Raw genomic sequence first — 144,179 nt, 5'->3', positions numbered from 1 at the left:
CTCTGGTTCACTACAGACTGAGTTTAGGACATAAACGCAAAATCCACTTGACACTCTATTATAGTCGCTACGGCTCCTGTAATATCCCTTACAGCTGCGGAGGGCAGGGATCCGCATTGCCAGGAACCAGGTTTCCTGGAAGGCAATGCAGATAGCATGTGTAAAGTTTAACAGCTGCCGTAGCTCAGCCAGGCGGTGGAAAAAATCGCCGCAATTCCACTGGAGGATGACATCGTGAGACTGGGAAGGCATGAAACATTCAATGAGGCAGTTCACGCCTCAGAGTCACCTGCTGCCACTGACTTCTTGCCTGAGGAGTCTATATCCATTGTGTCTGAGGGTCTGGCGAGATCTAGGTCCACAGTAGACTCCAAAGTCTCCACCCCACCCTCAGATGCAGAGCTTTTAAGTAGCGGTGGTGGGGGTGCCACCGAAATTTCCTTTGTCTTAGGGGTTTTCTTTTTGGATTTCTCTTGCTGCTCTTTGGGTTTCCCTGGCTGGAAGGCCTTCACTGGCTCAGCCTCCGAGATGGAGGATGAGCGTGAAGCCCTATGACCAGCTGCTTTTGGACTCTTCAGCCATTGGCGGATGTCCCCGATGGTTGAAGGGGGGAGAGGGGGCTTGCTCCCGAAGCAGGTGGTGCAGGAGCAACAGGGAGGGAAAGTCCCCCCACCATCAAGGGAGCAGGTGTAGTCTTCTGGCTCTGAGAGGTGACTTGGGTTGGTGGAGCTGATGGTGCCAGAACTGTTGTAGCGACAGCGTAATATGATGTCATATGCACAGGATGCAGGCGTTCAAATTTTCTCTTAGCCTCAGTGTAGGTCAGTCGGTCCAGGGTCTTGTACTCCATGATTTCCCCTTCTTTCTGGAGAATCGTGCAGTCTGGCGAGCAAGACAAATGGTGCTCTCTGCAGTTGACACAGATGGGAGGTGGGGCACATGCAGTATTGGGATGTGATGGGCATCCGCAATTGGAACATGTGACATTGGAAGTAAAGCAGGAAGACATATAGCCGAACTCCCAGCATTTAAAGCACCACATCGGGGGAGAGTCAAGCGAAACCTCAGTCTGGATGGGCTGATGTGGGTCTGAATCGCTGTCCTCCAGAATGAGAGTCCAGTGTCTGTCAGAGGACTGTGACATATCACTCAGTTGCTGTCAGAAACAGCTACCATCGAAGGATCATACATCAAACTATTTCACGAAACTTCAACTTATGTGAAGCTTTGGCCACAGAGTGTAAACTGACAGTCAGACGGATTACAGCAGTAGATCAGCACTTCGATGAGCTTTGCCAGTATGAAAGGCTGACAGAACCCCTTACTGGAGTTGAAGCAACACACTTTATAATTGACAACATTTATTCAGTTTTCAGGAATGATATATGTTATAGATGCATACCTCTCTTTTCTCATATCTACTGCAAGTGACAAAGCTTTAAAAATGAAGCACTGTCGTCTTTCAGTAACATTTCTCATCTGTAATCAGGACAGTCTGTTAAGTGGTGGTAGGATGTCAAATGAGCTGATCTGGAATAGGAGATGCGCCGCCGGACATTTTAATTTGCACTGTCTATGCTTTTACAAATAAATTCATAAATCTTTGTCAGCATGACCAGGAAGCATTCAGGATTCACACACAACAAATTTTTTTTTTTTTTACATGTGAAATTTCATTATTTTTTCACTTACTATTGGCTGAATTTGTTGCTATAGGAACACTTTTCTTCATAAGTAAGAGATTCTTTGATGAATTTTGAACAGCATGAGAGATTATGAGATTAATATCAAGGAAAGTAAAATGAAGGTAATGGACTGTAGGCTAATTATCAGGTGATGCTGAGGGAACTGGATTAGAAAATGAGTAACTGAAAGTACTTGATGATTTTTGTCATTTGGACAGCAAAATGAATGACTATGCCCAAAGTAAAGAGAATATAAAATACAGGTTGGCAACAAGAAAAGCCTTTCTGAAAATGAGAAATTTCCTAACATTGAATATAAATTTCAATGTTAGGAAGACTTTTTAGAAACTATTTGTCTGGAGAGTAGTTTCGCATGTAAGTGAAACATGGACAATAAGAAGCTCAAACAAATGTGCTGCTTCATAAGAATGTTGAAAATTAAATGGATAGATTGTGTAATTAATGTGTTGTGGTAATGAACTGAAATGGGGAAGAAAGAAGTTTGTGCGACAACTTGATTAGAAGAAGGGATTAGTTGATAGGAGATGTTCTGTGACCTCAAGAAATCATCAGTTTAATACTGAATGGAAGTGTATGTGTGTGTTGAGTGTTGGAGAGGGGGGAGGGGGGGGGGGGGGGGAGGAACAAACTGTAGTGGGAAACCTAAGCATGAATACAGTAAGTAAGTTGAAATGTATATAGATTGCAACAGTTATGTAGAGATGAAAGAGCCTTGCACAGGATGGAGTATCTGGATCAAATCAGTCTTTCAACTGAAGAGCACAGGAATAGCAAAGGTACAGATACTGTTCTAGCTTTTGTAAGTAATAGTCTCTTCCTTGGAGAGGGAGAGAAGCATAGGTTGTGAGGTTAAAAAGGAAGACCCAAAGACAGTTTGAGGATGGGGGCAGACAATGACCAATTTTTTTGGACTAAGACCATCCACAGTTAATGCACAAATGTATCTGGGAATATGATACAATAGTACATAATTCAGTGAAAATAAATGTAGTAAACAAGCGTTTTCTACTGATTTAAAATGTTTGACTTACTTAATAATATGGTTGTGATAAAATGTAACCATAACTGGAGTTAGGCTTCAGAAACATTGGGAATTATCTTCTGTTGCAGTTGTTCAACAATCTCTTCTTCACAATTCACACCCTAAAATTGATCTCCACTGTATTTTCTGTACCAATATTTTTGAATAATGATTATTAATATTTAGTAACAAAACCAAAACGTCAAGAAAGCCTTTTAGTCTCTCTCTCTCTCTCTCTCTCTCTCTCTCTCTGTATTACACACACATAAGTGCACTTGCAACAAAACTCATCTTTTGATGGTATCCAGATCCTTTCTCTGGCATTGCATAGTTTGCAGATGTTCAGCCTCTCTACAATAATGATAGTATTGTGGAGGAATGGCACAAAAGTTAATATAAAGATATCATATTTCAGCAACTTCCTCTGAGAGTGCTTGACAGAGATAGTATTTACAGTCTGTTTCACAGAGATAGTACTTACAGTCCGTGAATATTTACACTGCTATCCCTGTATGCACATCTACCAGCAATAATACCAACAAAGAACTGAAATAATCTCCACGCTACCTGTGAAAGCATAATGAACGAAATATGCCACAAATGAAATGTTCATATGCATTCACTCATTCACACACTGTGTTCCTTAAATGTTTAGGTATGTGGAACGAGTCAACTTACACACAAACTGGCAGCAGCAACCACTGGAAACTGCTTCAGTAAGTATATTAACAGCAAACTATAAATAATGACAAGTGCTAATCTACTCACTCTGATCTTTCTGGGAATTACTTCTAAATGACACACAGTCCAGATTCCACATTGAACTGTAAGTCCATTTTTCCTTTGGATAACTTAACTGGCATAGTTTAGGGACAGACAGATCACCAAAGTGGCGTCTGACTGAATGACTTGCACTGGGTCATGGAGCCCCCCTTAATTACTTTATACGTGTATATGTACAGGGTGGTCAGAAAATGTGTGAAATACTTGTAGGGATGTTACAGGGCAGGTTGTGCTGAGACATAAATGTTAAGAAAGAAATTCGATACGTTGCTCCGTTTCTGAGTTATTTGGCATAGAATTTAGCCAATCGGGGCATTGCGCGCTCACACTCAAGCGGCCTGCTAGGCGCGGTGTTACCCAACGAGTGCTTTGTCTCGTTAGCCGAAACTTGAATTTATGCACGCAACGATCTGATTGGCTAACTTCAATGCTAAATAACTCGGAAACAGTGCAACGTATCAAATTTCTTTCTTAACATTTGTGTCTGAGTACAACCTGCCCTGTAACATCCCTACAAGCATTTCACACATATTCTGACCACCCTGTATATTAGAAGAAATACAGTCCCTATGAAAAAATGCACTCTTCCGCCTCCTCATGTACCACTCAGCAGCTGTTTTTATCTAATATTTCAAGCAAAGCATTAATCTAACTTAATACAAAGCAATACGGCTCTCTGCATACTAGAAAAGGTAAATACCTTGTTTAACTCAAACATTAAAGTTATGCAAAATTTACATCTCTGAGGCTAAATATTCTGATAAATTTTAGGATTAGCCTAGGAGGTATTCCTATACTTTGTTTTTAAAGAATTGCGAATTATCAATTATTGTCTTCTGATAAGTTGTTACACATGTTTGCATCAGAGCAATCACAACTGACTGGATTACATGAACGTTTGTTCCAATACATCCATAGTGTAGAGATCCTCAAGGATATAGAACATATCAGAAATCAGAATATGCAATAATTATTTACAAAAAAGAAACAAATACACTGATGTATCTTCCACTGATCCCAAGTGAAATCATAGTAAATAACTTCTCAAAAAACATGTAAATGTTCAATACACTGAGGTGCATCAGATAATTCTCAGCCTATATGTAGGGGTGCAACAGCAAACAGAAAAATTATTTTACAACACTTATTTAGAATGACTGCATTACTGCAATGAATTTTTACAGAAGTCAGATGGTACTAATTTTTACATTATTTGATGTTATTAGTGACATATAGTCCACACATTAGTTATCAATGGAGTAGGAGTTGGCCAGTATAAACCCTTTATACTCTTCATAATCTGAATTTTATTTGTGCTTAAACTTTTTATGGCTTCTGGCAAGTGACTAACAATGTGTGTTTGTGTACAACAGACATCTTTCTGGAAGAAGACAGGATCTGTATACTCCAAAATAAAATTATTTAGTATTTCATCGCCAATCTAAAACAGTTCCTTCCCACTCATTCATGTGCCATGTTTTGTATTTCCTGTCAAGGTAAACATTCAAGATTGCCCAATTAGTCCAGGAAATTTAACACATTTACTGCAATGACAGCAAAATATTACTGTACTGCTTAACATTATTCATTCTTATGAAAGCCAAATTTATTCAAGTAATATTTACTTGATCAGGATGGCATTTTTCAAAGAAAATATTTTTACACTCTTAAATACTGAATGTTATTTATTACTTTTCACATGGCTTTATAACAAACCTTGCTACTTGACCTGTACCTAACTGAACTTTTCAAACAGTTAATCTAGATTTTTAGATAATTTTTAGAAACAGTGGCATAATTTTTTTAATTGGTAGGGGCTCCCAATTTCTTCCTATATGTTAGAACAGGGTTTGTTGAATACTCTCCCTCCAGAGTTTATAAATCTGCTCTGAACCCTGGACAAGGTGTCAAAGTCTCGATGAAAATTATTTTTCTGCTTACGAGAATTGATTGGGAAACACTGCATCATCCTCCGTATAGCCCGGATCTTTCACCACGTGAATTTTTCTGATTTTTCACCTTAAACTAATTTTTATTTTCAGCAACAAACACCATTAAGAAGTTAGGTGTATTGAGAAGCAGGTCTAAGAACTCAAGATCACTAAAAAGGCTGTTGCAAAATGTACAATTATATACTTCACACAATATTCTTACTGCTTGCTTCTGCTAAACAAGTACTTCATGTACTTCAGGTGCATTGCCTCAAATTATAATTCCGTAAGATAAAAATGAATTAAAAATGTGAAGTTGGTCAACACTATTGTATTTTAAGTCAACACAATGAGAGATGCTTCTAGGGGCATCACACACTGATTAGTTTATCTATCAGGGCAGTCAAATGAAAAGTGAATAGCCACCACAACAGGGCCATGGAATGGTTCCATTCAAAAGTAATTACCACATGCATTGGGAGACAAGATGATCAGTGCCTATTTCGCAGAATGCAGTTGGCCGATAATTGGTACACAACCGCACCCACTTTTGCACTACCTCACTTGACTGAAACTGACATCCAAGTACATCTTTCTTCAGCTCACCAAGATGTGAAAATCACACAGTAGAAGATCTGGGCTGGATGGAGTGCGTTGCAGTGTTACGCGACCAAATTTCTGAAGCATAGCCTTCAACTGATTGTCATCGGTGGGTTAGGTGGTTCCATCCATCCGTCTAATTTCCAAACTGTCATTTTATCGGGCTACCAGTTTCAGCGAGTTACTATACCACCTTCAGGCCCGTTGATCAATGTGTAGCAAGATTCCAGTCTCAGTTCCGGTCAAAACAGGGGCCAGCATTCCAAGACTGATATCTGTAGATACAGATACCAATCTTGGAATGCTAGCCTCTACTTGACCAGAGCTGAGGCTGGAATTTTCCTACATGTCAGTCAGGGGTTTGAAAATGGCATAATAAATTGCTGCAACTGGTGGCCCAATAAAATAACAGTTTGGAAATTAGACAGCTGAAAGGTGTGTGATTTGACATTCTGTACAGAACAGCCAAGTCCCGCAACCATATCTGAAAAGATGGACATACAGAGGCTCACAGCTTTACTTCGAGCTGTACCTCATCCCCTATCATCCTTCACAGAAATCCCCTTTATACCTCATGGGAAGAGATGAGGTACCGGCGAAAGTAAACCCATCAGGGTGAATTGTGATGTGTGCTTGGACATCTGAGTTTGCAGCGCATTTGCCCACAAAAGCCAAAGCTCTCAGTTTCGAGTGCCAGTCTGGTGCACATTTTTAATCTGCCAGGAAGTTTCATTTATAAGTCTGTTTAGACATTGCTTGAGCTGTGTCTACTACAGTTGAGTACATACCTCTGATTTGTGTGCTTGGTTACCAGCACTGTTTTTTGAATTGCCCTTTAAAGTCACTGGAAGATCATTTATGTAGGTTAAGAACAAAAGAGAGGGAGGTGCTGGCCCTTATGGTACCTCACACATTATGTTCTACCTTTCTGATGTTAGTTTCATGCCTATGACAGCAAAGATGTGGTCAGGTCCATTTAAACTGCATTATGTTCCTAGGACAAATGCCATGGCTCTATGTTACTGGAGTGTGGAGAGCTGATGGTACATTTAAAAGGTCATATGTGGTTGGGATCCTGTTCAGTTTAAGCTACCTGATTAACAGAAGAGCTCACATTGCAGTTGCTGCCTTTCCACAAACACTGGAATGATCACAGTATGACTTTTACACACAAGAAAACATTTTCATTTTAAATGTGCTATAATAATTGTCAGACATGCAAATGCATACTTATTTATATGGGAATCAAACTCAATATATGCCATTCATTTCACCCACCTTGTAGCCAAAAATGTTTACTTTGTAATGTGTTACGCGGCAAGGGCCAGTTTAGTCAGTTGATGGTGCGTAAGATATTAACTTTGTCTAGATACTGTGTATCCGTAAGGTATGTCATTCAACTTATGCTTTATCACAAATACTCTAAACTTACGTCATTTGATAAACATCTGTTTCATCGATTCTAATGTCAATTCTTTGTACCACAGATCTGACGATGCTGTTAAGAGCAAAAAGTGTGGTAAGAAGTGTAATAAAAAGAATGTAGTCACTAAGATAAGAGTATATTGTCGAGCCCAACATGGTCACAGACCCGATGAAAGACTTTATGTCCAAAGTAATGAAATATTAAAGTGGGCAATATACACTGGTAAACCAGAACTGTGTGACCACCTCACCTGCTCAACAATGCATCAGTCCACCTTTGGAATGCATCACAGCAGTTATTCTGCATGGCACAGATACAAGTGCTTGGTAGGTTTCCAGACACAAGTGACATCAGATGTCTATGCAGAGGTCACATAATTTCTGCACGTTACAGGCTGTTGATTTGTCATGTCCTGGTGTGTTCCATCACATTCAAATGAAGTGAATTTGGTGGCTAATACATCAACATGAGTTCACTATCATGCTGCTCGAACTACTGTAGCACTGGCCTTGTGACACATTGAATTATCCATCACTGCCAGGGTATGTATCAATTGGGAAAGGATGTAGGTGGGCCGTAATAATACTGAAGTCACAGCTGTTGTGGTGCCTTCAATTACAACCAGAGGTCCAATGGAAGACAACCAGAGGTCCAATGGAGGACCAGGTAAATGTCCTACATACCATATTACCGCTCGCACCGACTAGTGTTCACAGCTCAGTACACATTTCGAGCAGCCGTTCACCTGAATGACAGCCTATCCTGACAGCACCATCGACCTGGCATAATGAGAAATATTTGTCTGAAAAGGTGATGTGCTTCCATCGATCCACATTCCAGTCTTGATGAACCACTGCCCATTGCAATCTTAACTTACAATGTCGTCAGGTCCACACGGGGACACACGAAGGCCATCTGCTGTGGAGCCACAAACTCGACAATGTGTGCTGAGCAGTGTGCTCAGGTACTTGGGTCTACACCAGCACTGTACACTGTTATCAGACTGCAGACCATCACCCATACTGCTCAACAAGATGGGCAAGCCTCTGACATCGCTGTTTTGTGATGTTGCATTCTTGTGATTTCATTGGCCTTCCACCATTTTCCATAGGCACTCACAAGATTAGCGTCTGAACAGCAAACCAGCTGTACAATTTTATTTCAAATGTGCTCATTCCGATGCACTGGGTCATAAGAATGTGCTCTTTGTCAAAGTCACTTATGTCAGTGAAATCCTATAATCACTAGAATGAATCTCCCATTCATTTCTGCTCATCTTACATACACTTTCTCTACATGTCTTGCCCACAATTCCTTCAGATGACGCTATGTCTCTCAATGGCCAATGGTCGTAATGTTTTGGTTCATCGGTTCAGACACTGGACTATGGTCCAGTCAAATTAATGTGACCACTGCCTGTGTTGAACATTGACTTGCAATAACCACTCACAGATGGCAGGTGGCAGCACTAGTAGTGGAGGGTATATAAAGAGTGTCGGGGGATGCAGAAAACAGTGCAGTCATTGTCATATTGTGATGTTTGAGAGGGTACGATCATTGGCATTCTATCCAAGGGTGGAAGCATTTCCAAAATGGCTAAGTTCAAAAATTGTTCACATGCCACCATGGTTACAGCACACTATGCACAGCAAAGTAGCTCTATCCAGAAGTGGTGCTGAGGCAAGCGTGGTGCACCGTGAGCCACAGATGACAGGGGTGAACGACGGCTGCAGAGATGTGTACAGGCAAACAGATATGCAACTTGTAAGGTGCCTCTTACGTGAGGAAGACATTTTTACCAGTTTTAATAAATTATTGTCTCTTATTGATGTATTCACAATAGTTAGGAAGGGCTGTAGTCCGTAGCCGGCCATGAGTCGGAGAGCATTTCCCACGTTGGCTGGCTAGGTGATGAAGCGACCATATGTCGCTCGTAGTGGGGTGGGGCTTGGCGCAACAAGCGTCAGCCTGGGAAATATACATGATGGGAAGTACCGCCATATTGGCCCCAAACTCACCAATTTTGTTTATTTATATTTAATAATTAAAGTCATTTATAACAACATGAATACTAGGAGGAGCCTCTGGATGTTTAAAACTATTTATCATAATTTTGCATCGTTAAAATTTACACCCATTCATTAACAAATTGTTGTGTACATAGTTCCGCGTAGTCAGCGCGTACACAACTTTCCCAATAGAGCGCGCCCCGCTAAGCACAACAGCGCAGGCGCAGCGCTCGGCCATCTCCGCTCTACGAGATGGCGCTGTCTTAGAGACGGACCAAATTCTGCTTCCACAGATCCGCATATTAATATGTAACACAGCCAATGAGATTGCTGCTAACGTAGAACCTTTTCTCCTCGCGGATCACACTTGCATAGTGATACCTGAACGCTCGAGGTATTATAACGAGTGTACAGACCTCAGATTATCAGTCTGCATTAGTCTGCATTTGCCTGTAGTCAAGTTTCTGTCTGCGCCTAATAAGATTACCATATTCCTGTATATAGCCATGAAGAGAAATGAATAGACACTTTGTCAAGTATCAGAGATATGTGAGAATAAGATTAACATACCAAGACCAAAGGAACTTCAGATTATCAATTGTAAATAGCATCCAGAATCAAGTTAAGTAAGGTTTATGATTTTTATTACTTTAATAAATGTGTGCAAAAATTAATCAAGTTCTGTTTAAAGTTGGTCACCATCAATCTGCTACTCTAAGCATGCAAGTGGCATTTCTATCGTCTGACATAACGGCAGAAGATAAGCACGCCACGATAAGACCACGAGACACTTTGCTGACACTCGCCTACTTCGTTAGAGCAACAAGTCAAATAATCTGATGGTGTGTGTACCGAAGCTCTTACAGTACGCACACCACACAAATGCATATCTCAGTAAGTACGAACTTGATCGGAAATCCACGAAACAAAGGCGGCAGTTCATATTAAGAGCTCTTCCTGTCTTGTTCGATGGTAGCCATGCTCTCGGTTACGAGTAGTTTGTGACATGAGTGTTTCATTATTGATCTAATACGAATAATAGTGATATTACAGCATTCTGAATGTTAATTTCGAGTAAATAGATACCCCAAAGTTGACCGACAACAATTTCAGATAATTAGCTTCCACCGATAGAGATATACAATGCGCCAATGAAGAATCTGCATGGGACAACATTTACAAGAGCTGCACTGTGCACAGGTAGGAGGAAATCTGATGATACGACCCACCAATGTGGATCGAGGAAGGTCCGACTTACACTCGCAAATTCCGGGTGGAAATTCTGACCAGTCATACTGTATGTCACATATACCACCCTCTACGGGTTCACGGCTAAGCTGAGTAATAACAGCATCAGTTTAGAAGCATCTTGCAAACTGATGAGCATCTGACCACCCAGATGAACCAAGGGGCTACCAACAATACCTCCTCAATGAGCTTTCAGCGAATGTTGCTGCAACTGGGCCTCCACAGCAGAAATGTGGTTCAGGCATCACGCTGACTGCTGTTCCTTGGTGATGAAGGCTGGAATATGCACACCAGTAACACAACTGAATGTCCGCTGAGTGGCAGACAGTGGCCTTTGCTTTGTTGGGCAGATGGACAAACACTCTGCAACAATCAGTGGGAGGGTCCATGCCAGAGGAGGGAGTGTTATGGCCTGGTGAATGCTTTCGTGGCATTCCCTGGATGACCTCATCATTCTGGAAGGCACAGTCGATCAACACAAGTGTGCGTCGCATGTATCCTTAGAAACCACGTCAACCCATACATGCAGTTTTTTATCCTCGGCACAACTGCATCTTCCAGCAGGGCAATGCAATGTTACACACAGCTTGCAGTGTACCTCCATGGTTCAAAGAACACCATGATAAGTTTACCATACTCCTCCGGCCAACAAACTCCCCAGATGATGATGATGATGATGATGATGATTGGTTTTGGGGCGCTCAACTGCACAGTCATCAGTGCCCAAAAACTCCCCAGTGTTAAATACAATCAAGAATCTGAGATACCACCTTGACAGGGCTGAATCCTCGACTGAGAAACGTAGTGCAGCTGGCCATGGGATTAGAGTCAGCATTTCTCACCATACCTGTCTGTACCTTCCAAAACCTCACTGGCTCTCTTCCTGCACATCTCGCAATGGTCCGCACTGCATAAGGTGGTTATTCAGGCTTTTGACAGGTCACATTAATGTAACAGGACAGTGAGGATACACTGTTCTTTCTATACAGCAACAGTGAAAAACTTACATAGAGTGTTGGACACCTAATCATCCTCAAAATAGTTCCCTTGAGAAACCACACACTTCTCCCAGCTGTGGTTCCATTGTTGGAAGCATGCTGAAAAAGCCTCTTTTGGAATGCAGTTTAGCTTGACTGTTGTTGCGGACATAATGTCCTCTCTTGTTTTCTTTCAATGGCCTTGAGTTTGGGGAACAGCCAGAAGTGTCAGGGGAACATATCAGGAGAGCAAGGAGCCTACTGAAGTACAGGAATTTGGTTCTTTACCAAAAGAGGCTGAATAAAGTGCAAGGAGCATTTGTCTTGATGAAAGTGCCAATTTCCTGTTGACCGCAAGTCCAATCTCTTGCACTGCACGTCTTCATGTAGGCAACAGAGGACATCCCTGCAGTGCTCTTTGGTTATTGTTAGACCCTGTGGTGCGTACTCATGGTGTATCACTTTGTGAGAGTCATAGACTGCAGTCAGCATCACTTTGACATTGCTGCACACTTGGCGGGCCTTCTTTGGTCTCAGTGACAAGGAGTGCCTCCACTGCGACATCTGGGATTTGGTTTCCAGGTTGAATCCATACACCTAGGACTCGTCACTTTGATTATGGTGTTCAGGGTCACTGTTTACGGAGTCCAGCATGTCCTGTGAGACTTCAACACGATGTTGATTTTGCTCTGCTGTCAGCAGCTTTGGCACAAATTTCACTGACTCCCTTCGTGGCCAGACCTTTGGTCACAATGAAACGTGCCAAAAAAGTGCTGATGTTCACCTCTTCCACAATTTCTCTGATAGTCACGCTATGCTCTCACATCACCAAAGTGTTCACTTCGCAAATTGCCTCGTAATTTCAGCATGTTCGTGGCCAACCGGAGAACGGATTGCTCTGCACTGATGTGCGGCTGTCTTTATATCGGTTGTACCACTCCTTAATCTGTGTGATGCCCATAGAATTGTCACTGAAAGATGCCTGTATCTTCCCAGTGGTTTCCACGTGGCTGTCGCCCAGTTTCTGGTAAAATGTGATGCAGTAGCACTGCTCCAATTGTTCTGTTGTTTTCCTCGCAATGACAAACTGACACAAGCACTATTCACTACCTCTCTCAACTGCTGTTTGCCAGCAACTGACTGCAGGAAAAATTCATGCATGCTCACAAGGGTTCAAGATCAGATCATGGAAGTGCACTAGCTTCAAATCTGTCAGGTGTTTGCAAAAACAATACAAAAAAGGAAACAAAAAACGTCAGATAGTTTCATAACAGATGTTGTAGAATACATATTCAGGAAAGGATCCGAGAATCCTAAGTGATGTAGCGCTATAGCAAGTGGAATAAGTTGGAAATTTTAAACATGTTTTCACTAATAAATTAACAGTAAAATTAACCCAAATATGGAAATATATAGATAATTAAGTATTATACACTAGTGTAACACAGTTGTCATATTACTGCAGTCAAGTCTTGCAAAAGTTGAATAATGCACAGTACTCACAGCATGAAGAGATGGTCACCAGTAAGTCCTTCAGACTCCTCTCAAGTAAACTGTACTTTAGTAGAAAGTAAAACATTTACACGGCAAAACAATAATATTAGAAAAAGATAGATTGCTACTCACCAGGAAGATGACTCATCAAGTTGCAGACAGGCATAAGGTAAAAGACTGTTACATATTCAGTTTTCAGCCAAAACTTTGTTTTCTTTTCTGAAGAAGGCTTTCACTGAAATCTACAATGTAACAGTCTTTTCGTTGTGCCTGTCTGCAACTTGATGTATCACCTTTACGTTGAGTAGCAATCTATCTTTTTCCCAATACTGTAGATATTCCAATGTGGAGTTTACATCAAGAAACAGATTTTTGTACACCAAATTCTTTAGCTCGGTTTCCCAACACAGTTGCTGACTCATCACAAATTTTGTAGAAATTACAACATTTTCTGTGGGGTCCTACCCACACGTCTAAAGGATGCTGCCGTCTCGGACAGCTATACAACAATTGAAACAAATCACATTAACAGCTTTTATTTCAATAAAGAAGACTGACAATACTTAACTTTGGATTTACAATGAGTTGTCGCAAGCGATTGGCGACATACAAATGGTCAGTAGCCTTCAATACATACAATGTCCATGTAAGCATTCACACTCACTCATAAGTCACTGCTATCGTTAATATCACTGCTCATCTAGGCCTCTCTGCTAGTGTCCGTCTTCTACTATCCCCGAGGCTGGCAGGAGCAGCGCTTATATTCTCTTCGTATAGAGGCCGCTCCTGTTGTCGTGTGTCCTAGTCAGTGGGCTATTGGCTGATGTCGTCTCACAACCTTCTCTGTTCTTGCATTCTTCATCTTCGTGCCAGCCATTGTTGTTAGGCTGGAATATTTTCCACCTGGAACGTTATTAAGTGTATTTATTCACTGTTGCGATTTCAGCCTATTATTCCAGGCTAAAGTGACATCTACATGTTTTCTTTAATTTATGTGTCTTGTGTCCACGAATCCACAGCATTGCCAGCAGGTTAAGGATGTCTAGGACATAACCTGTTGGTGAGATAGTGGAATTTTTATTTATTTTGCAGAATCCAGGGTTGTGTCCAAGTCCTCCCTGTCAGACTCGGCACTGGTGGCAGTGCTGCAGCTGATGGCGTCTAAGTCACCTCAGTGGAACTGGCTGTTTCGTAGAAGCATGCACACAGCTAGAAGAGCAGATGACAGACAAACGTAGGTCCCTCATTGGAGCTGGTCACCTCCGATGAAAAATGAGAGCTATTTATAACAGACTGGCCTGTGGTCATTATGCTGCTACACTATTATCTTCATCCCAACTCATAACATTTCTGAGATCTGGACACAGGTAAATCGGACTGTCCGAGTTGTAGCTGCTCTGTATTCTTGCTGCTACATGGTTTGGCACCTTGGACTGCCCACCTCAGCTGGTGTGTGGTATCCCTGTAATACTGCAATGTCAGCAGTCAACTGTTGTTGAAATTCTACTAAGCTGTTACAGCTTGACTCACTTCCCTCTGCTTTTATTTTTACAAGTCCGCCTTGATCACAGAGATTTCTTACACTTTATAGTTTTCTTGCACATGCTAGAGGCAACTGTACATGAAGAGAGAGCGGACTGTTTGAAATAAGGCCTAAAAGATATTTTGGTTCTGTAAATTCCAGACATGCACCTGACGGTCAGATAAAAATGTTTTTTGCTCCAGAAAAATTACCTCACAAAAGAATGCCATATCTTAGATGACAGTGAAAGAGAGCATAACAGTTTTTCTCACACATGTGCATAGTTCACTTTATAGATGAGTAACAAATATATGTTTTATATGGCTGTTCCAAGTTAATTTTGAATTGTGATGTAAACAAGTGTGCAATATTATATAACCTAAATATAATGTTTACAGTGTATTCAAAATTAATAGACAATAAATTATCTTTAAATTTAATTTAATAATTTAAGGTAACGTTCATGGTATTTCAGTTTTTTCAGATCGTTCCCAGAATTTATTAATTCATGGACATGAGACATATAAACTGCTGTTTGCATACAACTTTATTGAGTATATGTTTTCTGCTTACAAGGTTAAGCAAGACTAGTGTAAAAACAGAACAGAACAACTCGGTGCAAGAACTCTAGAAAAGAAACAAATGAAAGCACATCATGTGAACAATTTAAATCTTAAGATTCTCAAAATATTCTTATAAAAACAGAATATGCAAAAACAAAGTTGACACGAGACTGTATCCTCTTTCTTCAAGCCTTACCTCCCCATTAACTATTCAATCTACTCACCTAATTTTCAGGACTCCTCTGCAGCACCACATTTCAAAAGTTTCTATTCTCTTCATGTCTGAATGGCTTATCGTCCATATTTCACCTCTGTACAAGACTACACTCCAGATAAATACTTTCAGAAAAGACTTGCTTTCACTTAAATTTATACTTGATGTTAACAAGTTCCTCATTTCTAGAAATACTGTTCTTGCTATTACCTCTCTGCATTTTTTATATGCTCTGCTTCGGGTATCACCTGCTGGTTTGCTGCCCAAATACCCAAGCTCATTGCTTACTTCTGGTGTCTCATTTTCCAATCTAATACGCTCTGCATCACCTGATTTGATTCAAATACATTCCACTACCCTTTGTTTGCTTTTGTTAACGCTGATCATACAGCCTCTTTCCATTCCATTCAACTGCTCTCCTGAGTCTTTTGTTGTCTCTGGCAGAATCACTCCAGCATCGACATGCCTCAAGATTTTAACTTTTTCGTCCTCAACTTCATTTCCTTTCCAAATTCCTCAATGTTTCCTTTTGACGCTTGCTGAATGTACAGACTGAATAACATGGGTGGCAATCTATAACACGGTTTCATCCCCTTCTCAAACACTGCTTTCCTTTCATCGACTCTTACAACTGCCATTTGAGTTCTGTAAAAGATGTAAATAACCTTTTACTTCCTGTATTTTATCTCTGCTGTGTACAAAATGTCAAAGAGTTTTACCCATTCAACATTGTCAAAAATTTATCTAACTCTACAAATACTACAAACATAGGTTTAAATCAAACAATGGAAAATCCAAGATGGAATGTAAGAAACACAGGTATGTTACAAACATAGGTTTGCCTTTCTTCATTTTGTCTGCTAAGATAAGACAGTCAATATTGCCTCATGTGTTCCTACATTTCTCTGGAACCCAAACTGACATTCCCCCCAGTTGGCTTCTACTAGATTTTCCATTCTTCTGCAAATAATTGGCGTCGTCCCACTGCAGACTGTTAATGAAGGTACAAGCATATGGAATAGGTTCCCAGGCGGGCGAGTGACTCAAAGACTTCTTAAGTAACAGCATCCAGTACACTGTCCTCAAAGGTGGGTGTTCATCAGAGCCAAAGGTATTGCCAGGAGTGTCTGAGAAAAGTACAATACACTATGTGATCAAAAGTATCTGGACACCTGACTGAAAATGACACAAGTTCGTAGCGGCCTCCATCGGTAATGCTGGAATTCAGTGTGGTGTTGGCCCACCCTTAGCCTTGATGACAGCTTCCACTCTCGCCGACATATGTACAGTCAGGTGCTGGAAGTTTTCTTGGGGAATGGCAGCCCATTCTTCACGGAGTGCTGCACTGAGGAGAGGTATCAATGTTGGTCAGTGAGGCCTGGCACGAAGTCAGTGTTCCAAAACATCCTAAAGGTGTTTTGTAGGATTCAGGTCAGCATTCTGTGCAGGCCAATTACAGGGATGTTATTGTCGTGTAACCACTTCGCCACAGGCCGTGCATTTTGCACAGGTGCTCGATCGTGTTGAAAGATGCAATTGCCATCCCCGAATTGCTCTTCAACAGTGGGAAGCAAGAAGATGCTTAAAACATCTATGTAGGCATGTGCTGTGATAGTGCCATGGAAAACACCAAGGGTTGCAAGCCCCCTCCATGACCACACCATAACACCATTGCCTCTGAATTTTACTGTTGGCACTACACATGTTGGCAGATGACATTCACCTCGCATTCGCCATACCCACACCCTGACATCAAATTCTACTGTTCAGTCGTCCAATGTTCATGCTCCTTACACCAAGCAAGGCGTCGTTTTGCATTTACCGGTGTGATGTGTGGCTTATGAGCAGTCGCGACCTTGAAATCCAAGTTTTCTCACCTCCCACCTAACTGTGATAGTACTTGCAGTTTGGAATTCCTGTGTGATGGTCTGGATGTATGTCTGCCTATTACACATTACGACCCTCTTCAACTGTTGGCGGTCTCTGTCAGTCAACAGACGAGGTCGGTGTGGTGTCACCGCCAGACACCACACTTGCTAGGTGGTAGCTTTAAATCGGCCGCGGTCCATTAGTACATGTCGGACCCGCGTGTCGCCACTGTCAGTGATCGCAGACCGAGCGCCACCACACGGCAGGTCTCGAGAGACTTACTAGCACTCGCCCCAGTTGTACGGACGACTTGGCTAGCGATGCAACACTGACAAAGTCTCGTTTATTTGCAGAGAAGATAGTTAGAATAGCCTTCAGCTAAGTCAATGGCTACGACCTAGCAAGGCGCCATAGCAATTGATAGTTATCGTATGAAGCATGTCTCATCAAGAACAATGTATACAAATGATGGATTAAAGTTAAGTATTCCAGCAGCTACATACTTTTCTTTATAGCATTCATTACGTATCCTGTTTCAGACCTCATGCCATCCTGCATGAGCTTATAGCGTGCATTTCGGCCTTCTCTAGCAATATAACAGTCGGCTTGTACGTTTTTGTGCTGCACGTGTCCCTTCATGTTTCCACATCACTATCACATCGGAAACAGTGGACGTAGGGATGTTTAGGAGTATGGAAAATCTCGCATACAGACATATGACACAAGTAAAACCAATCACCTGACCACAATGGAAGTCCGTGAGTTCCAAGGACGCCCCACTCTGCTCTCTCAGGATGTCTAATAGCTACTGAGGTCACTGATATGGAGTACCTGACAGTAGGTGGCAGCACAATACACCTAATATGAAAAACATATATTCTTGTGGGTGTCTGGATACTTTTGATCACATAGTGTAGGACCACTGTTATTCCCTGTATACATAAATGATCTGGCAGACAGGGTGTGCAGCAATCTGCAGCTGTTTGCCAACGATGCTGTGGTATATGGGAAGATGTCAAAGTTAAGTGATTGTAGGAGGATACAAGATGATTTCGACAGGATTTCTAGTAGGTGTAATGAATAGCAGCTGGCTCTAAATGTAGAAAAATGTAAGTTAATGTGGATGCGAAGGAAAAGCAAACCCATAATGTTTGGATACAGCATTAGTAGCGTCCTGCTTGGCACAGTCACATTGTTTAAACATCTGTGTGTAGCACTGGAAAGTGATATGAAATGAAATGAGCATGTGAGGACTGTGGTAGAGGAGGTGAATCGCTAATTTCGGTTTATTGGGAGAATTTTGGGAACGTCTGGTTCATCCGTAGGAAATCGCACATAGGATGCTAGTGTGACATATTCCCAAGTACTGCTTAAGTGTATAGGATCTGAAGCAATTCAAAGACAGGCTGTTAGATTTGTTACTGGTAGGTTCGAGCAACATGCAAGTGTTACACGGATGATTCGGGAAATTAAATGGGAATTCCTGGAGGGAAGACAACTTTCTCTATTGAGTAAATTCAGAGAAGTAGCATTTGAAGCTGATTGCAGAATGCTTCTACTGCCACCAACATTTATTTTGCATAAGGGCCACGAAGATAACATATGAGAAATTGGGCCTCATATGGAGCCATACGCACAGTTGTTTTCCCTTGCTCTATTTGTGAATGGACCAGGAAAGAAAGTGACTAGTAGTGCTACAGGGTATCATCCACTGAGCACTCTATGCAGAGTATTTATATAGATGTAGATGTGGATTAAATGGATAGTAGCGTAGCATGTACACTTGTTACCACCTGCCTTCTCTGAAACTGGAATTATTATATTTTTCTTGAAATCTAAAGATATGTCTCCTGTCTCACATATCTTGCACAACAGGTGGAATATTTTTGTCCATGCTGGCTCCCCTGCAGTAGCCCTGAGGGAGTGTTGTCTATTCCAGGGGCCTTGTTTCTACGCAAGTCTTCCAGTGCTCTGTCAAATTCTTCTCACAGTCCTTTACTTCCTAGCCCATGTTCACCTAGTTGTTGTTCTACATGTGTCACATTGTGCTCAAGTTTTGCTTCCCCTGTATGTACCCTCTATATACACCTTCCACTTTTCAGATTTCCCTTCTTCACATTGTACTGATTTGACATCTGAGCTCTCTGTGTTAATTCAGCTACCTCTTTTCTCTTGAAAGATCTCTCTAATTTTGCTATAGGCAGCATCGACTATCCCATAGTCATTAATCTTGCATTTGTCTTCTAGGCATTAATGCTTAGCAATTTGGTGTTTCCCATCCATTTCATTTTTAGACATGTATATTCCCTTTTGTCTGCTACTCTTTTGTATTTTCTCGTTTTATCGATTAACAACATCTCCTGTACTGTTCAAGGAGTTTTACAAGGCCATCTCTTGAGGCTGTGCTGACTTCACTATTTCATCTCCTCTTCTATTGTGTCCCTTTCCCATCTCAGTTAAACAAGGGCCACTACACCCTCTGATACTATCAATAACCTCTGGTTCTTTCAGTTTATTCATGCCCGACCTCCTTAAATTCTTACCTCTTTGCAGTTACTTCAATTTTAATTGGCAATTCATAACCAGTAAATTATGGTCAGAGTGCACATCTACCCCTGGAAATGTCTTATAGTCTAAAATCAGGTTCCAAAATCTCTGTCTTACCATTACATAATCAGACTGAAACCTTCCAGTGTCCCCAAGTCTCTTCCACTTAATACACCCTTCTTTCATTATTCTTAAAACAAGTGTTAGCGATAATTGAATTACACTCTGTGTTAAATTCTACCACACAGCTCCCTATTTCTTTATCCCTCCCAGTCTATTTTCTCCTATTATATTTCCTTCTCTTCCATTTCCTAATATTGAATTCCAGACACCATCACAATTAAATTTTTGTGTCCCCTAAACTATCTTAATAACTTCTTTATCTCATCATACATCCTTTTAATCTCTTCATCATCTGTGAAGCTAGTTGGCACATAAATTGTAATACTCTGGTGTTTGTTGTTTTCATGTTTACCTTGGCTGCAATAATGCATTCCCTAGGCTGTTCATAATAGTTTTCCCACATACCTATTTTCTTACGATTTTGTGTAGATAAACCTGTACCAAACTGACCAGAAGCCCTCTTCTTCCAGCCATCATACTTCACTAACTCGCATTACATCTGACTTTCTTCTTCCAGCCATCATACTTCACTAACTCGCATTACATCTGACTTCAACAACACATTTCTGTTTTTAAATTCTCTAAACTACCTACCTGACTAAGGGATCTATTATCATTCCAAACTCCAACATGTAGGATGCCAGTTTCGTTTTTCCTAATGACAAAATTCTTTTGGGTAGTCCCCAGCCAGTCATCTGACTGGGGGACCGTTTAATCTCCAAAATATTTTACTCGAGAGAATGTCATTGTCATTAAACCATACAATAAAGCTGGGTGTCCACAAGGTGTATAATGATTGTAGTTTACAGTCATTTCCAGCCATTTACAGTACCAACATAGTGAGGTCATGTTGGATAAAGTTACACAGCCAGATCACTCAGTGATCCAGACTTTTACCCCTGCAACTACTTAAAAGGTTGCCGCACCTTTTCGAAAACTGTGGATTGTCTGGTCTCTCATAGATACCCCTCCACTGTGGTTGCACCTACAGTAAGGCTATCTGTACTGTTGAGGCACACAAGTTTCCCCACCTGAACAATATTCGTGGTTCATTGGGGAAAGGGGCAGGAAGGCATCATAATACAATGAAAATAGTTCAAAATATACTTGCACACAGAATACGTAAGTATGTTCCTGTGAGGGTAGTACAGATGGTTGGCTGTGACCTTGCTGAAGATATCGTCCCATCGTTTACCTGAAATGATTTGGGAAAAGCATAAAAAACTTTAATGAGAATTGCCTGACAAAGCAAACTCCAACATCCCAAATGTGAGGACTGTCTTAGCAACTGCAATGCCTTACTGATTGATCCCTCTTGTGTAATAGCTTTTTGATCATCACCACTGGCACCAGAGCTATACTACTATATAAAGACAAGTCATCACCTTAAGTTCTTGATTTACTTTGTAGTTTTACTGCTATTCTAATAACATTTGAATGGACATTGGCTATATATTTTTAATATATATTTGTATTATAAATATTTATTTACTGTATAAGGGGAGCCAAGGGTCTTGTCACAGTAGTAACACCAGTTCTTGTGAGATCAATGGCTCAGCTAATACTTGGTTGGGTGACTGTCCACGTCTGCCGAGCACTGTTCGCAAGCGGCATGCACTTGGCCATCATGAGGCCAATTGAGGAGCTAGTCAGTTGAGAAGTAGTCACTCTGGTGGTAGGAGAATGGTATGCTGATCACATGTCCCTCCGTGTCTTCATCCAGTGATGTCCACCGGCTAAGGACGACATGGCAGTCTGTCGGTATCCTTCGAGGCCTGTTCGGACTGAATTTATATAAGAGGGAAATGTCACCAAAAATCTCAAAATGTTCTTGTTCAATTTACCTCATATTTTAACACCCGATTCAGATACGAGGTGTGTTTTTTAAGTAAGTACTGTTCTGAAATTAAAAAAATACGTGCTAAGATATCTCAATAATTTTATTTTTACATGAAAGCCTGTATCTTAATCTACTTTTCTACATAATTTCCGTCAATATTGAGGCACTTGTCATAACATTGTACCAGTTTTTGAATACCCTTCTCATAGAAGTCTGCCACCTGACTTGTTAACCACTGCAACACCTCCATTTTGACTTCATCATCGTCTTGAAGACGCTGACCGCCCAGGAGTTTCTTCAAGTGCAGGAACAGATGGAAGTCACTGGGAACAAGATCGGGGCTGTACGGAGGATGATCTAGAGTTTCCCATCGAAAAGATGTGATGAGATCTTTGGGCCGATTCGCCACATGCGGACGGGCATTGTCTTGCAGCAAAACGATGCCCTTGCTCAACTTCCATGGACTGTTGCCTTGATTCTAGTGTGACGTAGGCCACCCATGTTTCATCACCCGTAACAATTTGGCTTAATAAATCACCACGGTCATTGTGATACCGCTCAAGGAAAGTCAATGCACTGTCTAAATGTTTGGTTTTGTCCAGATCCAACATTTTCGGTACCCAACGTGCACGCAGTTTTCAGTAATTCAAGTGCTCGGTCACAATCCCATACAAAGCACTACGAGAAACATTAGAAAAGTCATATCGCAAGGAGGAAATCGTAAAGCGTCTGTTTTCTCTCACCTTATTGTCGACTTCCTGCACCAAACTTTCATTAACGACCAAAGGACGCCCACTCCGTTGTTCATCATGCACATTTGTGCGGCCATCTTTAAATGCTCTCACCTACTTTCTTACCATTCCATCACTCATAATGTTTTCTCAGTAAACTGCACAGATCTCACGATGAACATCGATTGCTTTTAGGCCTTTAGCACTAAGAAATCTTATAACAGCCCGTACTTCACAGTCGGCGAGACTCACGATTATTGGAGGCATCTTCAACACTCAGTACACAACGTAAACAAGGAAGAAACAGACTGTAATGGCGTCAGTGCGTAGATTAAGGTACAGGCTTTCATGTGAAAATAAAATTATTGAGATATCTTAGCAAGTCTTTTTCTTTTTAATTTCAAAATGGTACTTACTTAAAAAACACTCCTCATAAATGCTTGGATAGACACAGGTTCAAATGGCTCTGAGAACTACTTAAACCTAACTAACCTAAGGACATCACACAACACCCAGTCGTCACAAGGCAGAGAAAATCCCTGACCCCGCCGGGAATCGAACCCGGGCGTGGGAAGCGAGAACGCTACCGCACGACCACGAGCTGCGGACGATAGACACAGGCTACATATGTTTTAAATATATATATAACATATAAATGTATGTACAATGGATTAATGCAAAACATTGTTTTCTAAAATCTCAAAAAGTTCTCGGCCAACTCACTTCAAATTTTTGCACTATACTCTAATAAACATTCAGACGGACATATGCAATAAAATCTTCTTAAATATTAATGTACAAGTTTTCTGTTACAACTGACTGTGAGAAAGAAAATGCTATGCTGTGATCTGCTGTGAATATGTGTGGTTTTGTTTTCCCTGCTCCTCAGAATCAGTTAACAAAGATAATAAGGCATTTGATCCATTAAAAAAATTCTCTCTCATTACATTTTTTTTTTAATTGCATACACAACACGCTATTCAGTCTTCTTCTTCGCAGTCTGTTTTCACAGAACATGGAAAAGTTGTATTTACAGCTTATGTGCTTGGTACGATTATAATACTACTACAGAATTTGCAACAACAATGAACAACGCTGAAGATCAGAGAGAGAGGAGGAGTAGATAGACAGAGAGAGGGGGAGGATGAGGACATCGACAAAGAGAGCAGGTAGAGGGAGATTAGAATATATACCCAATTCACACATATATTCAGCAATTGCAGAGTATAGGCATAGCCAGGTCTGCCAGTAACTTATAACACAAAACTTAGTTTCCCTTGCTTTCAGCATACTCTACATGCAGTTGCTGGCAACTCCAGGAGCATGAACATGAACAGGTTCAGTTACAGATCTGATAAACACAGATAGACACCGCTTTTTACTGCAGTCATACGAGATGTTGGAAGAAATAATTTCATTGCTTTTTTCCGCTGACTAGTCATTATCAGATTGACTACATGTTGGCCGAGATTTCGGAATATTGTGTGATATGGGATAAAGAGTTGGATCACCTCAAATGGTTTTATTTTAATTACACTTAAAGATCAGTTATATCAAAATAAATACAGATACCTCTAAGATGGTCAGTTCTACAAAACCTTGTTACTAAAGCTCTACCTCAGCACCACATTTGGAGAGAAGACCAAAAGAGGAGTCGCTGCCAAGGGGGAAAAAATATTGTTCGAGATAACAGATACAGAAAGTGATTAAATTTTGTTAAGTTATGTGTGAAGCCAATAGACATTATGATATTTTGACAACTGTTCTGGAAGTCAGTGAAATTGAAGTTATATATGTGAAAAAAGGCAATATCATGATTCGGGAAGCAAACATCAGTCCGTGCCACAGTGATGGGAGACTTCAGCTGTGTGGTGGCAGAAGGAATGGGAAATAACACCATATAACTTGGAGAGGACAAATGAAAGAGGCAGGATGCCCACGAATTTTTGTAGACTTTTAACTGACCTGTTACAGACTTTTGAACTCGGGGAAGAAAGATAACAACATAATTGTACACATGAAAAAGCCCTGCTGACTAGTCGCTATCAGACCGACTACATGTTGGCCGAGATTTTGGAATAGCATGTGATATGTGAACTGTTTTATTCATCTCATAACGTAACAATTTCAGAACATATGTGTGATGTACAAGAGACACATCAAGGTTACAATTTGCTTATTTGAAATTTTGTCACACTTTTTGATACTTTGTGAGGAATTTACTTATTTAAAATTTGTCAAACTTACAATATTTTCATCCACTGTAACTATCATAAATTTTTATTCCATTTTAGGGATCCAGCTCAAAGTTTCACTTTGTCCTTCATGAAATCTTCAACAGAGTAGTAGCATCTTTCAATTAGATACTCATGTACCTTGCTTTTTAAAATATTTATCTTCATATTCATTATGTCCCACTTTTATTGTGTCGTGAATTTTCATGGCTATATACTGAAGAGCCTGAGCACACAGTTTTCAGCAAGGTGAGGTGAGCATAAAGTTTTCTTTATGTCTTGTGTAGTATGAGTGTTCAAAATTATTTTTTTAATAGATCAGCTCTGCTGCATAGGAAGAGAACCACCTCAAAGATGTATAAAGAGGCCACAGTTAATATTTTTAGGTCTTTAGATAATGGTCGACATGATGCCCTCGGCTGCGCAGTGCTCATGTAGTGAATGAATTATTGTTTTTTTTTTTTTTTTTTTTTTTTTTTTGTTTTTTTTTTTTTGCAACTTTAAAATTCATGTAGTGTTTCCTGTGTTTCCCCAAAAAATTATGCCATATCTAATAACAGATTCAAAGTAGTTACAGTATGCTATTTTCCTGATGTCCATATGAGCAGCATACGCTAAAATTTCCATTGCAAATGCAAGGCTGTTTAATTTATTAGCTAGATATTCTATATGAGAATTCCAACTCAAAGTTCTGTCTAAGTTTATTCCCAGGAATCTGACTGAGTCAAATTCTTCGTTTCTGCATTATTGTGAGTTGATTTCTTTAGTTTTTGACTGTTATGTTTTAAAACTCATGTGGGTTTCTGAAATGTTTAGCATTAAGCCATTTAGATTGAACCTTGTTTCCAAGTTACTTAATGTATTCATGACACTCTGTGGTATATTGCCAGAAATTTCAATTTCAATTAGGGCAGAAGTATCATCTGTAAACAAGGTTAAATGAGTATTTATATTGAGATGCCAGTCATTTACATAGAATGGGAATAAAATTGGTCCTAGGATGTGTAAGAAGAGTGTAAGGGGCCCTCCTCATATCAAAAAGAAATCTCCTAATGGCAGAAGTACAAATTTAGCATTTTTAAAAAGTTGAATTTGTAGGCCTTAGCGAATAACAACAAAGAATAAGGTCCCAGGAAATAAGCAATAGGCCTACAAAAGGGATAGGAGAAACCATCTGGGAAAGAATTAAGTCATTCTTGTTGATATGTTAATGATGAGCAGCTCTATCTATTTTATTATCAATAATTGAATCAACAATTATACAAAGACAGGAAGCTGATTTTTATATTGTCAAAATCTGCAATCTTCATTATTAATTATTAGTGCATAAATCTTTATATACATAATTATTTTCAGAAAACATTATGTAAATTACACCTGAAAAATAATTTCAGTTGAGACAGTCATAACAAAATTCATTTGAACCACACCCTCTTCTAGAAGGATCTGGAAGCTATTATGTAATACTTATAGAAATTTCAGGCATCAGACACACCATTATAGTTTCAGTTGTTGTCGGATTGGTCAGTGTGACTATCAGGTTCTTCGTGTTGTATTGAAATATCGCACAATACATTTACTTGAAAAGTAATAATGCAGAAAGTGTCAAGAATTTGTGAATAAATACAAGGACCTATTAATTGGAAAGCATAAACAGGATCAATATCCTACAAAATGAGACAGCCATAGCAACATAAGTAACATTTATCTGGTAATATAATGTTTCTGCCCTTATGAAATAATACAAACATCGACAACACAAGAATGGTCAACTCAATGGACGGTATTTACTTTCTGCACATCTACAAACATTTTGATAGTAAGGGATATGAAACATTATAATGTACAGACAAAGAAATGATTACAATTTCAGAAAAATTCAGTGCTTTATTTGAGAGAAAGAGCTTCACAAATTGAGCAAGTCAAATAACATGTTAGTCCACCTCTGGCTCTTATGCAAGCAGTTATATCATGTGGCTGAGATCCACCTTCACCGCTGCCCAGCAGATCGGCGTGACATTGGTCGCTGTCAACTGGCACAGTATCTGGTCACCACACACAGCCAAAGCTCTTAGGGATATGAGCTTCAAGAAGACCCACTTGGCGACGACAGTGATTTGTGTCCTCTTGGGTATGTCATGGCAGTGAGGCTCCTTGAGATAACAATTGCACTCAGCATAATACTTTGGACTGGCATTAGATAAATTCCTCCACTTTGTGTCTGCACTGCTGCCTGACGCTCCTCAACCAGGCAAAATACCACTTTACTCACTTGTGTTTTTCATAACCTGTGTACGTCCTTGTCTATATAAAATACGTATGTGCCAAATTTTGCCAACAGGCACGTTATATCACCAAAACCCTGAGCTGGTCGGAGGCCCTGCCCACAGTACTCCAAACATTCACAATTGTGCAGACATCCGGTGACCTTTCTGGCTGAGGTAGGGTTTGGCAAGCAGGAACACGAGCATAAAAACTCTTTCCCTATATGGGCAGCCACTGTCTTGCTGAAATGTAAGCTCTGGATGGCTTGCCATGAAGGTCAACAAAATGAGTCTAGAATATCTTCCACATACCGCTGTGTTCTAAGGGTGTTGTCTTCGGCCTGGAATCTCAGTGACAGGAATAGAACTGTCTTTAGTCATGAGTCCCACTTTGAACAGAGCCCCAATGACCACAAACACAAAACTGAAACAATACAAAATGGTAGTCAGACCAGAAGTAACCTATAGAGTAGAAACTCTTGAAGTAACTAGAAAGGAAGAGCTCAAAAAATTAGAAATAAAAACTGAAAGAAAAATCCTAAGAAAAATAATGAAATTCGAAAAGAACCAGTGAATCAGAATACAGATTAACATCTAATACAGATCTATATCTGAAAGTGAAAAATTGACAGATTTAATGAGAAAAAGGATATTAAAATTCTATGCACATGCATGCAAGATGAAACATCACAGAATAACTAAACAAATTTTTGTTTTACCAAACAATTCTAAATCCAAAATTACACAGCTGAGAAAAGTAGGAAGAGAGATCAAAAATACAGGAGTTGACATGGACACAATAAGAAACAGAATGCATTTTAAAGTAGCGCTACAAAAGGCAGGCTTTTAGGACAGGGAAAATATCTAGAAGTGGAAGAAAGTAAGCACAGAAACAGAGAAAGCAACATTCTTGAAGAATGAAACAACATTGGGTCCAAAGGGGACTGCAAATGAAAACAAAAAAGCAGAAACAATGTTGATTTATAGTGCCCTATAAAGGGTTAAGTGAGAAAAAACTCGATTGATGCTATCCTGACAAAACCTCACATATTTGTACAGATTCATATAAATATACTACTCTAATTTTTAGCTTCAAGACATTCTTTAATACTATATTGGGAGGTTTTAATTAAGTGACTTTTTAATTTACTTTTTGTTGTGTACATAGTGCCGTGTAGTCAGCGCGTATACAACTTTCCCACTAGAGCGCGCCCCGCTAAACACAACAGTGCAGGCGCAGTGCTCGTCCGTCTCCGCACTACGAGATGGCGCTGCCATAGAGACGGACCAAATTCTGCTTCCGCTGATCCACGTATTAATATGTAATGCAGCCAATGAGATTGCTGCTAACGTAGAACCTTTTCTCCTCGGGGATCACACTCACGCAGTGATACACGAATGCATGAGGTATTATAACGAGTGTACAGACCTCCGATTTTCAGTCTGTATCAGTCTGCATTAGTCTGTACCAGTCTGTACGAGTTCTACATTTGTCTGTACCAGTCTATGGTCAAGTTTCAGTCTGTGCCTAATAAGATTACCATATACCTGTACATAGCCATGAAGATAAATGTATAGACACTTTTGTCAAGTATCAGAGATATGTGAGAATAAGATTAATGTACCAATACCAAAGGAACTTCAGATTGTCAACTGTAAATAGCATCCAGAACCAAGTTAAGTAATTTTTATGCTTGTTATTATTTTAATAAATGTGTGTGAAAATTAATCAAGTTCTGTTTAAAGTTGGTCACCGTCATTCTGCTACTCTAAGCGTGCAAGTGGCATTTCTATCGTCTGACCTAACGGCAGAAGATAAACATGCCACGATAAGACCACAAGACACATTGCTGACAATCATCTACTTCGTTAGAGCGACAAGTCAAATAATCTGATGGTGTGTGTACCAAAGGTCTTACAGTACGTACACCACACTTTTAAAAATAATACAGGGTGGCAGACATACATACACAAATCAAAATACGTATTGCATCACCTCGGTTCCGCAAGTTCTGGAACCTGTACAAAGAATTGGAATAGAGATGAATCATGTTTTATGCTCCACAGGACAAATGGCTGCTGGCATCTACGGTGTGAAATGTCTGAAAACAGTCTGCACAATTGTAGGAAGGGTCCAGGCCAGAGTAGGGAGTGTTTATGGTCTGGGGAACGTTTTTGTGGCATTCGCTGGGTGATGTCATCATTCTGGATGGCACAACAGATCAACACAAGTATACATCCATCCTTGGGACCATTACTACACCTTTATCCAGTTTGTTTTTCCTTGGCAAGATGGCATCTAATAGCAGGGCAATGCAATGTGTCTCACAGCTCCCAGTTTATTTGCGTGGTTCAAAGAGCACCACGATGTGTTTACCGTACTCTCCTGGTCACCAAACTCTCCAGATTTAAGCCCAAAAGAGAATCCGTGGGACCACCTCGATCGGGCAGTTGATGGCACAGATCCTCAACCGAGAAACCGAGCCCAGCTGTCCACAGCAGTGCAGTCAGTGTGGATCAACATTCCTGTTGGTACTTTCAAGAACCTCACTGACTCTCTTTCTGCACATCTCGCACTGTTCCACACTGTCAAAGGTAGTGAGTCAGGCTTTTGACAGGTGGTTGCATTACTGTGCCTGCACAGTATAGGTATCTGCGACTCAGCATCTCTGTTATATGGGGAGGAGCAACTTTACTTCTTATAATATTGTAGCAAAATTATCTTCTAGTGATTTCTGCAGAAACAAATCAGGGAACTAAAAATATTAACACTATACATATATAAAACAGTTACATACATAAAAATCCATTGCCACGATGCAAGAAGTAAAAATGATCATTATATTCAAGGAAATCTGCTCATTAAATGACAAAGAGCCTGTAAAAGCAGGATGGTTTTACACACATCAAAAAAAGTTTTGCATCACCCCAGTTCCCAGAACTCCTCAAGATACACATTGACTGTGGATATTGTATCACAGACACAGTCCCTTTGACTGTTCAGAGATGTCACTAAACCTGCCCAAAGATGTAAACAACCACGCATGAGCAGTGCCTATTAGACGGAGGGGGTCCAACAGCTGATCAGTTCCAGTCATTCCATCAGGAAGATGGTACACGGCTCATGTTGACTGTAGTTCAACCATGCCTAGACAGTCAATACCGTGGTTCGATCGTGTCTGCATTGTTACTTTGTGCCAGGAAGGCGTCTCAACAAGGGAAGTGTTCAGGTGTCTCGGAGTGAACCAAAGCGATGTCGTTCAGACGTGGAGGAGTTACAGAGAGACAGGAACTGTCGATGACATGCCTCGCTTGGGCCGTCCAAGAGCTAGTACTGCAATGGATGACCACTACCTACAGATTATGGCTCGGAGGAACCCTGACAGCAACGGTACCATATTGAATAATGTTTTTCATGTAGCCACAGGATGTCATTTTACGACTCAAACTGTGCGCAGTAGGCTGCATGATGCGCAACTTCACTCCTGATGTCCATGGCGAGGTCCATCTCTGCAACCACAACACCATGCAGCATGGTACAGATGAGCCCAACAACATGCCAAATGGACCACTCAGGACTGGCATCACGTTCTCTTCACCGATGAGTGTTGCATATGCCTTCAACCTGACAATCGTCGCAGACATGCTTGGAGGCAACCCTGTTGGGCTGAACGCCTTAGACACTCTGTCCAGCGAGTGCAGCAAGGTGGAGATTCCCTGCTTCTTTGGGGTGGCTTTATGTGGGGCCGACATATGCCACTGGTGGTCACAGAAGGCGCCGTAATGGCTGCACATGAATGCCACCCTCCGACCAATAGTGCAACCACATCGGCAGTATACTGGTGAGGCAATCGTCTCCATGGACGACAATTCGTGCCCCCATCGTGCACATTTTGTAAATGACTTCCTTCAGGATAACAACATTGCTCGACTAGAGTGGCCAGTATGTTCTCCAGACATGAACCCTATCAAACATGCCTGGGATGGATTGAAAAGGGCTGTTGATGGACGACGTGACCCACCAAACACTCTGAGGGATCTACACCAAACCGCCATTGAGGAGTGGGTCAGTCTGGACCTACAGTGCCTTGATGAACTTGTGTATAGTATGCTATGATCAATACAGGCATGCTTCAATGGAAGAGGACGTGCTACTGGGTATTAGAGATACCGGTGTGTACAGCAATCTGGACCACCACCTCTGAAGGTCTCACTGTATGGTGATACAACATGAATTGTGTGATTTTCATGAGCCACATCCAATTTCGTTCATTGCCAATGAACAGCAGTCAGCATGGGTACATGAACCAGGCCCCTCTGTGGAGGCCCATATGCAGCATGGTTGATAGAACAGTCATTGAGGAGATACTGTTGATAGCCCATTGGTTCATTTGGGTAGTCAGTTTGTCGCCCTACCCCCCTTAAACCAACTCTGTGACCATAGTGTATGCTTTGTTCTTGCACCTGTAAGCCTTGTGACTGGCCTGTTATTTATCTTTCTGGCTATTTCTGTAAAGCTCAATCTTGCTCATTTCCATCTTTTCTTCCTTTCCATTGTGATCTATTTCTTATTTGGTTTACCACTAACAGTTATGTCTACTTTCCCAGCTGTGTCTGCCCTCTTCTCTATACATATGTCATTCCACTTTTCTGCTTTTATCGAAATTTGTAGCCTCCTCAAACTGTGCAATTTAGATCAATATATTTTAAGTAGAAGGCATTCTTCCCTATGAACTTTCAACTTGATGGGTCAAATGCACAAAACTTAAGTACTGAAAGTCTGCTGTACAATTAAAAACCCTGTTTGCAAGTTTTTGGGCATACACGTAGATCATAAACTTACCTTGAAATGCCGAGTTGATCATGCATGTACTGAAATAACATGTAGTCTTTATGCTCTAATAAGGCTACATAAATTCAGAAGCATTAAAGATGATATGTTTTAGACTTGTGTACCCATTTCTGTCATAAGATTCTGTACTGTGTGGAGGAACATTTCATACATACACTACAGTCACAATTTTTTGATCACTCAAGATAAAAACTACATACTTTATTTCACTGTACAACCACATAATACAAAATAAATATTTTCTCTTGCTATCAGGTACAATACAATTCGGTTTGGATTTCATCCTTTTCAAAGTATCCACCCTTAGCCCTCAGAATAGCTGCACAAGCTCTTAGCATTCTCGAGATTGCAGTCCATCACATGTGTAAGTTACTCTGTAGATCTGCAAGATTAGATGACCTCACTTTTCTGACCTTGTGAAGTTCATCCCTTAAAAATTCAATGGAATTTAAGACAGATGACTGGCTTCGCCAAATCGTGTTCAGCTCTTGTCTACTGACATATCCTATGCACAGTCCAGTGGCATGTTTGGGATCATTGTCCTGCTGAAGAACAAACCCAGATTTAACTTCATTGGTATCCTATGATATCCTTCCTTCTTTAATGTTCCATTAATTCTCACTGTATCACCAGCTTTATCACCTGCGAAACAACCCCACACAATGACCGAACCTCCACCATGCTTCACTGTTGGCATCATACATTGACTCTTCATACATTCTCCTTGAAGTTGACAAACAAACATTCTATGATGGATTCCAAATACTTCAGACTTAGATTTGTCCATGAATAACACTGTGGACAATTGCTACCATTCCAGTTTTTATGTTGTTGTGCCCATTGCAATATTTCCATCTTATTTTGTTTACGTAATAAAGGTTTTTTAGCCACTACACACTCCTTTAAACACTGTCCATGAAGATGGCATTGCACTGTTGAGGCAGAGATTGGAGCTGTTCACTTACTATTTACTTCCGTGTGAATTTCAGGTGCAGTATGACTCCTCCAACGTTTACTCTGTACACGCACACACTGATCTCCCCTGTATGATGTCACTTAGGGTCTTCCAGATCACAAAGCACTTGCATTGGCAACAGTTTGATGAATCACTGCAGCGTATACACCACTGTAGACTCTTGCTATTGTCCTACTAGAGTAGCCTTCCGATACAGAGCTACAATTACACCAAGTTTTCCAATTCCAATCTCCTGTTCCCATACCATTAGGAGGCAGTGTGGTATGAAACTGATCATGTACCAACACTCTGCTAAATGCACACAATCTATTGTAAACTAATGCAAACTGATTGCTACGCAGACAGCTGAAGAAATGGGTCCCATTCAAATGGAACTGTCTTAGGTAAAGGCACGTCCGTGTTGTGGATACTTAACAGCACCCCTGTATGTGAGCAACCAGTCAAATAGAGAGGTGCTTAGTCTTTACATGTTCACACTTGTTTTATTATCAAAATGAGGATTTGATAGGATATTCAAAGTGAAATCCCTGTTTTACCCACAAAACCATAATTGCGATAGGTGATCGAAAACTTTAGACAGGTGTGTGTGAGTGCATGAACAGAGTCTTTGTAACTCAGAAGAAAGCCCTGAGGATGGTGGCTAAAGTCAAAAGAGAACCTCTTGTAAAGATCTGTTTTTCAATTCCAATGTTATGAGTGTATATGGAATGTGTATACTGTTGGGCCAAAACAATGGAACCACTGCCCATCTCGAGACTGAATGCCACTGTTGGCTATGTGGATATGTGATTAAGTAACAACAGTATAGAGGGTAGAACAAAAATGTATGGCCAGATTTCCAGAAAATATTCCTCACACGTAGAGTAAGAAAATACATTATTTGGGCTTGAGACCAGAAACACTTTATTTCCACATTAGAAATCAGTTTCCACAACTTTTTAACACATTTATCATCTACTTTGCAATGAAGCCTCATCTGTGAACAGCACATTTATGCTAAAGTGGCAGGTCACACATTGTCGAACGAACCATTCAAAGAAGTTTACTTTCGAAGAAATTTACTCGCTTAGGACAATCAGCTGTCGATAGTGCCTTCGCATGTTGTACGTGGCACAGACACACCAAATTCTCATGTAGTACTCTCGTGACATGTGGTCAACATTACTTGTCACAGCTAACTGGCTTACGCTGACACTATGGTTATCATCAAGAACATGAAGAAGTTCCTTCTCTGCTTGAGGTGTCCTCATCCTATGCCTTCTCCAGTCGTGAGTAGTAGGCTTAAACATCACGTGTTCTCTAAGATGACTATCAATTGCTTCAGAAGTCCTCCAGTGGGGCACTGTGATTCTGGAAATCTCTCATGATACACACATCGAGTGCAATGGCTATTACTGTCTGATAATTCATACAGAAAATGGAATCTGTCAACTCCGTATCTGAGTACACTTCCATTGCATTGTACTAGAAACCAAGAGTGTGCAGAATACTACACAGCTGATGCTACATGCTCAATGCTAGTAGAACAATAAAATTAGCTGCATGGCAACACAAACAATGAACTGAGTCACATGTCAATATTACCTTTGTTTAACTGAAACAATAAACACTAGCAGTGAACCTAAGAATTACAACTTCTTGTTCATTCTAACCAAATACAACCAAGAAGGTATTCTGAACATTTCACGTAAGAAAACATTTCACACAGTGCTGGCACATTCGGTGTCATTGTGTTTCCCAGGATTAATGTGATTACTTATTTTATTTACTTACTTTACTGGCCACACAAATCACAGTCAGTCCTTGGCCTCATTCAGTCCACCCTTCCACAGCTTCCTGTCAGCTGCAAATTCATCTCCCAAACCTAGAAACTGCATGTCTCCCACGGTATTATCATTCCATTTTGTTCTCGGCCCTCCTAGTGGTCTCCTTCCTTTGACTTCTCTAACCATCACTGTCTTTATTACCATGTTCTCCCTCTCCTCCTCACATATCTGTACCACCTGAGTCTTTCAGTTTTCACACTCGCTACGATGTCAGGTCGTGTGTATAATTGCCTGAGTTTGTGTTTTTCCTTATTGTCCACTGTTCATTTTCTTTCACTAGTCCATAAATTTTCCTTGGTACTATATTTTCAAAAGCAATGAGTTCTTGCCATGTTTTCGTTTTTTCCCCCTAATGTCCATGTCTCACTTGCATTGCACACTATTAGTTTGATGATGGTCTGACATATTCTTATTTTTGCCTGCCTGGATAGTAACTTGAAACTGGTGATGTTATGTATAGCTCCTAGACATCTTCCCCCCGCTTGAATTTTTGTTATGATTTCTCATTCTATAAGGTTTTGTTGGTTCAAAATGTTCAAATGTGTGCGAAGTCTTATGGAACTTAACTGCTAAGGTCATCAGTCCCTAAACTTACACACTACTTAACCTAAATTATCCTAAGGACAAACACACACACCCATGCCTGGGGGAGGACTCGAACCTCCGCCGGAACCAGCCACACAGTCCATGACTGCAGCGCCTTAGACCACTCGGCTATTCCCGCGTGGCTTTTCTTGGTTAACATTGACACCGAGGTACATGAATGTGTCTGTCCTCTGTGTTGTTAGGATCCTGATTGTTAGATGATTTGGTCCTAAATGAGCTCTTCTTCCTGTTACCATGAACTTTGTTTTATTTTCATTTATACTTAGACCTACTTTCTTAGCTTCTCCCATCACTACAGTTCCCATTTTCTCCAGGTCTTCCATGCTCTTTTCTATCACCACTATATCATCTGTGGAAGCCACAACATTTATCTTTTTCCCTATGGTGACTCCTGCATATTCTTGTATTTCTCTCCTCAGGGTGTTGTTGAGTACCAAATTGAACAGGGTTGACGATATATTATCTGAGAACTCCTCCTGTACTTTCACTCTACTCTTTGATTCTCTCACACACATTTTAGTTAGCTTTATCAGCTTGTCTGATATTCCAAACTCTGCGACTGTCTTCCACATCCCCTCTCTCACTAAGCTGTCAGTTGTTTGAGGACCATGATAGTGAAGTCATGTTGATGTCTTGGCTGCCAAATTTTCCTGATCTGAACCTAATGGAACATTTGGGACAGTACTGGGCTCTGCACACACAAACAGCCTGTCCACAACTGACTAGTATTGCTTGAGCTGTGTGTAAATATGTGGTGCCACATACCTCCGGAAATGTACTGAGGTGTTGTTAAATTTGTACCTCAAGAATTGCTGCTGTAGGGTATATTGTGTTTAAAAGGTGGACCGACACACTATTGAAAGTTTTTGCTTATCAGTATATGTTCCAAATGACTCAAACAGTAACAGAGGACAGAAAAATCACTAGTAGAAATACAGAATTTCATGGTTAAAATTATTTAATTTGATAGATAAAGAAATATACTCAGCAAGCAGTGCCAGAACATACACATAAAAGACTGTTGTGATTGGCAACCTTTCGGAGCCAGTGGCTCCTTCTTCAGGCAGATGGGCTGAAGGGGAAGGAAGAAGGGTGAAGGAAAAGAACTGGAGAGATCTAGAAAAAGAGGTAGATTTTTATGTTTGTCCACAAGAGGGGCATATATGATGTATCACGTAATAAGATTGCTGTGCATTAATGTGACAGTATGAGAGAGAGGGAGACAAATATATTCTACATTACTCTGTGGCGTCGTGTACTTAGATAATTATTCTTAGATAGTAAGCTTTTCTTCTTGTTAAGATTTAATTTCATGAGAGAGGGGTCGACGCCATTGCGAGATTTTGAAGGAAATTTGTATATACATCTGTATATATGATACAGAATCGCTAATTCATGTGTGAGAAGAATTTCATTGACACTAAGATCAATAAAACTTCATTCATTTCAAAAAGGTACGTGTTATTTCCACAAACGGCATATACTCAAGTGTCATCTATTAATGAATACCAGCTTGAGAACAATTCTGATGGGAGCGTTCAGTTCTAATTAAATAATTTTATGCTTTCTTCAGAAAATAAGTGGTTTCATGGATCTATTTTTTTTTTTTGCCACCAATGTTTCTAAGTACTGAAAGTAAATCCGATTGGTATGCAACAGAGCACCAACGAATATTTCTCCGCAACTTTGATGAACACTTTTAGCTTCAATACAGCATCTGCAGCAGCTGGAACAGTCACCATAACAACGGAAGCATATAGTGTGAAAGCAGTTTCACCCATCGCCCTGTGTCCCACCAACAGGTGTATGTATTCACTACAACAGAACACACACACAGACAATCACTCATACATATAAAACCACAACACAAGGTGGTGTGGGAAACATCTCAGTATAAAAGGGTCAGTATAGGCAAAATACAAATAACAGTAAGTGAAGATAGCCGAGTGATTTTATACCAGAACTGCAGGTCAGGGGAGATTCACCGTACGGGATGAGCAGGAAAGACCGATTGTTGGGGACTGCATCAGACGAGATTTAAAAACCTCAGAGCTTAAAGGTGGAAGACAGGGTAATATGCAAGACAGAAATTACTACTGAAACATCGTGCACGAGTTAATAAGGGTGAGAAGCTAAGTGCATTGTATGTAACAGGGGTGGGAGGGGGTGGTGAAAAATAGTCGGGAAAGACAATGGAAGATGTAGAAAACTAAAACGGAATGAAACAAAGAGTAGTTACAGGGAAGAAAAGCTGAAACAGAAGAATACCGTAAATTAAGGCCAGGTGGGTGGCGAGAAACAAGAACATGTTGTAGTGTTAATTCCCACCTGTGGAGTTCTGAGAAACTGGTGTCCGGGGGAAGAATCCAGATGGTGCGTGTGGTGAAACAGGCGCCGAGGTCACGAATGTCTTGGTGTAGAGCATGCTCTGCAACTGGATATTGCATGTTGCCAGTATATACCCTCTGCCCACGCCTATTCATCCTACTTGATAATTTGGTGGTAGTCATGCAGATGTAGAAGGCTGAAGAGCATTAACATAATAGTCGGTATATGACATGTGTCATTTCACAGTTGGCTCTTCCTTTGATTGTACATGTTTTGCCAGTTATAGGGCTATTATAGGTGGTGGTGGGAGGGTGCATAGGGCAAGTCATGCAGCGGGGATGGCCACGGGGTAGGAGCCATAGGGAAGAGAGATGGGTACACTGCTATTAATTTGTGTGTGGAAGAATTATATGCAAAATATAATAAGTTAGGGTTGTATGTGTTTTACCACATGTTGGAGGCAAATAATAAATGTACTGAAGTTGCTGACTTTTCCATGGATGAAGATGAATGTGACATTTTCATTCTTCACATTGTTGCAGCAAGGTGGTTTTCAAATGCATCCTAGACACTTCACAGCATAAATTCCATTCAGCTTACAGAGATGCTAGAAGCTAGTACCAGCTTGGGAGCTAGGGAACTTCCCATATTACATGAGATGTGTGTGTATCGAATTTGCGTGTGGAGTTTCAATAAAGCTCAAAATTTTCAGCATTGTCACCAGAACTGATTGTGGTCCTTTGGTTCTGAGTCGCGTGGAAGGACTGAACCAGAGACTTCCAAAGTTCTGTGACAAGCTAGGCTGCAACTTCCTGGACTTGCGCCATAGGGTTGAGAACAGTACCATGTAGATGCTGTATTTCTCGATTTCTGAAAAGCATATCACTCAGTACTGCTTGTTTTATTTTGTTTTAGGATGCAAAAACAGCTAGAGTCATACGCACCCATGTCAGGACTGCAGTACATGAAGGCAAAGAGAGGAGTACAAAACAACTACTCGTTAATCCCAATCGACAGAAAAGAAGACAGCTAAAAAGAGGGACGTGGAGAAAGATCTATAAAATACGCCGTAGAGAAACAGAGCTAATAAACTAAAGATTAAATGTCCATCGCCATATTGCTACGACAGGTAAAAAGTAAAATGCGGTTGACATCCCGCCTGTCATTCACTAAAACGGCTGATAATGCAGACGGCAAACACAAATGAGAATGTATGTGGTTAAAAATTGGCATTCCATCAGGAAATGGTGGACCCTTAAAGGCTGAGAGCAATGAGCACAAAATGGTGGGGGAGCACCACTTAACAAATGGCTATGGCTATAACGACAGTGCCCAATACGCAACCTAGCTAAAATGATCTCCTCATGGCAAGAGGGCCGAGAGGAGGTTGTCCAAGCCACTGGGAGAGGCTTCATAACCCGGAGTTTCTTCCCATGAAGGGAGGACCAGTTGTGATGCCAAAGTGACACCACCTGAAGACAGACAGCAACACAGAGATAAATGGAGGGGGTGGAAGAACTTGCTGGCTGAGGTATCAGGACTGCAGCCTTGGCATCAATGTCAGCAATCTCATTTCCTGTCAGACTGACATGACCAGGAGCCCACATAAATGTCAGTGGCTCCACCAAGAGTGAGCAAATGACAGCTTTCCTGGACCAGTTGCACTAAGGGACGGATGGTGTATGACACACAGAGGCTCTGAAGGGTGCTAAGAGAGTCTGAGCAGATGACACCATTGAAAAGCCTGTGTTACGGATGTATTGTGTGGCCTGATGCAGGGGGACGAGCTCTGCTGTAAATACTGAACAGTGTTCTGGAAGCCAAAACCAAAAAACATTGGTACCAATGACAAGGGCACGCCCGTCACCACGCTCAGTCCGAGAACCATCAGTGTATACAAAGATACTATCACAAAGTTCTGTACAAAGGTCGTGAACCTGAAGGCAATAGAGCAAGGCTGGAGTAGTGTCCTTAGGAAGTGAATGAAGGCCAAGGTGACAACGGGCCGCCGCATGAAGCCGAGGTGGTGAAGGGTTCGTGCCCACCGAGAAAGTGGCGGGTAGCATAAAGTTAAGATGCTGTAGGAAGAGCCAAAAGCGAACTCCAGGAGGTAACAGAGAAAAGGGACGCACTCCATACTGGCAATCAGAGGACTCATCGAAGAAGGAGGCATAGGATTGGTGGCCACGCATGGCAGACAAACGGCAAAGGTGTCTGCTGAGGAGAAAGTCAAGGCAGTAGGACAGCGATAGTTTGGCAGCTTCCGCATTCAGACTCTCAACCGAGCTGGTGTAAAATGCGCCAGTGGCCAAACGGATGCAAAGATGGTGGATAGTACTGGGACGGCCTAAGAGGGACAGACATTCAGATGCGTAAACAAAACACCCATAGTCAAGGGATCAGTACAAATGTAAGAGGGTGGTTCAATCTGCTCCCCAGGAAATACCACTGAGGACAGGTAGGACACTGAGGACCCACATACAGCGGTCTGGCAAGCAAGACACATGGGAGGACCAAGAAAGCTTCCTATCGAGTACGAGCCCCAGGAATTTTGTAGTTACGACAAACGGAAGAGCAACAGGCTCAACTGCACTTCTATAAATTCATATAAACAGTTTTGTCAGTGGAAAAATGAAAGCCACTGTTGTGGCTCCATGAGTAAAGACAATCCAGACGTCGCTGAAGATGCCATCCAATGAGATAACTCCATGGAGAACTGCAATAGATGGCAAAATCACCAATGAAAAGCGAGCAGGATATGCCCGGTGGGAAACAGGCCATTATAGGGTTAATGGCGATAGCAAAGAGAAGACTCAGGACGGAACCCTGAGGTACACCGTTTTCCTGGATAAAGGTGTCCGACTTGGCAGAACTCACACATATCTTGAAAACTCGGTCTGTTAAAAATTCCTGAAGGAAACAGGGCATGCAGCCATGGAAGCCCCACATGTATAGAGCACGGAGGATACCAGTCCTCCAGCAGGTGTCATAGGCTTTCTCCAAATCAAAAAACATGGCTACAATCTGGGATTTCTGCCAAAAACCATTTGTGACACAGGTGGACAGAGTGAAGAGACGGTCAACTGCAGAACAGTGCACTCGAAATCCACACTGTGCAGTGGTTAGTAAATTGCGAGGCTCGATCCACCACACCAGCCAGGCATGAATCATACATTTCACCACCTTGCAAACACAGCTGGTAGCTAGAAGGAAGGTGTTTGTCCTTGCCGGGCTTGGGTATGGGTGTGACAGTGGCTCCATGCCAGCGTCTGGGAAATATGCCCTCTACCCGGATGTGGTTGTATATATGAGGAGAAAGTGCTTGCCTGTAAGAGAAAGGTACTGAAACATCTGAATGTGAACATTGTCTGCCCCTGCGGTGGAGGATTGGGATGAACTGAGAGCATGATCTAGCTCCCTCATAGTAAAGGTGGCATTGTAGCACTCACTATTCTGAGAAGAGAAGGGTATCGCCTGAGCCTCCTCTGCATGTCTCCAAAGGAGGAAAGTGGGGCGATAGAAGGGAAGAGCTCAAAACTTCCACAAAATGTCAGCCCAATGTGTTGGAGAGAGCAACAAGGTACATGATGACATCATCTGCTACTGTCAGCCCAGAAATTGGAGAATGGATCTTGGTCCCAGAGAGCCATTGCAGATTGGCCCACATGACGGAAGAGAGAGTGAACTATTAGAAGAACTAGTAAATGAAATCCACCTAGCTTTTTTGCTGTCCTGAAGAACGTGACAACACTGCACAGGCAAACTATTTATAATGAATGCAGTTTGTCTCATAGGACGACAGTTAAAAATGTGGAGAGCCAAGAGGGCACTTATCAGACAGGTTCTGGGAGAACCCCAAAGGGGATGGAGAGCATTAAAGTCACCAAGCAGCAGAAAGGGGTGAGAGAGTTGCCCAATAAGCTGGAGGAAGTCTGCCCTGGTGACATCGAATGATGGAGGGGAGTAAATGGCACAATAAGGAAAAGGTCAAGTGAGGACGGAAAATGTGGACTGCAACAGCTTGGAGCTGGGCAGTTAGGGAGATGGACTGACTGTGAACACCATCTTGGATGAGCAGTGTGACTCCCCCACGAGATGGAGTGCCGTCCTCTGGGGGAAGGTAAAAGTGGGCCGGGAGGACACAATTTTGTTTCTTGTAGACAGAGTACAAGGGGTGCTGTGATTCTAAGAGCAGCCGTAAGTCCTTTTTGTTGGATCGAAGGCCACGAATGTTACACTGGAGGACAGTCATAACAAGGAAAGGGGAGGAGAGAAAATATGAAGAGGTGTCATCTCCGGGGCTGTCAAGTGCCAGCCTTCGAAGACTCACAGCTACCGGGTGCAGACTGGAGGATCCTTCTTCGTGAGATCTACAGAGGTGTCAGCATTCTCCCTCTGTTGATCTGTCGGCCAGGCGAGGGTATCACATGGCGATACTGTCAAAGAGGATCTCCGAGTCAGTGAAGGTGAAGACCCTTTCCATTTGTTTGACTTCTGGAGCCTTTCCGGTTGGCAAAGGAAGACTCAGATGTTCGTTGACTGGAGGGGTGTAGGGGGTCTTCGCAGCAGTATTCCTTCTGTCCTTTTCGGCCTGCCAGTTGTGTAGCAGGTGACTTCACCCTGTGAGGCAGAAGTTTGGTGGCTCATTGCACAGCTGGAGGAGGAGACGGGGACATTACAATAACTTTGGGTGATGTAGCAAGAACAGTACTGTAGGTGCTAGATGGTAAACGCAGGATTTCCGATTAGCCAACAACTTGCGAGCAACCGGGTACGGCACTTTTTCCTTCAGCCAGATCTCCTGGACAGCCCTCTCATCAAGATACGCGGGACAATCTCAGTAGGAGGCAGCATGGTCACCATTGAAGTTAATAGAGGAGGCAGAGGAAGGTGAACAATTGCCTTTGTGAGAGTACCTACCATAGGCAAGAGGGCAATAGGACTCTCGAGTTTGGTTGCAACAATAACACTGGTAGCAGTGCATTTGGTTCAGAATGTACAGTCATACTGTGATAACTTCAAAGCCTGCTTTGATCTTAGACAGAAGCACCACTCTATCAAAAGTGAGAAAAAGTGTATGTGTGAGCACTAAGGATGCCACTACTTTTTTCATCGCCCGATGGACTGGAATGACATCCTCATCAGAGAGGTATGTTTGGATTTCTGCCTCTGTCAGACCATAGATCAGCCTAGTGTAAATAAAACCACAAAAAGAATTCAGCATTCAATGGGCCTCGACACGAACGTGATAGCCATGGAGGAGCGAAGCTGCAAGCTGTTGTTGTGCTTGAGAATCAGAAGTAGTCTCCAAAAGCAAAATACCATTTTGTAAATGAGAGCAGGTATTCACAGGGCCAGTAACTGCAGCATCACCTTTCTGAATAATAAATGGATTTATTGTAGCGAAGGACTGACCATCTTCAATAAGTGAAACCACAAGGAACCGTGGTATAGCTGCGAGGGTCTTTGAATCATTAGCCTCATTCCGTTTATGTTTGGTAGATGTTGACCGTGAAAAAGACGATTGACCCACTGCGAGAAAATCCCCCATGATTGCCAGCACTCCTTCCAACTGGGAGGCCCCATTCAGAGATGGCTTACCCATCTTAGGTGGTTCTTCACACCTTCCGAACACCTGACAGTGGGTCCGATCGGCAATTTAGGAAGGTAGCAGCTCAGGCAATCATTCCTCCCTGGGCCTGGCCATTAGCAAGGGGGTACGTGTGAACCCTACCTGTCAGACTGGGCTGGGAATTACACATTACCCAGTCACCTGTTACACGTCAGATGAGTAGGCTGGCCTTCAGGAGCACACAGGGAGGTAGAAGAAAAATGAGGAATCTCAAATGCTGAAGTAGAGGAAGGATAGCAGAAGGGCAACGAAAAAAAGAAAAAAGGAACAAAAGACAGTGGAGAGACAGTTCAGGTATTAGTGAATGAATGTGCAGAGCACATTTCCAGCAACATCCCAAACATGTTCCCCAAGGGAGAGGAAAACGAACAGCAAAAGGATAGACATGCAGCACAGAAGGGAAAAGATGCTGGGACCCCATGATACCCAAGCATGAACCTGCCAAAGAGCAGTGAGGCTCCTAGGGTGGGGGACTCAGTACCACATCTACGCTTATTGTCAAAAGTATGACCATATGGGGTATCAAGTGAAATTTGTGAGTGGACTGAGGACCTTTTGGTAGACAGTTTGGAAGGTAGGAGACAAGGTACTGGCAGAAGTAAAGCTGTGAGGACGGGGCGTGAGTCATGCTTGGGTAGCTCAGTTGGTAGAACACTTGCCCGCAAAAGGCGAAGGTCTCGAGTTTGAGCCTGGGCCCAGCACACAGTTTTAATCTGCCAGGAAGTTTCAGGATGCAGCATGTTATCTTGGATGGAGAGTCATAGTCAGATGTAGAAATAACTTCGGGAGTGCTCCAGGGAAGTGTGTTGGGACCATTGCTGTTCATGTTGTATATTAATGACCTTGCAAACAATATAAATAGTAAAATCAGGCGTTTTTCAGATGATGCAGTTATTTATAATGAAATACTGTCTCGAAAGACGCTGCATAAATATTCAGTCTGATCTTGATAAGATTTCAAAGTGGTGCAGAGATTGGCAACTTGCTTTAAATCTTCAGAAATGCAAAATTTTGTGCTTCACAAAATGAAAAAAACATAGTATCCTATGACTATAATATCAATGAGTCACTGTTGCAATCGGCCAACTCATACAAATACCTGCGTGTAACACTTTGTAGGGATATGATATGGAATCATCACATAGGCTCAGTTGTGGGTAAAGCAGATGGTAGACTTTGGTTTATTGGTAGAATACTGGGTAAGTGCAATAAATCTACAAAGGAGATTGCTTACAAATCATTCGTGCGACTCTTTGTAGAATATTGTTCAAGTGTGTGGGACACACACCAGAAAGGACTAACAGGGGATATTGAACGTATACAGACAAGGGCAGCACAAATGGTCACAGGTTTGTTAAATCTGTGGGAGAGCTTCACAGAGATACTGAAGGAACTGAAATCTGTTGAAGACAGATGTAAACCATCCCCAGAAAGTCTATTAACACAGTTTCAAGAACTGGCTTTAAATGATTAGTCTAGGAATATACTACAACCCCCTACATATCGATCACACTGGGATTGTGAGGGTAAGATTAGAATAATTACTGTACGCACAGATCCATTCAATCAATCATTCTTTCTGCACTCCATATGTGAATGGAACAGGAAGAAATCCTAATAACTGGTACGTATTCTCTGCCAGCACGATGGTTTGCAGAGTATAGATACAGATGTAGACATTCAGACAATAGTTATGTAAAACATATAACATCCCCCCCCCTCTTCCCCCCCCCCTCTCTCTCTCTGTCACACACACACACACACACACACACACACACACACACACACACACACACACACACACATTCACACTAAAAAGAAAGACATGATCATTTTTAAAGTACTTTTTCATGTCAGCTTTGTCGTGCAACTGGTATTATATGAATTTTATAATTCAATCGACTTGAATGTGTCTGTCACAAAATTCTTGTAGAAAAACTACATTGCTACACATAAGATGGAAAGATGAAGACATTATAAAATCATTTGTTGAAAACAGACACCAATGTGAAGACATAAAATATAAATTTGGAAATACTGAAAAAGAAGTCTACTCTGATTTTCTGGAGGCTAGTTATAGAATATCTCAGTGGTTCAGTACTGGGATCTCTGGGCTGAATCTTTTATATGATGTATTTCAACAAAGTTACAAGACTGACAGCATTGTGTTTGACTCAGCAGTGCCGATGACATCACACTTGAGTGGAGGCAGGTAAACTTATGATACACCATCATTGCGCAGTGGACCACACTAGTGTCACTCAGATAATGAGTGACACGAATTTCGAGCAACAGAATATGTGATCAGATTTTGCGTCAGTGTTGAACACAGTGCAATGGAACCGTTTGCAAAACTTTAGCAGTGTTTTGTCAAGGTTCCAGAAAGAAGACAGCCAATTGAAGACAACCTTACAGTGGAAGGCCATCAGTTTCAATAACTGATGAAAGTGTTGACAGAATCTGGGATTTTTTGTGTGCAGATCATTGGCTGATAGTCAGAATGACTGGTGCAGAGTTGAATTTGACTCACACCATTGTTAGTCAGTGACGAAACATAAAAAACAATTAGGTGTTGCATCACGATGATCCGTCTTCAACACAGCAATTTCAGTAAACCATTTTTTGACCAGTACGAATATTCCTGTGGCTCATCAGCCACCTTACTTGCCCAGCTTGAGTCCTTGAGAATTTTCTCTATTTCCAAGATTGAAAAGATACCTCAAGCAACATGACTTTGGGGCCCTGGGTGACATTCAAATGAGTGTAACAGATCAGCTGAAGGCTATTCCAGCAGCCAAGTTACAGAACAGTTACGAGGAGTGGAAGAACTGTCTCCAGTGGTGTGCAGCTTCCCAGGGTAATTACTTTGTGAAGGTTCAGTTGTAAATCTACTGGAATGAAACAGGTGAAAAATAAAAACACTTTCATTATTATATTTACACACCTTGTATAAACGACTTGCTCACTGCAGTATACAAGAAAGTGATCATGTATGCTGACGACCCAGTTTTATTACAGTAGGACATTGCAATACAGTAAAGGACCTGCCAATGAGAGCTGCGCAAATGGCAGAAAAATATTTAATGGAAAATGACCTAGTGTTCAACATGAAGTAAACATGCACAAAATTTCAAATACATTGGTGAAGCTGACATAAATGAAATGGACGGTAATAGCTTTCTGGAAATAGAAGTGGGCAAATTTCAGACATGGAAAAACCACACTGACAAACAAAGTACAAATGGGTCATTGGAAGTATCCGATTCCAGTTGTCTGCTTTGACTTGTGACGTAATGGCATTGTGGTGTGTGACATAAGTATGGTGCGGTGTTTTTGAGTTGAGTTTGTGTTTGCACATGCTGTGTTGTTGTATTTGATGGTACCGTCTGGTGGGATGTTGACGTGTTGAGTTTAACGTGTCGTACTGGGTTCATCTGATTCTTGGTGATCACCGAGGTAACGTGAGTTTATTTGAGACAGGGTAGTCAATGCTGTAATGTGGATTTTGAGACATTTGCTTTGTTTTCAGGAAGTTGTTATGTTTTTTCCCCTTTTGTTTATGTGTGTCTCATTTTTGTTAGGTGTCATTAGTTTTAGTTTTATTCTATAGTAATTCTGATGTTTTGCCTGTTTTATATTTATGATATTCTAGTTGTGTTTTAATTGATCTAGAGAATATGGGGCTTATTGGTTTTGGTTTCACTGGTGTTTTGTGAGTTATGTGGCTGTATGAAGTTTGTGGTTTTTCTTATTTGAGGTTTGCCACTAGGTATGGAAAGCTGTGTTTCAGCCACATATCTCAAGGGGAATGTCTGCTTCTGCTTTTCGGAATTGCAAATGTTGGTTTTTTTGGTATCGGGGGCTTGATTTGAGCTATGTAGGTCAACTGAAGGATTGAAGCGTATGATTCTTGTTGGTTTTCTTCTATTTTTATTTACTTACTTTTTTATGGTACATTTTGTTGTATTGTTATACATTTAGCTTGTACCGCACTAAACTCCTATTTCCCGCAGTTGTCCAGTTAGTTTCATTTTATTGTTAGAGCCAGATTCTTGTGTTGTTTTTATTTTTGTTAGCATTTATTGGCATGTGTATGCAGTGACGATATCCCTGCCATTTTGTATATGCTGGAAGTTGGCGTTTCTCCCATACTAATGATGTCATGGGTCACAGCAGACGAGTGGAATCAGACACTTCCGTAATGCCATAAAAACCATACAGAGTAGATTCTAAGTTGCAGACAGGTATAATGAAAAGGCTTCTACACATTTAAGCTTTCAGTCAAAAGGCCTTTGTCCAAAATAGAAAAAAAAAAAACAGACATACAGGCAAACACAATACGCTCACATATGGCCACTGCCTTTGGCTGCTGTTGCCAAACCATACACAGCAATTGCAAGGTGAAAGCTTAAATGTATAGGAGTCTTCATTGTGCCTGTCTGTGACTCAGTGCCTCCTTTGTATGGTAAGCAGCAATCTGTATTTTCATAATATTGCTGTTATTCCATCCTGGACTTTCCATTGCTTGGAAACTAACTTTTGTAAGTCTAAATATATTCTTAATGAATAAAATGTCACAAACCTTACTAAAATTGGACTACAGACTTATCTTCTCACACATATTGTTCTATATATCAATGCGGGGAGGAGCATCAGATGTACATATTAACAGAATTTTAAAACTTCCAAAGAAAAACATCTGATGCAAAAAAACTAACACCACAAAAATAAATTTAAAGACTTTAAAATATTAACCGTATCTAGTTTGTACACATGAGAGACAGTTCTCCTTTTTATGATAAATTGTACAGCAACACTGCGACCAATTCTACAATATTATCTAAGTGTATGGACCTCATACCAAACAGGACTTATAGGGGATGTTGAACATATACAGTGAAGAGCAGCACAATTGACCACAAGTTTGTTTTTGACCATGGGAGAGTGTCACAAATATAATGAAGAAACTGAACTGGCACAGTCTTGAAGATAGATGTAAACTATCCCAAGAATGCCTACTTACAAAGTTTGAAGAACTAGGTTTAATGATGACTGTAGGAATATACTACAACCCTCTACTTAGCACTCACAAATCAATCATGAGGGCAAGATTAGATTAATTATAGCACACAGAGATAGATTTGGTACCCCTTGCCATGAACTTTAGCAGTTTGCAGAATATAAATTTAGATGTAAATTGAGATTTTCAAGACTACAATACAAGAACTACAAATAATTAACATATTTGCAGCAAAACTCTTACAATGACAGAGGAAGCATATTTCTTATCAGACTGCCACTTAGTGTGAAGAAACCAAGTATATTCAAAGGTAAATTGAATGAACATCTCATCTCTGGATGTTAGTATAAAGTAAAGCAATTCTTACAGGCAAATTCATGAAACAATGGTAAATTTAAAATTGTAAACAATGTTAAACACAACTTCCTGAGGAGGCAAGAAAGTAAGACCAAGTGCAGTGCTGAGGATACAGAAAAAGTAATATACACTGTGATTCTGCTGCTGTGTATTACATCAAATGTGAGTAAAATAGTGTTTTTTTTTTTGTTTTTTTTTACAGAGTACTTCTTACTATTTTTCTGTTGTGGGCTATAAGTTGTCTACTGTCCTTAGCTCTGGAACACAGCATGTTACTGGTGCTGGCTTTTAGAGCCTATCATTTGTTTCCTCTTTTTTGAAACTTGCAACATGCCATGTCTAATTTATTATAAAATATGATCTGTGGCCAAAATAAATTAAACCAAGTTCATTGCTTATTACGAGATTAACCCTCAAGTTTTCACTTTCAAAATGATTTAGTGCTTTCCTTACAAACTTTTTAACTTCATTATTTGTATGTTTTGCTCGTCAAACAGCAGTGTATCATCTACATTCAAGTTGATCAGTGGTTTGTTATCTTGAGTACTTAGAATGTCACTTCAATTTGAGTAACTGTACTTCCAGTAGCGATTCTCAGCACTGTTTATCAGGTACATATCCTCGTTTCAGTTCTGTATGGCGATGGTACGTGTTCACAGACCCCAACTCTGTCTCAGCTCCACCCCCAGTCACCCCTCTCATACACGGTAATTTGCAATTCACCAGAGTTTACGAGCCAGAAATGCCAAGGATTTTAACAATTATAATAAATTAAATTCAATGTTTTAAATAATCACAATAATCGGTTTACATCAATGGTTCATGCAGTGCATCTCTTCTCCTCTCTCCTTGGATCCGCGCCCGTGGTTTAAGGGAAAAACATGAGTGGTCATAACCAAATTACTTCGTAGTGACGTAAAACATAAAAAGTGATACGCTTCTCCTAAGCTCTGATACAACACTCGTACCTATAAGGCCAGGCCATTCAAAAGTTTGCATAGATGAGGGTTGTTATAAATCCAAGTAATGCCTATTTCTTTCGATTTTCCCCTTAAATTTATACACCTGACATCAAATCGTACGGAGTGTTGTATAATCGAGACTTGTATCGTGGACGTAAGTACTTTCACTTTACTGTACGTATAAATACTACGACTTTTTGCACAATGACATAAGTCACCAACGAAATAAATCCATATCCATAGTTGGGCGAGAAGATAATTTCTTTGTATCTTCAAGACTATTGTCATATCTTCGGAATACGACGAGAGATTAGCTGTTTACAGATGGGCAATATCTATTCTTCCTGTCGGTACATGGTCTCACAGACATCAACATATGCTTTCTATTTGTATTCACCGCGTACTTTGACATCTGATCTTTTGTTGCTGAAGCAATTCGCGAGGCAAGAGAGGATAAAAAAGAATACAAAAAAAATGCGCCAATTACTTCGAAAAATGCAGGATAATTTACTTGACATACGTTGCATTAAAAAGACTATATTCTACATTGCTTATTATTCTGTTACTAACTGCTTCTTTCTGTCCAATGTTAGCAGCTAATAATAGTAAGCGATCAATATTTTGTTTACCACTGGCTTGTTGGCACCATATTGGCTGCACTTGTGGTCGAGGAAGCGGTGGACTGAAAGCGCGGGAATAGCGTAGTAAGTTTCTGTTTCGATGTTCGTCACTAACCAAATACTAACACGCTAATTTTGGCTAGTTTAAGCATGGTGTAACTAAATATTAGGAAGTACTCTTAGCTTATATGAAGACAGAATGGAAGCATTCACGAAAATAGAGAAAATCGGGGAAGGTACATACGGAGTTGTATACAAAGCTAAGAATCAACATACCGGAGAACTTGTAGCATTGAAGAAAATTCGTTTGGAAACGTAAGTGTAAATACTTAATTCAGATTCGGCATTTATTTGGCAATCTCTATGCTAGTGTTGTTTATTTTATTAATACTTTTTACCGTAGTTTTAATAATTTCGCAGCCCATGAACGATCGAAGAGTTGCAGGTGTAAAATAGGGATTATCAAAATTAATTTCATAGATATATCTGTCTGTGATAGCCTGTTTCTGATGCCAAGTTCTTGTTTTGTGTGAAAATGTTTCTTGTGGACCCTGTTAAGAGTTAGGTAATAGAGATGTTCTACTCTGTGTGATAGCGGTTTGATTATGATCAAACAGTGTAGTTCATTCCGTTGTTACGTATTTTCGGCAGAGTAAAGCATACACATTATGAGATTTTGCATAATGTTTATATTCCAATTTATTGTAACTTGGCCGACATGATGAATGCTGCTTCAGGCGTAGTTAAGTTGGCAACGTCGCATTGTTTCCTGGCATAAAGCTGGGTAAGCGCGTCTGTTGGATGTGCATGTAAACAGAATCGGTATTTTAATTGAAAATTCTGATGGTAAACAACGATTCCTAGTTCACTTTTTGATGTGACTGCTGCTGATACATGCTGTTACCAAAGAAGAAAAACTTCGTTGCTTGTGTTGTGTTACATGGTAAATATGACACAATGAAACTGAAATGCAACATGGCTAGCGATTGCTGTTCCGTTGCATTGAACTGAATTGGAAATTCTTTTCATTGAAGTAAGTGTAGTATATTACGTTCATATTTTTCAGATATATTCATGCAACTGTAAATTTTATGACTCTTGGGCGAAAGTGAAGTGGGAATTACATTTCAGCTAGATGATGAACCATCGTTTAATGAATTAATTATGTATGCCACATTTCGTTTTTCGTCACATGTTTGAATGTTATGCCTGTGTTAACCAATTCAGAAAATTTTATGAACTGCTATGCTGACTTAATGTGAGCGATTGTGAATTGTACTGGATTTTCCCCCCTTTGTATTCTAATGATGATGAAAATGCTAATAACAGTGAATCACCGCATTGAATTCTTTTCTTCTGTTTGGTTCTGTGTTTAAGTATTTGTATACCCTTATTCAGTTTTGCAATTTTCTTGAGTTTACTTTTATTTTTGCTTTATTTTCAAAACCATTTACAGTGTAACTTTAAATTGTTTTACCCGACCTTTCTGAAATTGCAAGTCATTGTACCTTCTGTTTCCAGTATTTAATCAGCGACATTGTTTTCTTATGACTTACTGGACACTGTCTTGGAATCTGAATGCACAAGTGTGACAGGACTGAACTCAGTCATCCATCCAAACTGGGATTTCCTGCACCCACATGTGCCTTTGACAATCTCCAGAATTTGATAAGTGAGAATGTTTCCTGTTTAATTATTTTTTGACTCTACAGATGATTCATATGTTCCTCTCTACAAAAGTTTATTGTTTCTGGACTCAGAAAAAGTGAAACATCAACAACAGAAGAGTTTAGTTTGCATTTGTCTTTGTTTTATCAGTGCACATTGCAGCTGTGATTATAATAAATCTACTGAACTATAGCAGTGAGATTTGTGGGAAGCAGGTAAAAAGAGTATTAACATTGTCATTTAAAGGTCTGTCCATATAAAAAATTATTCTTTGCATCTGATAAAAGTTGATTTTTTTCAAATTTTCAAGTCATGGAATGTGTTGAACAATGGCTGTTTTAATACATACAGATGTTGACGCATTTGCCATATTTTCTTTCACACATCCTACACATTATGTTGTAACAGTGGATGGGGTATGAACTTTGGAAGTAAGAATACATGAAAAACTTTAAGATTTGTGTCAAGAAAGCAAGTTAAATCTTCTGTATTTGTTACATCTATGTGACCGCACATGACCAATAGTATGTAGGCTTGTATACAGTTATCACAATGTTATTTTCACAGAGAATAGAAGGCTTGGTGTGGGTGAATCATAAGTAAAACATCCACTTTATTTGGTACCAATATACACTGCTGTTTTGTGCAATATTTTGGTTTAATAAATTTGAAAACTTGTTTCGTGGTCACATACCTAGTGTCAGATGCTATGAATCTCTGCGTAGTTAAGAAATAGCGGGTATTCAGGCTCAGTTTAATGTGTAAATGACTCTCTTTAAATTTCTGTCTCTGAGGATGCTCACTGATTTGAACATTAGGCCCCACTGAATCCTTATTTTAGAGGAGTGTTCAAATCCCTACCCAGCAGTGTAAATTAGTCCCCCCCCCCAAAGGTTCTCTTAAGCTACATCTACATCATTTGAGGCAAATACTAGACTGACTCCTTAAATGAATGAATGGCCAATTTTTCCCCATCTATGCTGTGGTTTTCTCTCTGCAGTGTAATTTGTCTATCTGCCAGATTAAACTTGAACTTACTTCTCCTCTTTGGATAAAATGTAGCGTCTTGTAAGTGAAGAGCGTAGGTGGTAGCTATACATAAAATGTAATCAGTCCTTGATAGTTACTAGTGTAATTGTCAGAACAGTACATTAGAAGTTGTAAAACATCAGCCAGATCTATGTTCCAGGTATGGATCATTTCATGTGACAGAATGAAACATTTACATAACACCTTAACATGTTTCCTTCCAAAATCCATTTTCTTTTAGAACAGGGGCCCTCTTAAGAGCATAATTTTTGTCACACAACATGCCACATACAGTCATTAATGAATAGAATACTGGTCTTTCTCAAGTTCCTCGGTGTTTTTTACCGTAGTTTCTTGCTTCTAATTCCTGGAACTAGGTCCATATTTTATAGTTAGTTCGATCTATGTCTTATTTCATAAGCATATTTGCTTTTTCAACACCCAAATTAATTATACAGTGTTTAACAACTGATGTGAAATATGTATGATAGTTTTTTTAAGAGCTAAATTGGTTATTTTATTTAGAACTCTCATTGCATGAACTTAACTGTTGAATCACTTCACTAAGCTTAGCCAGTCCTGGAAAGGTTTTGTTGGGTCAGTGGAAGGGTCCAACTCACCTGTGTGCTTTGGCCCATGGCATAACTGTGTTGTGTTTCATGACGTCATTTAGGTGCGGTGTGTTAGAAAGGGATTGTGTTTGCAAAAGGCGTGTTTGGAGTAAGCAGTGGTGCACTACTGAGTGTGGTTATTGTTTCTAAACTGTTTGTGAGTGATGTTAGTGTGTTATTGACCTTAGTGCTGCTTGTTACTCGATGTTGTGTGGGTGGCATTATGGAAGTGTTCAGTTCAACCCACCTGATTTGACCCATGACATCTTAAATATGGTGAAAACGCCAACTTCTGATTGATACAAAATGGCAGTGATGATATTAGTACATTCACACGCCAATAAACATGAGCAAAAATGAAAATGATACAAGAATGTCTCACTCCAAAAATTAAGTTAAACTAATGAGACAACTGGGGTTTAGGTTGGGGACAGGTAAAATATATAACATTGTAAAACATCCCTCCACCCAAAAACAATTAATATCGCCAAAAAATTCAAATTACAGCTACAGCCACAAAACTAACATGAATTGTACATTTCCCTTGACCTATATAGCTCAACTGCAGCTGTTTATTTTTGCCATGTTTAAGATGTCATGGGTCATATCAGATGGGTTGAATCAGACACCTCCATAAACAATAAGTACAATTTCCAAAAGTGAACCAAAACTACAAGAAGTCAGAAATCCATAGATCCTCATATTCACAACCAATTAAAACACGACCAACATACCATAAATATACGACAGGCAAACATCACCGTTGCTATAGAATAAAATGAAAAGAAAAATTACGTACCAATATATGCCTCTTGCAGTATCGCCTAGTTTGGCCGCCACATGCTCTCACTCTCTCTCTCTCTCTCTCTCTCTCTCTCTCTCTCTCTCTCTCTCTCTCTCTACACACACACACACACACACACACACACACACACACTTACCTACCTAGCTTTTGGTTATGTATATGTAACACAAAAATTCTAAGGCCACTTTTCCGCCAGCAAAACTCGAGCTCCTCTTAACATATTAGTACAAGCTCCAGTGTCAATCTTTAAACTCTGTGCTATGGTTAACTAGTAAATGATTACCACTCATCCCCAAACCCCTATAAGACGAAAATGCATCAGACATTACAGACATTACCCTCCTCAATATATTCCTTATTCAGCTCCACTAGTTCCCTCTATGAACCTGCTGAAACCATGAAAACTTGATCAGCATACCCACCCCCTGAAATAATAGCCCCCACACCCACATACCAACCCAAGAATGGTCCCTCCCTCTTACCAGACTATGATTCGTTGCTCGTAGACACGCAGTAGCGTTCTCGCTTCCTAAGCATAGGGTCCCGGGTTCGGTTCCCAGCGGGTTCAGGGATTTTCACCTGCCCCGAGATGACTGGGTGGTGTTCTGTCGTCACCGTCGTCATTCTTCCCCATTACAGTTGGAGGAAAGCAACAGCAAACCACCTCATTAGGACCTTGCCTAGTGCAGCAGTGCCGGTCTCCTGCATCGTTCCCTTATGTTCTTTCAAGCAACATGGGACTTCATTTCCATTTTCCATACAAAACACTTCTCTCTCTCACACCAGCTTCATGCAGACAATAACTTAGAAGACTAATAACAAAAATAATACATGAGCAAGACAATCTCTCTTGTGGCAGACCTAGATTTCTTGAACCATGTATCGAGAGCCAGATATTGTCACTCGGACAACACCACATATGCTTATCCCTGATCTGAGCCGCCACAACACACACAACCTCACATTGTTCCCACAAATGTTAGCAATAAGACCGAACACCTGCAGAAACTGTATGACGAACATTATCTCATCACCTATCACTTCACTGTCATATCCATGCCTAACAAAAGAGCAGGAAAAATTTAGATTTCGTTCCACACAACAAACGCCAAACTAATCAGGCCTAACAAAACGCCAAACACATAAACAAAATAAATCCTTAATAACTCGGTGAAAACACTTCCACAGCCCGTGTTACCATACCAACTACCCAGTCTCTAAACCACATTAGCACAATGACAACAAAAACTCAAGTGAACCAAATTTAATACCACACATTAAACTCTGCACATCAACATCCTCCACCAGAGGGCGCCATCAGATACAATTACACAACATCTACAAACCCAATCAGTGGAGTTCGTTAGTCATTGGTTGGTTGATGCTGTGGATGACAATATGGCATAAGTAGTTAAAGTTCTTCAGTTTAAAGTTCTTCAGTTATATGGCTGCTTGGCAGAATGTGTTGAAGTTTCACATTGAGCTAAGTCTCTGCTTCTCAAACCAGGCATGCATGTATGCAGTAATGTTTTCAGTGATGGTTTTTTTGGTTTGGGGGCGGGGATGGCCAGTGGGAGTTGCCTAGTATCGTTGTTTTCCTATGAGCAATATAGGTAAAATGAAATACTCAATTCCAGAGTTTTGGTGTTTTTTTTATTTGGTTTATTCTCGAGCATTTCATGTTTGTTATTTTTCAGTATTGTTTGTTTTTAGAATGGTAACATTCTTACTATGTATTTACCTTGTTTATGTCAAAGACCATCTACTTTCCATCCCATTAGTTTCATTATATTACTGAAGTGAAAATATTTTGCATGATTTAATATCTTTGTTCATTGGTGTGTTTGGTGACTTAATGATTTCCGTATTGTATACAGTGCAAATAGGGTTGTACAGCGTCTTGATGATGTCACAGGTCAAAGCTGACAGACAGAATCGGGCTTTTCAGTATTGCTGTTTTGTTTATAGAAACTCCAAGAAATTTAAGTCTGCGGTGGTCACTTCTTTGCCCATGTGTTATGTTCTCTGGCATTTATTGGTTCTGAAGTGTGCAATTTGTGTTTTGGAAGGTTCAGTTTCATAGCGTTATTATTTATCTAAGTTTAAAGTGCTTGAAGAGGGTCATTTTATTTTTTTAATTCTATTCTGTGCTAGTTCTGTATTGTTTTTACATCGAACTATTGCTGCTGAATCGTCTACAAACAATTTTTGTGGGGTTATCTCACATGGCTATTTTTATATAACGTAAGTGTAGTGTCTGGTCTAGTATGGACCCCTGGCATACTCATTTCTGTATTTCCTTTCGTCTTGAATAGTCACTCTCCACTTTTTGTTGTATAACTATCTTTGTTTTCTATTTTTGAGACAGGATGGAAATCAACTTAAAAATTTTCCATGGGAACTGTAAACAGCGATTTTGTGAGCAGCAGTTCATGGTGTCTCTTGTCAAATACTTAAGTAAAATCCTAAAAGAAACTGGATGCACACTGCTTGTTATTGTGGAGTTTGCTTAATTTAGTGATTCGTTTGTTTATAGTGTACACGGTCCTTTGCCCTTGCCTAAATCCTTATTTGGTTATTCAGAAAAACTTTGTTTTTTATGTTTTCTAATTGATTATGTACTTTTCCCTTGCATACATCAGAAAAAAAATTGATAGCATTGGTGCTTGGGGGGGGGGGGGATTTTCTATCTCAGTTTTGTGAGACTTTCATCCCAGCAAACAGAGCTACGATCTTTGAAGGATTTTGCAATGTTAGCCACTTGAAAGCAGGATGCATGAGTAAACTGAAGTTAATGCAGATATGTATTTAATTTTATTGGGATTTATGTGAGGAGGAGAGAAGTTACAAAGTAAAACTGCTGAAATCTTTACAAATTGGTCTGCATTTCATAACTGCTTCCCTCTCAATCTCTGTTTTGGGGTTAAAATGAGTAGGTTCTTCAGCACCTACTTCAGTATTGACAATCTGTCTTACAGCTTTTGATTAGTTTAAGGCATTAAGATGCATTCACTGTATGCCATTTTAATGAATGTGAAATATTGCTTTGTATGTGTTTACAAACAAGACAAACTCTGCATAATGTTGTTTTTTGCTTCCATGTGGAGTTTCCTCTTTTTAATGCTAAAGATCTTGATGCCTTGAGTTATCCATGAGTATATTTTACCATGTGTCACATACTGTTATGAAATTGAAACATCCATTTTAAATACTCATGAATTGTGATACAAAAGCATTGTAGTTAGGCCCTGCTGAACAATAGGTGCTAAATGACAGGAAATTTTAATTCCTTTTTGAGACAAATACATTCACGTTTTGATGACTTAAGTTCCTGACCCATTTTAACGGTATGGATATTATCTGAATTTGGCACTGAGAGAAAAGTGCTGGATGCTCAGCTCCAAAATGAATGTTTTTGCAGCATCATAACTGATACTGCTTACAATGTCATCTACACTTGTTGCAGTGGATTCTGTTACTCTGGTGTATTCACTGAAATTTGGTATTAGGTCTCTTGTAGATAGCAAGCCATTTAGGGAAATGGCAAATCTAAGTTGAAGTAAGTGCAAATAATATTTCTACACAACTATTCTGCTCACAACCTACTGGCAAAGTTTCTAATTTGTCTAGTAATGCACATTTGACAGTAGTTAGAGATGTGATGTACCCATAATAATTAATTTGCCATATTCCAACATTTCTATACAGCGGCCTTCAAATAATACTTTGTCACTGTAGAAATTAGAAATTTGTCTAGCTTCAGGGGTTAGTGATTGCTCGACTAGAATGCATGATCCCGTAATGAAATTTTCTCTGTAAAAACTCATTAGTAAACTGTAGCCTGTAAGTGAATTTACGAAGTTGACATTGACACTTATGCCAGTGTTTATTTAAGCATAGAACTTACATGATTTTTGTTCTCTAAAAGTACTTCCAGTTCGTATAACTTGTTCAAAATTACTGCTGGTTGGCTGCCTATGTTTAAGTGCAATATGCTGCTATATTTATGAATTAAATATGGCACAGAATGATTAAATTTGTTCTTTTCTGGTACTTGCATGGGTCTGAATTTCTACATTGTATTCCGTGTTATTTTGTTACTTTTGGACAAAATTTTTTGAGAGTTGATTTACTTTATTAGTTTCCTTGTAGAGGGATGCCCAGCACAGTAATAGATTCATTTGTGCATTCACTAACGAGAGAGATCTCTAGATCCCTGCCTATGGCGGTAGCTATCACCCTTTTGCCACATTTGTTGAGACAGCATTCCATGTCGCATGAAAAAGTTTTTTTCATAATAGCTAATGTGTAACATAATTTGCAAATTTTACACAGAGGCTTTTCACCTTGTTGTTAGTTAGTCTAATTCCTTTGCCTACACACGACCAGTTTGTAGGTAATATCTTAAGATGCAAAGTTGCTGGAATTACATTATTGAAATGCAGGAAACGCAGTGTTGAACAATTTTGTAATAAAGGCATGGGTTTCATTTCTGTAGACATCCTCTTATGAGAAGAATAGTCATTTCAGATAGAGTAGTATTAAATACCGATCATCAGCTTTGACCAGTGGCATAGGAAATATGCAGCAAATTTCAGAAACAACATGGTGGTGATAATGTGATATTGGCATGTACCCCCCCCCCCCCCCCCCCCTCCCCGAACCCATAACCCCAAACTGCCTAATCTGCAGAACAATCTACCACCACAACCAGGTAGTGGTTTCATAATATTAAAATTGCTTCATCAAATGATAGAATGGGACTTGGAAACTGTCCATACATAACATGGGTAAAAATATAAGTGTTTCATTTTAAAGAAGTTACACCTGGAATATTATTGATGTGCAAGCCAAGGGATGTAAATCTTTGTCAGTGGTCGGTATCAGGCATATGAAGAACACCTGACCTTAATACCCATGCATTATCATCGGCTTTAAATTTAAATTTGTTGGATTAGCTGAAGCATTGGATACCACTTGCTGAGTCGCAGCCTCGTCTGTCTACCTAATTTATACAGTGGACTGCATCACCACATCTAAGATTTTGTATTGGCATTTGTTGGCTTCACTACCTCACAACAATCAGGCAGTTCTTTCAAACATAACCTCAAACTCTTGCTATGCCGCACATGTCCGTCATAGAACCTTTATTTCAAAAACTAACGTAGGCTTAAAACAAATAGCCACTTTTATGCGTATAATCAGTTTTATGCTCTTCCTGTTTGTGCACATCAGATAACATGTGCCACCTAGTCTCTACTTTACGGAATGGAGATGACACTCAGTATCTGTAACTTCAGTTGACCCAGTTGTCTGCGTTGTTCTCAAAAACTTACCATAGGAACTTTTAATTAAAATCTTATTTGTCTGTTGATTTAAATAACTGTGTTCTCAGGAATCGTGGATGGAACTTTCCATGTGTGAAATATTGTATAGAAGATAGAGCTTCCACACAGGATGCAGTGAGTGTCAGGCACTACTTATATATTATGGATAGCTACAACAAATGAAGACTTACACTGTACAACTTGATCCTTAGGACAGGATGTCACAATAGTTACCTCTCTCTCTCTCTCTCTCTCTCTCTCTCTCTCTCTCTCTCTCTCTTTCTCTTTCTCGCTCGCTCTCTCTCGTGTGCAACCTCATAGAAGGACACTGCCTTTGTAACCTAACATTTTCCACCCAATTTGCTTGAGTTCACCAACAGCTCTATCAACACTCTTTCCCATGAATTTACTATTATGATGTTATAGGCTAATATTATATAAAGTGGTCTCACTTTAGGTTGGAATATCAATAGTATAAGGAAAAGGATAGATTGGTAATCATTGTAAAGATGACACATTTGAGTTGCAGACAGGCATAACAAAAAGTGTGTTACACACTTAGGTTTTGGCCAAAGTTTTCTTCAGAAAAGGAAACACACACACAGAAAGAAGGAGAGAGTGAGAGATATCACACAATCAAGCACACCTCACACAGTCACGACCGCCTTCTCCTGCTGTTCAAGCTGCTGGAGAAAGTGGTCATGTGTTTGTGAGGTGTGCTTGCTTGTGTTGATATTATCACTTGGTTCCTGTAGCGTATTTTCCACACAACAAAATCACATTCATACCAGTTAGTTGAGTAGGGGCGCTGATCTTGGTGTTGGGTGTCCTGAATGTACTGTCACTACCACCACTGCTGCTGCCAACCACATCATTCTCTTTCCGGATCGAAGAAATATTGATAAAGTATGTAACCTAATAAATATCAGACATTAGGTAAGATATAAAACAAATAACTTCCTCTCATTTATGAAAATTTTTCAAGTTTATTAAAATAGCAACTTGGAAGTTCATTAAAATTCAGCAAAAATAAACCTTTTTCAGATTGTCTTCGAACTTGGGCTTTAAGCTGTGACAGAACGTGACAATGACTTTAAAAAAATTGAAGGCTAAAGTTTTAAGTTGCAGGGTATTTGCATATTGCATAATTTTCCCTTATATTTCCTACTCATAAAATGTACTTTCATTGAGAATATTATTAACTTTTGTAATTATACAAACTTATTTATTTTATTGTGTTTGTGGGGGACAGTAAAACATACATTTTTTATTTTCATTAAAAAGTGTGTTTGCACTACAGCAAAACATTTAAGTTTTACATGTTATTAATAGAAGCATGAAAGAATTTAAAAGTTCAGTCACAGACAATTAATAGCAACTGTCTTTGAAAACTTATATTATGAAACAATTGTTTAAGAGCTTGCTTTCCTATTAGCAGATACCTAGATTTGCATCCAGAATTGTAATAAAATTCCAGTGTTTCATGTGTATTTTATACAGTGTAGGCAACTCTGTGGCAACAATTTTGTTTACAAAATCAAGAATTAAGGGGGGAAAACTTGGTGTCGTTTCACTTTTGGTGGAATGGTCCATATAAGTTGCGCATCTGAGACATATGGACAATTTCTACAATTTCAGGTTTAGACCGTATTTGTAAGACCATTCATTTGTGGAAGGAAGGTACCAGTCATGCTGTAGAACACAGCTAATGTAGACAGTATTAGACTGGTGCGTGCCCATCTAAGACTGCCTAAATCAGCCATGTGTTAGAACATACTAGCCTTTCATCTGCAAATGAAACAGTTTATGGGTCTTAGAAATAAGGACTAAAATTGAAATTACAGGAATTGAACTTACTCCCCTTTTACACCTCGGGTAGTGAATTTGTGACAGTTTTGTATTAGATGAACTTTGATGGATATCTTTGATCGCTTAGAAACCATTTTAGAGGTACATGGTTGAAGGATACAAAATTATTGCGTATTTGTTCCATTTAGAAAAACTTCATGTGTGTTTGTAGTGTCTTGTGAATTCCAGATGTGCATGGTGTCAAGTTTTGCAATTACAGTATTGAATACCATATGCTTATGCTGGGTCACAACACATAGCACTCTTTTTATTCGTCTCACCCTACCCCCTCCAGATAACTGAAATTCCATGTCTGTCTCTGGCCACAAGCAAGAAATTTCATTCTAGTGTCACTTACAGGTAAAAGTATAGTTATTAGTACCCAGTGTGCCTCATTGCTCATTTATCGAATATCGACATTTTTAACCCTGGTTGTGGTATTTATTTCCTTTTAGGTTTTAAGGAGAGTAGCTGAACAACATTTATACAGTATTTATAAGCTCATAAATACCTTAACATGGTGTTGATCTTTTCTGCTTTATTGATATTATTTACTTGAACCTAAAAATATTTATTCTTATCGGGACAACACAATGATTGACAAATTTGAAAATGTTGAGTGAATATGTGTCAATATAATTCTTGCTTTTCAGTTAACTTTCTGTATTCCTCAGTCGCGCTAGGCGTATAAGTTTGTACTTTCGTGTATACTGTTTTGTTGAGTTTATTTAGTTTTTGACAGTATAATATAATTGGATAGATAAAAAATCTACTCACAAAGAGGCAGCAAGTTTTATACGTGCAAGCTTTTGTAGCCACTGGCTCTCTGTGTGTGTTCTCCTGTGGCCTCTTTGAGAGAAGATTTTTTTTCTATACAATTACATTATGTTCTATTGAGTTTTTACTAATTCCGTTTTCCTGGCTGCCACGGCACATCTTTACTTTCACCTCCCAATGTTTGACATTCCACATAACCACAGCTGTTAAGCAGTAGCTGTTGCTGAGCGTTGCAGGTCGACAGCAGGAGGCCACTTAACTAAAACTGGACGGACCTTTCCCTTCGGACTAACCGCATGACCGCTGCTTTGTGAGCAGAGGCGATTACTAACTGCCATGTGGACAGGGGTCCCTAGCACAAGTTGAATTCTGTGGTGTCTGTGCTGCAACGTATACGAGTCGTAGCACCACATGATTCAGCTTAGCTCGGGACCGCACAGTCGACAAGGTGCGCCTCTGACACGGCGAGCTGCAGAACTTCGTGGGACGCATCTGGCTAACGGCACGTGGCTGTTGTAACTAGGAATGGTTATGACAAATGCTAATAATGGTGTGTGGCTGCTATAATAGAAAAGAATGCTGAAACTGTTTAAACGATTGATTAATTAACATTCTACTGGATATTTTAGTTGTTTTATCAATTTGACTTACTCTGCACTTTTGTTTCTTAATTCTCGTCTCTACCTGTTACTGCTACCTGCTTTTTGTAGTGCTTATGTCTTTTGCCATATTAACCTCTTCATCCGAGATCCGCCGTAAGTTGTAACTCGATTTCACTACGCTACAGAGCCTTCAGATTTGCTATAAGTGTAGCTCCTGTAGAGGTGCTAACACCATAGAAAAAGAAACTAATACTGGGAGAGAGTGCAAGTTTGTGATAAGCAGCTGTACCATGACCTGACATGTTACCTGCTTGTGCATTTCACTTGACAGTTCTGAAGTATTTTATCCTACGTTGGAAGGAAAATAGTTGATGCAGCGAACTACTACAGAAATTTTGAAATATTGTTAGGCAACCGAGTTGATGGTGTCTTCCGTGTTCTGTGAGATTTTGGTTGTACTGTTCTCCCGTCTTCAGCAGCATGTTAAACGAAAGCTTTTGTTTGTGTTCAGAGACCCCCGACAGCCAGGTTGGGCTTGGAGTGGGAGTTGATGGAAAAGTTTCGCCAGAAATTAACCCTGTGACTGGTTTCTGAATAAAGTTAATTGCTTCCAGTTACATAAAGATTAGAACCTAGCTTTGCATTTACAAGGAGGCCTTACATAGGGTTTTCTCCGGACCCACCACCCCCGCCTCCCACAGGATTTGAAGTTGAGTTTCTGGACATCAGTTCCTAAAGTAGTGTGATATAAGTTTTGTAAAATGTGTGACCATGAAGTTGTAGGACTGATTTTCAAATTGTTGTGGGAGGTAGGGGGAGACTGGCTTGGCCTGGTTAGGGGTGGGGGCGTCATTTGTGAACAGAATGCGACCCTTTGCAGTCGTGTGCGGGTCTGTGGAGGGTGAGCACGCTCTTTCTATTTAACCTCTGTGAAGCAGTGTAGTCACGTGCAGAGTAGAACGGAATCTCGAGCAGTGCTGCGCCATACAGTTTTACTTCAGACTTAAAAAACCGCCACGAAAACTTTGTGTGCTCAAGCAGGCCTGTGGGGATGCTGCCCTGAACTGCTCAGTTGTTTTTGAGTTGCACAAGTTGTTCTGGGAGGGAAGAGAGCTTGTCACACATAACCAACGCACTGGTCGCCTGTCAACATTAAGGGTCAACAAAAATGTGACAAAAGTTCAACAACTTGTGGACTCAGGTCATTGGTTATCAATCAGCCTGATCAGTGAGCAGTTAAGCCTTTCTTACAGAACCACTCAAACCGTCAATACTGATGTTTTGGTGGTGGGGAAAATTTGCGTAGTTCGTGTCCAGATCCTTGACTGATGAACAGAAAACAAATTGTGTGCAGTTTCAACGAAAATCCTGAGATGTGATCAAGAAAACCCACATTTTTGCAATAAAATGGTTACTGGAGACAAAACCTGACACTTCCAGAGTGGCCTCACCAAATTTCAAATGGCACATAAAAACTTCTCCTCTCCCAAAGAAGGCTCAGATGAGGGAGTCCCAGGTAAAAACTGTGCTTCTGGTTTTTTTATCACCATGGCAACATCCACAAGGAGTTTGTACCCCCAGGGAAAACCTCAAATGCACAGTGTTACGCGGAAGTGCTAGAGAGGTGAAAGTGAGTCAACCGCATACAACCGCAAAAAAGTCATTGTTCATGACTGAGAAAAATTATATACATCAGTAATATTGTTGAATCTGTATTAATATAACAAAATTTTTGAAAAAATGACTGGCACTAATTAAATATTTGAAATGGTGACTTTACGATTACAAGAATTCTACAGCACACACTTGGCAACTGATGATGTTCACTAATTAGAAAAGTTTTGTGCTCCTTCTCCCCAAGGCGCAAGCTAATTTATTTACATTAAAAAAATGTTGTCATATTGCTTTAGTAAATTGATGTCTGAATAGTGAGTTTCAAATCCTCTTTTAAGGACAAAGAAAATCGAAGAGGTCCACCCTGTGATGTCCTCTCTGTTAGAGCACATCATCATCATCCAACAGGACCATCTTTGTGCTGTCTTGGACTAATAGCAACATGTCCCTTTAACAGAGGGAAAACTGGAGAGGAGTCTCTGTAGATAACATTAAATGTGGTTGTTTGCATTACCTTCGAGTTGTTTGCTATTAGAGGTAGATATGCTGCAAATTTATACTTCAATACTTTGTTACTGCCTACCTTTGAAGTGAGCCCCCATTTGAATCCACCCACATGTGAATTTATTCTCTCCGTTTCTCAATACATTCCTGCATGCTACCTTCCATAAGGCTACTCGGGAGCTCCACCATGTGTCCTCAGATGGAACTCAAAAGTATGTTCACAGTAAACAGATTTCCACTTTCACCAAGTTCATTGACTGTTTGTCACAGCATTAGGACATGGTTTAAAAAAGCACTGACTAATATACTAAAATAATTAGTTCCTTACTAATGCCAACAGATTTTGTTTAGGCTGTCTATAAGTAGGGTAGTGTCAATATGCATGAATATCATAACTTTTACATTACTGAAACCATTTAGAATGTGGATGAAGCAATGTGACTGATTCTCGAAAATGGTTTGCGACATAAAGCACACAGGTGCTCTTAATAACTAATTGCACATCATTAAGCCACAAGTCAAAGCTGATGTTCAGTATTGGTAGATTCAACATACCCTTCTCGCTGCTGTATCATGGTTTGATTAATTTACTTGATGAAACATCAACATTTTTACCATTTTTGTAGTTAATTTCATTTCATTTGTGGTTTTTGGGATGCACTTACACGTTCCGAGATTACCTCTTCGTGAATCATTTACATTCGTACTTTTTTACTAGTCTTTGTTTTTATTTGACTTAAAACCTTGTATTTGCTTTATGCTGTAATTGTTGCAACCTATAGTGATCCATTGAGCCGTGCCACCTCACAAAGGTTTGCAGGGTATAGATGTAGATGCAGACCCATTTAGCAATAATTTGAACCACCCTTAACAAAAACTGTAACTGTTTAATCATATTTCTGCAATACAGTGCCCATATATTTGTTATACAGGTTGTGAGCAGAAGTAGTTATTTTGTAATGATTATACTTAGCTATATCTTTTATGATGTGTAGAAATCTAAAATACTGTGGGCTGACTTTTCCGTAATTACTAGTTACAATTGACCACACATTGGAAGGTGGGGAATTAATTGAGCTGGGTGGCTTAAAAACATTTAAATAAATTTGCTTAAATTACTGAAGATGTGTAATTGATTTCAAGTATTTTTCATTTATGTTTGCATTTATCTTAAGATTTTGTATCTTTTGAAATGTGGTACTATTCTGAACCTATTGTACTACATTATGATGTAGTGACATTTATCCTTGAATATATATTTTTTGTTTAGCTTTTGTGAATATGCAACTGTAACAGTTTGCATTAAGCATGGAATGAGGGTCAAAGGTTTATTGTTTAAAATTTTAAAAATATTGATGCACGCAAGAGCCCTGATGTATTGTCTAACTATAAACTACTGCATCTAAAAACACAGATGATGTGACTTACCGAACGAAAGTTCTGGCAGGTCGATAGACACACAAACATACACATGAAATTCAAGCTTTCGCAACAAACTGTTGCCTCATCAGGAAAGAGGGAAGGAGAGGGAAAGACGAAAGGATGTGGGTTTTAAGGGAGAGGGCAAGGAGTCACTCCAATCCCGGGAGCGGAAAGACCCACCTTAGGGGGAAAGAAGGGGTATACACTCGCGCGCGCACACAAACACACACACATCCATGGGTGGATGAAGGACTGTGAAGAGGTTGCCAATAATAATAAAATCATTCTTTCAAAGCCTCTTTGACACGATTGACTGCCTTGTCTCGATCAACTGCTTGTGGCAGGTGAGTCCTCTGCAAAGCTGTTGTTTTGTTCCTGTACTGACTCAGCTCTCGTGTTTTCATTTGCATATCCATGCCAAAATTGCATGTGTTGTGAGAATTGTCCCCTGTGCACTGTAGTACCTGAATGGTGAAAACTTGGTTATGAGGAACCCTCCTTTTTACAAAATATACTAGTAACAAAACATAGGCAGTTGCAAAATTCATAATGACTAAGGTTGTGTGGAACTGAGGGAAGGGGGGAAAATATTGTCCAAACATTTCAAAATGGATACATTTATCTGCTCCAGAAAATACCAGTAAATAACACCTTTTTCTTCATCCTTTGTATTTTGTTTTCTTTGTGAGTGTTGAGTAATTATTATAACTTCAAGTTGAACAAATATATTTCAAGGAAGACGCAATATGTGAAAGTCACAGATCAAGTAAACAGAGTAAGATGTGTGTACACTTTAACAGTCAAATATAACTGAGTCCAAGTCTAGCGCCCATTGGCTGGCTGGCCGCTTACGTGGCGCTGCTGCTGCATGGCCGGCAGACAGCGCCGCATGTAGAGGACGCACGTAACTGCGCGGCGGCACTTTGAAAGATTGGCGAGTCACAACAGTAATGTCATGGTTTTTTTATTGTTAGATATATCCTTTTCACAGTTTAACCAATTTTCACTAAAACATTTATCTATGTTCTTATTTACACTTTGTCCAGGCTTCTTCTTTTCCTTGTTTTGTAAAACCTAAGGGGTGCCTCTGTGCTTTCAGATATTTCATTACTCTTGTTGATCACTGTTAGGAAAAATCCTGAAAATCCTGGGCCCTTGTGCCACCTGTGCTCTGTGTCATAGGAAACAGGAAATGACAAAGAATATGAACACGCGAAAGCGCAAAATCCATTACTATGACAGGAGTGAGCCAGGCCAGTAGAGGTTAATCTGCGATTTTAGCGGATGGCACCACCACCCCCTGTTCCTGCAACTGCAGCGTCTGCTCCGTACTCGAGATACGGAACTCCACACTTGGCACAGTCAATTGATTATTGACATGACTGTCCCACTTGAAACATGGTTGGCAGCTGATTTACATGTAAGCACATTACGCTCACCCATGAGTAGTCAATTTATCAGAAAGTCCCTTGTGTAAAGTGAGTTTGAAATACAGCTTGATGGCAAAATATTATTTTATATCCCAACCTGCTGCACTGTTATTAACTTCAGATTTTGAGATACTGGCAGTCTTCAAGAAATTATTCATTCTCTTTACTGCCAGCAACCAAACATTCCACCTGTTTACACCACAGAATAGTTTTGTACAATCGATTGGAAGTATTAGGTTTCCTTGAATGGTTTAAGATATATTTACCCTTTTTCATTGCTATAACTGTGCAAATTCTGCTACACTAAAAATATAGGAGATTTTGAATTGCTCAAAATGCCCACATTATGAAATATCGAGGGTGAATTCTGAGGAAATGTATAACGCAGACTGAGGACAAATAAGTGGTCTGGAGAACAGAGTTCCAGGGTTCAAACAAACACAGTAGAGGAAGGAAATAAAGTATTAAATTGACTATAGCAAATGTTGAAAGTGACCACCATCCTTCTCTTGGCATTTTTGGGCCCTGGTCAGCAAGTTGCTGAAGGCGGGCTGAAGCTTGACTGCTGGAATTGTTGCAGTCCCATCTGAAATGTTCTTTTGGCACTTCTTGAAGACTAGGTGGTTTGTTGCAATATACCTGACACCTGAGGGCTCCCCAACGAAAGTAATCACTCACTGATACATCATGTGACCTGGGTGGCAAGCTAGAGCCACAACCAGGCTGACCTCTGCTGACAACTCCGGTAGGCTGAAGGTTGTGTAAATGTGCTCCGAGGTTCGTGTTAATGCTGCAACAAGCGGTTTCAAAATGTTGGCACCAAAGTCAGTGTCTGACAAAAGATGGAACCAGTAATGCGACATGCAGACACTGCACAGCAAACCCCAAACACGGTCATCCATGCGAGCCAACCGCAGGGACTCAGTGGTCCTTTGTCGGCTCCGCATTGGCCACTCCCGGCTAATACACAGTTATTTACTGCGCCGGGAGGACCCTCCTGTATGTCGCTGCGGGGCGGCTTTGACAGTGGCCCACATTCTGTTGGCCTGCCCCCTTTTAGCTGTGGTCAGGCAGACATTTGCGCTGCCTGATACGCTCCCTGCCCTTTTAACAGACGACTCCACTATGGCTGCCTTAGTTTTATGTTTTATTCGGGCAGGGGGATTTTATCATTTAATCTGAGTGTTTCTGTTTTATTTAATTGTTTTGTGTTGATTCTGGCCTTTGGCCTATGATTTTAAACCTTTTTTTTATGTGTTTCTAAGTGGTTGGCTTTTCCTTTTTTATTTCTATGGTCGGCCAACCACCGTCACACTCTGTGTGGTTTTAGTTCGTTTTGTCTTGTCTTTGTCTCAGTTTCTCTTGTTCTGTATCGTCTGTGATCTCTTCTGTTCCTCGTTTTTATTCTCTGTGGGTGTTCTTTGTCTTTGGAAAAAGGGACCGATGACCATAGCAGTCTGGTCCCTTTAATCCCTCAACCAACCAACCAACCAAACCCCAAACATGTGATCTTGCAGTGGTTAGTTATGCAGATTCTCTGCTGCCCAGAACCTGTGATTCTGAGGGTTGACATAACCACTCAGGTGAGATCATGCTACATCAGACATAAAGAACAGATCTGTGTCCAAGCCATTCATTGTTATCTCAGTGAACAGCCATTCACAAAAGTGGAGATGCTGAGGAGAATCTGGTTTTAGTGCATGAACAACAGACACGGTAGGGATGCATGTGCTGGCCCAGCAGATTATTTGTCCACCTGATCGAAGTGATATGCTGGTATCTTGCAACAGGTATCTGATTGATTTGGTAGGACTCTGAAGCATTTTCTGGCGAACTGCAGCCACATTTTGCTGTGTGCAGGCAATTTTTTGGATGTTTCTTGACTTGTTCAGAACATATCTTGCCTGATGCCATTTTTGGACTAAGTGTTGCGCCGCACTATTTGCTGACACTTTGCCGACATTAAACTTTTTAGCAAACCACTGACCGCACCATTTCCACAACGAACACCACCTTGCTCCACTGTGAGTACCATTGTCCCTTTTGCACTGCTCCACTCACACTGACATAGCCTGCACTACGCTCCCAACTGGCATGGATCACGCGGCAGGCGTACATGTGGTGTGCGCATCATGGAGTGCGGTTATATCCATACGTTCACACCCCTTTGTATCGACGGGTCTGGGCCCTTTTATTTGCCGCACCATGTATATTACTGGACATTTGCTTCTTTTTGCTTATTCATTAAAAATTGTAACATGTTATTTGTTTTTTGATTGGGATTGATTAGTAAAAAGAACTGAGAGGCTCAGATTTAAAATTAATAAGACAAGAGGTTAAATTTGCTTATCCACCGTGTGTAAGTAAGCAACAACGAGTAGTGTGTTTTTGTAGTACATAACAGGTTTCTTCTACACAGAGAAACTGAAGGAGTTCCATCGACAGCATTACGTGAGATTTCACTCTTGAAAGGACTCAAGCACCAGAATGTCGTTTCTCTTTTGGATGTGGTGGTTTCGGAAGCGAAACTTTACCTCGTGTTCGAGTTCCTACAGCAGGATCTCAAGAAATTTCTTGACAACATCACTGACCCACTTCCATTGGATCTTGTTAAGGTACGTGTAAAGAAAATTGTAATTTAGACGAGAGATGATTCTTACTTGTAATTGATTTCTTTGTAAAACAAATTGTTAGTGCGGTCTGCAGTTTAAAGATGTCTTTTATACAGCCCTCCATGCTTAGCTACACTGTCAAGCCTCTCATCGCTGTATAACTAGTGCAATATCCATCCATTTGAGTCTTCTTATTGTAGTTGAGCTTTGTTCTCCCGTTACAATTGTACCCTCAACACTGCCTTCCATCTCTAATTTAACTAATCTGTGATTCCCGAGGATGTTTCGTATCAACAGATCCCATTATCGGTTACTAAACCAATCTTCGGCATTCTTGTGCAGAACTGTATTTCTTTTTTTCACCCATGTTCCACTTTCATGTATTCCTACTTTCCCCCCAAATACTTTTAGAAAAGATGCTCTTGTGTTTGCTAGTCTGTATTTTATATCTTCCTTCATTCTGCCACTGCAAGTTATTTTTCTGCACACAACTACTTTCTGCATATGGTTTTTCACTCTCATTCCCTCAGCATCACCTGACTTTAATTTTAGCACCATTCATTACCCCATATAAAACTACAATAAATGTTTAAAAGTAGCAGTAAGTTAATTTTCTTATACTGGAAATGTTTCAAGCCACACCTAAATGCAAGTAATGTAATTTTGCATAATAGAAGTGTACCAAAACATTTCACAATGAAATCTGCAATGTTAATGTACTATGAGAAATATGTGTTCAAATCAAAACATAATCAAAGTTAAATTCATGCTTAAAACAAGTAATTACAAATAGAAAATTAACAGACAATTTAGAACAACTAATGCCAGTTGTCAAAAAAGCTGAAATTGTACCCCCATTTAAACCCATGTTAAAGATATGGCCAGTAGGCCTTGCTGGCAAAAAGTATATTTTGTGACAGTCTTTTTGTTGTGCCTATCTGTGACTCGGCATCTCTACTATATGATGAGTAAGAACTATCCTATGCAGAATATTGTTACATTCCACCACCACATGCTCCAGTCTGGTCACAAACATCACCCATCCCATCAAAAGCAGGGCTATTTGTGAAACCAGGCATGTGATCTACAAGCTAAGCTGCAACCACTGTGCTGCATTCTATGTGGGCACGACAACCAACAAACTGTCTTGTCTACATGAATGGCCTCCGACAAACTGTGGCCAAGAAACAACTGGACCGTGCTGTTGTTGTTGCTGTATTTTTGTAGTTGTCTTCCAAAGATTTGGTAAATAATCTTTGGAACTGGTATTGTGATGGCTTTCTTTGGAGTTGATTGTATCTTGCTGATAATTCTCTGTTGATTTGCCTGATAATTTAGATTAACATTCTAGTATTTTTTGAGGTTGGTGGCACTTTCTTCTGCTTTTTGTTGCAATTTTGCCCATGCATTAAGTCTTGCATTGATCTCAACAGCTGTAAGTCTACTGGGCATACAACAATATTATGAAAAGGAGGTGCTGAGTCGCAGATAGGCACAACAAAAAGACTGTCACAAAATAAGCTTTAGCCAACAAGGCCTTTGTCAAAAGTAGACCCACCTCCCCCCCCCCCCACACACACACACACACACACACACACACACCCACACACACACACACACACTAAAGCTCGTGCGACCACTGTCTCTGGCAGCTGAAGCCAGACTACCAGCAGCAGCAGCAGTGCCTGCTGGAAGAGGCAATTGAGTGGGAGTAAGGAGGAGGCTGGGTTGGGGACCAGTGAAGTACTGCAGGTGAGCGTGCAGGGATGAGGTGGCTCAAACACAACGTTCTTAATTTCAGTGACTGCTCCACAGCCTATGCTATGTGGATGCTTCCCACCACCAGCTTTGCTGAATTGTGCAGGTGGGAACTCTCCCTGTAATATATCCTACGTTCTCGTAACCCTCCTGGCCTCGGCCTTAGTTAGTCGTCGTTCTAGCCTGTCTAGCCCCTTCCCTGTTCCCATCCAACACTACACGGCCCTCTATTCCACCAATGCACCCAGTCTTTTTACTTCTCTCCTTTTCCACTACCCTCTCTGCCCCACCCTCCGTCTAACCTCCCGACTGTACCTAGCTACACTACCCTCTCTCCACCTTATCCCCGCACGCTCCCCAGCAGCACTTCACTGTTCCCCACCCCACCCCTATACTGTTCCCCCAGCTGCCTTGTTACCCCCACCCAGTTGCCTCTCCCATCGTGCTCTGCTGCTGCTGCTCAGTCTGGTTTCAGCTGCCAGAGACAGTGGTCACCCGCACTTTTGTTTGTTTGTGTGTGTGTGTGTGTGTGTGTGTGTGTGTGTGTGTGTGTGTGTGTGTGTGTGTGAGAGAGAGAGAGAGGGGGGGGGGGCCTCTATTTTTGACAAAGGCCTTGTTGACCGAAAACTTATTTTGTGACAGTCTTTTTGTTGTGTCTATCTGTGACTCAGCATCTCGTTTTCATAATATTGTTGTATGCCCAGTAGACTTACAGGTGTTATGAGATTGATGCAGCAAGACTGTATGCATGGGTAAAATTGCAACAAAAAGCAGAAGAAAGTGCCGCCAACCTCAAAATATAAGAGAAAGTTAATCCAAATTATCAGGCAAATCAATAGAGAATTATCAGCAAGAAAGCCGTCACAATACCAGTTCCAAAGGCTACTTACCAAATCTTTGGAAGACTACAAAAATGCAGTGCCCTATGTTAATACTGAAAGATAAGCAGGAATAATGGCTCAAGTAATGACAGAAATGCTGAGATCTTGTCACAAGCAATGAGTAAGCTGTTGAGCCGTGAAGAATCCCAGAAACTTAAAAAAAAAAAATCAATATAAATGCCCTAATGAAGACCAAACTTGAATTCTCCCCCCCAACCCACCCGACCCCCTGCATGCCCCTCTTCCCCAACACCCCAAGAGGTGAGAGGCGCACTGAAGTTTTTTGTAGTTGGTAGAGCAGGAAATAACCTGCCTTAAAGCACTAGCATTGTAATCAATCCAAGCATACATACAACAACAGTAGAAACGGTAAACAATTTGTAAAAAATATCGTGTACTGGTTTTCTGCAGATGGTCTCACTTACCATTTTTAAGGTACACGACATATACACTTTTTGCACATCTGGGGGTACTACAGCCAACGATAAGTGAAACACATGGTGAGAAAATAAGGTGGAATTTAAACTGGGAAAAGTACATTTTGGAACTATTAACACAACTTAGTTCAGCTTCATTTGCACTTGCGAGTATCAATGCAAAACTTGGGTATAAGCAAATCAGTTGACATATTTTGCATATTTTCATTCAATAATGTCATGTGGGACAATGTTCTGAGGTAACTCATCTTTGACTCTGCATTGGTGAGAAACATGTTGTAAGAATAATATGTGGTGCTGATCCACGGTAATCTTGTAGACGTCTGCAATCCAGAAATTTATATTGGTATGTGACCCCTAGACGGCACATGCCGGATTTTCTGCAGATTGTGTATGGTATTGTGTAACGCCAACCAGAGTTATAGTTGGGTTCAGTTCGGGACTTCAGGCAGACTAGTCTATTTCAGTAACTTCCTTACTTGGCGCATTACATAATTCTGCAAAAAGTGTCAGTATCATTGTGCACTCAGAAATTTCTAATGTACGATAAGGTGACTATATCCTAACCGCAAAAAAACACCGCCATGCCATAACGCCAGCACTACCTCTGTATTTCACAGTTGGCACTACACATGTTGGCACGTAACATTCTCCGACCATTTGTGAAACGCAAGCCTAAATCCTTCCATCAAGTTACCACAGGGCATAAAGTGAATCATCACTCCAAATCACTCATTTCCAGTTCTCTGCTAACCAGTGGTGTTACTCTTTGTCACTTAAAGTGTCATTTAGCATTGGCCCAGAAATGTATGACTTAGAAGAACTGTGTATCCATTGTACCGCATTCTGTGCAAAGTCATTGTGCCAGCTGGAATGCTCGTAACAGTTCGGAACTCATGAGTGGTTCCTTTTGCCGATTTTGTGCTTTTTTTCTCCCCCCCTCCTCCGCCGGCCATCCTGAACAATACTCGATGGCCTCTGACAGTACGTAAGATCTGCCAGGTCTCGGTTTTGCTGTGATTGTTCCTTCAAGTTTCCATTTCACATTTGGAAAGCTTCAGAAGGATTGAAATGTCCCCGATGGATTAGTTACTCAGGTGACATCCAGTCACTATACTCAGTTCATCATAAGAATAAATCTGATGTAAACATTACACCATGTAGTCTTCTGCATTTGCTTGAATCTCGTTGGGTTTCGTTTCACGTGGAGCAGAAGCCAAGTTGTGACCAGTACAGTCAAGTACGATCATTAGGATACAATTTATGCTGTGTTACACGCACATAGACAAAGCGAGAATGTGTGGGACAAGAGTTTTACCGGCGCATTAGTCTTGCACTGCACTGGCCAACCAGTGGTCCAAATAACCTTCAATGATGTGAGCAGTTGCAGTTCAGACGTAAAAAGAGATGGGCAAAAAACAATATGGCTTCGTATGTCATTTAATTTTTAAAGAGAGTGAAATAATATTCGGCAAAAATCAAACACTGCTGTGCACTTAGGTGACCGGATGGAAAGCATAAAATTCTCTCGTTAAGTCACTTAAGATATTAGTTAAGTCAGTCATCTGGTAATCTCTTACCTCTTTCCTTATCTGAATCCGAGAAATACGTTTCAGTTCGCGAACTGCTATCTGCTATGTTGATAATGAGTGGATCAACAACAGAATCCATGAAGCCACCCAGGCACTGCATTTTCTCCTCTTCTTTTATGACTTGCCATTCTGTAGCCCACCAGCATTCGGCGGTGATATGAAAAAGCTGTGTGCGTTAATTCCGGTATGTCTGACAGGTTAACGGTCTTGTTCTTTCTCAGGCCAAATTCCGCAACTTGCCTCTGGATCAGTTCCGTTAGGTTTGTATTGTAATGGTAGTGTGGCAAATGTAAAAGTGCAGCATTTGTATGATGTGCTTGATACTGTGATTTTAAACAACCTTTATTAACAATATTTCATAAAATATAGATAATTGAGAATTTATATTTGAAATGAAAACAGGAATTTCACATGCAGTATGTAATTAAAAACAAGATATGCATTATTCATAAAAAATGATGATTAATTTTACAATTACGAGATGTAGGTAGAAAGTTTGGAAGGTAGGAGACGAGATACTGGCAGAAGTAAAGCTGTGAGTACCGGGCGTGAGTCATGCTTCGGTAGCTCAGATGGTAGAGCACTTGCCCGCGAAAGGCAAAGGTCCCGAGTTCGAGTCTCGGTCGGGCACACAGTTTTAATCTGCCAGGAAGTTTCACGAGATGTAGGTGTTTCAAATTGAAAAAAAATTGACACATTGAGGCTTCAACCAGTGAACCTTAAAATGCCACAAGCTACTATGCTACCACTTCCACTGTATCTCGAATGTGCAGTTGTGAACAACTGTATCTAACACAATCCATAGAAAAACTTCAAAGCCGATTATCTGTATATTTATGACATACCTTAAGATCAACCTATTTCTCTGCACCTTTTAACTGTGTTCCATACGCATTTCATTACGGAACAGTAAGCAGCCTCTGACATTTTCATATTGCCGTATTAACAGCGCGACAAGCAGTGCAGATGCTGTGACTGTGCACGATTTTTGAAATAAAAATGCATAGCTAAAGCACTATTAAGAAAAATGTTGATGGCTCGTAATACCCCTCCCCCCAACCTCCGATCACTTAGTATAGAACCTACACAAGCGGCAGAAAGTGGACATGTGCTGTAGGCTGCTGTGCAACACTCTCACTACACACTCTGTCATTGCTAACCTCAGGACGTCACTCTGCATTGCACTGCAGCCACGTTTACGTGGCTGCCATCATCGTTGCTCCTGCCAAGTGTGAATTTCAAAGTGTAATTCGGTTTCTGCAAGCAGAAGGGAATAGTGCAGCAGAAATTCATCGGTGAATGAGCTGAGTGCACGGTGATATCTTCATGACTGACAGTGAGTTGTGCTGAAAGTTTAAAGATGGCCGAAATGACATGCTTGATGAAGGGGCCAAGGACGCAAGTCTATCGTTACAGCTGACCTTGTTGAAAGAGTTGACAGAACGGTTAAAGAAAATCGTATGTTCACCATAACTGCTTTATCTATGGAAATTCTGAAAGTTTTAGGCTCTATCGCACACTATATCATTACTGAACATCTAGGCTACCAAAAGCTTTGTGCTCGTTGGGTTCCAAAAATATTGATATACGACCACAAACGTCACCGAATGGTGTCAGCTTTGAATTTCCTTGGCTGTTATTACAATGAAGGAGAGAACTTTCTGAAATCAGTTGTTACTGGAGACGAAACTTGGATCCAGTACAATCCACCGGAAACAAAACGACAACCACAACAATGGATGCATCCAAATTCACCAAACAAACCTAAACAATCAAACATTCAACAACAGAAGGGTTATGGCTACCATGCTTATTGTGAAACTGTACGTTTGCGGAGAGCTATTCAAAACAACAAAAGAGGAATGCTGACTTCAGAAATCATGGTGCTCCATGACCACGCTCGTCCACACACTGCTGGCACAACCCAACAGCTCCTTGACAAATTCAATGGGACATTTTCGATCATCCGCTGTACACTCCTGACCTGGCACCCAGTGACTTTCACCTTTCCCCTGAACTGAAGACATGGCTAGGAGGGTGGCACTTTCAAACCATTGAAGATTTTCAAAACAACATCAATGCTCATTTGCCATAATTGGCGGCAACATTTTTTGAAGAGCTTATCCACAGGTACGATAAATGTCTCAATCTTTTTGGTGATTATGTTGAAAAGTAACCATAAGTGTACAAAACATTTGGTAATAAAATAATTGTTTTCTATGAACTTGTCTTTTATTAGTAGCCTATCGGAGGTTGGTTTGTTTTTTGTTAAGGCAGCCCTCATACATTTGAAAGTCTTAAAGTTTCATTTAACTTAGTAATAATATATCTAATACACAAGTACAGGGTGTATACAACCCGGGAGATCTGGGACATACCCGGGAATTTTTTCATCCGGGAGAAAACTGGGAAAAAACCAGGAATTATTTAGAATTCCAGGAATTTTTCATTGTTTTAGTTTTCAGTTTTAACAAAGGATGTTACTGTATCCCGCTACTGCAGAATAACACTGCAGCAACAAAATATGAACGAGAGTATAAAACTTAAATTGCAAAGGAAATGCGCTATATTAAAAAAACACAGTGCTCATACAAGCGTTGCCAACAGCAAAATGTATCAGAGGGTTTAGGAAGACTATGCAATGCTCCGTGACAACAAATTACCTCCTATGAGCATGACATCACAACTATTTACATTAGATTCAGGCAAGCAGTTACGAATGCGCAGTTGAGTCGCGTATGAGTAGTACCTCCTCCCGCTTCTGGCTGCAGAAATGTCGCTGTTGGTTGTGTAGCAAACCGGGTGGCAATTTCGGTGGTGAGGGAGGCAAATTCGTATTCTTGAGGGGGGGAAAATCTTGTTTCACAAAGCATCTAGCGCACGTCAGTCTATCAATTATTCAAATGATTTTCAAATGCATCCCTGTTGCTTTTTGAGCACATTCTAAGTTGATTTCTGAATGAATCATAAGTTGATTTTTGAATGCGTGCGTAGTGTACTTGATGTCCATGCCAGAGGAATCCTCGCCGCATCTAGAAATAAACTTTTCTGCAGACAATAGGGGATGCGGCTACACGAGCTGAGCGGAATAAAGCCAAACGGGATGAATGCCATTTGTTTATGTGATTGATTGGGTATGCGAATGATTAGCGTTGTTATAATAAGAAGTCCATAGTTTCAGACTACCAGAGTTGAAATAAAAGGCTAACAAGAATAACAGGTAAGAAAGATTACGTATTATCTTCTCGGTGTATCCAAGAAAATGAAATTTGACAGAACATTTTTGGCCAGATCGCTACAGTAGAAGTTGTACATTTCCAGGCTAGCAGCCGCTTAAGTTCTATTCTGGGAGTAGGGCGGAAAATGCGTTGTACGAACACGAAATAAGGCCTAAGGGGAGAATAATCGCTGGATAACTAAACCGGTGATTCTGGCAGGGTTAGTAGAGTTAACCAGGGAATGAGTTTTGATAATTATAGGAAAGTTACAGAATTAGTGATGAGAAGATTGTTTGTTAGAACGAGGAAGGAGAAGAAATGGGGAACATCACACAAATTATGGAATAATATGACAATTCCAAATTATACAAAAATTTCGTACCACTACTTTCCGATCTCGTGCTTCAGAAACTGAAGCGTTTGAATGAAATGTGAAACTATTTCCTAACATAAAGTTTTTTTGCTTTTAGTAGGCCAAATAGGCATTTCATATTGGTACTTCGCGATTTATATTCTGTCGTGTTATAAAAATGACCATTGTTACCAAAACAGTCTCACTTATTTGGTGTGTGTTACAGTGGCTGCAATATTAGAAAGGCCTGTTTCCTTTTGTCTAGCAAACAACAACAAAATAGACGTAATCAGATCGAGAAACCAAACCAGTCTTGGGTACTATTTGTATTAACAGCTTTTTCAGTATCGGACAACAACATTTAGATTTTTCATGGAGCAAAACGTTTGACGAATTTTAATGAGGTAACAGATTCTTTCGCAGAAAGGAAACCTCACCATGTAAAGCTGTAGCTAGATTGGGGGGGGGACACTAGGACTTAAGGATTGAAGAAATGTGTACTGTCTTGCTTGTCTCTTGTCTTGCCTGGTTTTATGTATCCTGTATTTCATTTTATGTCACACAGAACAGCAAGTTATTAGCTAATAGGCAATAAAGAGTCAATTTTTTTTTTTTTTATTTATTTATTTTTTTTTTTTTTATTTGGGGGGGGGGGGGGGCATGATGACAAACTGGCCGACCGGGAGCAGGAGAGGTACCACAGGACATTTTAATTTATGCTATCCTGAATATAATTTGATGGCATCCATTACAAAATATACACATTTGAGTTCCACAGTGCGAAGTACAATGATGTTCGGTAAAAGAATGCTGTGTGAAGAGGCATGGTACTCCACTTTTGCACACTTGAGACCAAATAACATGTCTTACATTTCCTCGAAGTTATATGTTTTATGCATCAGACTCTTCAGAAACGTGCGCTACAAAATGAACATATTTTTGAAAAGTTTTTAAATTTTTTACGCCTTATCTCAAATGTTCGGGGGGGGGGGGGGGGGGGGGGGGGAAGGCGCCACCACCATCTAGTATTGCCCCAGTTTGAAATGTCGTATATCCGGCGCTGAAGCGGATTCACGCAATTATGGAAGACTACAATATGTTGTTAGTTCCTGATTCTATTTTATTTCCACCTTTCTGACAGTCAAGCATTAATCGTCTTGTAGAACAAAGAAGTTATTTTTGTCGCTTTGCTGAAGAAATTTGCCTTTTATTTATCTTTTCCACTGAGGCAGCCAGCTTGTTCCAAACGAAGTGTTTAATTCCCCACTATTGGCTAGTTTCAACTGTTCACTGCATTTAAAGCGCATGTTTTCATCTTCTAGCACGTATGGCTTTATGCCATAATAAAGAACCAAACATGAGATGTTACAGAAAATGTACATCTCGAAAACCACACTGAAAAGCTTAATATTAGATCGAAGCCTACTTCGTTGGGAATCTGGACATATGAATGTGCACTTTAACACGAATTATTCATTTCAGTATGGTTCAAGAAATTCCGACACTCTTGGAGTATCGTCTGATGTGTTGTTGCTTTTATGACATAGTGTAAGATCTTTTAATGTATTACACATACAAACATACGGGCTTCCTACGTCATCACAGCTGCACAAGCGCGGGGGCATCTCTTATGTGGCACTGTCTTGCAACTGCTGGAACAAATCTATTGCTAACAGATCTCGGGGAAAGTATTACAAATAGTGGTTTGAACATTGTTATTTTCAAAATAAATTTCCTTTTGCGCACGATGAACTATGTGCGAGAATGTACGATGAATTTCTTAAATCGCAGAGCGTTTGACTCTCATTTAAAAATCAACTCTTTGATGACAAGCCATTTAGAAGAATTTCGAGCCCAGAAGATCAGAGGTTTATGTTGGTATTAAACATTTTACTGGCACATTTGTGTGATGTGTCTTAAAGTGTAAAACACGCAAAAGAAGTCGACGTTATATGTGAAAGCTTAGTTTCTCTTGTAGCGTATTAATCTTCGCGACAAATATTATCTATGAAATGTTTGCTTTTCCTGTAGCAACACTATGTATTTTAATTTAAACCATTAACTTTTCCTGTTTGTGTGTTTTTGCTACTTAACAGTGATGTTGCTATTGGCTGACTACATCACTTGTCTTATGCTATGAATATCCGCTGTCATCAGCTGGCGAGATCACGTGACATGAGCTGTGACTGGCTTACAAAAGTGCATCGCAATCTCGATTTCAATGCTACGGAAAGTAACATGCAGTTTTTTGTGCAATTCGAATTTATACTTTCGTAATACAAAAATATCCAACGTATTTGTTGCTGCGCATCAAAGAACTTTCCAAAACGTGGTTTTTCCCCCTGAGTTTCGTATTCTACTGTGCCGCTGTATAAAACCATAACCATTTAAATGATTGATAAATTTTACAGTTCCGAGAGAACGTATACTGTCACTTAACACAGAAAAAGTGTGTTTTCGCCCGGGAGAAAGTGTATTTTTAACCGGGAGATCCGGGAAAAATCTGGGGAATTTTTTTTCCTTGTCCACGTATACACCCTGAAGTAGGACCTACTTCCAAGAGCGTAACACCTCCAGTGTAGGTTTGCTACGGCGTCTGACCAATCATCAAGAGTGTGCCTCAGGTTTATTCTTATGATGAACGGAGTATAATTTACATTCAGAGTTACTGAGCTCTCCTCTGCTGTTACTGCTTGTTCACTGAAAATGTAGTACTGCCCACTGGTGGGTTTCTGCCTCGTGACATGCAGCAGTCAGTCCTGCATTACCTAGAGGTTCCCAGATGCTTTCGATGAGAGAGTTTGGTGTCAGTACAGCTATGGAAAATTTGCTTACGCTATAAGTGGTGCGAAATGTTTTACAGAGTAAAAAATTGTTACTCCAATGTGTCGTGCTTTAAGTAGATTTTAAAGTGTGATGAAATGCAAAATCTCTGTATTTTAGCAAAATTTATTAAAATTAGTATATTTTGGCAAAATTTATTACTTTTAAGAGCTAAAACACCTTAATGTATGGGCACTGGACTCTTATTGTCTCTAATATATATGCAAAAACAAAGACGAGGTGACTTACCGAACGAAAGCGCTGGCAGGTCGATAGACACACAAACATACACACAAAATTCAAGCTTTCGCAACAAACTGTTGCCTCATCAGGAAAGAGGGAAGGAGAGGGGAAGACGAAAGGAAGTGGGTTTTAAGGGAGAGGGTAAGGAGTCATTCCAATCCCGGGAATGGAAAGACTTACCTTAGGGGGAAAAAAAGGACAGGTATACACTCGCACACACGCACATATCCATCCACACATACAGACACAAGCAGACATATTTAAAGACAAAGAGTTTGGGCAGAGATGTCAGTCGAGGCAGAAGTGTAGAGGCAAAGAAGTTGTTGAAAGACAGGTGAGGTATGAGTGGCGGCAACTTGAAATTAGCGGAGATTGAGGCCTGGCGGATGACGAGAAGAGAGGATATACTGAAGGGCAAGTTCCCATCTCCGGAGTTCGGATAGGTTGGTGTTAGTGGGAAGTATCCAGATAACCCGGACGGTGTAACACTGTGCCAAGATGTGCTGGCTGTGCACCAAGGCATGTTTAGCCACAGGGTGATCCTCATTACCAACAAACACTGTCTGCCTGTGTCCATTCATGCGAATGGACAGTTTGTTGCTGGTCATTCCCACATAGGATGCATCACAGTGTAGGCAGGTCAGTTGGTAAATCACGTGGGTGCTTTCACACGTGGCTCTGCCTTTGATCGTGTACACCTTCCGGGTTACAGGACTGGAGTAGGTGGTGGTGGGAGGGTGCATGGGACAGGTTTTGCATCGGGGGCGGTTACAAGGATAGGAGCCAGAGGGTAGGGAAGGTGGTTTGGGGATTTCATAGGGATGAACTAACAGGTTACAAAGGTTAGGTGGACGGCGGAAAGACACTCTTGGCAGAGTGGGGGGGATTTCATGAAGGATGGATCTCATTTCAGGGCAGGATTTGAGGAAGTCATATCCCTGCTGGAGAGCCACATTCAGAGTCTGGTCCAGTCCCGGAAAGTATCCTGTCACAAGTGGAGCACTTTTGTGGTTCTTCTGTGGGGGATTCTGGGTTTGAGGGGACGAGGAAGTGGCTCTGGTTATTTGCTTCTCTACCAGGTCGGGAGGGTAGTTGCGGGATGCGAAAGCTGTTTTCAGGTTGTTGGTGTAATGATTCAGGGATTCCGGACTGGAGCAGATTCGTTTGCCACGAAGACCTAGGCTGTAGGGAAGGGACCGTTTGATGTGGAATGGGTGGCAGCTGTCATAATGGAGGTACTGTTGCTTGTTGGTGGGTTTGATGTGGACGGACGTGTGAAGTTGGCCATTGGACAGGTGGAGGTCAACGTCAAGGAAAGTGGCATGGAATTTGGAGTAGGACCAGGTGAATCTGATGGAACCAAAGGAGTTGAGGTTGGAGAGGAAATTCTGGAGTTGTTCTTCACTGTGAGTCCAGATCATGAAGATGTCGTCAATAAATCTGTACCAAACTTTGGGTTGGCAGACTTGGGTAACCAAGAAGGCTTCCTCTAAGCGACCCATGAATAGGTTGGCGTACGAGGGGGCCATCCTGGTACCCATGGCTGTTCCCTTTAATTGTTGGTATGTCTGGCCTTCAAAAGTGAAGAAGTTGTGGGTCAGGATGAAGCTGGCTAAGGTAATGAGGAAAGAGGTTTTAGGTAGGGTGGCAGGTGATCGGCGTGAAAGGAAATGCTCCATCGCAGCGAGGCCCTGGACGTGCGGAATATTTGTGTATAAGGACGTGGCATCAATGGTTACAAGGATGGTTTCTGGGGGTAACAGATTGGGTAAGGATTCCAGGCGTTCGAGGAAGTGGTTGGTGTCTTTGATGAAGGATGGGAGACTGCATGTAATGGGTTGAAGGTGTTGATCTATGTAGGCAGAGATACGTTCTGTGGGGGCTTGGTAACCAGCTACAATGGGGCGGCCGGGATGATTGGGTTTGTGGATTTTAGGAAGAAGGTAGAAGGTAGGGGTGCGGGGTGTCGGTGGGGTCAGGAGGTTGATGGAGTCAGGTGAAAGGTTTTGCAGGGGGCCTAAGGTTCTGAGGATTCCTTGAAGCTCCGCCTGGACATCGGGAATGGTTCCTGATGAGGCAACAGTTTGTTGCGAAAGCTTGAATTTTGTGTGTATGTTTGTGTTTGTTTGTGTGTCTATCGACCTGCCAGTGCTTTCGTTCGGTAAGTCACCTCATCTTTGTTTTTATATATAATTTTTCCCATGTGGAATGTTTCCTTCTATTATACTAATATATATGCAGTTATATGTGAAATCACCACATACAGATGACACAAGTGAAAATTTAAGAGTGTAAACAAATACTTAAAAAACTACATGTATGCTAGACAACACACATTTTTGCACTCCCAAATTATCAGTGAGTAGATAAAATGAGATTCGTCTCTGCTGTATTATACATAATTGAAAAGTGAATACTAAACAAAGTATGAGGTATTTATACCCATCAAATATGAGATACATTAGTAGATCACCGTCTGCAGTTTACAGAATTTTACTAGATAATTTTGAACAGTGTATTTTATACCTTTTTTGCAAGTGAAATTGTAGTAGTGTAGAATTTCTGAATTTGAGACTTATTAATTCTTTTGCTTCTCCTTTATTCACTTCGTTCCTTGTCAGTATATAAATACAGCATTCTTGTGTTAAGGACAGAAAATTTTGTTAGGAAAGTAGCTAACACAAGTTGGTCGCTTGAATTTGGGAAAGCCTAATTTTGTCTGCTGTATTCTTTACTGCAACACACACCCCCTGTAATTATTGAAGGAGATTTTCTGAAATAGGAGTAATGCTACAAGTTTTTTATTTATTTTTATGCCAGGTGTGGCATCACTGGAATTGCATACTCTTAATTAAACCTTTACGGTGTAATGTTTAGTTAATTTGTAAAAGTGTGAATAATGAAAAGAAGAGAAAAAACTTTAAGGTAAAAATTTTGTATGCATATGTTGTTTAGAACATGTATATACATATCTAGGTCATTTAAATGCAGACACAAGTTGAAAATTATAAATGCTAAGTTAGAATTTCAACTCCTCTTGGACAGTAGAAGCAATAGTTAAAACAACGAAGTCATGATCTATTCTCTCTCTCTCTGTGTGTGTGTGTGTGTGTGTGTGTGTGTGTGTGTGTGTGTGTGCACCATGCACCAATTTTGGTTTATACTCACCATTCTTAACTGTCTTTAAAAGTTTCACAGTATGTGGCTATTTACACTACCACGTTGTCTGAAGTGAATTTCCATTGATGTGTTTATTGTGATATGATGAAGTTGTGAAAAAAAGTAATGTTTTATTACATGAGTAGCACCTCTTTTTGCAGAGCTATGCCCACCAGCTGCTCAGTGGCCTGGCCTACTGCCACGGCTGCTGTGTTCTTCACAGGGACCTGAAGCCTCAGAACCTGCTGATAGACCAGCATGGCTACATCAAGCTGGCGGACTTTGGACTGGCGCGGGCGTTCGGCATACCCGTGCACACGTACACCCACGAGGTGGTCACCCTGTGGTACCGCGCACCAGAAATTCTGCTGGGCAGCAAGCTCTACACGACAGCTGTCGATGTTTGGAGTCTGGGTTGCATCTTTGCCGAGATGGTGAGATATATCTTTTTTTTTGGCAGTTCTAATGAGATGTTTTAGAGAATAATATTAAGTCTATTGCTTTTCTGTGGGCATTGGTGTGGATTTTTAGTAGACATCAGCATTATTTTGAAATTCGTACACACAGGGCGTATACGCCTGGAAAATCTGGGAAAAAGTAGGGAATTTTTTCATCCAGGAAAATCCTGAGAATGTTTTGGAAGTCTGGGAATTTTTCATTGTCTTAGTTTCCAGTTAAAATGTTGTGCTTTTGACTGGTAAGAACTGATACTCTAACAAAGAATTTTACTTTAGCCCACTACTACATCATTAAAGCATAAACAAAAGAATAACACCAAAATTAAACTTTAATTATAAAGAAAATTTGTCATTTACAATAAAAGAACATGATCTACACACAAGTGTCTGTTGATAGCAAAATATGTCAAAAACTATGCTGTAGTTGTTACACTATTTAAATGGTTGTCTCAAAGTTCAGTACCATTTTACCCAAATTATAATCTTCATACATTTGCTATCAGTGGCATCAGTAGGCGATTGCTGCATATCTACATTGCGAGCAGCAAACCATTCACTCGGTTACCATCACTTGCATGTTGAGATTGATCATGCAGAATAAATTTTTGAAGTACAAAATTTGGTTGGAACAATGTGATACTGAAACTTTTCCAAAGAAAGTATTGAAAAAAAAGAGTATGTTCTGTTTTTATCAAAACCTTGAAACGACATTTCTCTTAAGTGAGTGTGACACCAACAATGACTACCACAATTCTCTTATCCTGAGCTGTGCGCATGCTGTAACAACAGGCAGCAATATCCAAGGCTATTCACCTCTCTCCAAGCCAGGAAACAAATTTCTCTCCTCTGGCTCTTCCAGAGTGTATTGGTATCTGACATATGGCTTGTACACTGTGTGATCGGAGGTATTCAGACATCTTCATGTAATTCTCGTTTAAAAAAACCTTACCAACAGCTGTATATTTTTGGTTATTTATACAGCTTTTGGTAAAGTTTTTTTAATCGAGAAATATGTACAAGCCAATGTCACCTGGCCATAGTGGACCGATAGAGACCTTTATGTAATGTGAAATTGAACAAAATATGTTGAGAAGCAGGTGTGCCAGTATAAAACGAGGCAGGAAAGTATCACTTGGTTAGTAGAGAAAATTAGTACCATCAGAATGGGCCAATCAGGTGAGTTCAGTGACTTTGGATGTGGACTTTGATGTCATGTGAGTAACAAAACTGTCATGGATATTTCAACAGGAGTCAGCTGTTTGGACAGTGATTCTAAAGTGACGAAGTCCAGATATCACAAGGACTCTGCACAGGGACTTAAAAAGAATGAGATATAACAGTCAGGGAGCTCCTCTTAAGCCACATGCTTCTGAACGCATACTCCACTCCATTTTGGCCTGATGCAGCAACAGTGGTTCAGTGTTCCAAAAATAGAGAACAGTTTCTGCTGCAGGTGTTTTATTAATAATGATGTGTTTCTCACGATTAGTGCATGTTTAAATTATCTGTAATTAGTAATAACAATCTTGTTACATAATTTTATTCGTGAACCTATGTAGCACTGATCAGTGAGATAGCTAAGCTAAAGATGAGAAGTAAAGTGATACATTTGCCCTAATCAGCGGAAACTGCATAGTCATATTTAAAAGCCATTGATATGATGGTGTTAAAGTGAAAGCCGTAGTCGTCAAATATAAACATAGGAAAGCCTGAAATGGCACATGAAAATCTTTAAGTTAAAAGTGTGAAAATAAAACATTAATGTAAGAACAAATATGTGTGGGTGCCGGATTAGGAACCAAAAAGGAACTCGCTAAACCATGGCAATATGCAGGGTGAAAAATGGTTAGTTGCCCACAGCCACGAATCACAGTCGTAGGCAAGCAACCCCAAAATCCCCAGACGCATGCTCATTTGGTCGAGGAACCTCGAAAGGGATATGTCAATATGCAGCCCTTCTCAGTCCCCCTCACAATCCCCGCAACATGAAGACCAGAGCTACAATTTCCCACAGAGAGGCCATTTGGCTACCATCATGCACCCAACTTCGGAAGGATGCTAAGGGATGGATTCAGAAGGTCAATATATTATGCATCTTGCGGGCTTTGGGCTTGCTTCACCATATACATTGTCTAGAGCAGTAGTTGTTTACCATGTGGTTCAGAGCTATGATTGCTATCCTACCTTCGCACCACATATTGCCATGGTTTGATGAGCTCCTTTTTGGTTCGTAATCCTGTGCTCGTACAGATTTAATTTATTAATGTTGTAATTTTACACTTTTAAATAGAGGTTTTCACTTGCCAAATCAGGCTTTCCTCCATTTATATTTGACAATCACAGCTGTCACTTTAATGCCACCATATCGGTGACTTTTAGTTTAGACTGTTGTGGTCTCTGCTGCTTGAGACAAGTGAATCACTGTATTTCTCACCATTAGTTTAGTTATCTCATTAATTGGTGCTACATAGGCTCGTGAGTACACTGTTATGTAACAAGATTCTAGTTACAGATAACCTAGAGATACTACACGAAACACATAATTAATAACGAAACACTTTCAGCAGAGAATTTTCTAGTTTTGGAACCACACATTTCTATAGTCAATGCTAAGCGGCACTTGAGATGGTGAAGAGAGCCACTGGACAGTAGAGGACTTGTGATGAATCATACTATACCCTGTGGCGATACTACAGCAGTGTTTAGGTATGCTAATTACCTGAAGAATGTTACCTGTCCTCACGTATATTGTCATTAGTGAAATACGGACGAGATGGTTTTATGGTATGGGAGTGTAACACGTAAGAAAACACTAAATGCGGAAGGATATGAACATATTTTATGGCATTGTGTAGTGTGTAGAGTAAAGGACTTTTCGGAGACTGATTCCTTTGATCAGCAAGAAATTACTTGAAGCAGCATATGTGAAGGGGTGGTTTGTGGTCAAGAACATTACTTAAATAGACTGGCCTCTCCAGTGTCATGACCTGACCCTTTAGAATGAATTATGACGAAAACATCCCTTAGACTTCAGTAGTATTAGCAGTACCTCTACTGGTTTTGGCTCTTGAGAAAGAATGGGCTGTCATTCCTCCACAGACATAAAACGCATTATTGAAAGTGTTCCCAGCAGAGTTCGAGCCGTTTTACAGGCAAAGGGTGGACACACTCCACATTAATGTCCACTAGTTGGTGTCCAGATACAGGTGGTTTATATTTAATGTAGTGTTAACTGTGAATACCAAAAATTATGGCAGATTTCGACATGTTAAGTTTGACCACTCCCTTGAAAGCCCAATAAAGTTATCAACAAAGTGCAGTGTTTTGAGAAGTTACTCACAGATAAAACCTGAAGCTGAAATACGTAATTTTAAAGACAAAAATGAAAATTTTCAGTTTAATTGCTTGGTAATGCAGGAGATTGTCTGAATTTTTTAGTCACTCTGAATAATGTCTCGTATCCAACACACCCAGAAACTTTTAAATTTAAATGGGTTGGTGTTCGACATTTTTCGTACAAAATTTGCAGTAAACTTAGTTTTTATATTTTCTCCTGTAGTTGTGCAAATATCTCTGTTACTGAAGTACCAGCCATTTCAGTTCTTGACGTAATATTAATTACTGTTAAACATTGATGTTTCTTTCAGACGACAAGGCGAGCAATGTTTCCTGGGGATTCAGAGATTGATCAGCTTTTCAGGATATTTCGCACTTTGGGTACACCGACGGAGGAGGGTTGGCCAGGTGTATCACAGTTGCCCGATTACAAACCTTTGTTTCCACGGTGGGAACCACAAGATCTGCAGGACATCTTACCTAGAATGCCTAATGATGGACTAGAGCTTTTCCTAGTAAGTGCTTTCACTTAATAATTAATGATGTGTAAGCGTTCTATATTAATTTTTCCCTATCTATAAACACACTGTAAAGTCACGCACGGTATCTCACACTTACACTGCATATTTTTGTGATACACAAATGTAAATTTAAGAACCACCAACTAAAACATGTCAGCTTCGCAAACACTTAAATCAATATGATGGCTGCTCAGTTTGCTTGTGTTGTCCAGTCACAGCACAAACCCATGATGTTGTGGAAACATCACTGTATTGTTGCACAAACACACAAACGCCTAAGATTGGACGGACGGACACACACACACACACACACACACACACACACACACACACACACACACACACACACAAATTGATGACATCTTCACCATGTGGAGTCATGGTGAGACTGACCAGGTAAAATTCCTGAAATCTCTAAATACCTTCTCCCTATTAAATTACACATGGTCCTATTCCGAATCCCATGGCACTTTCCTTAATGTTGACCTCGTCCTCACCGAAGGACAGCTACACCACTCCATCCACATTAAACCTATCGACAAACAACAGTACTTACATTTTGACAATTGCTATCCTTTCCATGTCAAACATTCTCTCCCATATAGCAAACATAATTGTTCCACTGCAGACTGTTTCAGCAATACACCACCATTCTCACCTCAGCATTCGCTGCACTTAATTACCCCACCAGCCATGCCCTGAAATGAGATTCATTCTATTTGAAATTCCGCCGATCGCACCTAGAATAGCTTTTCGTCACCCTCCCAATCTCCACAATATTTTTGTCAGACCCTGTGCTCCTTCTGCACCCATCTCCCTACCCTCTGGTTCCTACCCCTGTGACTGTCCCTGCTGCAAGATTTGCCCTTCCACCACCTATAGCAGCCCTGTAACTGGCAAAACATTTACTATCAAAGGGAGAGCCACCTGTGAAACGACACGTCGTATACCAACTGTTACGTAAACTCTTCGGCCTTTTACATCTGCGTGACTTACACCAAATTAGCAATTAGGATGAATGGGCATAGGCAGAGGGTGTTTACTGACAACACGCAATATCCAGTTCCAGAGCGTGCTCTACAACACGACAATCAAGACCTCCGTGCTTGTTTCACCACACGCCCCATCTGGATTCTTCTCCCAGGCATTGGTTTCTTTGAACTCCGCAGGTGGGAACTAGTGCTACAACATGTCCTTGGTTCTCACAACCTACCTGTCCTTAATTTACATTAATTTCTTCTGTCTCAGCATTTCCAGACAGTTACTAGTCTTCCTGCCGTTTTCGTTTTCTGCAACTTTCACTGTTTTACCTGTCTTGTTTTTCATTGCCCCCCTCCGCCTCTGTTATGTACAGCGTGCTTAGCTTGTCACTCTTATTAACTTATGCATGATGTTTAAGCAGTAATCTCTGTCTTGCATATTACCCTGTCTTCCACCTTAAAGCTTGTGTGTTTTGAAATCTCGTCAGGTGCAGTCCCCAGCAATCAGTCTTTCTTCTCATCCTGTGCGGTAAGTCTCCCCTGACTTGTGGTTGTTTGTGTCTATCCCTTTTCCTAGACCTTTCCAGTCCTTTTCCTTCCCTCTTCTTCTTTCCCCTTCAACCCTTCTGCCTGGAGGAGGAGCCACATACTCCATAAGCTTGCCTAATTACAACCTTTTACGAGTGTTTTCTGCTGCCACTTGGTGAGTAGATTTTTTATCAATCCTGTTGTTTATATAAAAAAAGTTTTGAGTGCAGCAACCCTGTGATACCACGTTTCGTGTTTCTGTTCATTAACTAATAGACCTCCCATTATCAATAGGAAACAGATTGTCTCCTGCAGGTAAATACCATTCTCATTCAACATTATTCCTTATTGTGTTGGCTATGAAAGGAGTTATGGCCATGCTAGTACTTAGTGATACGCTCTTAACATCCCACATTTACTTACAGTATGTGGCTGCTGAGCCAAACAGTTCTTTTCAGACTCATGTGGTGAGCAAGAAATGCTGTGAATGGAAATGAAAAATATGTCAGTTTGAGTAGCAGTGTGATGATGTAGGCCTTGATTTAAACAAAGATTCATATGGAATATTAGACATTTATTATATATAAAAACATACATATGAAATAATTCTCCAGTAATTGATAAACTAAACCTAAGCTACATTTTGTTTCAGATCAAAAATACATTAACTTATTCCACAAGATCCCTATTGTCAGGTAATATTATTATCTAGCTCACCAGACACGATATTCTTTGTACATTGATGAAAGTTCGTAGTCTTTTGACCTAAAATACACTTTTTGTTGTCCATTACAACAGTAATTCTTTCAGAGTGTCTTCCTGTAGCATTTATCTGAATCCATAGCTGCAATCTGTTGACAAATATTATGGCTGTTTCCTGGAATCTGTTTAGTTTCAGCTGTCACAGGGCCCACTTTTTGCATCTGCTAGAAATTCTCACAACCCAAACTTGTGCCATTACATATTAAAAACATAAAAAACTCTAGTATCTCTCTTTCTTTACAGACATTCTTACTTGTTCACCTTTCTTCACTAATGATACAGTTAAGAATAAATGAAAGGGAATTGGCAGGGGGGGGGGGGGGGGGGGGAGAGATACGTAACTATCGCGTACATCAGGTCAAAGTATTAAACAGTGAAAAATCCAGGGTGGAATGTAACAAAATAATGAAAAGGATAATTGCTACTCGCCAAATAGTGGAGATGCTGAATCACAGAAAGGCACAACAAAAAGACTATTGGAAATTGGAAAGTTAGCTTTCGGTCAAGAAGGCCTTTGTCAAAAATAGACAACATACTCACGGAAACACCACTCACACACACAACCACAGTTTCTGGCAGTTGTTTCACTCAATAGTAGTAGTAATTGCTCAAAATACTCAACTGGAAAGTGAATGAAAAATAAAGAAATCCAAGACAGGAAAGAAAGAAAATGTGCAGTGAGAAGATGAAAGTAGCTTGGCACCTGAGAAAATATCACCTCAACTAGATGTTTCACATGATTTTCTAGGGGAAAATGTGTTTATGATGGAGGATGGTGGTGGTTGAGCCTATGAATTGATATACACAACCTAAAACTTTTTCCGGCTTCTTCAATGAGGACTTGTAATGCATAAAACTGAACATTACCCATCAAAAGCATTTACTGCTCATAAACCGAAGCTGTATGTAAAAAAGATGCCTTGATCCTCATCAGGCAATCCAAAATATAAAGTAGAGGGAATTAACATCAGAATGAAAAGCATATCACCAACATAATTCACTTAAAGCCTAGGGCGACAGTATGCCATAATGAGACTTCCTTCCATGCAGCATTGTACGTATTATCCTTTCCTTGTTGTAAGATATGACAAATTCAAAATTTATGGGAATTGCAGCTTAATAACAGATGAAAGAATTGAATGCAGTTGACCGGATGCAGTAGTGATCAGTAAAGTTTAGCAAGTCACCTTCCTCATAGACACCACTTAGCTCAATGCACACTATTTGCAAACCTATCACAAAAGGGAAAGAGCCAGTTTCAGTGATTTGGCAGAGGAAGTAAAAACCATGAAGAAACAAATTTGGCCACTTCTTATAGGGATTAATATCAGGCACAGTTGTGATTCGAAAAGAAAAGGCTACAGGACTTAAGAATGCATTGTTCACTCTATTAGCAACAGTGAAAGGCAGATGTGCTGAATGTCTCTAGAATAGTTTGAAGGGCTAGTTGAGAACATAATAAACATACTGATAACATGTTAAATCATTGTTAACTTGTTGACTGCTGTGGGTGAGTTGACTCAGCACACTCCACCACTCACTAGGTGAGAAGAACTTGTTTCAATTCGGCTCCTGGGTATTCTTCGAATGCTATTGACGTCTTTTTATGTCCTGTTTGTGCTGATCCCTCACTAAGGCAGGCAAGTTATTTCCACATCACAGTTAACAAAACAAAGTTCAGAGTGTTTATCATACAACACACCTGCCTCTTTGCGTGCTATCATTTGCAGAAAAACTCGGTTCGATGTGTTGAACTGTTTATGAAATGTGACGATTGTTATGACCACATCTCACATGCCCGTCCACTGGGTATAAAAATTGGTATCTCGAGAACAAAATGAGATATTCTTATGATCTCAATTTTGAATAAAATTTTGGTACCTGATGTATATTTCATACACATCAATGTTTGTGCTAAAATTAACCATAGGCATAGTTTATACAATGCTTTTTTTACCTCTGCAAAATCTTTAAAATTTTGCTGTGCATTATTTACTTTGATGCCGAACAGTGACTATGACAGATAAGGAAAGAAATTTTCCTTCATCAAGCAAAGCTACCAGACCATACAGTGTGCAAAAACAAATTTTTTTCACCGAAAAGTTTTCTTGAAATCAGATAAGTATTTCTATAGCCGGAACACCATCTCTCAGCATGGATAGCACTATTTGGTGAGCAATACAGCAAAGACAAAGCTTCACTCAGCATGGAACGCAGGGAGCGCATGTGTAGCAGCAAAAGGTTAATATTGTGTAAAGATGTGATTCTGAGGTGTGTGTGGTGTGAGAAGTGCACTGTCTGTGAGCCTGGCCAGGGGCGTGGGTGTAGTTGTGTGACAGCAGAGGCACCAAAGTGGTGAGTGAGTGTCTGGGCCTCTCAGCAGAGCAGTCATGCAACTACAGATGTGCCTTTGGGTCGAAACAGGGAGACTCCGTTGGTTGCTCAGTCGTTTTCCCTGGTCATGTCCTCGAGGACTTTACTGTCTTTGACATGGAATTATGTGCAATCTTGGGTGCACTGTAGCAGATGAGATCTGCTTCGAGGGCTAAATTCCTTGTCTGTTCAGATTTTATGAGTAACCTTCATTCTCTACAACACTTGTACTAAGCGGATAAAGTAGTCCAGAATATCAAGGATGCTCACCCCCAAGTACAGGCGTTGTGAAAGGAGATGTGTTTCTGCTGGGTACCAGCTGGGTATTGGAGAGACTGAAGGGGCAGATGTAGTAGCTAAGGAGGTGTGTTCTGATACTCAGTTATTTCAGGTGCCATCTCCCTGTGTGCTATCAACTCGCTATCGAAGTATAGTGTTAGCGTCAATAGTGATACAATCCACTGGAAGTGACATACAATAAGCTGCATGTAGTAAAGCCCACTACCCAGTCATGGCATATCTCCTTTCAGCCACCTGGCTTCTCGCTCCAGTGAGAGGCCCCTGCAATGTGTGGCGATTGTTGCATACAAATCACTGTGCGCCACATTTTACTAGACTTTGTTTTATTTTCGGACCAGAGGGCAGTGGCAGATTTGCCAGCAGATCTGCCCTCAGTGACACTGAAACACATGTGACTAAGAGTTTTTTAATGTTTTGTGATCTGTCTGATTTGTTCCAAAAATTTTAGGGAGACGTTATTGTTAATGTTAGCAGGTTTACTGGCTCACCCATGGTCAGCCAGATACATATCCCTGTGCCATGGTTTTAACCCCTCTGTTGTATTATTTCTGTTTTCATCCCATGTTTAGTACCTTTCACTGTATCTCCGGTGTTTTATGGCTTGTGATATTGAGTGATTGTGTGGGTCAATACAAATGAGGTAGGAGTGAGTGAGTGTGCCAATGTTTTTTAGCACTTTTCACCATATTCATTTCTTTTAACATTTCTAAGGTTGCTGATAATCTCCTCACCTACACCCCAACAACAACAACAACAACAGTAACAATTTTCTGTTTCCCCAACATGTTTGCCAAATAATACTGTAACTCATTAGTATTCAGACAGTCACAGATTGTAATTGTTAACACATTTTTTGTTCACAGAAACTGGTGACTTACGATCCTCGGAAGAGGATATCTGCTCGACAGGCTCTGCAGCACCCTTATTTCAGAGGAGTGCATCTCGTTATTCCACCAGAAGTCAAGGTGAAGAGTAAAGGCTGATGTGTGAAACACAGTGTCAGTGCAAACATGTGAAGTCTGAGGAGTCAGTATTTTTTGCCTCTGTGATTGTTGTGCAGTGGAACACTTGTGGCACTTAAATTTCTTTTGGAGTGATCTGTTGTGTGCAAGGACATACGTGAATCAAGATTTTTTGTTTATATTTTGAAATGTTTGAGATATTAATATATTATGTAATTTTAAATAAATGTTTATTAACTACTCATTTCATTAAGCTTTCACTTATTCCCAAAGAATGAGTTTTCAGTAATTGTGGAATTGGTTTGTCACATTTAAACGATTTTTGAACGTTCTATTTAGTACTGCATGCACACAACTATTCATAAAATTCTTTCTTAATGTCCTTCAACATTATACAATTTGTTCAATTTTTGTTAAAGAATTTCAAATGCTACACTGTTTAAAAAATGAACTCTACAGTTTACTTTGGCTATCTTTGGTAGCTGTTATTGAAATTGACTGCTGTATTAAAAAGTCACGAAGTTTTGATAATGTTAATTTCAAAGTTAACAACAATGCAAGCTTTGCATTGTTCAATTTCAGAATTAGGTATTTCCCTCTATCTCTGTCAATTATCAAGTTTGCAAAGTTAGACTGAATGGTTCAATTTAGAAGAGAGAGACGAGTTGTGTACTAGTGCATATGTAGGTAGTATTACTCCTCAGGAAAATAAAACCTCTTTAGTTTCATATGAGGTTTAGGATTACAAAAATAGAAATTTAGAAGGGAAAAAGTGAACAAAATAATTTCAGTGACTTGTCTTAATAAGCACAACAGAAGAGATCAATTAACTATTTCATTCACATTTTGGCCACATGCAGGATGAATCAGAAATGTGGTCAGGATTAAAACTACAGATAATGCAACACATTCTGGAACTTAGTAGTGTGATTGCAAAACAGAAATTAGGAAGAAAGATTTGTTACCCTTTGTCCTCACAACAGGTGAGGCCCTCTTACTCCCACAGCTTTGGGTGACCTGCCTCTGCCTTTCCTTTCTAACCTTCACCGATTCCTCTCTTTCCCAACAAGAAAGGAAGTAAGAGTACCAGAAGCAAGGATTAGTGTTTTTGCTTTAACCCTCCAGCCACAGATCTGGTTTCGGCTCTTCTCTGACAATTTACTGTAGTTATCATATCACGTAATTTCTGCTATGTCTACACAAATGATGTCAAGATTTTCCCCACCAAATGTTTTTCTGTTGCTCTTTAACACAGTAAGCTGCTGTTTTCCTGTTAAATCATTTTCTGTTGTTCTGCAACATCAGAGTCGTGTTTTTCGCATTCTGCAGTCCCACTCACGTGCTTACGCGTGTAGCGTCTTGGGGCAAAATTTTGTACCCATATTCGCAAGTTTGAATATAGAAAGAAAAGACGAAGAAAATCACTTCAGTGACTTGTCTTAATAAGCATTATTATTTAATATCAGAGGTGTGATCAAAAAGTGAAGGAAATTTTTAATTTTGTGCACTTTATACGTCCAACTTACAATTTTTTTATTTATTTATTTATTTATTTATTTTTTAATCTTGTTGGTACGCATGTTACTGATTGTGTTTTCAGCTGTTTTGAGTATTTAATTGTTGACAGTCGAAAAGGTTAAACGTGTTTTCGAGAGCTTGCTGAATTTTTACTTTTGAAGAAGATGAATCAAAAAACAATTGCCATATGTATGAAATATACTCACTTGAGAATGCCTTGACAGATTTGGCTGATATTGAATGTTAGTATTTTGTGAAAAAGAGTACAATTGAAAGCGATATTTCAGTGTGTTATCAATGGTGATCATATGTTTGGTGTGTTGGAAAGATTGAATTGTCAGTTCGTGGTAATTTGGTGTGATGGAAACATTAAATTTAATTCAGGTTGTGGTTTACGTTTTGGAAAAATTTCCACCAATGAGGCATTGTAATATTGGTCAGCGTATGCAAAACGCAGGCCAACTACACTATTGTTGAGTCAATGAGACTGACAAAGAGCATGGACAGCATTTGGAGACAAATTGAATAATAAAGCCTCGAGCGTGATCCATTATGATGGATGCAATCCCTTATAACTCTGGAATAACAGGTATTAGATTTCGAGTAGCTCTGTTAAAGCTTATGCACAAAATAATTTGGAATGTCAGTAAACCATATGGCCAAACATGACAATTCAAACTGAATGTTTGGCGTTCAGATACGATCCAACAACCGTGGATGTATTGACAGACTTCAGGACAATGAATAATGTGGGTCAGCAATGCAATGCTTTGAATTTTCAATACGAACCACCAGGATTATGTTGTGCAAGCAGTAACATTAAACTACTACAACTGGCACTGCCATCAGAGCCACTGGCATCATTGCTTTCCGGCCAAGAACCTTGATCGAAGCATTTCTTGCAGGGCATACAAAAGTTCCTTCCAATTGACATCATTTGGAGAGAGTATTATTGAAGAACGAGGTTTTAACCGATCTCTTTTTTGACTGCGCCACACGCCCCACAGTCGCAGGTTCGAATCCTGCCTTGGGCATGGATGTGTGTGATGTCCTTATGATAGTTAGGTTTAAGTAGTTCTAAGTCTAGGGGACTGATGACCTCAGATGTTAAGTCCTATAGTGCTCAGAGCCATTTGAACCACACATCCCATACACAAATACATCACACAGAGAAACATCAACAATTCACAAAGTTTCACCACGGGGGAGGAGGAGACGAGAGGGATAGAGGAGAGGGGGAAGAAGGATATCGTGACATTTATCCAACTTCGATATGTAATTAGTATTGCCAGGTTCGCTGGTTTGAATTAAATTTTATTTGAAAGATGAAAAACAGTGCAGTACAACATTTGAAGTGTTGACTGTGGCTTTTGGCGAATCTGCTGTGAGCAAGACAAAAGTTAACATGATGTAAAAACATTTCAAAGAGGGATGAGATGAGAATGACGACCACCCTGGATGCCCTAGTACATTAATTACTGAAGACAATGTGGAAGAAGTAAATAAATCTGGTTCTGGAAAACCACCAGATCATCATCGGAGAGGTTGTTGATGATGCGAGCATACCCATTGGCTCATGCCAAGCAATTTTTTTAGGCATGAAACATCTAACAACAAATTTTGTTCCGAAAATGTTGAATTTCGGCCAATAATAATTCTACATCGATACTCTGCAAATCGCACTTAAGTGCTTGGCACATTCACGATAATTTTCTATTATTTCCATCTCAAACAGCACTCTGAATAAACAAACACCTATATCTTTCTGTGCAAACTCTGGTTTCCCTTATTTTATGATACAGATAGTTCTCCCTGTCTAGGTCAGTGTCAACAAAATAATATCGCATTCAGAGCAGAAAGTTGGTGATTGAAATTTCATGAGAAGATAGATTCCATTGCAACGAAAAACATCTTTCTTTAAAATATAATACAAAATGTGCTGCAGAAGTACCTGGCAGAGGACAGACAAGTGTAGTGTAGGCAGTCTTTTTAGTAGATCTGTTACATTTTCTAAGTGTCCCGCCAATAAAACGCAGTCTGTGGTTTGCCATGTGTTCTTTCCAATTAAATTGTCCATAATTGTAATTCGTAAGTATTTGGTTGAATTTTATGGCCTTTAGATTTGATTGATCTCTAGTGTAACTGAAGTTTAACATATTTCTTTTAGCACTCATATGGATGACACACTTTTCGTTATTTAGGATCAACTGTCGAATTTTGCACCATACAGATATCTTGTCCAAATCTTTCTGCAATTTGTTTTGTTCATCTGATGACTGTACTAGACAATAAAATGACAGCTTCATCTGCAAACAGCCTAAGATGGCTGCCCAGATTGTCTTGTAAATCATTTATACAGATAAGGAACAGCAAAGGGCCTACAACATTACCTTGGGGAACGCCAGAGATGACTTCTGTTTCACTTGATGAACTGTGACCTCTCTGACAGGAAATCACGAATCCAGTCACATAACCGAGACAATATTCCATAAGCACATAATTTCACTGCAAGCATATGGTGTTGTACAGAAATTTAGAAATACAGAATCAATTTGAAATCCCTTGTCAATAGCACTCAAGACTTCATGTGTGTAAAGAGCTAGTTGTGTTTCACCAGGACGATGTTTTCTAAATCTTTGTGTCAATAGACCTTTCTTTGTGTCCGAACACAATATATGTTCCAAAATCCTACTGCATATCGATGTTAATGATATGGGCCTGTAATTTAGTGGATTACTGATACTACCTTTCTTGAATATTGGTGTGACCTGTGCAACTTTCCAGTCTTAGGATACAGATCTTTCGTCAAGCGAATGGTTGTACATGATTGCTGTTACATCAGCATACCCTGAAAGGAACCTAAATGATATTCAGTCTCGACCGGAAGATTTGCTTTTATTAAGTGATTTATGTTTCTTCACTACTCTGAAGATATCTACTTCTAAGTTATTCATGTTAGCAGATGTTCTTGATTCAAATTCTGGAATATTTACTTTGTCTTCTTTGGCGAAGGAATTTTGGAACACGGTGTTCAGTAACTCTGCTTTGGCAGCACTGTTGTTGATATCGCACAGAAAAGGTATTGATTGTGTCTTGTCGCTAGCGTACTTTACTTATGACCAGAATCTCTTTGGATTTTCTGCCATGTTTCAAGACAAAGTTTCACTGTGGAAACTATTATAAGCATGTTGCTTTAATGTCCACACTAAATTTCAGTCTTCTGTAAAAGATCACCGATCTTGGAAATTTTGTGTTTGTTTAAATTTGGCGTGCTTGCTTCGTTGTTTCTGGAACAGTGTTCTGACCCATTTTATGTACCAAAGAGGATTAGCTCCAGCGTTTAATTTATTTGATATAAATCAATTGCAGTTGATCCTATTTCTCTGAATTCGAGCCACAACTGGTTCCCACATTTACATTGTTAATTTTGAGGTAGCGGAGATTGTCTCTCAGGAAGGTGTCAAGTGAATTTTTATCTGCTTTTTTGAATAGGTAATTTTTCGTTTATTGGAAGAGTATTTGTGAGTTACAATATTCAGTCTCACTAAGACAACCCTGTGTTCACTAATCCCTGTTTCCATTTGGATGCTTGTTATGTGCTCAAGATTATTTGTTGCTAAGAGGTTAAGTGTTTTCACAATTGTATAATCAGAGTTGGGAGGTTGGTAAAAGGACCCCATTATTACTTTATTCTCATTGCCGAGAATGACCTCTGCCCATACTAGCTCACAGGAACTATCTACATCAATTTTGCAACAAGATAAACTACTTCTAATAGCAACAAAAACACGCCACTGCCAACTGGGTTTAGCCTAACCTTATGGAACACTGTTAGTGTCACATAGACGTCACTGAGGAATCGCTGAATGAACTCAACAATGATCCAGAAGGATATGACGTGGGTACGATGTGGAAATCAAGGCCCAATTGTGCCAATGGAAACTGCCTGAAGACCCAAGACTGAAAAAAAAATTCAACAAGTTCAATCTCATGTGTACGTTCCTTGCACTGGTTTTTTTCCGATTATAATGGGATAGTGAATCATGAGTTCCTGCCTTCTGGTCGTATGGTCAATAAGGAATACTACCTGGAAGTTAAGTGCTGTTTGCTTCAAGGTGTCTAAAGAAAAGACCAGAATTGTGGCAAAACCACTCGTGGAGATTGCATCACGATAATGCTCCTGCTCATGCCTCGTGAGTTCATGATTTTTTGGGAAAAAAAAAACAAAATCGTTGCCTCAGCCACTGTATTTCCACACATGGCCCTTGTGACTCCTTTCTATTCCAGAGGCTAAAGAGACTCGTGAAAGGATGTCGTTTTGCCACCATTGATGATATAAAAACAGAATCTTTAGAAGCTGAACACCATGATGAAAAGTGAGTTCCAGAAGTGCTTCCGAAATTGCAAAAAGCGCTGGCACAAGTATATTCTATCTGAAGAGAACTACATTGAAAGGTATAAAGTTGATATTGATGAATAAAAAAATTTTCTTTAAGAAAAACAAAAATTATTCTTACGTTTTGATCACACCTTGTATTTAACACTCAGAAAATTTATCAGTTCCTTTATTCTGCTTTTATACCGCTGAATGCAATTTTTGCATTTCCTACATTATTCACGTTAAATGTCAATTAAAAATCAACTTCAAAGTAAGTTTATGGTTTTATTGTCACATTCCTATAATTTTAGCATGACAACTATATTAATTATCGAATAAAAATGCACCATGATTTTGTACAGAAAATTGCCCGTGGTTAGAGGGTTGAAACATCTTTCTCAGCTAAAATATTTTTCTCATTAGTATTGGAATTGTGCATCGTGAAGGTAGCCGTTACTCAGCTAGTCTCTGTCTTTGTAATTTCATGTGGTTTTCTGAAGTAAACTTTCCTTGTAACACACAAAGAAAAGAATTTGAGTGGTTCATATTCATTAGTGCAGTACTTGCATAGCTTAGTTCCGAGCCAATTTTTCCACAGCTTTATTTATGCAGAGATGTTTTCCAAGCTTTTCACCCATCTTTGGTTGGGTGTCAGATTAATTGAAGGTGGGTGTCTGGCTTTGGCAGCCGACAGTCATCGTGTGTGTGTGAGTTGTGTTTATGTGACTGTGTATGCGTATGTTTTCCTAATTCAGAAGAAGGCCTTAGGGCTGAAATCTTCCTTGTTTAGCAGCCAATTAATGATTACTAGGAGTAGGGGTTAATGCCAAAAAAGTGCCTGCTAGTGCTAATACTAATGTCTCGTCTTTTTCTCAGAGTTCAAAATCTCATCTGGTTCATGTTCGTTGACATTTTGTGATCTGGACCAAGGGTGCAGACACCCTATCCACGTTCCTCCAAAACCTCAACACCTTCTATCCCACTCACTTCACCCGGTTCTCCTCAGCACAAAAAGCTATCTTCCTCCACCTCAGTGATGGCTGCATCAGTACCTCCGTCCACACCGAACTCACCGATCACTAACAACAGCTGCCACCTATTCGATACTCCACTTATTCCATGCTGAGAAGTCCCTTCCATACAGTCTAGCCAACTATGGTCATTGCATCTATAGTGATAAACAGTCCCTCTCCAAATATGCTACCGAGCGAGGTGGCGCAGTGGTTAGCACACTGGACTCGCATTCGGGAGGACGACGGTTCAATCCCGTCTCCGGCCATCCTGATTTAGGTTTTCCGTGATTTCCCTAAATCACTTCAGGCAAATGCCGGGATGGTTCCTTTGAAAGGGCACGGCCGATTTCCTTCCCCATCCTTCCCTTACACGAGCTTGCGCTCCGTCTCTAATGACCTCGTTGTCGACGGGACGTTAAACACTAATCTCCTCCTCCTCCAAATATGCTGCGGATCTCACTGAGGCCTTAACAAGCCAAAATTACCCTCACAACCTTCTTCAGAAACATATCTTCTGTGCCTTGTCTCTCCAGTCACCAGCCATCTCTCACTTTCCACAGTCCAGCCACAAAGGACACTCATCTAAAGACTCAGTACCACCCAGGACTGCAGCAACAGAGTCACATTCTTCATAAGGGTTTTGACAACCTCTCGTCGTCCCCTTAAACGAGGAATATTCTATCCCCCCAATGTGGTATCCTGCTGCCTACTCGATACCGTCGCCCGTCCCTACTCCACTCATGCTCCCAACAGCTTGCCTCATGGCTCATACCCTTGCAACAGACCTAGATGCAAGACGGTGTCCCATACATCGTTCCACCACCACCTACTCGAGACCAGTCACAAGCATCACGTATCCCATCAAAGACGAAGCTACCTGTTAAAGCAGCCACGTGATCTAGAAACTGTTGCAACGACTGTGCCTCTTTTTACATGGGCATGACAAGTAACAAGCCGTCGTGTGCATGAATCCCCGCTGACAATCTGTGGCCAAGAAAATGCTGGACCTCCCATTTCTCCACATGCCTTCCAACACTGTTTGTATCACTTTTATGACTGTTTCACAGTCTGTGCCAGCTGTGTTCTTCCTACTAACACCAGCTTTTCTGAAGTACACAGGTGGGGACACTCCTTACAAGGTATCCTTCGCTCCTCTAAGCCCCCTGATCTTGACCTTGGCTAGTCCCTGTCTTCCATCTACATATACCCTTCTCTGCTTCCGCTCCAGCACTACACATGCATTCTCTCCCACTTACACTCTTACTAGTCTTTTTCACTTCTCTCATCCTCCCCACCCCTAGCGCAGCCTTTGAACTCTGCGTCTACCAGCCCTACCCTGTCCCCACCGTGCTTCCACAGGCAGCACAGCATCTCCCCCTACCCCTGTCCTGCTATCCATTTCCTCCCCTGGCCTCTTTGCCCCCACTGCTCACCCCAGCAGATGGCTGCTCACATCAGATGCAGTTACAGTCAGTCTCCAGTGCCCAGACAGCGGCCGTGTGTGTGTGTTCTATTTCAGAAGGATGATTTTGTCCGAAAGCTTAATATTTTAGCAGTCAAATTGTGCCTCTACTTGCATCCCATTGTACCAATTATTACGGTTTCTTCGATTTCTTACCATCCCATTCACCTATGGAGATGGGACCTGGATAAACTGACTAAACCAGAGGTTGTACAGAGTTTCAGGGAGAGTATAAGGAACAATTGACAGGAATGGGGAAAGAAGTACAGTAGAAGAAGAATGGGTAGCTCTGAGGGTAGTAGTGAAGGCAGCAGAGGATCAAGTAGGTAAAAAGATGAGGGCTAGTAGAAATATTTGGGTAACAGAATAAATATTGAATTTAATTGATGAAAGAAGAAAATATAAAAATGCAGTAAATGAAGCAGGCAGAAAGGAATTCAAACATCTCAAAAATGAGATCGACAGGAAGTGCAAAATGGCTAAGAGGACAAATGTAAGGATGTAGAGGCTTATCTCACTAGGGGTAAGATGGATACTGCCTACAGGAAAATTAAAGAGACCTTTGGAGAAAAGAGAGCCACTTATATGAATATCAAGAGCTCAGATGGAAACCCAGTTCTAAGCAAAGAAGGGAAAGCAGAAAGGTGGAAGGAGTATATAGAGAGGGTCTATACAAGGGTGATGTACTTGAGGACAATATTATGGAAATGGAAGAGGATGTAGATGAAGATGAAATGGGAGATACGATACTGCGTGAAGAGTTTGACAGAGCACTGAAAGACCTGAGTCGAAACAAGGCCCCGGGAATAGACAACATTTCATTAGAACTACTGACGGCCTTAAGAGAGCCAGTCCTGACAAAACTCTACCATCTGGTGAGCAAGATGTATGAGACAGACGAAGTACCCTCAGACTTCAAAAAGAATGTAATAATTCCAATCCCAAACAAAGCAGGTGTTGACAGATGTGAAAATTACCAAACTATCAGTTTAATAAGTCACAGCTGCAAAATACTAACGCGAATTCTTTACAGACGAATGGAAAAACTGGTAGAAGCCGACCTTGGAGAAGATCAGTTTGGATTCTGTAGAAATATTGGAACACATGAGGCAATACTGACCTTATGACTTATCTTAGAAGAAAGATTATGGAAAGGCAAACCTAAGTTTCTAGCATTTGTAAACTTAGAGAAAGCTTTTGAAAATGTTGACTGGAATAAAATTCTGAAGGTGGCAGGGGTAAAATACCAGGAGCGAAAGGCTATTTACAATCTGTACAGGAACGAGATGGCAGTTAACAAGAGTCGAGGAGCACGAAAGGGAAGCAGTGGTTGGGAAGGGAGTGAAACAGGGTTGTAGCCTCTCCCCGATGTTATTCAATCTGTATATTGAGCAAGCAGTAAAGGAAACAAAAGGAAAATTCGGAGTAGGTATTAAAATCCATGGAGAAGAAATAAAAACTTTGAAGTTCACCGGGAACATCAACAAAAGCAACATGAGGGTAATGCAATGTAGTCGAATTAAGTCAGGTGATGCTGAGGGAATTAGATTAGGAAATGAGACACTTAAAGTAGTAAAGGAGTTTTGCTATTTGGGGAGCAAAATAACTGATGTTGGTCGAAGTAGAGAAGATATAAAATGTATACTGGCAATGGCAAGGAAAACGTTTCTGAAGAAGAGAAATTTGTTAACATCAAGTATAGATTTAAGTGTCAGGAAGTCATTTCTGAAAGTATTTGTATGGAGTGTAGCCATGTATGGAAGTGAAACGTTGACGATAAATAGTTTGAACAAGAAGAGAATAGAAGCTCTTGAAATGTGGTGCTATAGAAGAATGCTGAAGATTAGATGGATAGATCACATAACTAATGAGGAGATATTGAATAGGATTGGGGAGAAGAGAAGTTTGTGACTCAACTTGACTAGAAGAAGGGATCGGTTGATAGGACATGTTCTGAGGCATCAAGGGATCACAAATTTAGCATTGGAGGACAGCGTGGAGGGTAAAAATCGTAGAGGGAGACCAAGAGATGAATACACTAAGCAGATTCAGAAGCATGTAGGTTGCAGTAAGTACTGGGAGATGAAGAAGCTTGCACAGGATAGGGTAGCATGGAGAGTTGCATCAAACCAGTCTCAGGACTGAAGACCACAACAACATGGAGCGTGAGAAGATTGATTGCTGGAATGCCTCTGTGCATGCTGTAATTACACTCATGTTCAGAAAAACAGAACACTTTGAACGAGTAGAGACAGGACATTCATATTCACAGGACATGCAGATTACTATGTTCTGCAAAAATATTAGTATTTGAACCATATTGACCCGTGGGTTCAAAGTAAACATCGCTATCACAGTGAAATACCACCTACTGTTAAAATGTGCCTGTGACTCTCGTTGCTATAAACCAAAGGTAATGGATCAGTGTGACTTGAGCAGATGTGTAGGATACCTTGCAGATGTATGCACGAACCTTAGCATAAAATCCATGCATTTAAAAGAGTGCACAATTCTGGCATGAGAGAATGGGATGCATCCATCAGGGAAATTGCTACTGTTTTCCATCTCGTATCCTGACAACATGAGCTCCAACCATTACCAACACACCAAGATTAAACTACTGAAGACAATAGAGCATATGAAATTTAATAAGAAATGTAAAGCAAACAATGTAACTCCTAATTATATCAATGTCAAAATTAAGACGACATCTACAGCAGCAAAGCGAGCTAAAAGGGTAACGTTTGCAGTGTTACTTGAAAATGGTACTAAGGCCAAAATTGCAATCGTAATAATAAATATTTATATAGTCAACGGCGACTATTAAGTCTTTTAAGAAACATTACCATTTTCTTTGCCAAATGTTAACTTCTGGTTTTTTCTGTTAAGAAAGGAAATAGTTTTCCTATACGAGTCCGCAATCATTGTGAATATTTTGTGAGTGAAACAACCTGGACCGCTAAATAAGTTCATTATTCGTTATACTATTTCGTCTCCTGCCATCATGAGATACCTGCAGTTAAGATTAAAGGAACATAAATAGTGGCAGGCATTTGTTATGCAACATCAAGCTACAAAAAATTAGCAAGTTAATAAATATATTTAGGAAATTCATTCACCAAAAAAATTTAAACTTGCAATATTAAAACCTATCCCTAACTGCAATGTCAACTGACAACAGGTTCAAAATGTACACAAAGATGTAAGTTCTAGCTGACTGGTGGTGGTGGTGTTTGGGGCATTGCCTTCAAATTTTATTTTCCACTTATAAAAAGAAAAACATTCTTTAAATTACAAACATACAAAGTCAAAATATAAAACAGTTTAAATGAGAATAGTTGCTTACTCATAATATTCATTTTTCGGATGGAAGCAAATAGTCCATGTGAAGTTCAGTTGAATCTGTCAATAATATCTGTCCAACAGCCACATTAACTTCAGTATAAAGGATATTTTTAAAGTAGTACTTGCTGTCATAATTCTGCATGTCCAATAAACAAAAGAAAAAAAAATGTGGCCTATGAACTATGGACATGATACTCATTTACATCTATACCTACATGATCACTATGCTGTTCACTCGTTCCACTCTCAAACGGCGCACGGGAAAAACAAGCACTTAAATTTTTCTGTGCAAACTCTGATTTCTCTTATTTTATAGTGATGATCATTTCTCCCTATGTAGTTGGGTGCTAACAGAATGTTTTCGCAATCGGAGGAGAAAACTGGTGATTGAAATTTCATGAGAAGATACCATTGCAACAAAAAACACCTTTGTTTTAATGATTGCCAATCCAGTTCATGTATCATATCTGTGCCACTATCTCCCCAATTTCACAATAATACAAAACGAGCTGCCCTTCTTTGTACTTTTCCGATGTCATCAATCAGTCCCACCTGATGCGGATCACACACCGCACAGCAGTACTCCAGAATAGGGTGAACAAGTGTAGTGTAAGCAGTCTCTTTAGTAGACCTGTTGCACCTTTGAATCAGTCTTTGGTTTGCTCTATCCACAACATTTTCTATGTGATCATTCCAATTGAAGTTATTTGTAATTGTAATCCCTAAGTATTTATTTGAATTTACAGCCTTCAGATTTGTGCAACTTATCGTGTAATCGAAATTTAGAAGATTTCCCAATGGGTCTCCAGGTCACAGAGTTTACCGCAAACCCACCCATACAGATCGGTATCTGCACGACACCAGCTTCCATCACCCAGCACAGAAAGAGTCAGTTCTGAGGACCTTCGTACATCGAGCTGAAACTGTCTCGCATTCGGGAGGGCGACGGTTCAATCCCGCGTCCGGCCATCCCGATTTAGGTTTTCTGTGATTTCCCTAAATCGCACCAGGCAAATGCTGGGATGGTTCCTTTCAAAGGGCACGGCCGACTTCCTTCCCCGTCCTTCCCTAATCCAATGAGACCGATGACCTCGCTGTTTGGTCTCTTCCCCCCAAACAACCCAACCCACGAATTGAGCCACTTACGCAAAGTTTTTAAGGAAAACAGTTACAACAACAAACAGATCTCACAAGCAGTGTCATCCAAGCCTCGAAGGAAGACGACCTCTGAAGAAGACACCAAGCAGGTTGCATTCTTACTGTTTTGTGGTTCAACAACAGAGAAGATTAGTCGGCTCCTGAAGAGACGTGAAATAGACACAATCTTCAGGCCTCCGGCAACTAATAAATCTATGAAAGATGATGTAGGCCTCAGAATGCCAGGAATTTACAAGATACTGTGTGAGTGTGGGCAGTTCTATGTCGGCCAGACTGTTCGCACTATTGAACAGCGCCACATAGAACATGAAAGGTGCTACCGTCTGTGCAATCCTGAAAAGTCAGCTGTAGCAGAACATGTGCTGGAAAATGGACACCGAATTGAATTCGATGAGACATCTCTTACTAAACGGACTAATGGCTTCTGGGATAGCATGATAAATGAAGCTATAGAGATTAGAATTTCTGACAACAGCTTCAATAGAGACGGTGGATTGCAGCTGGGTACAGTGTGGAATCCAGTGTTGAGGGAGTTGAAGCGGGGGTCCGTTGGTCGCACCATATATGGTGCGGGACTGAGCACCAGTGACGTCACGAGCGACGGCGGCTATAAAAGCACGGCAATGACAACCACAGGACAGTCGTCCATTTGATAATGGCAGAGGAGATCTCTGCCGAAACTTCTTGGGCAGTAAACCACTTGATGCAGCTTGAAACCGGAGAATGTTTTATTAATGGATATTGCCATGAAAGCATGCGTTCATACATCTCTGGGTCTTCTCTTCATCGAAAGCTCACTTCCCAGCACCGCTAAGATTATCTCCACTGACACGGTTGAAATTCTTGCATTTTTTTATTTCTACAGCCTCATTAATTACAGAATCCCAGTATGCAGGAGCCTGGGACAAAACTTCTATTTCATCAAACAATGTTTTGTGTTTCTTTGTGGGGCTGTACTCAGCAACTGCATATTTCTCCAGTTCTCAGTTTTTAAAACGCCATTGATGTTCTGCACAGTGGTCGGAAACAGTACAGATGGACTGACTGATGTAATTGCGTCCACACTCACGAGGGATGTTATAAATTCCAGAGATTCTGAGGCCAAGACGTCCTAAACGAGGTGTAGCATGTCATTTATCTTCTTAGGGGGTTGGAAACTAGATCGTATACCTCGTCTTCCCAGGACTGCCTGTTTTGCTGGACATAGTGCTGCAGAAAGAAAGGTATGCTGTCTGTGGTTCACCACGCGAATGTTTCTTGGAGAACACTTGACTTCATCCATAGCCTTTCTTTTGGAATACATACTTCAGGTGATTAATTTTGGAATCCAAGTGGTCCTCGTCAATTTTTTTTCTCTGTTTATATCTTTAAAACTGCTCTCTTCTGAACTGGATATGAAAGCTCTAGGCACTAAGGTATAAATTGGTGTGTGTTGGCTTGCAGTACACTGATTGGCTGAGACGTCCATCCAACTTCTGTTGTACTGAAACATCTAAAAATGACAGCCTTTCTTCTCTCTCTGTCCCTAGGGTGTACAGGATGTTTGGGTGTATACTGCTCATATGTTCAAGAAGGGCTCAAGACCTTCTACACTGTGTGGCCAGGATGATACACATGTCATCAATGTCATGATAAAATGTAGGTGGATGAAGGGGAGCCAAATTTAATGCACATTCCTCAAAATGTTCCTTAAAAATTTGGCCACTGCTGGCAACAACGGAGAACCCATAGCCATTCTCTCTGTTATTTCATAATATTTTCTCCCATACATGGAGTAGGTGGTCATAACATGCAAGAACAACTTTACTGTTTCAGGTGGAAAATGCTCTCCCAACAGTTTCAATGTGTCCTTCACAGTAACTTTTGTAAATGTTGAGACCACATCCAGACAGACTAAAATATTTTTTTGGGACAACTTTAACTTGTTTCATTTTCTCATCGAACATCTGAGAGTTTTTGATGTGATGTTCACAGCAGCCAGCTATCGGAATCGTCAACTTAGTTTAATATTTGGCCGGCCTATAGGAAGGAGAACCAAAAGGGCAAACAATTGGCCTCAATAGAATTCCTTCACGGGGTCTTTGGGTAGTCTGTACTGCCTAGGCACTCTAGAAGCTCATGCTCTAAGGATTTTTATGACATCCTACAATGCACAGAGCCCCTCTGTCTCTGCTCTGCTGACATTAGGTTTGGGCGGCTTGGCGGAGGCTTAAATGCTATTGGCAGTAAGTTGTACCTTATCGGTGTCATCTTGTGAGAGATGCTGCTCTGCCTGTTCCACTTCACTAATGAACTCCAAGATATGTGCAGTGCATGGTGTAGGAGCAAAATTCAGTCCTTTCTGTCTTAATGCCCAGAGTTTTTACCATTGAGTTCAGAGGAGATCAGCTTGAAAGACACTAATACACAGAGCAAAAACTGTTTCTGATGAGGATTCCAAAATTAATCACCTGAAGAACATGGTCTGAAAGAACGGCTACAGGTAACATTATATGAAGTCAGTGTTCTCCAAGGAAAGGAAATGTGAAAATGAATATACATGTGATGGCCACTGACAGCATTCCTTCCTTTCAGCAAAACAGGCAGAGTCCTGGGAAGACGAGCTATATGACCTATTTTCCAACCTCCTAAGAAGATAAATGACATGATACAACCCATTAAGGACAGACTCAGCTCAGTGTCCCTGGGGTTTGCAACATTCTGTGCGAGTGTGGAAGCAATTGCACAGTCAATCCAATTGTCCCGTTCCTGACCACTGTGCAGAGCATCAAAAGCATATTAAAAATTGAGAAATGTACGGTTGCTGAGTACAGCCTCACAAACAAACACAAAATATTGTTTGATGAAATAAAAGTTTTGTCTCAGGCTCCTACACGCTGGGATTCTGTAATTAAGAGGCTGTAGACAAGAACTTCAACTGTGACAGCAGATGTAAACTTAGCAGTGCACAAAAGCGAGCTTTCGATGCAGAGAAGACCCAGAGATGTTCGTCGCAATGTTTATGCTACAGCAGGAGCAGTGGCGCCACCAGTATAGACGTTGTCATCGTCTGCAACAGCGCTGTGTAATTGCTGATGGATCAGAAGCTGTCTATGGGCTATAGAAGGCCTTCACAGCTGCAGGTTTGACAGTCAGTTGCTCCTGATGACGATGATGGAGGTAATCGTTGAAAACTCGAGGTTTTACTCTGAACTGACACTGCAAGAAGCCTGAGAATGTTTTGTACAACAGTGCTGTGGCAAAAGACTTCGTTCTCAAGCAGTAGTGACCTTTAGCACTGGAAACACACTTTACTGGTCATACACTGAACTTCTTGGGGTCCAGCTTAATAAGAAGTTAAAATGGAATCAGCACATGGATAAACTAACCTAGAAGCTCAGCTCTGTGTGTTATGCCCTTAGTTACATCTCTCATTGTGTTGACCTAATAATTGCTGATAATAAAAATCAGTTTTAACTGAAATGTGATGTACACAGTCACAATACAGGACACAAAAATAACTTTCATGTAGACTTGGCCTTCCTTTCCAGGGCTCAGAATGCTGTTATGTACTCTGGTGGTAAGTTATTCAAGAAGCCCCCATTTAAAATAAAGCAAGTGATTGGGAATCCCTTCCAATTCAAAAGAAAATTAAAAACATAATCATTAGCCACTTTTTCTACAAATGATCTTAATTTCTAGTTTCAAGGACTGTGAAGGTTCTGTTAGCCCACATGGCATGTAGCAATGCTTTTTACACAGTAGTATGACAAGTAACAATGAACTATACATGTAAAAAGTATTTTATTCACAAAATTACTATTGTAATCAATCAAATATTAAGTGACTAATAGCCAATAAATAGCACCTGTATAATACGAGGGTGGTTTGAAAAGTTATTAGACTGGAATAAAAGGAAAGTAGTTACATCCCTAAAGCTTTTTTTATTTTTCAATGCACTTTCATTGTAGATTAATGCACTTGCTCCAATGATGTTCCAGTGCCTCGATCCCATCTCGAAAATGAGTGTCCTCCAGGCCTTCAAAATAGTTGTCAACTCCAACTATCAATTCTTCATTTGAAGTGAATTTTTGTCTACCAAGAAAAATTTTCAGTTTTGGGAAGAGATGGAAGTCTGGCAGGGCCATATCAGGTGAATAAGGCAGTTGTGGCAACAATTCATACCTTACTTCGTGTAATTTTGCCATGGTGACAGCACACATGTGCGGGTGCACATCAAGAGTCGCAGCACATTCCTTGCAGATAATTTCCTCATTTAGTTAAAATGTGATATGCCCTTTCAGATGACATCTGGGAAGCACGAGCAATTTCACACACTATCAATCGGCGATCCTCCATGACCGTTTTGTGCACTTTTGCAATGATTTCTGGAGTAGTGATGCATCTTAGCCCCCCACTGCACGGGTCATCATCTAAGCTCTTCCAACGAAATTTAAATTCATTTGGCCACTAGGTAACAGTTGAATATGGAGGAGTAGTGTATTCTGGGCATGAATGCCCTTTGCTTTCATACCTTCCTTGATGAAGTACTTAATCACAGCTCGAAACTCTATTTTTTTCATCTTCGCAAATCACTACGCGGGAACATTAACAGAGTCACATCACCACCACAGCTCTCTTCCAATAGCAATGACGTGGCATGTGTTTACAAGAAACAGTCCGATGAATATCACATAAACAACTCGTTGCGTTAGCACTGACCTCTCATGGTGAATTCAAGAACTTTTCAAACCACCCTCGTACAACTAAGGATGCACTGGCTTTTTTTTTCCTTCCCCCTTCAAAGCAGCAGCTTCCTGTCAACTGAAATTAGCTTTAATCAGAATGAGCAACATTAAGCAGTTCAGAGTATACTGCCCAACAACAAAAGTGGAGCTCCCAGAATGGGCGGATGAAATGAAATGAAACTTCTGTCTGATGTTATTTCAGTGATTACAAAATTGAGTAAAATTCACAAAGAACTGAGCAGTACAAACCCACTTATCAAGTGTGACACAGCACACCCATCTGGGCTGCACACTGATTTGTTCAGGAAGGGTGTTGTCGAGCCACCGTAGCCTCTCCTGACGCGAGCTGGTCCACAACTGGTGTAACTGGCCCTCAATACTGGCACTGAAAAGGGAGTCGATATCTAAACTCGTCCCTTATGTGTCCTGTGAGGAGCAATGTGAGGTCTCTCAATGACTACAACAATAACTTAACGTCACACACATAGTTCAAAGAGACACGTGCCGTGTATGGATGAGCGCTGTGCTGTTGAAAAATGGCATGACGATACTGTCACTCGGGTAGTAATAGACGAAGATGCGGGATGTCTGTGACGTACTGTTGTGCCGTTCCCTGAGTCACTGCCAGCTGTGACTCAAAGTCGTACTCCATGATTCCCCACACGGTGACTCTAGCAGCTGCTGCGTCTTTCCAAAACATCGGAAGAAAGCAACCTCTCCCCAGGTCCCCACCATAACCACCAACGACGATTCTCGCGTCCAGTACAGGACCACAGTTCATCACTGAACACAGTGCGACACCATTCATCAGCAGTCCATGCTCCCTAGTCACGGTACAATGCCAAATACAGCCATTTCTGGTGTCACAAAGCAGCCTATGCCTGGGACAGTAAATCGTCCGGATGCTACTAGTCCATGAGCAGTGGTGCAGGATGGCCCAGAATGTTGCAGGGAGTCCCTTACTTATTCTATGAGAGCAGGCGCAGATATTAAAGTATATGATATGCCCGATGCACAATACTGTAATCCTCTCTCATGACGGACAGACGTGGGACCTCGACGAGGAGTTTGCTCGCCTTTACATTCCCGTGCAGTCTGACATACGGCCACTGTCACATGCGAATACTCCATAAATCCGGATACTCCACGATTCAACCAGAGGGTCGAATGGAGACCGACAATGAAACTCCTTTCAAACTCAACTCAATGAGGTGATGATAACGCTATGGCAAACAAGCACCTGGCATCCCCGTGCACTTCACAGGGATCACTCGACACCTGATGCTGTTCACACCCCATGTATATCCTACTACATCTGATAACACTAAACACAAATAACACTAATACACTCTGACTGCCATTCTACCTGTCACAGGGTCTTACACCCTAAGACAAAAAGAAAAAACAACACACCACGAAGGAACTATCCAAGTGGGATGGAAATTGGTACATGGGATGTACATGTGCAGACAAACAAACACTTATAATTTCAGGAAGATTGGATGATTTATTGAAGAGAAAGAGCTTCACAAGTTGAGCAAATCAATAACACGTTGGTCCACCTCTGGCCCATATGCAACTAGTTATTCAGCTTCGTGTGGTTGTTGGATGCCCTCCTGAGAGATGTCATGCCAAATTCTGTCCAATTGGCATGCTACATCATTAAAATCCTGAAGCGGTTGGAGGCCCCTGCCCACAGTGCTCCAAACGTTCTCAGTTGGGGAGGGATCCAGTGACCTTGCTGGCCGAAGCAGGTTTTTGGTAAGCACAAAGACAAGTAGTAGAAATTCTTGCCATGTGTGGGCAGGCATTATCTAATTGGTAGAACACTTAGCAGGTGCAACAGGTCTACTAAACAGACTACTTACACTGCGCTTGTCCGCTCTATTCTGGAGTATTGCTGTTCGGTGTGGGATCCACATCAGGTGGGACTGACAGATGACATCAAAAAAGTACAAAGAAGGACAGCCCGTTCTGTATTATCGCGAAATAGGGGAGATAGTGCCACAGACAGAATTGGAGTGGCAATTTTTAAAACAAAGGTGTTTTTCCTTGCAACGGGATATTCTCATGAAATTTCAGTCACCAGTTTTCTCCTCATATTGCAAAAACATTCTGTTGGCACCCACCTACATACGGAGAAATCAGGGCTTGCACAGAAAAATTTAAGTGCTCGTTTTACCCACGCACCGTTCTAGAGTGGAACGGTAGAGAGACAACTTGAAGATGGTTCATTGAACCCTCTGCCTGGCATTTTATTGTGAATTGCAGAGTAATCACATAGATGTAGATGTTAGATGTAAGAGCTCAGAATGGCTTGCCATGAAGGGCAACAAAATGGGGCATAGAGTATCATTGACATACCACTGTGGTGTAAGGGTTCCACAGCTGACAACTGAGGGGGTCCTGCTACGGAAAGAAATGTCACTGCAAACCATCACTCTTGATTGTCGAGCCATGTGGCGGGTGAAAGTCAGGTTGGTATACCACCACTTACGGGGCATGTCTGTACACTCTTCGCTGATTGTTGGAGCTAAGTTTGAAGCATGACTCACATACGAGGATAATTCTACTTCAGTCAATGAGATTCAGGCAGAAGATGTATCGGGACATGCCCCAAACAGTGGTGGCACACCAAGGCGACTGCCGCCCACTATACGGCTTGACACTCAGGAGGGACAGTCTGGGATCCCTTTGGTTGTCATCCGCAGCACTCTTTACAACTCAGTGCTACATCAAAAACTTACTACACCGTACTTCTTGCCCTTCATGGGAAGCTATACTGGGTGTACATATCAGCAATATAATGCCTGCCCACACAAGTCTAGAGTTTCTACTGTTTGTCTTCATGATTGCCAAATTGTGCCTTGGCCAGGAAGGTGACTGGATCTCTCCCCAGTTAAGAACGTTTGGAGCATTAAGGGCCTTGCCCTCCAGGGATTTGACAATTTTATGTGCCAGGTGGACAGAATTCAGGACGATATCCACTCAGCCAATCAATCAGTCAATGCGAAACTGAATAACTGCTTGCATAAGGGTCAGAGGTGGAACCATACGTTATTGACTTGCTTAATTTGTGAGCTATTTCTCTTGAATAAATGATCGAATTTCTCTGAAATTATAATAATTTGCTTGCCTGTGCATGTACATCACATAACCAATTCCACCCCATTTGGCTACTTCCTTTGTGATGTGTCTTCTTTTTGTCTTGGCATATATTTACATATCTACTGATGGTGTGTATGTGTACGAAGTTACATTAACGTCCAACTATGTCTTCCAGTTGATTTACTTTTCTTGTCAGATGGTGTAGTTTGCTGTCAATACACTATACAGTTTATTTTCTATAATTGTATTTTGGTAAGGCATCTCATCTCCCTTTCACCTCTCTCTCTCTCTCTCTCTCTCTCTCTCTCTCTCTCTCTCTCTCTCTCTCCTCCCCCCCCCCCCTCTCTCTCTCCCTGTCCCTCATTCTCTCTCTCTCATTCCTCCCAATCGGGCACCTGTGCAACTTGTTCCTCCTTTCCAGCCTTCCCCAACCTTTCCCTATTTCCTCCCAGACAAAGGAATTAACAGCTCTGAAAGCTAGGTTGATAGTTTTCTACTACTTTTATAATGTGTCTACCTACAGACCTTAGAATTTCCTCTGCTGAAGTACCATAAGTACTGGTCAGGCATTCTGTCTCCTTGTAATATTACAGTAATTTTTTCTCAAGCAAATTTTCTGTGGATAGCAACACAAATGTCAACCACTTATGAGAAATTAAGTTCTCAAGGGAGAATTCATTCATTCACACACTGTGTTTTGTAAATCTCATCATTTGTTCAGTGCTTATGCTATTATCTGACTGCTGGCCCTATTTTGTTTTGTTGTAGTTTCTAAGTGATGATCCAGTATAGCAATGTGGTCTTGTGTAGAAAGTAAACTCTTAATAACACAGGTATCTGAATTAATGTTCAGCTCACAAATGATCTTGATTATTGAAACACTATTCATTTGCATTTTGTTTAAAAATCAACAACTCATTCCCATTTGTATTTTGTATACCTTGAGGAATTGCTGATACCTTGTGGAATTACTGCTGTACCTGAAATAAAAAAATAAAAATAAAAAAAAAAATAAACCAATGGGCTTCCTTGGCACTTCTAAAGAGTTCCTACCAATTATTGTATTAAAATATGTAAAGGTACAAATAAGAATGAAAAACTCTAATTTATAGCAATGGCTTAAATCCTACTTAGCAAATAAAAGCAAAGAGTTAGTATCTCTTTAAATGGGGCAAATTATTACTGTAACCAAAAAAAAATATGTCAGAGTGTTCCACGAGATTCCATACTAGGCCCAGTCCTATTCCTCTTCTATGTCAATGACCTGCCATTAAATATCAGTTCCCCGTCAGTTCTGTTCACAAATGAACTAATGTCTTAGTTGAAAATCAGGATTCGGAAAAAATTCCCAAATCTGTCATCAGTACCTTAGAAACTTGGTTTCAGCTAGATGGGTTGAATCTAAACATAACTAACACACATAATGATGCAGTTCAAAACCAAACAATAGAAATGTGAGCAAATTAAGACTGTTCACAACAATCAAGATTGTAGAATAAGCTGACTCAGTCAGTTTCTTAGGTTTAAATCTGGATAAAAATTTGAGCTGCCAGGCACGTGTTGAGCATCTAGCAAATAAACTGGGAAGCTTTGCATTTGCAATACAAATATTATCAACTGCAACTGACATGAACACATGAAAAGTAGTATATACAAGCTACTTTGAATTCATTATATAAATAAATTACAATAAATTAAAAGCACACAGGCTAATGCAGATGAACTCAAGTCCACATAAAAGAAAGCTATGTGACGTACTGCCACTAAAATTTTATTACTTGGTAGATGAACTCGTGCTGGTCAAACCGAAAATTTGAGCTGGATACAATGTGTTACATATCCCAAGAAATATCATTATAGTGTTATATTATTTATTTTAATACTATTATTTATTAGTGTAAAAATCATAGAAACAGTATTATAAATTTTTGATGTACCTCCTATATGCAAACCAAATGGATTGCAAATGTACATCATTAGATGAATAAATCACAATTTACGAATCTGTTGTACTGCACGCCACACCTAATATAAGGGCTGATCATCTAGCTGCTGAACCATGAAGCATTGAAGCAGTTACTAAAAATATATGTCAGCCATTAGCTACATGGAGAAATAAGTAAGTTAATATTTAATGAAAATGGACAAAGCAAATGTTTCAGTTATGGTAAGTATGCCAGTAGAAGAGTGGTACTTTTTTTTTATTTGCCCTTCAGAATGGTGCTATAGAAGGTGTTTCATATTCTATGAAACTGCATGCATCATGCCTTTGCCTGTAATACACAATCGAAACATGAAACAGTGAACACTTTTAAGGATACAATGTAAAAGTGACGTGATTGAGAAGAGAAGTAAAGATGATGAGTGAAACTGCACAGCTGTGCATGTGGAAAGACCTTGTGCTGAAAGCAGAAATGCAGAACCCATGGCTATGGTTTTTGCCTTGCTGGAAGAGTGGTCTGTTGTTTCAAGTAACTTACCAAATTTCAGTGAAGTCAACTGGTGCGGGAGACTGAATTGTTCTGGTGGAGAATTCTGAAACATGTGGATGGAGCATAACATATACAGTTACATAAAACCATTTTAAGATGAACATAAGGCTGGATTTATTCAGTACAGTGAACTACAATACAGAATAAGAAGCACAGAAAGGGAAACACATTTGGAAAGAAATTAGAACTTTACTTAGTCTCAGTCTTTGGTTTAAAACAATACTTAGAAATTAATTATTAAAATTGGGCCACTTCCCAACAAGAGCATCGTTACTATATAAATTGCATTTGCAGACAAAATATCTGCAGTGTAAATACAAGGGCATGCTGAAAAGTAATGCCACTGATTTTTCTAAATTCTTGTCTCACTGTTGGTTACATGTCATGCATGTTATTGGGTGACTTTCCCACTTCACGTATGGAAGTTGCAACCTTCTGCTGCTAGAAGTCTGTATATTTTACCGTGTAGCATAGCAATGTGTGACAAATAATGTGCTGTAATAGACTTTCTAACTGCAGAAAACGATCCTCCAATTGAAATCCATAGAAAAATGAAAGCGGTTAGAATGATCATTATATCGACATCAGTTATGAGCGACATTGCTCATAATAAAGGAAATGGTGGTGCGAACCTCAACATGTATGACAGAGCTGAGAGGGAATGACTGCATACTGTAACTGACAAGACTCATCAAAATCGGATTGATGAACTCATCAAAGTAAATTATGGACACAGCTCTCAGGTAAGTGTGCCATACCACAAGAATCTGTACAGGCCATCATTGCAGAACTGCCATACAGGAAAACTGTGTGTACTGGAGGTGCCTCAAAAGCTCACTCCTGATACGAAACACAGAATATTGGACATCTCTCAGTAATGTGTTTTGCATTTGAGTACAAGTGTGATACGTTCCTTACAAGGGAACCTCCCCATCGCACCCCCCCTCAGATTAAGTTATAAGCTGGCACAGTGGATAGACCTTGAAAAACTGAACACAGATCAATCGAGAAAACAGGAAGAAGTTGTGTGGAACTACGAAAAAAATAAGCAAATTTACAAACTGAGTAATCCATGCCCAAGACAGGTAACATCAAGGAGAGTGAGAGCTCAGGAGTGCTGTGGTCCTGTGGTTAGCGTGTGCAGCTGCGGAACGAGAGGTCCTCTCACTTTACACGATAGAATCCCTTATCCCAGTCTAGCTGCAGAACTGCAGTTGCAGCACAGCGAATTCAGCCAGTACAGTGTGGCCATTGTGAGTGTGGGCGCATATGTCTTTGCACTCTAGCTCAAAAAAGATTTGTCCGAAAGCTAGCAAAGTTCTGTCTTATCCGCATACCTTTTGATGATTACTATTTTGCAATTTATGTGGTGTCTGTTCTTTCGGACATGTCTGAAAGAACAGACACCATTTTGATCTTGCATTCACTATAAATTGAGGCACAAAGGAATTAAACACATTAGCTGTCAGTGAGCACTGATTTATATCGATGGGGAAAGTCGAAAATTTTTGCCGGACTGGGATTTCAACCCAGGTCTCCTGCTTATAAGGCAGATGTGCTGACCACTGTGCCATCCTGACACAGTGATCACCACAACCACACAGAGTACGCTAGCCACATATATAATTAATGTGATCCCTTCAGTAGTGAATAGTATAAGTTGAGGATTTGGATCTGACAGGAGGTGTGCCAGGGTAATCTGTGTGGTTGTGATTATCACTGTGTCTGGATGGCACAGTGGTCAGTGCGTCTGCCTGCTATAGCAGGAGGTCCAGGTTCGAATCCTAGTCTGGCACAAATTTTCAGCTTGCTCCATTAATATGAATCAATGCCCACTGGGAGCTAATACCTTTAATTCCTTTGTGTCTATTATTCAGTCAGTTAATACCTTCACACGCAAATTATTTACATTCTGCCAGGACTTTTCAGTACTGTATTTATATGAAGAGACTTTGAAACGTAATTTACCCATTATTATGGCAGGTCAAGTAATTTTTATTGAACACTGGAACTGCACTTCAAAGTGACACAGGTGCATGACACTATTTCCAACATAGTCACCAATTATCTGTAAACAACGCTCAGGAAATTCTACCAGTCGTTCAATTCCTCGATGATAGAAATCTGCTCCACAGTCACAGAGCCTTCGAGAACTGCCATGCGAATTTCCTCATCATTGTAAAATCTTTTTCTCCTTTATGTTCTTTCAGCTTGCCAAAAAAGATTGCCCAAACATTGTCATCTATGGTCAATGTCAGTAGCCTTCCTTCCTGGTTGCAATCACCCACATCTGTGCAAACTCGGTGAAACTGTTGATCACATTTCACTACAGCTCGATGCAACATTGCATGTGGTCCACCTGCCACCAGAATTTCATGGTGTTTTGTCCACAAGAATCATACTGTCCCACATACTTCAGCTTTGGTGTGTGCTTCCATTTGCTGTGGCAGTTCACTTCCAGACTTTGATGCACTTCTTATCTGTGACAGAGCAGAACTGTGTCTGCAGGAAATCCTGAATGATGTTAGTGTGGGACGATATGTATGACTTCTGAAGGCACTACACAACCATACTACAGGTACATTATAGTGTTACTCTATTTTACTGTCAAAACAGACACAGATATATCTTTACACAACTTCACCCACACTCTATTTACTCCACGTCTTCCTCCACATATCTTGCTTCGACAGTATACTGATTTCTTTAAGCCAACTGAAACACAGGAAAACTAGCAGTGGAAACTCAGGCTTGGGGAGTGGTTTGTTTGGATCTGATTCTCAGAGCTTGCTGACGAAGTGCCCAGAGACAATGGTCATGTGTGCATGAGTTGTGTCTGAGTGATTGTGTGAACGTGTATGTTCTCTTGTTTTCTGACAAAGGCTATGGCCAAAAATTTAGTTGTGAAAGTGTGATTGTCTTTTCTATGTGCCTGTGTGTGGCTCAGCGATCATCTTTATGTTGAGTTACTACCTATCCTCATTGATTCTCAGAGTATTTGCGCAAAGTGTCTGTTATGTGGGTGATCACTGCAGTCTAATTTCATCAACGGGCCAAGGTTGCAGACCATTTCTGTGGGTGCTGATCTGAAACCCATAGTTTCCCACTAATGTGCAGGCTGGGTCTGTCTGTGTGGGGCGTAATTTGGTGGATTTTCTCGGTTTATCCATGGACCCAGGAGGCCCATGGGCGATGGATTACAGGAATTGCAACTGTCTCACTGCAAGTACATTGTACAGTGTAGCATTTTATAGACTTTTATGTATTCTAGGAAAGATTAAGGAAAGGCAAACCTATGTTTCTAGCATTTGTAGACTTAGAGAAAGCTTTTGACAATGTTGACTGGAATACTCTCTTCCAAATTCTAAAGGTGGCAAGCGTAAAATACAGGGAGCGAAAGGCTATTTACAATTTGTACAGAAACCAGATGGCAGTTATAAGAGTCGAGGGGCATGAAAGCAAAGCAGTGGTTGGAAAGGGAGTGAGACAGGGTTGTAGCCTCTCCCCAATGTTATTTAATCTGTATATTGAGCAAGCAGTGAAGGAAACAAAAGAAAAATTCGGAGTAGGTATTAAAATCCATGGAGAAGAAATAAAAACTTTGAGGTTCGCCAATGACATTGTAATTCTGTCAGGGACAGCAAAGGACTTGGAGGAGCAGTAGAACGGAATGGACAGTGTCTTGAAACGAGGATATAAGATGAACATCAACAAAAGCAAACAAGGGTAATGGAATGTAGTCAAATTAAGTCGGGCGATGCTGAGGGAATTAGATTAGGAAATGAGACACTTAAAGTAGTAAAGGAGTTTTGCTATTTGGGGAGCAAAATAACTGATGATGGTTGGAGTAGAGAGGATATAAAATGTAGACTGGCAATGGGAAGGAAAGCATTTCTGAAGAAGAGAAATTTGTTAACATCGAGTATAGATTTAAGTGTCAGGAAGTCGTTTCTGAAAGTATTTGTATGGGGAGTAGCCATGTATGGAAGTGAAACATGGATGATAAATAGTTTGGACAGGAAGAGAATAGAAGCTTTCGAAATGTGGTGCTACAGAAGAATGCTGAAGATTAGATGAGTAGATCACATAACTAATGAGGAGGTATTGAATAGAATTGGGGAGAAGTGGAGTTCGTGGCACAACTTGACGAGAAGAAGGAACCAGTTGGTAGGACATGTTCTGAGGCATCAAGGGATCACAAATTTAGCATTGGAGGGCAGCGCGGAGGGTAAAAATCGTAGAGGGAGACCAAGAGATGAATACACTAAGCAGATTCAGAAAGATGGAGGTTGCAGTAGGTACTGGGAGATGAAGAAGCTTGCACAGGATAGAGTAGCATGGAGAGCTGCATCAAACCAGTCTCAGGACTGAAGACCACAACAACAGTGAGAACCATTCAGCTCCACAAATTAGGCATAGGTATAGATTTAGGGATCTCTGACCACTCTGCATTATTCTTTGAACTACCAAAAATTAACAACAAAATTTCAAGTAAAAAAAAAAAAAAAAGCCATATGAAAAGGAAATTTGATAAAAAAAATTCAGTTACATTTAGAAATAAGTTAAGAGATACTGAATGGCCTTACAACAGCTGTATTTTGCCAAATAGTAACTTTAAGAATTTTTTAAGTAGCTTTCCTGAAAGATTTAATAAACTTTTCCACTTAGAACCATGAGTAACAAAACAACTAATAAACTTAAATGGATAACTCAGGGTATAAAAATTTATAGTGCCAGTAAGAGGAAACTCCACAATGAACATAAATACAATAAAAAGAGACATTTTACTGAGTATGTTCATCATTATAAAACTATATTTAAAAAAGTTATGAAAGTAGTCAGAAAAATGGCAGACAATAAGTTCACTGTACAACATAAAAATCCCAGCTCAAATATCAGAGTGTTTAAATGATTGATTCATAAATGTTGCAAAGTCATATGTTGATGTAGCAGAGTATCAGAGTAAAGTAAATCCTTTAGCACTCCACCAAGAAGCTGAGTATCTTACAGATTTTAAAAAAGTCACAATAAAGGATGTGGAAAATGTTACATTGTCCTTAAAAAATAAACACTCTGCTAAGCGGGATTGGATACCCACTAAAGTGACTGAAACAATGTGTGACATAATAGCACCTCCCCTAACTAAAATATTCCACCAATCTTTTAAACAGAGATGCTTTCCTGATGTTTTGAAGCATGCAGAAGTCAGACTTCTGTTCAAGGATAGGTGAAGGAAAGACATGGAAAACTATCACACTATTTTTATTCTTCCAGGCCTGCCAAAAGTTCTAGAGAAAGTAGCTGCAAACCAGATCAAAAATTTTATTGTAAAAAATGATAATATTATAAGTAACCAATCTGGATCTCAAACAAGAAAAAATACTCTGGATTCAGTGAATAACTTTATTGCAAGACATACAGATCATTGGATCAGCAGAGCAAAGTTGCAGATGATACCTCTATTTTAATTGAAGATGACGATGCTGAAAAAATTCAGAGATATATCATAAGCAGACTGGATACCTTAGAAAACTGGTTTCAGTTAAATGGGCTGAAACTGAACATTGTAAAAGCCCATACAGCATATTTCAAAACCAAACATTCGAAATGTGTGGAACTTAAAATACAACATAACAGTCAACTTATGTAAGACGCTGACATGGTCAAACTCCTAGGACTAAATGTGGACAAGAACTTAAGCTTGAACATACATATTGACTTCCTATCACAAAAACTATGCAGTTTTGCATTTGCAATGCAAATAAAATACTAGCCAATTCCATTGACTTGAGCACGTGAAAAATTGTTATCATAGTTATTTTGAATCTATTATTAGATGTATAATTTTCTTGGGCAGTTCAAGCAGTGTATATTGAATACTGAAACTGTGAAAGAAAATTGTCAGATACATGTGTACTGCACAACAGAGTGTTGGCACCCATTATTTCAGAAACTACAAATCTAAACTGTTCACTCAATGTACATTTATGAAATTATAATCTTCCTTCACAGCAGACAAAAATTATTTTAACCACACATATAACAAGAGAAATAAAAATTATTTTATGTTACCCACACACCAGTTGAAATAATGTTCACAGACTCCACTGTGTATGGGGATGACAATGTATAACAGGTTAATGGGCAAAACATTTTAATATGCAGCCAGATTTTATTGTGTGTATATATAACAAAATTCTATTATTATTATTATTATGCTTTCTGTTAACATCAGCTGTTCTATGTTTATGGTGAAATTTTACCACAATTTTGACATGTCTCCTGTTCCTGAATCAAATGATTTTGTAGTAACTTCAAGTTGAACAAATATATTTCAAGGAAGATGCAATACATGTAAGTTACAGATCAAGTAAACAGAGTAAGACGTGTGTACACTTTAACAGCCAAATTATAACTGAATCCAAGTCTAGCAGCCGATGGCTGGCTAGCCGCTTAGGTGGCGCTGCTGCTGCTGCTGCATGGCTGGCAGACAGCGCCGCATGTAGAGGACGTGTGTAACTGCGCAGCGGCACTTTGAAAGATCGGCGAGTCACAACAGTTTTCCCCCCTTTGAATTTTTTGCACAGGACTTTATGGAGGTGGCCTGTAGATTGCTAACGTCCATAGGTGTCATTTGACTGGCCATAAAGTCTCGAGGAAGAGGCTTCCCGTACGGACGGAAGTGTCCCCAATAATAATGGGTCGAGATGACAGGAGACATGGGGGTCGAATCTGCTGGGGTCCCGTGCACCAATCTGCCCGCTGCGGCAAGTCCAGTTGTTATAACAGGAGACATGGGCAACGTGTCCGTGTCCGTAGGAGGAGGAGGCGAGTAGAGTTGCTCCGACAGATGATGGTCATCTGGTTCCTGCATGGGCACGTCTCCTGGTGGTGTCAGTTCTTGTGCTGGCATTGATATGATGGTGAGAGGACTACATTGTGAGTAATGAGAGATTCCAGTATCCCGAGCATCAGGTAGAGCCGAAGGCGGTGTAGTGGCATCCGGAACAGGCGTTGCCGGCACACTAGGCTGAAGCTGGTCCAAATGATGCACTGCAACACCCGTGTCCATCTGGATTTCATACAGGCGTCAGCCACGGTGTCATAAGATGCAGCCAGGACTCCATTTTGGCCGCCTGCCGTATCCCCGTACCCAGACGAGGTCGTCGTCGGTGAACCGGCCAAGCGAAGGCACCCAGGGCCGTGAGGTGGAAGACCGCAGAAGACGAAGTAGCGTGCTGGGCTGTCGGCCATGTAAGAGCTCAGCCGGGCTCTGGTCGCCCATGAGGGTGAAACGATAAGAAGCCAGAAATTGGAGAAGCGCATCATCAGCAGCAGAAGAAGAAGTCAGGAGTTTCCTCATCTAAGCCTTAAAATGTGCGGACCAGTCGTTCAACCTCACCGTTTGACTGTGGATGGAACGGAGGGGCCGTGACATGCATGACGCCATGGCGGGCACAAAAATCCGCAAAATCGGAAGAGGCAATTTGCAGACCATTATCAGTAACAAGAGTAGAGGGAAGGCCTTCCAAAGCTAGAGCATTGGTGGTTGCCGCGGTGGTAGGCGACATGCAGCGGACAATGAAAGGAAAGTTAGAGTAGGCGTCAATAACAAGAAGCCAATAAGTACCTAAAAAAGGTCCGTGAAGTCAGCATGAATATGCTCCCAGGGCTTCTCAGGCGAAGGCCACGGAGACAAAGATGACTTCCGGGCGGCGGCCTGTGACGCACAAGGGCCGCAGGCAGCGACCATGTGTGCGATTTGAGAGTCGATGCCGGGCCAGTACACATGACGGCGCACCAGAGATTTTGTGAGAGAGATACCCCAGTGCCCTTGGTAAAGGAGGCGCAAGACCGAAGCACGCAAAGACGCAGGTACCACAACACACGGCGAAGCATTGTCGGTGGAAAGGACAATAACACCATCATTAGCCGTGAGGCGGTAACGCAAAGTGTAGTAGTTCTGCAATGGATCAGAAGTCTTAGCGGACGGCCGATCTGGCCAACCCTTCTGAATATAGCGTAAAACCCGGGAGAGGGTAGGGTCAGAACCCGTAGCAGCCACCAACCGGTCCCCGGTGATGGGGAACCAGTCCACAACCAGCTGCTCGGCAACATCCAGGTGGAAACACAAAAGTTCGTCCCTATTGAATGCCAGATCAGGATCCATGGGAAGGCGAGACGGTGCATCAGCATTCGCATGTTGGGCCGTCAGCCGGAAATGAATCTCATAATTGAAATGAGACAAGTAAAGAGCCCAACGCTGGAGGCGGTGTGCAGCCTTGTCGGGAAGTGATGTTGATGGATGAAACAAGGAAACATGTGGTTTTTGATCCATAACAAGATGAAATTTGGATCCATAGAGAAAAACACCAAACTTATGAAGAGCATAAATAATGGCCAAAGCTTCTTTTTCAATTTGAGAATACTTTTGTTGGGCATCCGTGAGCGTTTTGGAGGCATAAGCAATGGGTTGTTCAGAACCGTCAGAAAAACGGTGCGCAAGGACTGCACCGCCCCCGTATTGAGAGGCGTCCATGGCAAGAACAAGATGTTGGCCAGGTCGATAAGTAGCTAGGCATGGGGCCTGTTTCAGCATAGTCTTCAATTTATGGAAAGCCGCATCACATGACACGGACCAGTGAAAAGGCACATTTTTATGCAACAGGCAATGCAACGGCTGAGTCACTGAAGCAGCAGACGGTAAAAACTTGTGACAGTATGCTATTTTCCCTGAGAAGGCCTGCAGTTCCTTAACAGATGTAGGGCACAGAAAGGCATCAATCACAGCAACAGTTTGCTGAAGCAGACGAATACCATCCAGAGAGAGATGAAACCCCAAGCACGTGATAGATGCCTGAAAAAATTTGATTTCTGAAGATTACATTTAAGACCAGCAGTCTGTAAGACAAGAAAAAGTGTGTGGAGATTTTGAAGATGTTCGTCAGTGGTGGAGCCAGTGACAACAATGTCATCCTGGTAATTTATACACCCAGGGACAGTGAGCAATAATTGTTCCAAGAATCGCTGAAAGAGAGCAGGGGCGCTTGCAACCCCGAATAGCAATCGTTGGTATTGATAGAGGCCTAAAAGCGTGTTAAGGACCAGGAACTGCCAGGAAGCAATGTTGAGAGGAAGTTGATGATAAGCTTCTGACAGGTCAAGTTTAGAAAAATACTGGCCTCCAGTAAGTTTAGTGAACAATTCTTCAGGTCGAGGCATAGGGTAAGTGTCAATAAGGCATTTAGCATTTGCAGTGGGTTTGAAATCGCCAAATATCACCATTTGCCTTAGCAACAACAATGACAGGAGAGGACCAGTCACTGAAAGTGAGAGGAAGCAAGACCACTGAAGCAGTGAGACAATCCAGCTCCCGTTTGACCTGATCACGAAGGGCCACAGGAATGGGCCGAGACTGAAAAAACTTAGGCCGAGCAGTGGGTTTGAGCGTGATATGAGCTTCAAAGTCGTTTGCACGGCCTAACCCAGGAGAAAAAAGGGACAAAAATGTCGTCGACATGGAATCCAATTGAGCATAAGGAATAGCATCAGAGACGAGATTGACAGAGTCATCTGTGGAGAACCCAAAAATGCGAAAGGCATCGAAACCAAAAAGATGCTCTGCGTTACTATGGTCGACCACAAATATGGGAACAGTGCGAACGACAGATTTGTAAGATACCTCAGCATCAAATTGTCCCAAGAGAGAAATCTTCTGTTTATTGTAAGTCTGTAATTGCCTAGTGACAGGTGACAGGATTGGAGAACCCAACTGAAAGTACGTCTGAGAATCGATGATAGTGGCAGCAGAACCAGTATCCACCTGCATGCGAACATCTCGACCAGGTATTTGGACAGTGAGGAATAACTTCCCTGAAAGGGAAGAAGGACAATTGACAGACAACACAGAATCAGAATCAGCGTCATGTTCATGAACAGCATGTATGCGGTCGGATTTACAAACGGATGACACATGACCCTTTTTTTTGCATTTGTGACACACGGCCCAACGTTGTGGACAATCTTCTCGTGAATGTTTTGTAAAACACTGTGGACATGAAGGAAGTTGCTGTGGGTTTTGCTGCAGTTTCTTAGAGGTTCGTTTACGGTTATGCTGAGGCTGCGCTTGGGAGCGTACTGTGGCCACGTCGGCTGGTGGGGACACGCCACATGCTTCGTCAACATCGCACAGAGGTCGTATTTCCCTGACGTTGCCCCATGCCTCTATTTGCGCTCCAGCAGTGCAAGAAATTTCAAAAGACTGAGCGATGGATAGGACTTCGTCTAGAGTCGGATTTGCCAACTGAAGGGCATGTTGCCGAACTTCTTTGTCGGGCGCCGATCGGATAATAGGATCCTGTACCATGGAATCGGCGTAGGATTCTTTGTGAACTTCAGTAACAAATTGACACTTTCTACTGAGGTCGTGAAGTTCAGCAGCCCAAGTGTGATAGGATTGATTCGGTTGTTTTTGACAACGATAAAAGGCAACACGAGAGGGTACCACATGCGTTTGCTTTTGAAAATAGACGGACAGAAGTGAGCACATTTCAGCAAAGGACAAAGACGCAGGATCTTTCAAAGGAGCCAATTGCAACAACAACCGATACATTTGAGGTGAAATCCATGAAAGGAATAGAGACTTACAGTTTGTTCGTCCGCGACATGAGATACCAAGAAGTGCTGACGAAGACATTTTTCGTAATCAGACCAGTCTTCTGCCGTCTCGTCGTAAGGAAGGGAAACTGGGTAGAGACAACAACGAGAGACGCCCCGCATTTGACGCCACGACGAAATTACGAATCGCATTTGTGAGAAGTGTTTGCTGTCCTATGAGACCTTGTAATAGTTGCTCTAAAGTAGCCATGGAAACATGTGTGTCAACGATGGAAAAGAAAAATCACTATCTCATCACCATTGCAACGGGATATTCTCATGAAATTTCAGTCACCAGTTTTCTCCTCATATTGCAAAAACATTCTGTTGGCACCCACCTACATACGGAGAAATCAGGGCTTGCACAGAAAAATTTAAGTGCTCGTTTTACCCACGCACCGTTCTAGAGTGGAACGGTAGAGAGACAACTTGAAGATGGTTCATTGAACCCTCTGCCTGGCATTTTATTGTGAATTGCAGAGTAATCACATAGATGTAGATGTTAGATGTAAGAGCTCAGAATGGCTTTCCATGAAGGGCAACAAAACGGGGCATAGAGTATCATTGACATACCACTGTGGTGTAAGGGTTCCACAGCTGACAACTGAGGGGGTCCTGCTACGGAAAGAAATGTCACTGCAAACCATCACTCTTGATTGTCGAGCCATGTGGCGGGTGAAAGTCAGGTTGGTATACCACCACTTACGGGGCATGTCTGTACACTCTTCGCTGATTGTTGGAGCTAAGTTTGAAGCATGACTCACATACGAGGATAATTCTACTTCAGTCAATGAGATTCAGGCAGAAGATGTATCGGGACATGCCCCAAACAGTGGTGGCACACCAAGGCGACTGCCGCCCACTATACGGCTTGACACTCAGGAGGGACAGTCTGGGATCCCTTTGGTTGTCATCCGCAGCACTCTTTACAACTCAGTGCTACATCAAAAACTTACTACACCGTACTTCTTGCCCTTCATGGGAAGCTATACTGGGTGTACATATCAGCAATATAATGCCTGCCCACACAAGTCTAGAGTTTCTACTGTTTGTCTTCATGATTGCCAAATTGTGCCTTGGCCAGGAAGGTGACTGGATCTCTCCCCAGTTAAGAACGTTTGGAGCATTAAGGGCCTTGCCCTCCAGGGATTTGACAATTTTATGTGCCAGGTGGACAGAATTCAGGACGATATCCACTCAGCCAATCAATCAGTCAATGCGAAACTGAATAACTGCTTGCATAAGGGTCAGAGGTGGAACCATACGTTATTGACTTGCTTAATTTGTGAGCTATTTCTCTTGAATAAATGATCGAATTTCTCTGAAATTATAATAATTTGCTTGCCTGTGCATGTACATCACATAACCAATTCCACCCCATTTGGCTACTTCCTTTGTGATGTGTCTTCTTTTTGTCTTGGCATATATTTACATATCTACTGATGGTGTGTATGTGTACGAAGTTACATTAACGTCCAACTATGTCTTCCAGTTGATTTACTTTTCTTGTCAGATGGTGTAGTTTGCTGTCAATACACTATACAGTTTATTTTCTATAATTGTATTTTGGTAAGGCATATCTTAACTTATTGCACATCCTCTAAAATCCTTTATCTGGATGGACTCTAAGGAACATGATGAATGAATGAAACAGGACTCATCGGTCTTTGAGCCTAGATAATCAGATGATATAAAGAGGTACAAAGAGGAAAGGACTGTTAATAAATGTCTGTATTTTGTTTCAAATTTATTGCACCAGAATGCAGAATTCCACTCTGAATTCTCAATCAGAAACTCCTTCTCCCTTAGGCATCTCATCTCCCTTTCACCTCTCTCTCTCTCTCTCTCTCTCTCTCTCTCTCTCTCTCTCTCTCTCCTCCCCCCCCCCCCTCTCTCTCTCCCTGTCCCTCATTCTCTCTCTCTCATTCCTCCCAATCGGGCACCTGTGCAACTTGTTCCTCCTTTCCAGCCTTCCCCAACCTTTCCCTATTTCCTCCCAGACAAAGGAATTAACAGCTCTGAAAGCTAGGTTGATAGTTTTCTACTACTTTTATAATGTGTCTACCTACAGACCTTAGAATTTCCTCTGCTGAAGTACCATAAGTACTGGTCAGGCATTCTGTCTCCTTGTAATATTACAGTAATTTTTTCTCAAGCAAATTTTCTGTGGATAGCAACACAAATGTCAACCACTTATGAGAAATTAAGTTCTCAAGGGAGAATTCATTCATTCACACACTGTGTTTTGTAAATCTCATCATTTGTTCAGTGCTTATGCTATTATCTGACTGCTGGCCCTATTTTGTTTTGTTGTAGTTTCTAAGTGATGATCCAGTATAGCAATGTGGTCTTGTGTAGAAAGTAAACTCTTAATAACACAGGTATCTGAATTAATGTTCAGCTCACAAATGATCTTGATTATTGAAACACTATTCATTTGCATTTTGTTTAAAAATCAACAACTCATTCCCATTTGTATTTTGTATACCTTGAGGAATTGCTGATACCTTGTGGAATTACTGCTGTACCTGAAATAAAAAAATAAAAATAAAAAAAAAAAATAAACCAATGGGCTTCCTTGGCACTTCTAAAGAGTTCCTACCAATTATTGTATTAAAATATGTAAAGGTACAAATAAGAATGAAAAACTCTAATTTATAGCAATGGCTTAAATCCTACTTAGCAAATAAAAGCAAAGAGTTAGTATCTCTTTAAATGGGGCAAATTATTACTGTAACCAAAAAAAAATATGTCAGAGTGTTCCAAGAGATTCCATACTAGGCCCAGTCCTATTCCTCTTCTATGTCAATGACCTGCCATTAAATATCAGTTCCCCGTCAGTTCTGTTCACAAATGAACTAATGTCTTAGTTGAAAATCAGGATTCGGAAAAAATTCCCAAATCTGTCATCAGTACCTTAGAAACTTGGTTTCAGCTAGATGGGTTGAATCTAAACATAACTAACACACATAATGATGCAGTTCAAAACCAAACAATAGAAATGTGAGCAAATTAAGACTGTTCACAACAATCAAGATTGTAGAATAAGCTGACTCAGTCAGTTTCTTAGGTTTAAATCTGGATAAAAATTTGAGCTGCCAGGCACGTGTTGAGCATCTAGCAAATAAACTGGGAAGCTTTGCATTTGCAATACAAATATTATCAACTGCAACTGACATGAACACATGAAAAGTAGTATATACAAGCTACTTTGAATTCATTATATAAATAAATTACAATAAATTAAAAGCACACAGGCTAATGCAGATGAACTCAAGTCCACATAAAAGAAAGCTATGTGACGTACTGCCACTAAAATTTTATTACTTGGTAGATGAACTCGTGCTGGTCAAACCGAAAATTTGAGCTGGATACAATGTGTTACATATCCCAAGAAATATCATTATAGTGTTATATTATTTATTTTAATACTATTATTTATTAGTGTAAAAATCATAGAAACAGTATTATAAATTTTTGATGTACCTCCTATATGCAAACCAAATGGATTGCAAATGTACATCATTAGATGAATAAATCACAATTTACGAATCTGTTGTACTGCACGCCACACCTAATATAAGGGCTGATCATCTAGCTGCTGAACCATGAAGCATTGAAGCAGTTACTAAAAATATATGTCAGCCATTAGCTACATGGAGAAATAAGTAAGTTAATATTTAATGAAAATGGACAAAGCAAATGTTTCAGTTATGGTAAGTATGCCAGTAGAAGAGTGGTACTTTTTTTTTATTTGCCCTTCAGAATGGTGCTATAGAAGGTGTTTCATATTCTATGAAACTGCATGCATCATGCCTTTGCCTGTAATACACAATCGAAACATGAAACAGTGAACACTTTTAAGGATACAATGTAAAAGTGACGTGATTGAGAAGAGAAGTAAAGATGATGAGTGAAACTGCACAGCTGTGCATGTGGAAAGACCTTGTGCTGAAAGCAGAAATGCAGAACCCATGGCTATGGTTTTTGCCTTGCTGGAAGAGTGGTCTGTTGTTTCAAGTAACTTACCAAATTTCAGTGAAGTCAACTGGTGCGGGAGACTGAATTGTTCTGGTGGAGAATTCTGAAACATGTGGATGGAGCATAACATATACAGTTACATAAAACCATTTTAAGATGAACATAAGGCTGGATTTATTCAGTACAGTGAACTACAATACAGAATAAGAAGCACAGAAAGGGAAACACATTTGGAAAGAAATTAGAACTTTACTTAGTCTCAGTCTTTGGTTTAAAACAATACTTAGAAATTAATTATTAAAATTGGGCCACTTCCCAACAAGAGCATCGTTACTATATAAATTGCATTTGCAGACAAAATATCTGCAGTGTAAATACAAGGGCATGCTGAAAAGTAATGCCACTGATTTTTCTAAATTCTTGTCTCACTGTTGGTTACATGTCATGCATGTTATTGGGTGACTTTCCCACTTCACGTATGGAAGTTGCAACCTTCTGCTGCTAGAAGTCTGTATATTTTACCGTGTAGCATAGCAATGTGTGACAAATAATGTGCTGTAATAGACTTTCTAACTGCAGAAAACGATCCTCCAATTGAAATCCATAGAAAAATGAAAGCGGTTAGAATGATCATTATATCGACATCAGTTATGAGCGACATTGCTCATAATAAAGGAAATGGTGGTGCGAACCTCAACATGTATGACAGAGCTGAGAGGGAATGACTGCATACTGTAACTGACAAGACTCATCAAAATCGGATTGATGAACTCATCAAAGTAAATTATGGACACAGCTCTCAGGTAAGTGTGCCATACCACAAGAATCTGTACAGGCCATCATTGCAGAACTGCCATACAGGAAAACTGTGTGTACTGGAGGTGCCTCAAAAGCTCACTCCTGATACGAAACACAGAATATTGGACATCTCTCAGTAATGTGTTTTGCATTTGAGTACAAGTGTGATACGTTCCTTACAAGGGAACCTCCCCATCGCACCCCCCCTCAGATTAAGTTATAAGCTGGCACAGTGGATAGACCTTGAAAAACTGAACACAGATCAATCGAGAAAACAGGAAGAAGTTGTGTGGAACTACGAAAAAAATAAGCAAATTTACAAACTGAGTAATCCATGCCCAAGACAGGTAACATCAAGGAGAGTGAGAGCTCAGGAGTGCTGTGGTCCTGTGGTTAGCGTGTGCAGCTGCGGAACGAGAGGTCCTCTCACTTTACACGATAGAATCCCTTATCCCAGTCTAGCTGCAGAACTGCAGTTGCAGCACAGCGAATTCAGCCAGTACAGTGTGGCCATTGTGAGTGTGGGCGCATATGTCTTTGCACTCTAGCTCAAAAAAGATTTGTCCGAAAGCTAGCAAAGTTCTGTCTTATCCGCATACCTTTTGATGATTACTATTTTGCAATTTATGTGGTGTCTGTTCTTTCGGACATGTCTGAAAGAACAGACACCATTTTGATCTTGCATTCACTATAAATTGAGGCACAAAGGAATTAAACACATTAGCTGTCAGTGAGCACTGATTTATATCGATGGGGAAAGTCGAAAATTTTTGCCGGACTGGGATTTCAACCCAGGTCTCCTGCTTATAAGGCAGATGTGCTGACCACTGTGCCATCCTGACACAGTGATCACCACAACCACACAGAGTACGCTAGCCACATATATAATTAATGTGATCCCTTCAGTAGTGAATAGTATAAGTTGAGGATTTGGATCTGACAGGAGGTGTGCCAGGGTAATCTGTGTGGTTGTGATTATCACTGTGTCTGGATGGCACAGTGGTCAGTGCGTCTGCCTGCTATAGCAGGAGGTCCAGGTTCGAATCCTAGTCTGGCACAAATTTTCAGCTTGCTCCATTAATATGAATCAATGCCCACTGGGAGCTAATACCTTTAATTCCTTTGTGTCTATTATTCAGTCAGTTAATACCTTCACACGCAAATTATTTACATTCTGCCAGGACTTTTCAGTACTGTATTTATATGAAGAGACTTTGAAACGTAATTTACCCATTATTATGGCAGGTCAAGTAATTTTTATTGAACACTGGAACTGCACTTCAAAGTGACACAGGTGCATGACACTATTTCCAACATAGTCACCAATTATCTGTAAACAACGCTCAGGAAATTCTACCAGTCGTTCAATTCCTCGATGATAGAAATCTGCTCCACAGTCACAGAGCCTTCGAGAACTGCCATGCGAATTTCCTCATCATTGTAAAATCTTTTTCTCCTTTATGTTCTTTCAGCTTGCCAAAAAAGATTGCCCAAACATTGTCATCTATGGTCAATGTCAGTAGCCTTCCTTCCTGGTTGCAATCACCCACATCTGTGCAAACTCGGTGAAACTGTTGATCACATTTCACTACAGCTCGATGCAACATTGCATGTGGTCCACCTGCCACCAGAATTTCATGGTGTTTTGTCCACAAGAATCATACTGTCCCACATACTTCAGCTTTGGTGTGTGCTTCCATTTGCTGTGGCAGTTCACTTCCAGACTTTGATGCACTTCTTATCTGTGACAGAGCAGAACTGTGTCTGCAGGAAATCCTGAATGATGTTAGTGTGGGACGATATGTATGACTTCTGAAGGCACTACACAACCATACTACAGGTACATTATAGTGTTACTCTATTTTACTGTCAAAACAGACACAGATATATCTTTACACAACTTCACCCACACTCTATTTACTCCACGTCTTCCTCCACATATCTTGCTTCGACAGTATACTGATTTCTTTAAGCCAACTGAAACACAGGAAAACTAGCAGTGGAAACTCAGGCTTGGGGAGTGGTTTGTTTGGATCTGATTCTCAGAGCTTGCTGACGAAGTGCCCAGAGACAATGGTCATGTGTGCATGAGTTGTGTCTGAGTGATTGTGTGAACGTGTATGTTCTCTTGTTTTCTGACAAAGGCTATGGCCAAAAATTTAGTTGTGAAAGTGTGATTGTCTTTTCTATGTGCCTGTGTGTGGCTCAGCGATCATCTTTATGTTGAGTTACTACCTATCCTCATTGATTCTCAGAGTATTTGCGCAAAGTGTCTGTTATGTGGGTGATCACTGCAGTCTAATTTCATCAACGGGCCAAGGTTGCAGACCATTTCTGTGGGTGCCGATCTGAAACCCATAGTTTCCCACTAATGTGCAGGCTGGGTCTGTCTGTGTGGGGCGTAATTTGGTGGATTTTCTCGGTTTATCCATGGACCCAGGAGGCCCATGGGCGACGGATTACAGGAATTGCAACTGTCTCACTGCAAGTACATTGTACAGTGTAGCATTTTATAGACTTTTATGTATTCTAGGAAAGATTAAGGAAAGGCAAACCTATGTTTCTAGCATTTGTAGACTTAGAGAAAGCTTTTGACAATGTTGACTGGAATACTCTCTTCCAAATTCTAAAGGTGGCAAGCGTAAAATACAGGGAGCGAAAGGCTATTTACAATTTGTACAGAAACCAGATGGCAGTTATAAGAGTCGAGGGGCATGAAAGCAAAGCAGTGGTTGGAAAGGGAGTGAGACAGGGTTGTAGCCTCTCCCCAATGTTATTTAATCTGTATATTGAGCAAGCAGTGAAGGAAACAAAAGAAAAATTCGGAGTAGGTATTAAAATCCATGGAGAAGAAATAAAAACTTTGAGGTTCGCCAATGACATTGTAATTCTGTCAGGGACAGCAAAGGACTTGGAGGAGCAGTAGAACGGAATGGACAGTGTCTTGAAACGAGGATATAAGATGAACATCAACAAAAGCAAACAAGGGTAATGGAATGTAGTCAAATTAAGTCGGGCGATGCTGAGGGAATTAGATTAGGAAATGAGACACTTAAAGTAGTAAAGGAGTTTTGCTATTTGGGGAGCAAAATAACTGATGATGGTTGGAGTAGAGAGGATATAAAATGTAGACTGGCAATGGGAAGGAAAGCATTTCTGAAGAAGAGAAATTTGTTAACATCGAGTATAGATTTAAGTGTCAGGAAGTCGTTTCTGAAAGTATTTGTATGGGGAGTAGCCATGTATGGAAGTGAAACATGGATGATAAATAGTTTGGACAGGAAGAGAATAGAAGCTTTCGAAATGTGGTGCTACAGAAGAATGCTGAAGATTAGATGAGTAGATCACATAACTAATGAGGAGGTATTGAATAGAATTGGGGAGAAGTGGAGTTCGTGGCACAACTTGACGAGAAGAAGGAACCAGTTGGTAGGACATGTTCTGAGGCATCAAGGGATCACAAATTTAGCATTGGAGGGCAGCGCGGAGGGTAAAAATCGTAGAGGGAGACCAAGAGATGAATACACTAAGCAGATTCAGAAAGATGGAGGTTGCAGTAGGTACTGGGAGATGAAGAAGCTTGCACAGGATAGAGTAGCATGGAGAGCTGCATCAAACCAGTCTCAGGACTGAAGACCACAACAACAGTGAGAACCATTCAGCTCCACAAATTAGGCATAGGTATAGATTTAGGGATCTCTGACCACTCTGCATTATTCTTTGAACTACCAAAAATTAACAACAAAATTTCAAGTAAAAAAAAAAAAAAAAGCCATATGAAAAGGAAATTTGATAAAAAAAATTCAGTTACATTTAGAAATAAGTTAAGAGATACTGAATGGCCTTACAACAGCTGTATTTTGCCAAATAGTAACTTTAAGAATTTTTTAAGTAGCTTTCCTGAAAGATTTAATAAACTTTTCCACTTAGAACCATGAGTAACAAAACAACTAATAAACTTAAATGGATAACTCAGGGTATAAAAATTTATAGTGCCAGTAAGAGGAAACTCCACAATGAACATAAATACAATAAAAAGAGACATTTTACTGAGTATGTTCATCATTATAAAACTATATTTAAAAAAGTTATGAAAGTAGTCAGAAAAATGGCAGACAATAAGTTCACTGTACAACATAAAAATCCCAGCTCAAATATCAGAGTGTTTAAATGATTGATTCATAAATGTTGCAAAGTCATATGTTGATGTAGCAGAGTATCAGAGTAAAGTAAATCCTTTAGCACTCCACCAAGAAGCTGAGTATCTTACAGATTTTAAAAAAGTCACAATAAAGGATGTGGAAAATGTTACATTGTCCTTAAAAAATAAACACTCTGCTAAGCGGGATTGGATACCCACTAAAGTGACTGAAACAATGTGTGACATAATAGCACCTCCCCTAACTAAAATATTCCACCAATCTTTTAAACAGAGATGCTTTCCTGATGTTTTGAAGCATGCAGAAGTCAGACTTCTGTTCAAGGATAGGTGAAGGAAAGACATGGAAAACTATCACACTATTTTTATTCTTCCAGGCCTGCCAAAAGTTCTAGAGAAAGTAGCTGCAAACCAGATCAAAAATTTTATTGTAAAAAATGATAATATTATAAGTAACCAATCTGGATCTCAAACAAGAAAAAATACTCTGGATTCAGTGAATAACTTTATTGCAAGACATACAGATCATTGGATCAGCAGAGCAAAGTTGCAGATGATACTTCTATTTTAATTGAAGATGACGATGCTGAAAAAATTCAGAGATATATCATAAGCAGACTGGATACCTTAGAAAACTGGTTTCAGTTAAATGGGCTGAAACTGAACATTGTAAAAGCCCATACAGCATATTTCAAAACCAAACATTCGAAATGTGTGGAACTTAAAATACAACATAACAGTCAACTTATGTAAGACGCTGACATGGTCAAACTCCTAGGACTAAATGTGGACAAGAACTTAAGCTTGAACATACATATTGACTTCCTATCACATAAACTATGCAGTTTTGCATTTGCAATGCAAATAAAATACTAGCCAATTCCATTGACTTGAGCACGTGAAAAATTGTTATCATAGTTATTTTGAATCTATTATTAGATGTATAATTTTCTTGGGCAGTTCAAGCAGTGTATATTGAATACTGAAACTGTGAAAGAAAATTGTCAGATACATGTGTACTGCACAACAGAGTGTTGGCACCCATTATTTCAGAAACTACAAATCTAAACTGTTCACTCAATGTACATTTATGAAATTATAATCTTCCTTCACAGCAGACAAAAATTATTTTAACCACACATATAACAAGAGAAATAAAAATTATTTTATGTTACCCACACACCAGTTGAAATAATGTTCACAGACTCCACTGTGTATGGGGATGACAATGTATAACAGGTTAATGGGCAAAACATTTTAATATGCAGCCAGATTTTATTGTGTGTATATATAACAAAATTCTATTATTATTATTATTATGCTTTCTGTTAACATCAGCTGTTCTATGTTTATGGTGAAATTTTACCACAATTTTGACATGTCTCCTGTTCCTGAATCAAATGATTTTGTAGTAACTTCAAGTTGAACAAATATATTTCAAGGAAGATGCAATACATGTAAGTTACAGATCAAGTAAACAGAGTAAGACGTGTGTACACTTTAACAGCCAAATTATAACTGAATCCAAGTCTAGCAGCCGATGGCTGGCTAGCCGCTTAGGTGGCGCTGCTGCTGCTGCTGCATGGCTGGCAGACAGCGCCGCATGTAGAGGACGTGTGTAACTGCGCAGCGGCACTTTGAAAGATCGGCGAGTCACAACAGTTTTCCCCCCTTTGAATTTTTTGCACAGGACTTTATGGAGGTGGCCTGTAGATTGCTAACGTCCATAGGTGTCATTTGACTGGCCATAAAGTCTCGAGGAAGAGGCTTCCCGTACGGACGGAAGTGTCCCCAATAATAATGGGTCGAGATGACAGGAGACATGGGGGTCGAATCTGCTGGGGTCCCGTGCACCAATCTGCCCGCTGCGGCAAGTCCAGTTGTTATAACAGGAGACATGGGCAACGTGTCCGTGTCCGTAGGAGGAGGAGGCGAGTAGAGTTGCTCCGACAGATGATGGTCATCTGGTTCCTGCATGGGCACGTCTCCTGGTGGTGTCAGTTCTTGTGCTGGCATTGATATGATGGTGAGAGGACTACATTGTGAGTAATGAGAGATTCCAGTATCCCGAGCATCAGGTAGAGCCGAAGGCGGTGTAGTGGCATCCGGAACAGGCGTTGCCGGCACACTAGGCTGAAGCTGGTCCAAATGATGCACTGCAACACCCGTGTCCATCTGGATTTCATACAGGCGTCAGCCACGGTGTCATAAGATGCAGCCAGGACTCCATTTTGGCCGCCTGCCGTATCCCCGTACCCAGACGAGGTCGTCGTCGGTGAACCGGCCAAGCGAAGGCACCCAGGGCCGTGAGGTGGAAGACCGCAGAAGACGAAGTAGCGTGCTGGGCTGTCGGCCATGTAAGAGCTCAGCCGGGCTCTGGTCGCCCATGAGGGTGAAACGATAAGAAGCCAGAAATTGGAGAAGCGCATCATCAGCAGCAGAAGAAGAAGTCAGGAGTTTCCTCATCTAAGCCTTAAAATGTGCGGACCAGTCGTTCAACCTCACCGTTTGACTGTGGATGGAACGGAGGGGCCGTGACATGCATGACGCCATGGCGGGCACAAAAATCCGCAAAATCGGAAGAGGCAATTTGCAGACCATTATCAGTAACAAGAGTAGAGGGAAGGCCTTCCAAAGCTAGAGCATTGGTGGTTGCCGCGGTGGTAGGCGACATGCAGCGGACAATGAAAGGAAAGTTAGAGTAGGCGTCAATAACAAGAAGCCAATAAGTACCTAAAAAAGGTCCCGTGAAGTCAGCATGAATATGCTCCCAGGGCTTCTCAGGCGAAGGCCACGGAGACAAAGATGACTTCCGGGCAGCGGCCTGTGACGCACAAGGGCCGCAGGCAGCGACCATGTGTGCGATTTGAGAGTCGATGCCGGGCCAGTACACATGACGGCGCACCAGAGATTTTGTGAGAGAGATACCCCAGTGCCCTTGGTAAAGGAGGCGCAAGACCGAAGCACGCAAAGACGCAGGTACCACAACACACGGCGAAGCATTGTCGGTGGAAAGGACAATAACACCATCATTAGCCGTGAGGCGGTAACGCAAAGTGTAGTAGTTCTGCAACGGATCAGAAGTCTTAGCGGACGGCCGATCTGGCCAACCCTTCTGAATATAGCGTAAAACCCGGGAGAGGGTAGGGTCAGAACCCGTAGCAGCCACCAACCGGTCCCCGGTGATGGGGAACCAGTCCACAACCCGCTGCTCGGCAACATCCAGGTGGAAACACAAAAGTTCGTCCCTATTGAATGCCAGATCAGGATCCATGGGAAGGCGAGACGGTGCATCAGCATTCGCATGTTGGGCCGTCAGCCGGAAATGAATCTCATAATTGAAATGAGACAAGTAAAGAGCCCAACGCTGGAGGCGGTGTGCAGCCTTGTCGGGAAGTGATGTTGATGGATGAAACAAGGAAACATGTGGTTTTTGATCCATAACAAGATGAAATTTGGATCCATAGAGAAAAACACCAAACTTATGAAGAGCATAAATAATGGCCAAAGCTTCTTTTTCAATTTGAGAATACTTTTGTTGGGCATCCGTGAGCGTTTTGGAGGCATAAGCAATGGGTTGTTCAGAACCGTCAGAAAAACGGTGCGCAAGGACTGCACCGCCCCCGTATTGAGAGGCGTCCATGGCAAGAACAAGATGTTGGCCAGGTCGATAAGTAGCTAGGCATGGGGCCTGTTTCAGCATAGTCTTCAATTTATGGAAAGCCGCATCACATGACACGGACCAGTGAAAAGGCACATTTTTATGCAACAGGCAATGCAACGGCTGAGTCACTGAAGCAGCAGACGGTAAAAACTTGTGACAGTATGCTATTTTCCCTGAGAAGGCCTGCAGTTCCTTAACAGATGTAGGGCACAGAAAGGCATCAATCGCAGCAACAGTTTGCTGAAGCAGACGAATACCATCCAGAGAGAGATGAAACCCCAAGCACGTGATAGATGCCTGAAAAAATTTGATTTCTGAAGATTACATTTAAGACCAGCAGTCTGTAAGACAAGAAAAAGTGTGTGGAGATTTTGAAGATGTTCGTCAGTGGTGGAGCCAGTGACAACAATGTCATCCTGGTAATTTATACACCCAGGGACAGTGAGCAATAATTGTTCCAAGAATCGCTGAAAGAGAGCAGGGGCGCTTGCAACCCCGAATAGCAATCGTTGGTATTGATAGAGGCCTAAAAGCGTGTTAAGGACCAGGAACTGCCAGGAAGCAATGTTGAGAGGAAGTTGATGATAAGCTTCTGACAGGTCAAGTTTAGAAAAATACTGGCCTCCAGTAAGTTTAGTGAACAATTCTTCAGGTCGAGGCATAGGGTAAGTGTCAATAAGGCATTTAGCATTTGCAGTGGGTTTGAAATCGCCAAATATCACCATTTGCCTTAGCAACAACAATGACAGGAGAGGACCAGTCACTGAAAGTGAGAGGAAGCAAGACCACTGAAGCAGTGAGACAATCCAGCTCCCGTTTGACCTGATCACGAAGGGCCACAGGAATGGGCCGAGACTGAAAAAACTTAGGCCGAGCAGTGGGTTTGAGCGTGATATGAGCTTCAAAGTCGTTTGCACGGCCTAACCCAGGAGAAAAAAGGGACAAAAATGTCGTCGACATGGAATCCAATTGAGCATAAGGAATAGCATCAGAGACGAGATTGACAGAGTCATCTGTGGAGAACCCAAAAATGCGAAAGGCATCGAAACCAAAAAGATGCTCTGCGTTACTATGGTCGACCACAAATATGGGAACAGTGCGAACGACAGATTTGTAAGATACCTCAGCATCAAATTGTCCCAAGAGAGAAATCTTCTGTTTATTGTAAGTCTGTAATTGCCTAGTGACAGGTGACAGGATTGGAGAACCCAACTGAAAGTACGTCTGAGAATCGATGATAGTGGCAGCAGAACCAGTATCCACCTGCATGCGAACATCTCGACCAGGTATTTGGACAGTGAGGAATAACTTCCCTGAAAGGGAAGAAGGACAATTGACAGACAACACAGAATCAGAATCAGCGTCATGTTCATGAACAGCATGTATGCGGTCGGATTTACAAACGGATGACACATGACCCTTTTTTTTGCATTTGTGACACACGGCCCAACGTTGTGGACAATCTTCTCGTGAATGTTTTGTAAAACACTGTGGACATGAAGGAAGTTGCTGTGGGTTTTGCTGCAGTTTCTTAGAGGTTCGTTTACGGTTATGCTGAGGCTGCGCTTGGGAGCGTACTGTGGCCACGTCGGCTGGTGGGGACACGCCACATGCTTCGTCAACATCGCATAGAGGTCGTATTTCCCCGACGTTGCCCCATGCCTCTATTTGCGCTCCAGCAGTGCAAGAAATTTCAAAAGACTGAGCGATGGATAGGACTTCGTCTAGAGTCGGATTTGCCAACTGAAGGGCATGTTGCCGAACTTCTTTGTCGGGCGCCGATCGGATAATAGGATCCTGTACCATGGAATCGGCGTAGGATTCTTTGTGAACTTCAGTAACAAATTGACACTTTCTACTGAGGTCGTGAAGTTCAGCAGCCCAAGTGTGATAGGATTGATTCGGTTGTTTTTGACAACGATAAAAGGCAACACGAGAGGGTACCACATGCGTTTGCTTTTGAAAATAGACGGACAGAAGTGAGCACATTTCAGCAAAGGACAAAGACGCAGGATCTTTCAAAGGAGCCAATTGCAACAACAACCGATACATTTGAGGTGAAATCCATGAAAGGAATAGAGACTTACAGTTTGTTCGTCCGCGACATGAGATACCAAGAAGTGCTGACGAAGACATTTTTCGTAATCAGACCAGTCTTCTGCCGTCTCGTCATAAGGAAGGGAAACTGGGTAGAGACAACAACGAGAGACACCCCGCATTTGACGCCACGACGAAATTACGAATCGCATTTGTGAGAAGTGTTTGCTGTCCTATGAGACCTTGTAATAGTTGCTCTAAAGTAGCCATGGAAACATGTGTGTCAACGATGGAAAAGAAAAATCACTATCTCATCACCATTTGTAGTAACTTCAAGTTGAACAAATATATTTCAAGGAAGACGCAATAAATGTAAGTCACAGATCAAGTAAACAGAGTAAGACGTGTGTACACTTTAACAGTCAAATCATAACTGAGTCCAAGTCTAGCAGCCGCTGGCTGGCTGACCG

The 144,179-nt window shown here is 40.7% G+C and overlaps 1 protein-coding gene, 1 long non-coding RNA gene and 2 other non-coding genes across 4 annotated transcripts; 3 read left to right on the top strand and 1 right to left on the bottom strand.

Moving 5' to 3' along the window:
- Window positions 1-26,699: 26,699 nt before the first annotated feature.
- Window positions 26,700-50,353, bottom strand: LOC124552457. The gene is made up of 2 exons (XR_006967920.1): window positions 50,291-50,353; window positions 26,700-27,526 (listed from the first exon to the last, which is right to left on the bottom strand). It is a non-coding gene; the product is annotated as an uncharacterized LOC124552457 (long non-coding RNA).
- LOC124552456 (cyclin-dependent kinase 2-like) lies at window positions 50,322-95,460 on the top strand. Its single transcript, XM_047126733.1, has 5 exons — window positions 50,322-50,596; window positions 70,338-70,533; window positions 85,155-85,427; window positions 89,099-89,302; window positions 95,115-95,460. The coding sequence occupies exons 1-5, from the start codon at window positions 50,481-50,483 to the stop codon at window positions 95,232-95,234; spliced, it is 909 nt and encodes a 302-aa protein (XP_046982689.1). The 5' UTR covers window positions 50,322-50,480; the 3' UTR covers window positions 95,235-95,460.
- A 24,677-nt stretch (window positions 95,461-120,137) lies between these two features.
- On the top strand, window positions 120,138-120,211 carry Trnas-gcu. The gene has a single exon. It is a non-coding gene; the product is annotated as a tRNA-Ser (tRNA).
- A 14,623-nt stretch (window positions 120,212-134,834) lies between these two features.
- Trnas-gcu lies at window positions 134,835-134,908 on the top strand. The gene has a single exon. It is a non-coding gene; the product is annotated as a tRNA-Ser (tRNA).
- The last annotated feature ends 9,271 nt before the right edge of the window (window positions 134,909-144,179 follow it).

Source organism: Schistocerca americana, chromosome 10 (assembly GCF_021461395.2).
Source record: "Schistocerca americana isolate TAMUIC-IGC-003095 chromosome 10, iqSchAmer2.1, whole genome shotgun sequence".
NCBI lineage: Eukaryota > Metazoa > Arthropoda > Insecta > Orthoptera > Acrididae > Schistocerca > Schistocerca americana.
The sequence above is the reverse complement of the archived record's forward strand: the minus strand, read 5'-3'. Positions and strand labels throughout refer to the sequence as shown.

Excerpts from the sequence above, each read along its gene's own strand:
- LOC124552456 (XM_047126733.1), top strand. The coding sequence starts at position 50,481 with ATGGAAGCATTCACGAAAATAGAGAAAATCGGGGAAGGTACATACGGA. Across the intron at positions 50,597-70,337 it reads AAGAAAATTCGTTTGGAAAC|AGAAACTGAAGGAGTTCCAT; the intron begins GTAAGTGTAAAT and ends TCTTCTACACAG. Across the intron at positions 89,303-95,114 it reads ATGGACTAGAGCTTTTCCTA|AAACTGGTGACTTACGATCC; the intron begins GTAAGTGCTTTC and ends TTTTGTTCACAG.